Below are 144179 nucleotides of genomic sequence, written 5' to 3' on the forward strand. Positions count from 1 at the left end.
AAGTATCTAAAATAATAAATTACAAATATATTTTAAAAACAATATAAACAACTAGCAGTAGAAGACAAACATTTGTTTATTTCCTCAAAAGTTGTACAAACAAATTATCTTTGACAGATACCTAAAAGACAAAATTGAATGGTGTTCTATAAATGGGGCACTGTCACTGAGAAGTGTGTGTGAGTGTGTGTGTGTTTCAGAGAGAGCAAGAGGGAGTGTATCTGCTGTTTAAGGTGTCAGTGCTTGGAAAACTAATTCCTCTACGCAAAATGAAATAAGAAATAACACATCAGTGATCTTCACCACTAGGAGTATAAGGTTTAGTTGTTTGTAGCACAGCACTCTTGAAAGTACATTCCCTCCCACATTCCAGAAGTGTGTGACTAGATTAAAAATAATGGTGTATCTGAAGACCTGCCTGGCTCACACGATTCCTTTGCTTGTGATGTAGAATTAACATGCTATATTAACTTTAGGATCATAGTGCCTTCCCTGGGGAATGTATCAGTTCCAGTGTTGGAAGTCTGATGACTGGTTTTCAGTAATGGAAATAGAAGTGCCTGGTAAATACCAATGCATCTCACTGACGGAATATGTCAAATGATACTGCCGAGTCCTGATATATCAGGGTTAGCTTTGAACTGCAAGAGACCCGCAGCAGTTCTATTTTTAGCTGTCATGGCTCTCCCATTTATTACTTTCCTCAGCTGTACTTTAGGACAGGAAAACCAATCAGGTCTTTTTGTTACATTTGTGGGTGTATGCAAGGAGAAACCCAAAGTGGAGACAAGATTTTCATCATTTTAAAATGCTTTTAGTGACATTGCTCATAGGAAAAAGCACTGAGGATCACTTTTGGAACCTTGGTTCCTTTCAGGGAAATGCAAGTATTTTCAATGCCACCAGAGGGCAGACACCTAGTTTTCTAAGGACCATTCATAGAAATGTATGACCTTTATTTTTATCTGACACTCTTAAGTTAAAAGAGGGAGTTAAATCTGCAGGTGTACCTCAGTTAATGAAATACATGCGTTCCTGGCATTGTTTCTTTAACTGAAAATTTGAACAGGGGCAGATATAACATGGAAAAAAAATGGATAGGTTCTTGGACCTCAAAAAACAAGCAGTTCCAACATGTTTCAGCAAACTTTTTATCCAAGACAAACAAGATGCATGTCTGAAATGAACCAAGCAGGTAAGTTAAGCCTTGCATGAGTAAACAAAAAACATTCTGAATCTTTTCGAGACCATGGGAAGCTGCTTCCAAAATGCATCTAGGGGTGATTCCTCTTTTCTCATGGTTTCCATTCTGTTAGTAAAACAAGAAAGAGGTCACAGCAATAGAAGTATAGTGCCTAGAGCAAGAGATGTAACAATATCACTCTATTCTGCTTTGGTCAAGCCTCACCTGGAATACTGTATCCAGTTCTGGGCACCACAGTTCAAGAAGGATGTTGACAAGGTGGAGTGTGTCCAGAGGACTGAAATGGTGGAGGGTTTGGAAACCATGACTTGAGGAGAGACATAGGGAACTGGGTATGTTTAGCCTGGAAAAAAGAAGGTTAACAGATGATATGATAGCCCTGTTCAAATATTTGAAGAGATGTCATTGTAAAGATGGAGCATGTTCATTTTCTGCAGCTCTAGAGAATAGGATCCAAAGGAATGAATACAATATTCCACCTCAGCATTAGGAAGAATCTCTTGACAGAGCTGTTCAAGAGTGGAACGCGTTCCCTCAGAGTGTGATGGAATTACCTCCTTTGGAGGTTTTTAAGCCATCTATTGGGAGACAATGTTCAAGAAGTGATTAATGATAACTGTTATATATATATTTTTTAAAAACAACATTAAGAACCGTGAAACATATTTTAATGTATTCCCAATTTCAAACACACCTATAAATCAGATTTGGCCAAAATGCCTGTGCAGATGTTCTCTCTTGAGGCCATCTTGGGAAAAAGCCAATGTATGTAACTTGATAGTTCTGGGTGGCAATGCTGCATAGAATCATAGAGTTGGAAGAGACCACAAGGGCTATCCAGCCCAGCCCCCTACCATGCAGGAATACACACAAAACACCTCCAACAAATGGCCATCCAGACTCTTTAAAAACCTTCAAAGGAGGAGACTCCACCATCACCATAATCAGTTATGTCTGCAGGTGGTTCATTTTCCAGACTAAAAATGAACAAACATGATCTCAAGGGTTTATACCTTTGGAAAGTCTAAGTATGGTTCCATTCTTAAAAATACATGTTAGGGTTGAACTTATTCCTTTCATAACTGATCTGAATTAGAAAGCCTTCCGATGATCAGGAATACACACAAAACACTTGATTCCCTTAAAAACGTTCAGGACCTAGTTCACGTCCAATGATTATTATCCATGAACAGTGGATCCCAAATCTGAGTCTCCAAATGTTGTCTTAACAACTTTCAGGATCTCTGGTGATTGGCCATACTTGCTGAGGCTTCGGGGAGTTACTATACAAACAAAATCCCAGGACCCAAATTTGGAGACCACTGTCCTAGGTTCTCCATCTTCTACTTCCACTTATGTGATCTACAGTTGGCCCTTCTTATACAGGGATTTTTATACCTGGATTCAAGCATCCATGGTTTGAAAATGTTCCTAAAAAGTATAAATGTCAAAGATCAAACCTTGATTTTCCATTTTTTAAAAGGGACACCATTTTGCTATGTCATTATATTTAATGGGACTTGAGCATACACGGATTTTGTTATCCCCGGGGGATCCTGGAACTAAACCCCAGCGTATAACAAGGGCCCAATATATTTGATTTATATATAGTGAGCCCTCTTACATTCACTGGGGTTACAAGTGCAGAACCCCAGTGAAAGGGGGAACACCGCTCTAGGAATCTCTAGGTCCTCGGATCAACCCTATGGTCACCTTCCAGCAGAGGTATTAATAATATTAATAAACATATTAATCAAATCTGCAAATAATCAAATCCATGAAAGTCAAAGCCACAAATGTGGAGAGCCAACTGTATTTGGCATCAAGTGATGTCCATGTATAGAGTCACTTCTTTGATTGCTTGAAGAATATGTTTGTGATGAACAAAGTATCGGCTGTGCAAAATTCAATTAGTCAATCTCCTGCTTCATTTCTTGATCCTGGCCAGTTTTTCATACAGTCTTTGATTCTGCTCTGACTTGTACTTTTGTTTCCAGTAGCCTAAGATGAAGAAGTCCTGTTTTGGTGTGTGATCAATCTCCTCCTGGATTCCAGCATAGAGATTTATCACACTAGATGAATCCTGCACTAAAATGGGATTTTAAAAGTAGAAAAGACCACCTGCAAATATGGGATTATTTTCAGACCCGTTTCTCCCAAACAGTAATAACGTGACAATAAAGCTAACTGAAAGTGGACAAAAATGACACCTTTTTACTTTCAGAAAGTTCCAAAAGTAAAAATGTGTCATTTTTGTCCACTTTCCGTTCGCTTTATTTTCACATTATTACTGTTTGGGAGAAACGTCATCTGAAAAACCTCCTGCATTTGTGTTTTTTTAAAAAAACTTTTAAATCTTGTTTCTGAGTGGGACTCATCTAGTGTGGTAAGGTCCATAGAATCTCTCAGTTTCTTCTTCTCCTGCCTCTGTAGTTGAAACCTAAACTTGGATTATGGTTATACTGATGCATTTTCTGTGAAGTCTAATTCATATGGTTTGGTCATAGCAATGGCAAGAGACTATAAAAAAAATCCTCCTTATGGATGGCTACCATTACCACCCATTTCATTCCCTCTTTTGCAGCAGGGAGATATGGCTCCCAGGCAGTTCACCGGGCTCTGCCTGTGTATCCCTCGTGCTTCTGAATGAAGTGGAAGAACATGAGCAAATGTACCACTTCTTTGCACTTGTCTGAAAAGGAAGGGAAATTGGTCAGGACTGCTTGTAACAAAGAAAGAACTAGCTTGTTTCTCCACTGTGGTGCTGCCGCCTTTAATTGGTTTGTAAAGGTTTATAATTCCTTTAATGTTCTGAATGGTTGTGGGGATGGGTGGAGGAACACAACAGAGTAGAGCCTCACCTGTTCTGAAAGGCAGACCTGTCTGCACCTGTGAGCAAATGTTAGCTCTGTGCTGAACATAATAGTCACACACTCAGAGAACTGTGTTTGGGCTTCAAACAGTGCCAACTGAGCATGACTCTCCAAAACCCAGTGGGGTCACTGACGAGCTTAATTTTAATTCCAAGGCATGCAAGTTTGGGAAAGGTATCAATTCCTAGTTAATAAAACCAGCTCATCTCCATTGTTGTTCAATCTACCTTTAATGACCTCATTAAAAAAACTGGGCAAGCAGAAACAGACCAGCTATACACACTTATAACAAGACAAGTTACCTGCTTGTGTAGCAACATGCAGATAAATTAGAAAGGTGAAGTCCTGACAAGTATAATAGCATGCTGTTCTTATGGGTCCCTTTGTTAAGAATAGCATCTAGCATCTAGCTGTATTGGCATATGGGGTGAGTTATGTGCTTCTTGGTTTGAGAAGAACAACCATAGCTTTGGCAGCTCACAATGATGATGCAGGAATTAGCAGGAATAGGCAGGAATTAGCTTATTTTAACACTGGAAATCAATTCCATTTATGTTTATCCTTAAGTACTATGTTCCCCCTTCTCTCCTACTGCTTTCCAGACTAATTGTGTTTAAAATGCCAACCCTTATTAAGATTCCATAGCTAGACATTCTCTTGCAGCAGATGCTGTTCACCTCTGCAGTGCCATAGTGGTTGGTGAGCTCAGCTGACCCTGTCTTTCAGCTTAGGCAAGGGAATAAGTGCATTTTATTTTAGCCGTGTAGAGGGAACCTTAATTGTATTAACCAGTTTGGCAGCTTGAGGAAGTCACCGTTAACCATTGTTTTCTGTCATATGACAAGTCAGAATTGAGATCCAACTTTAGTTAAGATGGGGTTTGGTCATCCAAAAAAGGTGTAAGAGTTGGTACTTGTTATTCCCATTAACTGCTCCCTGAACTATTGTCTGTCCAGAACCAAGGAGAAGCATCCTTTGGGTTAGAGACTTATCAGACACTTAAGCAAGAGTTGTAGGCTGTGCTCTCAGTACTGATAACAAGTGGTCAGTGCAGAGCATTGATACCGGCTGCAAATCACAGGAGCTCATAATCCACACCTTTCTTTCTTTCTTTGACTGAAGATGGATCAAGATTGAATACAGTGAGTCTCAGACAGTTCACCTATTCCCATCCCTGGCCAGGAAGATCTCCATTCATGTCCTGGAACCACTTTGATGGTCACTCAGTAAATGCTATTGATATAGATGGTACGCCATGGGCGGGTTTACTCTTAGCTATTTTATTGTTTGTATGTACAGCGCTGTGCAAATCTACAGCGCTATAGAAATAAAGCATCATCATCATCATCATCATCATCATCATCATCATCCCAATATGTAAATACATTAAATCACCAATAAAATTCTCACGCTCTGCACACTGTACTTTAAAATGATCTTGGACCTTCTTAAATCCCATCTTTATTTCTGAAGACTGCATCTTCTCCAGCTGCTTCTGAGCTCTGTCCAAATGCTGCAACGCTGCAGCTTCACAGCACTCCCCTGCCTCCAGGGAATTCTGGGAACTGTAGTTTGTTGTGGCACCAGAGCTTTCTAACAGTTTAAGTGGTCTGAAGATGGATTGTTTCTGCAGTGTGTTTTGGCCCATAATGCTGCCTAGAATTCAAAGACACAGCCATGTCAGCCTGGAAAATGAGTTTGCAAGGGATCTTGTTGTAGCACCTTTGAGACCAAGGGTGTTTCCTACACCCCCAGAATGGAGGGCAGGGGAAGGAAGACGAAGCAGGAAAGAAAGAAGCAATACAAATTTAACAGGAGAACAAAAAATGGGGTATAAAGCAAAGGCAAAGACCTGGCAAAGGCTGCACTGTTCTGCTACAGCAAGACAGGCTCCATCTGATTGGCAGAAATAATGCAATCTGTTGTTGTTGTTGTTGTTGTTGTTGTTGTTGTTGTTGTTGTTGGCAACCCAGTGGATGAGGCATCTCCAAGACCCCTGCCTTCAGCCTCTCTGTCTTTCCTAATAGCAATCTTTCCCAATCATTCCTTTTTCCTTATGATCATGTGGCCAAAGTATGACAGCCTTAACCTTATCATCTTGGCTTCCAGGGAGAGAGAGTTCAGGTTCAAAGACCCGTTTGCCTGTCTTCTCCTCAGCCCTTTCCTCCAGCCCCAGAGCTCAGAGGGCTTTAATTTTCTCCCTCTGCACTTCCTTCCTTGTCTAACTCTCACATTCATTGTATCTATGCTGCCAGATCTCTCTGTAATGTTGTTTTATGACACAATGTCAGCCGTTGTCCTCCTCAGTTTCTGTCTGTAATACTGTATTGTGTTATTACAGAATCCCCTCACAAGCCCCTGACAAGGGGAGGAGCCTCACTATGCCCCGCCCCTTAGCGTTCCCAGTGTTCTAACTAAGAGCGGCGCGTTCTGGTGCCGGGCTTGGCCCCGCCTCCTCCGTTCGCGGATTGGCTGCGGCTTCCCTTTCCCTGACTGGGGGCTGTCAGCTGTCAGTCACGCGCCTGCTGGCCCTTCCTGGTGCTGCTGGGGCTGAGAGGGCGGGAGCTGCAAGGCTCAGGTGAGGAAGAGGGCTCTGGGGCGTTCAGTGCAGCTTTGATTGCGTCCACACTGCGTAGTTAACCCTGTTTGGTGGCGCTTTAATGGCCAGGGGCGGGAAATCTGGGGGTGGTCGTTTGTTGTGGCACCAGTGGTACCACAACAAACCTCCACCCCCAGAATTCCCTCCCCTGGAGCCCCTGGCCCTTAAAGCGCCACCAAACCGGGTTAACTACACAGTGTGGACGCACTGCTATGTCTCTTCTCCTCTAGGCTCCAGACCTGTCTCTTGGAAGATGGATGCCTGGCCGTCCAGGGAGTGACTTGGAGGCTCTGGAGGAAGAGGAGGTAGGTTTGGAAAGCTTGCAGGGTATTGTTTGTTTGTTTGTTTGTTTGTTGTGTGCCCTCAGGTGAAGCTCTCATGGTGGGCCTACTAAAACAAATGACAGTGCTTGCCCCAAAGGAGTAATTGGGGAATACATGCCCATTGGAGATGTTTCCTAGGATTCCCTATGGGCCAGTATGGTTTCCCTATGGGCAGCTACAGTACTATCATTTGTTTAAGCATGTCCCCTCTCAGGGGTTTTTCTTGGTTGTCAGGTTTCTTCAGACCACGGTTTGCCCTTGCTGAGGCCGAGAGAGTGTGACTTGCCACAGGCCACCCCATGTGGCCCAGCTGGGATTCGAACACATAGTCCTATTCCAATGCTCAAACCACACTGGCAAGTAGTGGTATTCTCTCAGCCTTATGGAGGGTGAGCAGAGGTCCTCCTCACTGCAAAGGAGGATGAGGCACCACAAAATGTAGGACATTCCTAGAGAAAAATGGGAGGACATTGGCCAAACAAAGCTGAAGACGCTCCCAGGAATGTGAATATGCGCTTCTTAGGCATGCTCAAAATGGAGGGCGTTTTGAAATTCCTCCTTGACAGAAGGTGGAAATGTACAAGTTCTGGAAAAGGAGGATGGCTGGTCAAGCTGGCCTTATGGCAACCCTATCATAGGATTTTCTGGGGCTGAGAGTATGAGTCCACCAAGGTCACCCAGTGGGTTTCCAAGACCAAGCCGGGATTCGAACCCTGGTTTCCAGGGTCATAGTAGATTATCGCACTACATTCTTAAAGCATTGCTATTCCACTTTAGCTGCTCTGGCTGCCTTGTGTTGCATTCTGGGTTTTGTAGTTCAGTGAGGCCTAAGAGCTCTCTGGCTGAATATTCTTTTTTTTTTTTTTTTTTATAAATTTTATTGTTTAAAAATTTACAACCTTTCCCACAATTTACATAAAAATATATACAAAAATTCTTCTATTTCAACTGTTAACCTATTACTTCCTTTGGGTTGGATTGCGTTCCTTTTCTAAGGCTGTTCAAATTCACATGCGCTTAGCTTATTACATTCTTAAGCAATGCCTTTTATATCTAAATATATAACCTCTTTATTTCCAACCATTTATCTATTCTAGTTCCTTCTAAGCCACCCTTTCTCGATGCCCCATAAAACTCTAGAACACTAATCTACATACCTTCCTGCTTAATTCTTTGGTCTCAAAATCTTTTTTGAATTATTGTGTCTCGTTAATTCATATATTTTAACCATGGATCCCAGATTCTATGATGTTCTTCTAATGTCTCCTTTCCAAGCAGAGTCGTCAATTGAATATTCTAAATGCCCCTCCTTAAACTGCAAATCCCAGAATGCAGCAGGAGGCAGCCAGAGCAGTTAAAGTGAAATAGCAACACTTTAAGAGTGTAGTGCAATAATCTCCATGGTCCATGCTCAAACCATTACACCATGTTTGTTCTCAGCTTACTTCAGCCTTGAAGCCACACAACAACAGCCCAAGTGACACCCTTATGGTCCCTTTTCCTGCATCTTGCACATTATGTGCAGCACATTTATTAATGATTCTCTGCTTGTTTAATCGGAGGAAAACCCTAATAAATTGTTGCTGTTGTTGCATGCTTTCAAGTCATTGACCCTAAGGCAAAGCTATCATGAGATTTTCTTGGCAGGTTTGGGTTCAGAGGAGGTTTGCCATTGCCTTCCCTTGAAGCTGAAAGCATGTGACTCGCCCATGGTCACCCAATGTGTTTTGTGGCTGAGCTGGGCAGTGAACTCCAGCCTCCAAAATCATTGGTCCAAAGCACGCTGCAGAAATAATCCAGTATGAGCTTGGCTCAGTGTTAGGGGATTCTGGGAACTGTAGTTTTATGAGACATTGAGCCTTCTCAATGTGAGAGAGCTCTGGTAGCCACAATAAACGAGAATTGCCACAATTCCTTAGCACTCAGCCAGGGCAGTTCAAGCGGTCTCAAACTGCATTATTTGTCCAATACACAAACCACTACAGCATGCTGACTCTCATCCTAATAAATTAAACCACTCTTTATTCCTAGCATCTTGCAGGAAACTGCAGCCTGGTACCCACCTTTCTTGGGAGCTGTTACGTTCTTAAGAAATTTGCAGCCTTCTGAGGACAAAATCTTGTGATTGGTGCTATAACTAGAGAAGCCCTATTGAGCTTAGTTAGGTTTACATCTTGGTGGGTCAGATATGGTTAAAATTGGATTTAGCCCATTCAGCTTTTGCAAGTGTGAGCAGCTGGAAAGAAATCTGGCTGTAGGTTTGAAAATGCATGGGTCTACACCAAGCTGACAATAACTAGGGTCCAAAACACACTATAGAAATAATCCAGTTTGAGATTGCTTTAACTGCCCTGGCTCAGTGCTAGGGAATCCTGAAAACTGTAGTGGCACCAGAGCTCTCTGATAGAGAAGGCTAAATCTCACAAAACTACAGTTCCCAGAATTCCCTAGCATTAGCCAGGGCAGTTAAAACAATCTCAATCTGTATTATTTTTGCAGTGTGTTTTGGATCTAGGTTGTAAATACTAATTCAAAATGCCTCCCTCATTCTACAAACATCCGTGAAGCCCTTTCACACTGCATAATTGTAGCATTTTGATTCAGCTTTAATTGCCATGGCTTCAGTTTGTGGCATTCTAGGGTTTGTAATTTGGTGAGGCACTAGAACACTCTGGCTTAGCATTTGAAATAGCCCATGAAACTACAAATCCCAGGTTTCCATAAAATGGAACCATGGCAGTTGGCGTCAAAGTGCTATAATTGTGTTGTGTAAAAGGGTCCAAAGCAAACCAAAGAGTTTCTGCTCTAAAGGTCTTCTGTGTGGGAAGATTAGTTGTTTATGAGAATAAAGAACTGCTGATCTGGTATATCATTGCAAAACAAGAGTGAATCCATTTCCCCTTACTGTTCTTACAGATCTGGTCTGTTAGTCATGGCTGCTTCCCCCGTTTTTGTTGTTTGTTTTGGGAGTGATTCTGTGTAATCTAAACACAGAAATGTTACTTTTGGACTACAACTTCCCAAATTCCTTAGCCAACATTGTCTCTGATCATACTGGGATTCAGTGAGTTTTAATTCAGAAAAGTAACTGAGTATATTTCTGGTGCATTTCTACTTTCTGGGAATTGCTGAGTTGCAGGGGTGCAAACTTTTGACTCTCTTCCCCCACACTATGTCCCTAAGCAAGCCTTGTTCTATGATTGTGGTGACAATTGTGCCTAGTTTCTGGGCACCACAATTCAAAAAGGATGTTCAGAAGCTGGAGCGTGTCCAGAGGAGGGCAACCAAAATGATTAAGTGTCTGAAAGCCATGCCCTATGAGGAACGACTTAGGAAGCTGGGTATGTTTAGCCTAGAGAAGAGAAGGTTAAGAGGTGATAGCCCTGTTTAAATATTTGAAGGGATGTCATATTGAGGATGAAGCAAGCTTGTTTTCTGCAGCTCCAGAGAATAGGACATGGAGCAGTTGGTTCAAACTGCAGTAAAAGAGATTCCACCTCAACGTTAGGAGGAACACATTCCTGAGTGTGGTGAAGTCTCCTTCATTGGAGTTTTTTAAACAGAGGCTGGATGGCCATCTGTTGGGGATGCTTTGATTGTGTATTCCTGCATGTTAGTGGGTTGGACTGGGTGGCCCTTGTGGTCTTTTCCAACTCTATGATTCTATGACTCTATGAATTGTGGAGCAAAAGGGATGTGAAATTCTAAAGGAAATGGAACCAAGGTTAGTTTGGAACATATTTATTGTGTTCCATGGCGATTCCTTCCCATGCCTCTTATATTTTGGTAGAGAAGATCCTAGCTTAGAGCTCCACTCAGCCAGCAACTCCTAGGGCTGTTGGAATCAGAAAATGGGGCATTCTCTGCATATATAGCAGCCTTCCTCGATTTTACCCAGATGTGTTGTATCGCAGCTTTGGTCTTCTCCAACGTGCAGGTGTACATCCAGAAACACACTGAGTTCAGCATCATCTGGAGGGTGAAAGGATTCCCCACCCCTAGTGTGGCTTATAGATATAGCCATGTTAGTCTGGATCATTTTGCAAAAGGAACTTGACACCAACTGAGAAAAAGAAGTATCCCAAACTGTTGTTGACTCGGGTCTTGTCTGCACTGCAGAAATAATGCAGTTTGGTACCATTTTAACTGCTGTGGCTCAATGGTATGAAGTCCTAGGATTAGTAGTTTGTGGTGGCACCAGAGTGCTCTGACAGAGAGAAGGGGAAATGTTGCAAAAAACTACTCATCTGAGGATCCGAGCAGTGAGCTGTGGCCATTAAAGCAGCGTCAGGCTGCATTATTTCTGCAGTGCAGATTAGACCCCTGTCTACTTTATCAGATGCAACATCTGATGAAGTAGGCCCAGTCTACGAAAGCTTGTTTCTCTCAGTTAGCCTCAGAGGTGCTATAAAATCTCTTTGCATAGTAGTGTGACTTAATTGATTCCTTCTATATAAAGAGTTTCTTCACAGATATACACTGTTCAGGGCACCCTGTAATGCCTTGATACGTGCAGAGGAACAGGTTTTCTTATGCATATCTGCAAGATTTAACTTGGATGATAGCAATTCACTCTCCCTGAATATTCCTCCCACTGATGCATAATCTCCTGATATAGTAAGGGAGAGTAATATGTAGTAATAATGTTATGCAATTTTCTAATGAAATTGTACTGGGAGAATTTACTTGTAGGTCCTGTCTGAAGACTTAGGGATGGGTAAAAAAAGCTGGGCTTGGCAAAATGGATTTGCTTGAAAGGTCCGCAAAGAATGTGTCCCACCATTGTCAGGCTGTGCTGGCTAGGGGTTGTTGGAATACAGAAAAAAGTACCTTTTTTGAACTCTGAACATTTATCAGGATAAGGTTTATATTTCAGTTCTGTTAGGATGAAGGCCTCTGAAGAAGTCATTCACTGATCTCAATAGCTGAAGAGAGCTCTCCTTTAATATCCCTGAGAGGAGACTGTGGCTGCATCTGTACTGCAGAAAAAATGCAGTTTGACACCACTTTAACAGCCACAGTTCGGCACTGTGGAATTCTGTGAGATATTTAGCCTTCTTTTTCAGAAATCTCTGGGTGCAACAACAAACTACAGTATTAGAATTCGACAGCATTGAGCTGTGACAGTTAAATCAGGGTCAAACTGCATTATTTCTGCAGTGCAGATGACACCTATAATTTGTTTTTCAGATGAAATTGTATGGAAAAGGATGCTGTGAAGGGATATTGCAGCATGGGGAAAACATGTTTTCCCTTATACACAGTCTCACCATGGTCCAGGACGTTGCCTATCCTAATTGGTAGTGGGTGTCTGCAGTTTCAACACTCTTGGAGGTTCAACTTCATATCTTCTGCAATAAATACAGTATCTTCTACTGAACTAAAGGTTGTGCAAGCCACTGGGAGCAAACATTGTATGTAGTTGAAGCTGAAAAGACTGGGGGTCCTCATTCCCTGGCCCTGTTATTTTCCCAAAAAGTGAAGTGAGGAAGGTGGCGGTGTTAAAAGCATCATTTAGACAGGAACTATTGCTTTTTTGAACAGGGTAGTGGGGAGATGTTCCTCCTCTACCATCCCACTGCTCCCTCCCCCCCTTGGGGAAACATCTAGGTTAATTTTCCCTGACCTGGAGCCTGTGTATTGGACTACAAAATTCCCATCATATCTCACTAGCATGATCATCTAGACCCAAACATAGATGAGTGGGCTTCTGTTCTGCATTGTAGATGGTCTCATGCTTGGAAGCCAAGACTTCTAATATTATCTTCTTTTCTTTCTTCTCTCTCTCTCTCCCAATCTCTTGTTCTTAGATTTTTATTTTTATTTTTTTATTTTTTGCAGAATGAGACAGCCAGGAGCAGACTGCATCAGTTAATAGGAGAGCAGTTAAAGAACCTTTTTCCTTGCCTATTAATCCTTTATCTTGGCTTCAGTCAGCTGTGGATCATGCCTCAAGGCTAAACATCACTTTAAAGGGTTTCATTCACTAGGATGAGGAGGACATGTGACTGGCTTGTGACTTAAAGAACCTCCTTATCATGCACAGCTATGGGGGAGGGGAAGGAGGTTGGGAAGAAGATTGTGGCAGCTTGAATAATATGCTTTAATCTTAAAACTGTTTGTTTTGGCGATTTTTTTTTAAAGGTGGACTTCCCAATGAAGACAGAAACCCTGGTCACCCCTGAGCACTATTTTCCTATGCCATGAATAACACCACCATGCCCACTTCTGCTGGGCCAGCCAATGACTCCTTGGTGGAGTATGTTTTGGTGCCATTTTTCCTTATCACCATTGTTGGTGTCATCACGGCTGTGGTGAGTGGCTTGAATTATTCTAGAAGAGGCCAGTATCCAGAACGTATAAGAATACAAGTTGAATATCCCTTGTCCAGAATTCTGAAATCTGAAGTACTGTACTCCAAAATCCAAAACATTTTGAGTTACATTGCATGTAGTGTAGTACATACCTGATCTGTATTTATGAGTGTGGAGAGAGATGCGGCTGGAGAGAGTTGTGAAGATCTGTAAAATGGCAGGAATCTATGCCTCCCACCATTTCACAGATCCTCAGTCTCTTTCCAGCCTCATTTTCTCTCATATTCTCTCTCTCTTTCTCAATTTGCAAATACCAGTATTCCAGAATCCAAAAAAAATCTGAAATACAGAACCCTTCTGGTCCCAAGCATTTTGGATAAGAGATGCTCAATCTGTTGTATTTATTTATTTGTATATATTGTCTTTATCCTAAATAGGACCCAAGGTGGCTCACAAAAGATACTTTTTAAAAAGTACAATTTTAAAAACAGAATTAAAAACATCATATTAATATAACAATTAAAAATAGAAATTCATTAAAACATACTATATACTCATGTATAAATCAACTTCATGATTAGGTTGAGGGCAGTTTTGGGGGCCAAGGTTATGGATTTTGATAAGTTGAGTGAATAAATTGGAGGTAAATCTTAGAGGCATGTAATAAATGATGTAAAGGATGAAGCAAAGGAAAATGATGTCAAAGAACTTACACAATTCTGGCAGGCATGCTGTGCTCACCTGAAAGGCTGGATCTATGAGGAGGGAACTGTGGTAAATGGTGGCTGTGCAATGTGTAGGAGAGATGATGATTGGGCTAGGAAATGTGCAGACGTCAAAAAAGGTTGTAAAGATAAGAGTTAAGGTACAGAATTAACTCTTATCAAAAAAGGAACCATCCACCTTCCTGAGTAGAGTGGTGAAAGGATGAGTGCTTAGTCTGTCCCAGGAGAGCCTAAAAGAAAGACCAACCCCTCTACTCTTTCTGTGCTCTTTCAGGGGAAATGCCATAGAGCTGCTGCTGCTATTTTCCCACCCATGCATTCAGAAAGGCCAGAAGTAGTGCCATGGCAGAGATCTTAGAGGGAGGTTGGTTCTCCCTGAATGAAATAAGCTCCTGCCTTTCACCACCCAGAAAAGGAAATGGATCCTTTTTTAAAAAAAAAAGAGTTAAGGTACAGTACTTACATTGACTTGTGGATAAGTTGACCCAGGTTTTTGGGGGATCAGTTTTTTTTACTAAAATTTCTAGACTTATACATGAGTATATACAGTATGTTAAAAATATAAAGCATTCAAAGTAAGAATCCTCCCTGGAAATTTGTTGCTTACCCTTATTTCTCACCAGAAACATTGCTGGAATTTACCCGGAAATAAACGAGGCCTATATTGATTAACCTGACATCAGGGACGGGATGTGTGGGTGCCACTCCTGCTATGCCTGTTTCAATGGTGAGAGGCACCACTGACTGCTTGTAGGAGTGTGATAAAGAAAGTTAGGGAAATAGGAAATTTATTTATTAGTTATGTTCATATCCCTCTTTCTTCAAATAAGCACTAGGAAGCATACCTTTCTGCTCACTGGCTGAGAGAATGACCTGCTCAAGGTCTCCTGTTATGTTTCACATCTCAGTGAGGATTAAAACTTGGATCTTTCTCATCCCAGTCTAACCACTACACCATAGCTTTATGCTGTATGTAGCTGGCTGGGTTTTGCCATATTTTTTTTCCTTCTTTCACTTCTGCAAGATAAAAATTCCCCCTTTTTTCAAATTGTTCCCTCCCCCCAACTTCTTGTTGAATCATAGATATTCTTTCAATTGATCCCGTTCCCCTGTCATGGAATATACTTAGTTCTTATTTGCATTCAGCCAGGCCATCAACTGAATTTATGAAAGGGGCTGTATATTATACCAGTTCTGAAAAGGTCATGCACTTGCTTACCTGGAAACATGCAGTCGGATGCTGGTAATAAAGATCTTCCAAAGAGAGCTGTTGTACTGACTGTAGATATTTAACTTGCACAGTTGTTCTTCAGATTTAAAGTTTGCTTTAAAGTTGAATTTCCCTTTTTAAAGTATATAGATGTAGTGATGAGGAAAGGACTGGGACCCTGCTTTTGTTTATTTTAAAACAGGAAGCTACATGTGGTCTTCCTAACTTGGAAAGTTTGCACATATTTTGTCCTTGTGCATCTGTGTCAAAGGAAAAAAAAAAAAAGCTGATGAGATGCATCCCTGATAATGCTGAACTTTAAAAAAATTCAGATAAAATTTGAAATATTTCTTGCTTTAATGCTACTGTAGTTGACCACAGAGAAACTCACCAGTTTCCAGCTTTAAATCCTTGTGACAAACCTTGTGACTGTCATTACTCTTAAAGAGCCCATAAGCTTTGGAATTAAATCCAACAGTTTTGTATCAGGCTTCTGCCATCATTCATAAAATGGATGTTGGAATGTGATGGTCTCCCCCCCCCCCCCCCCGGAAAAGACAAATGGGACAAAGTGTGTATAGATTATTTAGTCCCCTGATAACCCCAATTTTTTTTTTTATACTAAATACAGTTGCCCCTTTGAACCTGCGGGGGATCTGTTCTGGACCCCCCCCCCCCCGTGAGGCTTGAATAGGGCATGGTCATGTAGGGAGTGTGCTGCGGGCGCATGCCTCATTAAGATTAATAGCAGTCACCCCGCCGTGAATTTCCAAGTCTGTGCATTTCAAGTCCGTCGACTTGGAGGAGTGACTAGATATTTTAATTTTTTTCAGTAAAAATGCCCAACACCTTCCTAAGGACTTTGTTATGGGGCTATTATTGTTAATTTTAAAAAAAGTTAAAATGCTAGAAGGGGCAATCCTCTGGGGTCCCATGGAAGTCGCCTACTACTCAGCAAAGCATTTGTGTTATTGTCATGGATCCCTTTCTCTCTCTATCTTTGCAGACATCTGACACCAAGAGCCATGTTTCTAATGAGCTTAGTGTTCCCCGTAATGCCTCCTGTACTAATATCTTGTGACATTCCCATTGCCAGAAGTGGATCTTGCAAGCAGGCAGATACAGAAAATGCTTTTCCTGCTGCTGTTGTTTCTTGTGCTGCTTCTCCTCGTCTTTCTTGTTCCATGCTTCATTCCCTCTAAGAAATAACCCCCGTACCATGTTTATGCTTCTCTCAGTATTGTTTTCCTTCCTTTACTTTCACATTGCAGATGATGTACATCCAGAAGAAGAGGAGGTAAGAGACTGCCCTGGGCAAGTAATTGGATCTTGGGGAGTTTGGGTCATGAGAACAGAGAAGACTTTGCGTGTTGCTATCAGCTATATGCTTGGGTGGCTTTAGATGTATAGCAATGGTAGGTCAGTTTGTGGGTTACTCTGGGCTATAGGAACAGAAGCAGCTTTCAATGAGTAGTAGTACTTTGCTAGCAAAATGATCTATCTGTCCATATTTTATGGCTTCCAGACTACTTTTTTAAAAAATTAAAAATTAGAATCTCAAATTCTAATTGATTTTTGAGATTTTAATCAATAAGTTTTATTTTAAAAATTAAAAATTGGCATCACTAGTGACCCAACATTTGAGATCGTGTAATACAGGGCAGGAGATAATAAATGCATTATATGTTTTCAGGCAGACTGATGGCTGCAATGAGCAGACTGACCAGGAAAAAGAAATGTCAGGAAAAGTGTTGATTCTGAAAGAATCCTATTATAAAAACTTGTCCCCAGTAAGAAGTGGTTTGTATGAATACTTTTTAGGAATAGTGGAGATGGGTTTGAAATACTGTAGACTAGGTTGCAATATTGGAGCAGACAGTGGTCTTGGTATTCAGTTGTGAGTTCGCAATTGTTCAAAGATTAGGGTTTTATAGTACATGAATACACACATATATTTTCTGTCTCTGTTTGCATGCATAATAACCACTTCTGAGTCTACAGCAAAAGTGGGCAAAGTGTGGCCCCTGGGGCAATTTTTGTAGCCCCTAAAAATTATCTCTGAGAAAAAAATGCTCCTCAAAATTGAGAAAATTGTATTATATCATACATTATTTTTATTGTTGTTATTATTATTATTGCTATATTTATATCTCGCCTTCCTCTTGATACAGGGGCTCAGGGTTGCTAACAGCCAATTAAAACAATACAAATAAAAAACAATAGAAAACATTTTAAAAGTATAAATATAACATTCAAAAAAACAATTAAACAATCTTTAATATGCCCATACAAACTCAAGTCCTTGGGATTTGGTGTTGGGATCACAGTTCTTCGTGGAAGAGGATGGGAGTAAAATATTTTATTATATTTTTGCCAGAAATATATAACCTGAAAGCCCCTGGCTGCTCTAAGACAAAAGGAGCAACAATATTGCACTGAGTGGTACATAGTCTTACACGGTGTCATTCAAAATACATAAGCACTTTAAAAGTAAAGAATTTGGAAGCATTTGTAAAAAGGAAATATTATAACGCCTCCCCATCATTCCTCTTAGATCACTAAATTTTCTCCATTCAGCCACAGTTGAGTCATTTTCATTGTAATGAGATTAGAAATAATGGTTTTGAAGTGCCCTTACAAGACACTGCTATCCCTAAAGCTTCTATATACATCATTGTGTGTGTATTTGTGGGGAAGGGGTTGATGGAAAACAAGATGGAAAAAATGACACTTACCTCTTCTGGAGCATCAGATTTGCCCTGCCCAGCTCCCTCTGTGAACAACCAAAAACACTGCTGAAAATCAGGGCCTTTCAGCCAAAAGTAACTTCCACTTGTGATTACATTCCAGCCCAAAGTGTCACGGTAAGGTCCACTGCAGCTGCTCAATCCTGCTATATGGGTGCAGCTTCAAGGGCAGGCATAGACTGTACTTTGACAAGGGCTGTATATTAAACTTATATCTCAGGTACGACCGGTTGCGTCATCACTTGCTGCCAATGTACAGCTATGATCCTGCAGAAGAGCTGCATGAAGCTGAACAGGAGCTCCTAGTAGAGCCAGAGGACACAAAGGTGAGCATAATTCTGCAAATCAAAGCAAAGTTGTGCATCATTGTAAAGGATATTTTAGGGTGTATGTGTTTTTTACCTTATGCTTTTGTGACTGTGACATGGACAGTTGCTAAGAAAAAAGAGAAGATTATGCATCTAAGCACTAGGCTTTCAAACAATCCTTGTTTACTACAGCACAGAGCCTGGAAACATTTTTTTAAACTACAATTTCCAGAATCCTCCTCCCAGCTCTGATTTAGCAGTTCTGTAGAACCAGCTGATTTGTGCTTGGGGCATGTAGCTAGGCAATGTGATTGATTCAAACCCATCCTGTTAAGGAAGGAGAACTAAAAAATAGAATGCCTCATTAACATGAATTCCATCTTAAAGTTTAGTTTTTTATACTTGGTGAGTGTAGGAATTCAAATATCAGGTGAACAGTTCTTTGGTACCCAGTTAGGCCACTGTTTTTGTGTCAGATGTTGCAGTCCTTCAGAATGAATCACCTGGGAGCTGCATGATGACGACATTAATATCTCTATGGCCATGGGGCCACAGATTGAACATGTACACCCATATGGTAGAACAGTAGTGTGGAGCTTCCTTCACCCCAAGGACTGAATTTTGTTTCAGAGATTTCGTGGGCTGCTTTCCATTCATGAATGAGGCCAAAGGCAAAAGGATTGGATGAAAATGCCAGCATATTTTAGCTTTACAGCTCTTAACTGCCAGCAACAAAATATTAGGAGAGGCACTGCAACCTTTTAGAACAGGAAGAATGCATACAGAAGCCACCAAAAATGGTGTCAAAATGAAAGGGATGTGTCCAGTATGGAAAGCCCAGAAGTCTGGAGAGGAGTATCAGCCCTAGGACCTCACAGTTGGATCAATCCTGTTTTTGCAGTAGACTAGAAATACCAGAGAACAAAGGGGTTTAACATCCCTGCTACTTTGCTTGGAAAAGGTTGGAAGTAAGGATCCACAAGGCATTTTGAGGGGAGGGAGACTTTGTGAAGAACAGCAAACACAGTGCACAAAAGCTGTGCTTACTCTGTACTGACTACCACCCCTCAACAATCATAGAAGAGGGGCTCCTTCCCTTGGTTCAACTGGCTGCATTTTAAGGTGGGTTTTGCAGGCCAGATCAGGCGACAGATCACAGTGACCACATTGTGTGCCCCAGTGTCTTATTTCTTTTTTTAAAAAATCATTTTAATTGATTTTTTGCAATAAAGCATACAGAATCTGTACAACAATGACAAAAATTAATACATAAAAATAACAACCACCACAGCAATTTATAACATGGATCAAGAGTGTGTATCTGGTGAACAGTTATTCTGCAGCAGAATCAAGGAAATGGTTCTCAGCATAAGTCCATCTTGTCCAGCTGTAGAGTGCCTTTCCGGAGATCTATCTGCGAAGTAGGAGGTTAGAGTTGATGGGAATGTTCATTTACAGTGTTTTATTATTTCTTTACTTGTTTTTATTTTCAAAATATGTTTTTTGACAAAAGTGGATATTTGGCAATTTACTACTAGCTGCTGAGAAATGTTTTGCTACCTGGTGTCACAGTTTTAAAGACATTTATTGCATGTTACAGGTGATGAGAGCCTGGGGAGGATACCAGCCCTACCGTGGTTCATTTATGGATGTGAAAGCTTGATGATGTGTAGCTCAGACTGACAATGGGTGTAGAAGGATGACTGCGTCTGCCTGGCATGTGTACCAATTTGAAGCACCCCCAAACCTCAATTCACATTGAACCTGCTGCCTTTCTTTCCACTTCAGTACTGATTTCTTCCCCCCATCCCGGCTCCCAACAAGAGGCCTTACTGCTAACAGGTTCTCTTGAGTATCTTGTGCAGAGTTGAAAGTTTGTACATCTGGATGTATGTGGCTTAATGACATTCCTCTTACTCCTTTGTCTTTTGGTTTGTAATTGATATGGATGTTGGGGAGATGCTGGAGCCTCTGAAACTTCAGTTGAAAATAGCTCTTTTTTCCTGCGAGCCACCATCCTACAAATGGCTCAGCTTTCTAAAAATCCCAGTTGATCTTTTTTTATATATAAGCAGAATCAAAGCTGCAGCTGCTATGACATTCCAGTGCATTTGCTAGCTGCCTTTTGCCCTGACTTACCTATGCATATAAATGGGTCTGTCATTTAGCTATTGGGTTCCTGTGATGATGGATGCAGAGAAAGTGAATAAAATGTGTAGTAAGAAAGTTGGATATGTGCGGTTGTAATGTAGCATCTTTTACTTTGAAATATATGTAATGAATACATGCTGATCTTTGTGGGTATTTGATTTGCTGTGTGCAGGGAGGATGCACTTTTTCTGGTAAGGTCATGCAGGCACATCCGACCAAAGGAGCCTTAATGTATTGTTGAAGAATTGTTTCTTCAATGAAATTTTGAGTTCATCAGTGTGGTTCTTTCAATGATGGGGATTCTGTATTGGGAGCTCATGTGTTTTATAAATAAATTCCATCCTGAACAGGAATATCTCTGGCAAGATTTCACTCTAATATTTGGCTCTGGTGAGTATACTGTATTAACATTGTTCCTATCATAGCAGGTTGAAGAACTGTTGGTGCAGAGAAATCATACTAATCTTGCTGGAGCAGAAACCCCTTTGCTGCCAGCCATAACCTGACAACAGGTCTAGACAGCGTCAGTAAAACATGTATTAGGAGTACTGATTTTGCCTTTGTGACTTGTGAGTCTTCTTCTTGTCCCAACAATATGTTTCAGTTTGTGACAGACTGGTTGGTCTTCCTCACATGTAAGAATATGTTAGGCTGCTGCTGTGTAGCCCTGTGGTAGGTCCATCTGATGCCTAATTATGCATTTTCAGTTCGTTTGACAGTCAAGAAAAACAAATACAATCTGGATTAAGAAATGAAGTTTTTAATGGGCATAAAACAATTAGAGGAGTAGGGCACTTCCCATGTATTGTTCCAGCAATTGTCTCCATTCCATTCCTGAACATATACAGGATTAATTTACTTTTGTTAAGTCAAGCTAGGAGAAGAGATATGTGGGTAATCGTAATATAACAAAGGGAATATTATCTCAGTGGTATCCCCCACAAGGATCTTGCACTTGTACTCTTCAGTTGTAACTTTTGGTCTTAGCTGGGGTGACAATTGCACAGCTCTACAAATGTTGTTAGACTGCAACTCCCAGTAGTTACCAGCATAGCCAATGGTAAGGAATGCTTGGAGTTGCAGTTCAAGACTATCTGGAGGGTCATACAATCCCCAATCTGGATCTAAACCCAGGGTGACCCACAGGCACCCATCTGATGTTGGACTCCACAGGTCCTGACCTGCATAGCTGCTGAAGGTAGTTACCTATCTTCTGCTCTGAGCTCTCCAAGAGCTATGTAACCCTCAAACAATGTTTACCTATAATAGCTGACTCATTTGTGAACTCACACAAGTGGGGTAAGTCTGTGCCTACGCAACACCATCTTTGTAAACTTAAAGACCTATGCAGTTTTTTTTGGTGTGCCCCCTCTTCAATGTGCATACTTTTAGCAACTTAAGCTTTCTAATATGGGGAACTGGTAATTTTCTCTGTGTTTTGGAGACTGGTACCATATTCGTGACTATTGGCTGCAGTTCTTTTTTTCTTGGCATCAGCTGATGGTTATGGATTGACACTTCTTCATGGACCACCCCTTTGAATAGCTCTGATGTAGAACAGTCTTCTTAAATTATTTGTACCCATGACTACAACTGTTTCTTGTTTTCCTTAAATTTGCACTTTGAATCTGCCTGTTGAGGATGGGCTGGGGCTTACACCAAAAGATGGCCTAGCTCTAGAAGTTTGCAGACAATGGTATAAAGGCTTAGCCTGTGACATCACTTGTGTAATAGAGGCCATGAAGAAAAATCAAGTTTACTCCTAGCAGTAAAGAAGCTTGTCATTTCATAGGTTATTTACCCATGATAAACTATTTTGCTACAGCAAAATTTTGCGTTCATTGGTGAGCGATGGTTATATCTATCCCACAACAGTGTTAGTGATGAATCTCAGCCAAAAGCACTTAGCTGCTGTGCTACTACATGCCACTGCAGACACAATAAACTGTTGCTGCCATAACATCCTCTTCTATACAACTATTTTATGCCTTCCATGGCCTGCATTCCTCTCCCTCAAAGACTGCTTCAGAGCACTTTTTCTATATGGATGATGGTTTTATTTCCAGACTGTTCCAAGGAGAGAGCAGGAGAAAAGTTTTCAGTGAAAAAGAGGCATTAGATGAATAAAATATCCTCTGCCTGTAATGGGTTTTAGAGGGAACTGGTGACATACATGCCTGGGACATGAATTGGCCTGTTTAAGACTTACTTACCCTCAGTTACATGCGGTAATGCAAAAGGCAGTTCAACTATGTTAAATTATGGAGCAATGGAAAAAGTTCGAAGGAACAACATGTAATTGCTCTTTATGCCTATTGAGGACAATGTTTAGAGTATTGATGCCTAATCTGGTCTGCTCTGTGCATGAGTGCTCACTGATGACAGCTGATACGACCACAGTTCCAGGTGCTCCTTGAACAAAATGTAGAATGGAAGTATTGAAAAATGAATTGTTTTATTCAAGTAAAGTAATCTGCAAGTAGGAGATCAAGGAATCTTTAGAGATGGATCAGAGATTAACACAACACCCTACAAATCATCACCACATTTTTCTCCACCCATCTTCTCTTGCATAGTAGTTTTGGAGGCAATTTCAGTACAAAACTCAACTGCTTTCAGACCCATGGTTCACTTCACTGAGCAATGATGATCAAGTAGGATAGTGAAAAGACATCCAACTTGAGACGGGAATAAAGATTGCATTTCTTGCTGCGTCCCTGATAAGGACAGATAACCTGCTAATTGCAAGTAATAGTTAGTATCCCCTTCAACTTCATGTTGACCATATAGTTCAACCACATTGATCCTCATCCTCTAAAATGAAGATGTTATTTGTTCAGACACTGTGCAAATTTTGCTCTCCTGGCTTTGAAAGCTGTACACTGTTGCAAGAGTAAGCGTTTTAAAGCATAACAATCAGAGCCACTTAATTTGTCTTAGCTGGAGGAAGACCATCTCTCTAGCAATTATGAAGCAATCCAAGAAGGTTCTCTTAATCATCTTCTGCTTTTAAGAGAAGTTATTAATGGATAGACCCCGTGGATAGGATGATGCTGAATTTGAAGCTCTTTCCAGTCAGCAGCTTCTGTGTGCAACTGTAGCACTAAACAAGCAAGTATTTAATATACAGTTGGGCCTCTGTATCCACAGATTCAGCCATCCGTGGCTTGATTTTTTTTTTAAATACAGTGGTGCCTCGGGTTACGAAATTAATTCGTTCCGCCATTCCCTTCGTAACGCGAAAATTTCGTAACCCGAAATAGCTTTCCGTTAGCGCTGGAAGCCTATAGCATTTGAATTTCGCGCCGAAATGAATTTCGTAACCCGAAATAGTTTTTGCCAATCCAACTTTTTCGTATCCCGGAAATTTCGTAACCCGCGCATTTCGTATCCCGAGGTACCACTGTATACATTTCATAAAGCATACCTTGATTTTGCCATTTTGTATAAAGGACACCATTTTACTATGCCACTGTATTTTATGGTTTTTAAGCATTCATGTATTTTAGTATCCACGGGGATCCTGGAACCAAACCCCAGTGGATACCAAGGGTCCACTGTACTAGTGCCACTCATGGTGATGGTGCTAGGCTCTCATGTTGAACTGAAACAGACACATCCACCAACATGGTTTGTAGCTACTGAGTATTATTGATCAAGTTTAAACACTTGCCATGCCCTCTGTCTGGAAGCCATCTTTAAAAGGTGGCCCTCACTAAAAACTAACCAATCTAATCTCAACTAGTCCATCACTCTTTAAAAAAATAAACAAAGGTGGTATGAACATGGGGCTTACAAGAATTTTCATCTTCATTTTCAGAAGTATATGCCAATTGATGACTCTTGGAAATGATGCTAATCTTCAAAGAACCTCCCTCTCCCCAAACACTCATCAGTCTGACAAATAGAAGATTTTATCCCTTTTTAATAGAACAATAGTTTTCAAAATCAACTCTAAACTTTCTATAATGTAAAATGTCAGTTCCAGAGAAAGAAACCAGACAGAACCTGTTGGAATAATAAAACTTGGTAACCAGTACAGCAGCAGCAACAACAAACAGCAGCAACTCCATGTTTTAAGAGAATGAAACTTAAAATTATCCAGAGGTAGTTGTGAATTAAGGAAAAAGAAAAAACCTTGAAAGACATGTTTTGAAAAGACAACTGTAGCTAAAACACTTTGTGCTATTCCAATGCAGAAAAATCACCAAACCCAGAGAGAGCCTGGGGTGGAATTGCCATCCTGCTTTTGGTGGTCTTGGAAATGTCTGGTCTAATTTCAAAGAGGATCCAGCAGGACTTTCTGTGCAGAATGACTGAGCACCGAAGGAAAAGAAAATTTAGTTGTAGATTCCACCCGCAAATCTCTCATACCTGGGCACTGGCAGCTGGGGTTACAATGGGAAGAACTTTTGTGTGGTCAGTGAAAAAAAACCACTCCCACTGCCTATGGCAACACTTGCTCCAAGGCAGCTATTTGTATCTGGGGTGCACGCTGTCAACAAGAATGCACAGGCCTACTGTATAGAAGCCTTGTAGTTCTTGAACCATAAGAAGTGGAGTGTAAAAAGCAAGGTAGCATCCTTTGAAATCAGGATCCAGCCAAACGGCTTACAATAGGCACATTTTACTATCTTGCTCTTCTTCAATGCTGTGGCTTTTCCTACTATACTTATTTTCCAGAAAAAGGAAGATTCCCAATTGTCCTCTATGGTGTAACTTTCTGCCAGTGCCAAATATCCTTTTGGAGGATGGTATAGTCTCTCTAAAGTAGAGGTATTGGCTGGTATGAGGGAAAAAACAGCAGGTTGTCCACTCAACATGAATAAGGAACTACTATAAAGATTTATATACCCCTTTCTCAACAAGGAGTGTACCAAAGAGACAAGACTAAAAACAAAAACCAAACTGATATATTGTAGAACTATATGAAGTGGTAGGCTAAAATTTTAACCCTGTCAAATGAGAAGGGGAAACAAAACACTTGGTTCTCCCATTAAACATTACACATCAAGGTGATGGCTGATTTGTTTTACACTGTACTCCAGTGTTGCTGTTTTGGCTGCCAGGACATTGGGCAGGTGAGAGTCAGGAAAGGGGTGAAAATTCTTTGTTCCTTCCTCAGTCCCAGAACGTGACAAGAAATAGGAAAGATGAACTGTGAGGTAGAATCAGTTGGCTCTTTTCACTGCTCCTCTTCCGATGACTCCTGGGAAATGTTGACCTCTTCTTCATCCTTTTCCTGCATAGGAAGAGAATTGATTGGGAAAATACCAGATGGAGTTATACTGTACTTGGTTTAAGACAGTTGATTCCTGTGAGACAGTTATGCCTGCAACTTGCCATGGATGTGTAATTGATCATACCACATATTTTCAAATAAATATTAATAAATGCAAAATTACTGCTTTTACAACTTAAGATTCTACTGAGATATCAGTCAATGCAGGGCCAACTGGGGCTGTGAGGTCTGTAGAAATGTACCGCCTCCGACTCTGGCTTCAAAATAAAAACATATAATATTAAATTCCTAATTTGCTACCTATTTTACTTCCAGAGGAACTTAGGAAGGTTTTCTTGTTCAGAAATTTTAATCAAATAAGTATATTTTATTTTGTAACAATCTAAGTCCCCTCTGGCTTTGCTTCACGAACGAAGATTCAGGAAGGACTCATCCCGCGCTTTGTACAAGCACGTTGGTGACTAAAAAGGCCAATCTGGGATAAACAGGTTGATCACCAACAATCTAAGTAGGCTGATGATTAATGTGGTGGTGATGAAATGCCTTATGCTATCATTTTAGTACAGTAAATTGGATATTACTAGTTAATACACATTTGCCACTTATGAAGGAGTTGGACAGCAGACAAATATATGAGAAAGAGTTAAAGGGTTAGTGGACTGACTCTGCAGCCCTGGGGACAACTAATTGCACTCTAGCCCACGTAAGGTCCTCTGAATATACTCAAAGGGGAAACCTAAGTTCACACAACTCCCGTAATTTTTTTCTTCACCAAGCCTTTTACGTGAAGCCAGCATAAATATTCAGCTGGCTGCCTCCTTTACTTTTCTGGTCTCTTCTTCCTTCAAGAGAGGTTAGTAGATTTCCAAATCCATCCTGCAGCCTCCTCCTAGAAAATACCTGTAATAAAACTCTATAGTTTCAGAACATTTAGAGATGGGCAGAAACGGGCAGATCCCCATTGTGATGAATGATGGAATCAGGTTTTGGCAAAAAGCGAGAGCAAGTCTTATCCCTTGCCAAAGCAGCCATGTAAGACAAACATCTACAAATGATCAGGATACCATCCATGTTGGCTGGGGATAATCAGAGTTGTAATTCAATGTGTGTTGAGGACCTAGATCAGGGGTAGGCAACTTGCGGCCCACGGGTTGGATGCGGCCCGGCAAGGCCTTGGGACCGGCCCCCGGCCTGGTCCTGCCACCGATTGCTGTTGGGGCCTTTGGGGGGCAATTGTCTATAGAAGCCTCGGAAACATGCATTTATATTAACATTTTTTTAAAAAATCAGCAATTTTTTTCACGTGTCCTCCAATTTTTTTTAAAAAGTGTCTTCCATTTGAAATTTTTGTCCTACATTTGTCCTGGTTTATTTATATATTTAATTTTTTTTTTAATTTAATTATTTATTTTTTGGCTTCGGCCCCCCAGTTGTCTGCGGGACAGCAACCCGGCCCCCGGCTCAAAAAGGTTGCCTACCCCTGACCTAGATTGAAGGGGGCTTCTGTCCATAGGCATGAACAGCTCCAAATATACAGTGGTATGTTTTTCATGTTTTAGTTGTCATACATTTGAGAATCCACAAGAGGGACACCAGTATTAAGAAACTTCAAGATCCAAGCTCTCTTTCCCTCTGTGAACTGTTTCTATCACTCAAAAACTGTTTCCAACACCACCTCAAATATTAGAAGCTACCTCCATCCACCCCCTCCCAAGCCTAAAAGGCAACTGTTTGTCTATGAGCTTCAAGGAGGTCTCGCCTGCCTGCTCTCTTTAAAGAAAAACAAATGCTGTCAGAATGAGATGAGTCAGGACTGAGTGTGTGTGTGAGTCAGCAACCTTCACTTCCTTGTGCTTCATTCATAAAAATATACATTTAAGCCACTGTGGAATGTGCCTGCCAAGTCTGTACAGCAAGTTCCAGGACAGGAGACTTGATTTGGCAAAGGAAGGAAATGACTGGTGCTACTTATCCTCTCTTTGCTCAATGGAGAGCTTTCAACTAAATCAAGCTACTTCCCTAACCTAGCTCAGTTTGGCAAACTCCTGTGAAGATGGCTAGAACAGTTGTATGAAGCTATTGGGCTGCCTGTAGTTGAAATGGAGTTCAGATTATGCTCGCAATCATAGTTATTCGAAATAACTCCATGCTATTAGCAATTTAATTACTGCTGTTAATGTAAACTTCCATTAATAAGAGCTCTGCCAAACTATCTTATCACAAATAAATGTGTTCCTTGCTCTACTGTGTTGTGTGACCCATGGTCTAAATGCAGCCTTCAGGAGCTTTTTTGTCAGTCCTGTGTTTACCGCCACACCTCAGTTTTTTGGGGTATGTGAAAAATTATCCTAAAAAGGTCTCTCCCCACTTCATTGCTACTCTAGGACCAGCAATCTGTCATCCAACAAACTCCTTTCAAACCATCAAATCCAGGAAATTGTAACTGGAAGCTCTCCCTGAACTGTGGTTTGTCTTTGAACCCTGCAAACTTCCCTAAATGTAGCCAACTGAGAGATGCTGTTATCTACATCTATGTCCATCTACATCAGATGATTTGATTGTGTGTTCCTGTATGGCACAGGGTTGGACTGGATGGCCCTTGTGGTCTCTTCCATCTCTATGATTCTACAACAAATCTGCTGGCATGAAAATCAGCCTTGTGTCTGCTGAAGTTGCTCACCCCCCCCCCCCCAACTCCACTGCTTTCTCACCTACAGCCTTGGAGAGATCAGCAAGGCTAATTCTGTTGTTCACCAGTCTTGTAAGAAGGGGCTGAAAGAAAAAAAAAACTACGGTATTGTCTACATATGTGAGCTTATCTGTACCTCTTTAGCCATTCCAGTTAAGTGTCAGCTATGGACAGAAAGGATGTCCAGCCAGCCAGTGATTGCAAGGCCATCAGACTCACTAAAATACCCTGCAGCATAAATAAAAGACTGTTCAAAGTGTAACAATGTAGTGATTGCAGAGGAATCTAAGACTTAGCCTCCTCCTATTGCCAAAATCTTATTTTGAGAAATTAAAGGCCACGTTTTCTTGTTTGTATTGTTCTGTGTCAGTGTTACAAGCACGAAACAAACAGACGAGAACAACAAAGAAAAATCTGAGATGCAAATCTGGTTCCATGTTTTGGAAGGCTGCCGCTGCCTATTAGGAGTCCTTCCAGTCAGACGCTTCTGGCAGGATTGCCCTACATTCAGTTCATACTTTGTTGGCTGGGGACAGATTTGTACTGTGGCGCCATCAGCCACCTCTGAAGCTCTGGCTAGGATGGAAAAAAGCAGCAAGTTTCGTACTCACACAAAACCAAGCAACCAACCAAAGCACACTTGTCAGTGGGTATTTTAAGCTTGCTCTTATGGATATGAGATAAACTGCAGTCTATCCCCAGCCCCCACAGGAGTAGTTCTGTTCAGTGGTCCTCATCCAGCCTGGAACTGAACTGAGGCAATTCAGGCTGTTTTCAGAGGAGATCGGAAGTGGAAAAGGAGAAAGGGAACACTCTTCCATAAGCTGCCCCCTGCCATATTAGTGCTGGAGGACCCATGGTTAGGGCTATCTGGCAAACCAAACTGTGACCACTGTATAGTTATATAGCAATGGGATTATACTGGGGTATTAGAAAGGGACAAACTATTCTCTTCCTCCAACCTAATTTTTTCCCTCTGAATATTGCAGGAAAGGGAGCTTAAACCTCATGGTATCCATCTCTCTCCTCACTTCACATTTGGATTTCTTTCTCCAGAAGATGTATTTTAAGTCATTAGGGCTTAGTTCAGACAAGGGGTTTGGGAATGGCACAGTGCTCACAAAGATATCCTTTAGCACACACCCCCAATCCCAGTTCCTCCACCTATTTATCACATTGTTCTGCCTCACGCTTGCCTTAACACCAGAAGAACTAAAGCTGACTCAGCCTTCCATCCTTTCGTAGGTTGGTAAAATGAGTACCCAGCTTGTTGGGGGCAATTGACTTATAGATTGTAAACCGCTTAGAGAGTGTGGAGTTCACTGATAAGTGGTATAGAAATATAAATGCTATTGCTATGCTGTGCTATTGCTAATTGGAAAAAGCCAGGTCTGTTGGTGAATTGCTGAATCCAGACCAGAACACCTTAGTGGGCTGTGAAATGCTGTGGCTGATGTAAATAATCAACACCAGATGAAACTGGCTGAAACTCACTCAGCAGGAATGCTAGAATGCCACAATGGTAACACCAAATGTGAGCCAGCAAACAGAGGACAAGCCACTTCCTATTACTCACTTCTGGGCAAGAAAGAGAACACCAGGAAAAACTGTAAATAGAAACACTGCATAGGGAAGATGACAACATGATAGTCTTTAAACCAAACATAACCACAGAGGAAAACCCAAGCAATTTTCAAAGCGAGGAATACCTGTGGCAGGCAGCAGACACCCCACTGGGCTTCCAAACCCAGACATAAGAAGCTCTCCTGAACTATATAAATACCTTCCAGAAAAACATCCCTTAACTGCTGTTTTGCTGCTTGGTTCTTTGACAACATACAAACTTCTAGTACAGTTGCAAAACACACCACCTGTTACAGTAAAGGACCACCAAAAGCCACACAAATAGTGGCTTGGGTCTTAGCCCCATTACATTTTAAAAACGGCATAACAAAGCAGAGGTTAAAGATGTTTTTTAAGTTTTAGTGTATTGGTCCATGTAAAGGGATGCCATATTTTCTGAGATGAAAGGTATCATAAATTTGCAATAGGACATTAATTCCAGTTGGTCCACAATCAGCACTCCTTCTTCTACCACCTTTGGGCAAGCATCATCCCATTCCCACGCATAAATATTATTCATGTTTGTTCCATATCAGGCATTACTATGAGTGCTACCGTGGTGGGTATCTGACAGTTTCTCAAACTTTTAACTGGATTTATTATAGGAAGTTTAACTTTGTAAGTTACAGCCTCACTCAGAACTACTGTACTTCTGTTGAAACAAGAGGGTCAGAACCATGAGAAAGAGAAGATAATCCATTAGCCCTTTCATTTCAGGATCTGAAATGATTTCAGAACCATCTCAGCAGATACACCAGCAAAATGCAAAGAACGAGAGGCAACCACTTGTTTGCAAAATTCCAGATTCATGAGGAAGAACCACAGAAGAAGCTCAGTCTTGGACAAAAGACTCAGAACATGGTGTTCATTCAATACATCTACTCTTTTTGATCCTAAAACAGTTCGTCCTGTCTACTAAGAGCAGTGTTCACAAGTAGGTTGAAATACAAAGAAATTAGGTAACCAAAGCACAAAGCTTCTGTTTCACACAGTGTGTACAAGTAAAAATACCCTGAGGAATGTTGCTAGTCATTAAGAACAAAAACTTACTGTTTTTTTGGGTCGCCCTCGAGGTTTCCTCCCAGATGATGTTACAGCAGCTTTCTGGACAGAAAGACAAAACTTTTAAGCCAAGAGAATGTACCAAGCTTTCACTACCCACTCCAAATCCAGAGCCATTTAAAACATGTTTGTATTTGGGGTTTCTGCTTTTTGATTAAAAGATGATCATATACTTGGATAGCTCTGGAAACAAACAGAATAAGACAATCATTGCAAAAATACAGAGAATAAGAGATTTCTCTTGGTGGCTTCTAGTTCCAGGGGTTACTGGACAAGAGTGTTTCTTGAGATCCATTTCCATCTGGCTCTGTTATAGGGCAGAAAATGGCTTTGGTTGCTTTACTGGATGATCTTTTTTGAGAACTGGACACGGTTGTCCCCACTGGTTCTACTACACCTCTCAGTGGCTTTTCATACTACTGCCATGATATTTTTCCTGGCAGCCCTCACTAGGATGGAACTTGGGGGTACTGTTTTATAGCAGGTCCATTTCTTTCTGGAAGGGCAAGCCTAGAAGGTGGTGCTGCAGGATTCCTTTGACTCTTTCACCACTGGATTGTGGGGATCCCACAGTGTTTTGTTTTGTTCCCCCATGCTATTTGACATATACATGAAACATATACATGACATATACGTATACATCAGGGATAGATTGTCTAGAATTTTGGGGTCTGTTGCTGGCATTATACTGATGACACCTCTTATCTTCCCAATTCAATCCATACTATTTCAATTCTAAACTAGTGTTTGTCAGCAGGAACATGGACTGGATCAGGCCAAACAAGCTGAAGCTTACTCCAGGCAAGACAGAGGTGTTCCTGGTCAGTCACCAGTCAGATCAGAGAATAGGGATTCAATTTTTTCTAGATGGAGTTATACTGTGAAAAAAAATGCAACTTGGATGTACTCATTGACTGAGCTCTGAACATGCAGGTTCAGGTTTTGGCAATGGCTAGAAGTGTACTTGCACAATTAAAGCTAGTGTGCCAACTGTACCTATTCTTAGGGTCATCTGATCTGCCTATGTCGGCACATGTTTCCATTACATCTCATTTGGATTACTGTAATATACTTTGAAGAGTGCTCAGAGTGTTTGGTGGGTGTAAAGAGCTGCAGACAGATTGTCAACTGTGGCTGATTACAGGGAGAACATGATTTCTTTGTTGCAATAGTTCTACTGGCTGCCAGTCTGTTTCCCAGCACAATTCAAAGCACTGGTTATGATATATAAAGCCTTATAGGCTCAGGTGCAGACTATCTGAAAACTATCTACCTATAGAGTCTGTGTGAGTGCGAAGATCTTCAGGGGAGGCTCTTCCTAATCCCACCACCGCAAACAGGAATTTCTACATGGCTCCTCCTAAACTCTGTAACTTGTTTTCTAGGGAGGCTAGGCTGACCCCTTTCTTCATTGTCCTGTCAGCTGGTGAAGATATTTTCATTCCAGTAGGATTTCGGGAACTGACTGCTTTTAAAGATGTTTTTTCAGTGTGCTGTATTACTTTTATCCTTTGCTTTTAAATCAGTGTTTTAAATGGTTTTAATTCTATTGAGAGTTTCAAACTCTTTTTGTATGATTTTAGCTGTGATTCTTTCTATTTCTAGGCTGCCAACAATTCCCGTTTTGGGGAAATGGCAGTGTATAATGGAACAGAATGGAAATGGTAAGAGGTGCCACCCTTTCCAGAAAGAACTGTTATTCTGTATCATTTTCCATTACTTGAGTGACTCCCATACATGTTGACTATAATCCCCAATCAATGTTCTCACTGAGAATGATGAGGTTGCAGACCACTTGGACTAGATTAGGAGTAGCCCTCCTAGATTAAAGGTCACCATTTCAGGGAAGAAACTAATTCTGGCATGAATAGGGAGTTCTGCAAAGGTTTCTCTTCTTGGTTCAATGACTTCATTTTTTATTCATAAAAGCAAGTCTCTGGAGCTCTCACTTCCCTACTTCAAATCCCCACCTGGATTTGGCTATAAACTAAATAAAACTTCAGCAGCGCTGTCCTCCCTTCTTGAATCTACAAAATTCCAATTTAGTACAGATAATGATTTACCATTACATTTCACCTGGCAAGCAAGGCTTTGTATTAAATAGGGAGAACTGACAACTACAAATGAAGCAAAACCACAAATTTTGCTTATTTAACACAAATATATATGCATTTCTTTTCTACTTTCTTTTTTCAGACAAGCATTTTTTTATTTCAGAAAGCATTTGATGAGTGGGTATATATGGCCCATCTTATACAATACACTGGCTATTGCTAATTGTGTTGGAGTGTGTGTGTGTTTAATGTTGTATATTTTAATCTGGTTTTAATCATGTCTTTATTGTTGAATTGTGTTTTAACATTTGTACCTTGTGGATTTTAACACTGTTTTCTTTTTTTAATTATTGTAAACTTCTTTGAGTCCCAATCTGGGAAAAGGAAAGGATACACATAATAATAATAATAAAGTGGCATTGTGAGAACCATTTTTATATTATTATTTTTTGTACACTCTAATTTACAATCAAAATAATACACAACCAAAGATAAACAGAAGGAAAAAAAGATAAGAAGAAAAGGGAAAAAACAGAAAGAAAGAAAGAAGGGGGGGAAAAAAGGGAAAGACTTAATACTCAATAAGGCTCAGGCCCCAAAGCTTGACTGTAATGAAAAGAAAAAGAAAAAATAGAGGGGACTTATTCTACCATTATAGATACAACTAAATAAGGCAATTAAAATTATTAATAACCATAGCCTCAGATTACTGCATATACTTAATTATAAATTGACCTCATGTATAAGTCAAGGGCAGGTTTTGGGGCCAAAATTATGGATTTTGGACTTATCCTCGTGGATAAGTCGAAGGTAAAATTTTGGGGTATGTAACAAAAGATGTAAAGGATGAAGCAAAGGAAAATTATGTCAAAGAATTTACAAAATTCTAGGAGGCATAACTTTTTGTGCTCACGCTAAAGGTTAGATGGATGTGAAAGTAGAGGGGGATCAGTACTTTCAGGCCAGATTATACTCTTGCTTTTTACCAGAAGATGTTTCCTTTTAAATTAAAGAGTTAAAGTGCAGTAATTACACTAACTTATGGATAGGTCGACTCAGTTTTTTCGGTCAATTTTGGACTAAAATTTCTAGACTTATCATGAGTATATACAGTATTACATTATTAGATTTCTTACTGCTAAAAGAACCTCCCATAAATGGCTTCCAACCTTTCAAAAAGTCTCCAGTTGGCTTATCCTTTAGAATCCATGTTATTTGGCTATTTGGGCTAGCTCACTAACTTGTGAAAATTAATGGTCTTATGAAAAAAAGTATTATTTACAGTATCTGGGCAGACTATCTATTTGCAAGCAGAACTAGTGCAAGACCACACCCTAATGCTACTTTCCAGGGTATACAATTCTCCTTTAGTATTCCTTGTTCTGAGTTGTTCCTTTAAAAAAAAAAAAAACCTGCAACATCCAGTTAGCACAGTAAAGCAAGAAGGAAACGATGAAACTAAAACAGTCCAATTTTGATGGAGACATAAGCTTAGGTTAAGTTTAAGAGTTATATGATGGTGAAATTCTAAACTTCTCTCTCTCTGTGTATTGTATGTGTATATATAGTTAATCAGCTGCTATGAAAAACCAAAAAACACAAAGATGCATTAAAAGGGAAACACTAAAAACATGCCAAATCTCATGAATCCTACATTAATCTTGCAATCATAGGATATGACTCATCTGTGCTTTGAACACATGGGGCTGGCAATAGTGTCTTGTTCAACTGGCCTTTCCTCTTGCCTTTTGGGGTCAATGCCACAGGTCCCTCCCTTGTCATCCCTCTCTATCACATCCATTTTCAGAAGAACCCATCTGGGCTCTGGCTCTGTGACTCAGAGGAGTATGCAGGATATGAGTCGTATATTTTCAAAACATGAACACATGCATGCACACCCTATTTTTGGAACTTTTGTACCCTTCTCTCCCAGCATGGTGGCATACACTGGGCACTAGAAAGAGGTTAATAAAGAGGGCATGGGTTTGGCCTCTATAATCATGGATTGACCCGACTGATACCTGGTATCCTGACTGGTCCCAGCTTTCAGCTACAATACACCAGATCATTCCTACCTTTCAGGCAGCCATATTATGTTATTCTGCTTTAATTTTAATCTATGAGTGGTCTGGAACAAAGGCTGACCCCGCTTGCCCCTTCTGGAACAACATACACATCCTTACAAGTAACAGTAGGCAACTATCAGGGCAACAGCTCTAAATGCTTCTGTGCTATATGTGCACAGCAGGTGTGACCATATTTATCCATCACTGAGAATTGATTTCACTACAATGTGAACGTAATATTTTCTCTGTCACAGAAAAGGCTCTATATTAAGTGACTCTACAGCCCAAAGCAGGACTTAGGTCTCTAACTTCTGCTTGAATATGGAGCCAACTATGGATGAAGTTCTTTCATAAAGTCCAAACAGTGGAAGGGAGGAAGACAGCACAGCAGCTGCAGGGCCAGGTGCATGGGAAGCAGAAGCAAGTTGTTGTCCCTAGAACTTGCTGGGTGCTCCCTTGCCTTTGCATTTCATAATTTGAACAGATGGTAAAAGGTTAAGGATAAGCTGGGGTGTCAACTGAAATAGCTTATGTAGCTTTGCTGTGAATTCAGGACTAGGCATCTGTTGTTCTAAAGCAGCTGTGACACTTAATAGATCTTTTCTTATATCTACCCAGCATGGTAGTGGGATGGGAAGAGGTAATAAAAGACTATACCCTTTATGAACTGGTCCAGTTTTTTTATTTCATACACACAGAGACAGCTGCTAAATCATGAACTGTGGTGATCAATTATTTCCTTGCTCTTTTCCCAACTATCAGCCAGTTTCACTTCACTGCAAGTGATAGTTCCAAAGCATCACTCCACCAGCATGGAGACATGTATATTCCAAAGAGTGCTGTATATAGGGTTGCCATACTTCCGGACCTCGAAACCGGGGAAAATGTAGGACAAAATTTTCAAATGTAGGACACAAAAATGTGTCCTACATTTGAAAATTTTGTCCTACATTTCACCTCGCTGCTTGGGCTCCGCCCCCCGCCGCAATCTGCCTGGGGCCCAGGTGGGGAGGGAAAGCCTCCCTGAGTGAAGGATTCCCTCCCCGCCTGGGCCCCCGGCCTCGCCGCGATCGCGGAGGCCAAGCAGCGAGGGAAAGCCTCCCTCAGCTTGCCACATCCTGCCTGGGGGCGGGGGCAAACCGGGGCGGGACTGTGCGGACCCGCCCCAAATCGGGAAAGTCCCGCCCCTAGGCGGGATATGGCAAGCCTAGCTGTATAGGAGTTCCAGAGTCTCAAAGTTATATATTAGAGGGAACAACCATCCACACCATTATTCCTCAATGAATTTCCCTCCTTTCTCCTGAATGACCAAAAGGGGCATATCCTTTTCTGTTCCTTGCAGCCATACAAAGTCCAGCTGTCAAAATGCACTAGCAAAGAGCAAATTCCACCAGCTGTCTAGCTAATTCAGATCTCTGGCACACAAAACAGCTTAGACTAGAAGCTTTTGTATTCCTCCTTGGAAGCTCAAGCTACTCTGACTAAAAGGACTTTTAAAAAAAAATTCAAAAAGCTATTTTAAGGCTCAGCAAATGTTTGGTTCATTGGGCCTACATATTTCCTGAGACAACTGAGACTATGACGAACATGGACATTTGTACAGAAAGGGTACTTAGCTCCCTCTGTGTCAACCATTTCTGCCATTCAAATACTTTCCCAGTCCTAAGCAGAGTGAAACAAGTTTTAGGGCTGCTGGAGATGGCTGAGGAGAAAGACAATCGAAGTGAAAGAGTAACTTCTGATTTTACCTGCAAAGTATTCCCAAGTCACCATGTTAATATGTTTTGGATAAAACAGCCATGGGGGACTCCAAACATCCACTGAAAGATATGGATTTGTTCCTGAAGTTGAATTTCAGGTATAAACATGCAAAAGCTGCCAAGTGCAAGTCTACCATATGACTGCATATCTTTTTTTGCTTATTGCAGAAGTTGATTCTCTTTGCAACGCACAAGCCTCCTGCTCCCTTCAAGGACTCATGATTTTGCTGCAATAGCCCCCTGAATAGCCATTTCATGACCAATGGAGAGCACTGGAGATTGGAAAAGCATCTGGCTATGGCAGCTTGGAGTAGTGGTTTGAGTGTTGGACTAAGGTCCTGAACAGACTGGTGATAAACGCTGGCATCGGGGCAGAGCGGGAGCATGATGACTGCACACCATGTGCCTCAAATCCGCCCTCATGCTGGCAGGATGCTGCATGCCCCACCGCACAACGGGAGGGGTCATGGTGCTTGCTTGGCGCAGTGTGTACATGTGCTGTGCCAAAGGAGCACTGAAAAGCCACGGTGCCGGCAGCTATGACACTTTTTCTGTGGCACAAAAAGGAGGCAGCTGCTGGAGCCCCGATCTGGCAAGGAAAGGGGCAGCACTCCACCGCCCCTTAGGGGCTGTCTGTACAGCCCCTATGACTCTGGAGACCACGGTTTTATTCCCAACTTTGTCGTGAAACTCACTGGGTGACCTTGGGCAAGTCACATTCTCTCAGCTTCAAGGAAAGACAATGGCAAACCTCTTCTGAATAAATCATGCCAAGAAAATCCCACAAGAAGTTCATCTAAGGGTCACGGTAAGACAGAAATGACTTGAAGGTGAACAACAAACAACAACGCCCCATAGTGAGATGCAAACCAATGACATCATTTATCACAACCCTTTGCACCTCCAGCAGCCTGTACCTGGCTCCTGAGCATAGCCAGATAATTCTCAGCTCCCCACTCCCTGTGCACTTCTCAACCGGCCAAGGAATGGCTGGTCAAAAAGTCCATCAAAGCAAAACTGAGACCTGGTAGTGGGGAGCCATAATGGCATTCTGCCTGTGGAACTCTTATACTACAACAGGCAATGAAGGATCTTGATGAAACAGAACAAGATTAGAAAATGTCACAAGAAAAAAAAAAGGACAAATACTGTGGGAAGCTATGTTGGTCTGTTTGGGAAGTGGGGACTGAAACTAGAAACAATGTGACAACTGTTTCTCTTACACCACTTTATTGTTGTTAGTCCTAATTAGTTGGTCCTATTATTGTTAGTTTGTTCACAAGCTCTTTGACAGACCAAAAACTATTAGGACGCTCCTGCATAGGAAGTGTCAATCTCTGTGACTCTTCCTCTCTGAGACAGAAATTTTTGCCCAGAAAACATTCCATGGGCAGCCCTACAGTCATTTACGCTTGATCAGTATTAAAGGAAGTACTAGTACATGCGGCTATAGACGATATATTGTCCAGTCCACAAAATACCTACCCTTCCCACTGACGCGGCCTTGTTTTTGCTCCCCTTTGGTCTGCCACGTGGTCTCTTGGGTTGTGGTGCTTCACTGGGTTCTTTCTAAAAACAAAAAGCACTGCAGTCAGCAACAGGGCAAGAAAGAAGAGAATATACACGTGCCTTCCCAGACTAGGACAGGGCAGGTCCAGCTCCTTCTGCTCCCCAGTTAGAAGCCCTGGTAACTCCATTAAATGATGCAAAACCTGAGTCTTTTTATACTTGGGCCTTTCCACTCTCCACAAATATAATCCTATGATTCCACTTTATCTGCTAGGACAACATCCTATGAAATCCTGGGATTTTTAGTTTGGTGAGGTGCTAGATCTCTCTATCCGAGAATTCTAAATACCATTCCTGAAACCACAGATCCCATGATTCCATAAACTGTTGCCATGGCAATTAAAGTAGAACCATAGCACTATAATTGTATAGTGTGACAGGGTCCTTCACACACATTTCTGTTTAGACAAAAAGTGCATCCAGGAATACAGATATTCCTGGATTACAACTCTCGTCATTCATCTCCACTGGTTATGCTGGGTATGGGAGAAAAGTTTAACTTCACCCCAGTGCAAGGTGAAAAACAAGGGTCTACTCTTAAGATGGCAAACTTTATGGGTTTATGACTTTATGAAACTCTGATCACTTCAGAGGATGATTTCAGAGTTTCATAAAGTCTTTGACAAACCAAAAAAAATACTGTTCAGATTTCTTGTAGAGCTTTTTTACTGTGGAAGCAGTACAACATGAAATAGAAAGAAGCATCATTTCTAGACAAGCTTGGAAATTTTAAGAACTAGCCTTGTTAAAATGCAATGTTTTTTTGAGAGAGCAGAAAGGCAAATTTATTTCTTTGGAAGCTTTGCCTCCCCATACAAAAGTGCAATCTAGAATTTAATACCTGGTGAATAATAAATATTTTGAAACTTATATATTTCTGTTGAGTGTCACAGAGTGACTGTTTCTAATTCCATGTCACATTCTATTTATAGCTTCAGCTAATAGTCAATCAGTAATCTAACACCAGCAGCCCTGTTCCATCCTTCACCAGAGCAATTGCCTCACTCTTCCAGCTCAGGCAGATGGAAGAACAGGAGGGTAGCAGCTGCTGTCTCAGACAAAATAGGGAAAATGGCTTTGAGCTTATAGCTTCATGCAGGACTCAAGTAGGACTTCATGTGGGGCTCAACAGTAATTTTATTAACAGGAGTCAGAAGTTAGGGCTGCAAGACTTGAATGAAAGAAACCACTGAAAGACAATTTTTCAACATATTACATACAGTAAGGAGGTTATCCCTTCTTTATGGAACTTGTATCAACAGACACACACATCATGTGAGGAACAGACCTGGAGGGCCTGGAGAGGACTGTAATCTCACAGAAAGCTAGGCATAGTTTATCAAATGGGTGAGCAATTTCATAGGGCATAGTGCTCAATTTGTTGAACCTGCACTTCCTTGGTGGGTTGCACTGGCATGTTCCTGCCATACAAGTAGTAATGCCATACCATTTCCAGTTTCATTTTTGTCTGGTTTGCAGCCTTTTGGGAATGATGAAAAGGCATTTTCAGTGGTATAACAGGTGTGTGTGTATATGGGAAGGTCTAGGACAGTGGTTCTCAACCTTTGGGCCTCCAGATGTTTTGGACTTCAAATCCCAGAAGTCTCAGTCAGGAATTCTGGGAGTTGGAAGTCTCAAAAATCTAGTGGACCAAAGGTTGAGAACCACTGGTTTAGGAGCTTTGGTGGTGGGGATCTCTTGGGACACTGTGAAAATAGATTTGGGAGCTGCATGCAGTCCATGGACAGCATTTTCTCCACCCCTGTCTTAGTGGACTAAAAGCCGGCTTCTCAATTAAAAGTGAGGAACCAAAGGTTGTTAAGACAGTTTTCCCCAGCAGCTTAAAGAAGCATTGAAGCCCATAACCAACCATCAAAAACATGGCAAAGGGGAAGTCAAGGTGTGAAATTAGACGAGTTCAAAGCATGGAATAACAACAACAATTAAAATTTTATTTATGTTTCTCCGCCTCTTCCAGTTGGATCGAAGCGGGGTTATAGACTGAGTAAAATCGCAATATATGCACTAAAATTCTCCAAATAAATTACTAACATTAAAATATCCAACATGTAATTAGCAATTAACAATTAACTATTAACAATACAATCAGTAAATAAAACAGCGTCTCATTCAAGGGGTCAAGTCAGTCGGTATATTATATCATGTCAGGGTATGCTTGGCGAAAAAGCTCGGTTTTAATTGCTTTCCTAAATGCCTCTAGTGAGGTTGCCGAGCGAATATCCTCAGAAAGGCTATTCCACAATCTCGGAGCCCTTATGGAGAGGGCTCTTTGTGAGGTGGAGACATGTTTGGGATTCGTAGTTTCCAATAAATTCTTGCCCGATGTTCTAAGAGTGCGGGGCGGATTATATAGGGAGAAGTGGTCCTGTAAGTAACTCGGACCCAAGCCATGTAGGGCTTTATAGGTAATGACCAACGCCTTGTATTGTGCCCGGAAGCTAATAGGGAGCCAGTGAAGATCTTTTAATATAGGTGTTATATGGTCGTATCTCGAATAACCAGTGACCAGTCTGGCTGCCATATTTTGTACTAGCTGAAGCTTCCGAACTTGGTAACAAGGATAGTGCATTTCAGAAGTCTAGACAAGAGGTTACCAGAGCATGTACCACTGTTTCAAGATCCCTTTGGTCTAGGTAGAGTCGCAGTCGGTGTATCAACCGAAGTTGATAGCAAGCACTTCTGGCCGTCACATCAACTTGGGATGTCAACTGCAGGGACGAATCCAGAAGTACTCCTAGACAGCGAACTTTGTCCTTCAGGGGAAGTGTGACCCCATCAAGGAAGGGTTGACAAATTTCCTTCCTTAGATCTTGGGGACCTATCACAAGTACTTCCGTTTTCTCTGGATTCAATCTGAGTTTGTTTTCCCTCATCCAGCCTATTACCGACTTCAAGCAGGCATTCAGAGGAGAGATGCCTTCCTTAGACACTGCATCAGTCGGAGACATAGAGAACCATATTTGGGTGTCATCAGCGTATTGATAACACTTCACCCCATATCTCCGGATGATCTCTCCCCGAAAGGCTTGTAAAAAACAACTTCTTCAGCAATCATGCTCACATTACAGGAGCCAATGTGACTCAGCCTTAAAGGGCACCAGAGCTGGTGTCATCTTGCTAAGAAAACTTCATTGTCCCTAGGATTAGAATATTTTAAAGCAACAGTAACATCTAGAACACAAGGCTAACAACATCAATTGTGCATAAGCCAAATATCCGTTTGATGCCAAGATTTCTTTTGAAACCCATTGTGGGAAAAAGGTGGGATCCTTGAAATAAATAAATAAACAAACCTGATGATAAACATTATGCTGCCAGCAAGTATTGCAAGGCTCCCAGAGATTCAGAACCCAGTTTAGTAGTACTCTATGGAAATAGTTGTGTGGGATGTGGAATAAAGTCAGCATACTGTGATTATTGCCCGCATGAAGCAAATCCACCCTTTTCCCCAGAGGATTTGCTTTCAATAACTATGTACTGTAATGACCCATTGATCCTGAAGCCTCATTTGGTATCAACAATAACCATGCTTGCACCATGATGGTGCTCTCTTAGGCCCGTTATAAATGGGCCCTTTTGTGCGTGCGGAGCGCACACTAGGGTTAGAAAGGGGCGGTGCTTCCACACCCCCTAACCCTAGTGCGTTCTCTGCACGCACAAAATGGCGGAGGCTGTTCCACACGGCCGCCGCCATGAGGACGTCACGACCGCGCCGCCTCTATACGGGGCGGCGCAGAAGTGACGTCCTCGCTCTGAGCCAGGGCGCCTAGTGCGCCCTTAGCGCGGAGCAGGAAGGAGCTCTGTTTCGGAGCTCCTTCCTGGTTTGGTCTGCTGGGTGCAGTCTTCACATGGCTGCGCCCAGCAGACCAAAGAAGAAAGGGGCCAAGCGGCCCCTTTCTCCTCCTCCCTGCCGCCGCGGGGTGTCCTTGGGGCTTGAAGCCCCAGGGACACCCCTTTTCAGGCTGCGTGGAAGCGGCGTTTTGGCGCTTCCCCGCAGCCTGAAAAGCGGCGGATCGGGGCCTCAGCAGCTGCCGTTCTGGCCACTGAGGCCCTGATACACCGGGGAAAGGGGTGGGTACAGCCCACCCCAAATGGGCGGTTTGTAACCCGCCTTAGCTTCCCATTTTGCTATGTCGGTTACTACACTGCTCCCTCGGGTTACGAAATTAATTCGTTCCGCGGCCGCTTTCGTAACCCGAAAAGCCTTCGTAAGCCGAAATGCCATAGGCGCTAATGGGGAAAAGCCGCGATTTCGTGCGAAAAAGCCGAAAAAAGCACCAAAATTTTTTTCGTAACCCGAAAAAACATTCATAACCCGGAACAATTATTTCCTATGGGATTTTTTCGTATCCCGGAAATTTTGTAACCTGGGTATTTCGTATCCCGGGGTACCACTGTACTAGGAACAGCCAATAAAAGACAGAATCTTCTTTCCTGCTTGCAAAAGATTCCCTTATAACAGCACTAAAGGAAATGATCTACAAACCTGAGGCTGCTTCCTGGGCCTCCCTCGTCCTCTCTTCTCAGAGACATCCTTGTCTTGTTTGGCAGCTAGGGTTTGGCTAGATTTTGCACTAGATTCACTCATCTTCTTTCTCTGAAAGAATACAATAAAAACAAAATTAAGGAAAAGTATAGAGTAACAATATGCTAAAGCACCAGATCCTGTCTGATCTTGGAAACTAGACAGAGTCAGCCCTGGTTAGTATTTTGATGGGAGGTCACCAATGAATGACAGGCTATACTTCAGAAGAAGGAACTGGCAAAGCCAACTCTGAATATTTCTGGCCTAAGAAAACCCTATTAAATCCACGGGGTTGCCTTAATTTGACAGGCAACTTAAAGGCACATACACACACATACTTTCAAATGGCCAATCTATTCTCTAGATATGGGGGACTACAAGTGGATTTTGTCATACAAAATGGCCACTTCATGATTCTCAGGCTGCATATGCACGCTGAAAGGGGTAACCTACAACATGTCTTGTGCAGGAGGATAACCTCCCCCACTGGATCTGTCCTTTCAGAGAGTATATCAGTAAAAACAAAACAAGCCCCCAATATACATACATAGGTGACTGCAGGATGGATGATTCCAGCACTCCCTTAAATTTTTTCTCTCAGACAATGTGGTCGTTAGTAGTAAAAGGGCTGCCTGCTCCTGATCCACAGTAATCACCAAAACATGTAGTTTATTAAAGTACAAAATGCACAATAAAATGGCTATTATGAATATTCATCACTAGAAGCACTGGTTGTACCACACTATCAATCTACTAACCATGACAACATAACACTTCCAATTTACATTAAAGGTTAGATGTTTATTGTGCTACGAATCCAATTCTTAATAGAAATAGACTCACGTCACATTAATCTTTGAGCCAAGAGACTATGATACTTTTAGGATTGCCACTTTAATAAAAAAAAAATCCCTTAGTTGACTAGACACAAATTTTAATCAAGTGATCAGTGACTGAATTTTTAAATCAACGTATGAACAAACACACTTCCAAAGGTAAAACAGTATGCTTGTGTTTGAATTAGTGACTGCAAAAACGTGTGCATCATAGGAAGAAACATCCCCTCTAACACAGTGGTCACAATTCTTTTGAGAAGTACTTGTACTACAAGCCTCTTAATTGTTTTTAATGAGTAATTACCTTTTAAGCTTGTTATTAACATATTATTTAACTAAACATTTCAGGACTGTTTATTTTATCATGGCACTGCTGGGTCACAAAAAGGAAAGAAAGAAAGAGAAAAAAAGAAAGACAGACAGACAGACAGACATGCCAATGTTTTGTTACTTGGAGAGCTATCTGCAGTTGTACATGAACCAGGAAGGATACCTTTGCAATTGAGACATCAAAAGAGACCCCTACCCCGCCTTGAGTCCCTATATTGAGTCCCTATATTGGAGAAAGGTGGGATATACTGTAATAATAATAATAATAATAATAATAATAATAATAATAATAATAATACTCCATAACTTATGCATGACATCAGCATCCACACAGTTAGCATTCTACTGTGTGAGAGCATCTCATCAACAAATCCATATCATGCTTTTCACTTGTACCTATACAGATGGCCAATGTACATCTGGGACACCTGTGTATCGACAAAATCCAGTCCCGCAGCAATTAAAACTTTTACTATTAAACAAGTTCTGATGAGTGATGAAAGGAATGTTAACTCAAGAAGGTGAGGGGAAGGGTCTACTACCATCGGCAATTCAGTCCGTACATGGAGTTGTTGCAAGAAGAGAGCCATGGGAAGCTTGAAGAGCCACAGGAATTTGACAAATACAAATGAACACAGAGCAAGGGGCATCTGAATTCCAAATAAATGTGGTCAACGTATTTCAGGAAGTGTAGAAGGCCTTCGGTGAGAAATAAAATAAAAACAAAGTTGGTTGTATAAAAGTTACTAAAACTGGTCAAAGGAAACGTGGGGTGCCTTCCACGTCTCAGAGATGCTGTTTGGTTTAGCCCAGGCTCCTTTTCCTCTTTAAGGCCGGAAGCCATACATCCACTGTCCCATTGTCACCATGGCAACATATCTCGCTCTGGGTAGAGCAAGAGCTATACTGCCTCTGCCCTGGAAGCAATAAGGAGATGAATGTTCTCCTGAGATTACCTGGGTTATTCCCCACTCCCCCATTCTACACTCTAACAGCTTTAGCAACGAAGATTTCAGAGACTCCAGGGTATTGCTAGTGGATTAAACTCCACCTGCCCCTCCGGCACCACTCCTCTGGCTGGAATGTTTGCTTTACAATAAAAATGAAAACCTAGAAGGTTACTGAATTACGGGGTCATTTTGGCCCCTATGTACCATCCCTCCATTAACCATTGCAGCAAATTGCTTTCCACTGATCTTCACACCTGCTATCCTTGACAGCTGCCAGTAGCAAAAGAAGAAATGGGCCGCAGAAAGCTTGGCTACCCTGCGGAGCTGTTGCCATAGTGACCCCAGGGGACCAGAAGGAGTCATGGTGCAGCAACTCCAACATGACAAATGCTTCAATCTGAAATGCCAATTGAAGGCCACCACTCTGCTTCCAGTTCTAGGGGGGGAAAAAGCGATACTGACCCTGCATCGTTGACCAATCAATCAATCTCATGTCGTCTTCTGGGCAGCTTGAAGGCAGCACCAGAATAGTGAGATTATACAGCAATAGCAATAGCATGTACATTTCTATACTGCTCATCAGTGAACTCAGCACTTGGTTTGCAATCTGTAAGCTAACTGCCCCTAACAATCTGGGTACTCATTTTATTGACCTACAAAAAGATGGAAGGCTGAGTCAACCTTGTAACCCCTGGGATTGAACTCACAACCATGTGGCTGCAGTACCAGCATTTAACTAAGACACCACCAGGGCTCCCTGATTTCCTCTAATGGCCAAAGAAAAAGAATACCATATATATTCATCTATAAGTCTAAAAATTTATGCCCAAAAATTGACCCCAAAATTGCAGGTCGACTTATTTATGGGCCACTATGGAAACGTGACAGCAGCTCTTTCAGACTTTCCCCATGTAGTGTGGAGAGGATTTTAGCAAGAAAGAACCAAGCAGAAAGGGTCCTGGGTGATTGATGGATATTGCTGTTTGTATGAGGTCAACTTATAGCCGAGTACATACAGTAGTCCTCAGTGCCTTTGCATATCTTCCACAGAGACATGTTCATCTGGATGCAAGGATACAGTCAGATCCATTCTTTCCTTGCTACTTGGAGGGAGATGCAGTCTCCATTTTTCTAACACTGTGAAGTGACTGCAAACTCAAACCATTATTGCAAGCTGCCTTAACACTGATGTTTATCACACTATGCTCTTAAAGAGGTACTATTCCAGTGTGACTCCTCTAGCAGCCTCCTGTTGCATGCTGGGCTTGGCAGTTTTAAGGAGCTGAACTTCTCTGCCTGAGAATTCTAAATACCCCTCCTTAAAACTGCCAATCCCAGCATGCAACAGGAGGCAGCTAGAGGAGTCACACTGGAATAGTACCTCTTTAAGAGCTCGTCTGATAAACACCACTGAGTCAGACCATTTGGTCCATCTAACATGACCTCTGAATGGACAAGTGATTCTCCAGAGTTACAGGGAGGATTCTTTCCTAGCAATACCAGGAGATGTCTAATATATTCCTAGGTGGTCATCCAAGATATATGCATCTGACGAAGTGGACTGAAGCCTATGAAAGTTCATGCTGCCAACTTCTTTATTTCAGTTAGTCTCAAAGGTGGTACAAAATCCCTGTACACACTGATTCTACAGACTAACACGGCTATATTTTTGAATGTCATCCATTCAAAATGGTGAGCCGAAACCTGCTTAGCTTCTCAAATCAAGTGAGATTGTTTTATACTACCATCACATCTTGGAACACACCTGAAGACAAAGTAGGCCTCCTAAAGGGCCACAGATTTGTAATGCTTCCAGACAAGGATTGCCTCATATGATTTTATTGGAAGTGGCATGGCATTCCAGATTCCAGATTGCATATGCCTTCTACTTACAACTCTCCCATATTTCTTCACCACTTTTTATCATTATTGTTCTTTTTTCCTCCACATAAAATTAATTAAAGATAAGAAATGCAACATATTTTTTAAACAGTAGCACTAGGAGTCCTGTCTGAAAGTACTGTACAGTACTCTTAAGAATGACTTCAGGGGAAGGATAAGCCATGCCAGACTTGCAAGATTCAGTTGCAAAGCACACACGTCAAGAATTCCAAAAAGAGACCATACTGTATCTCTCCTTGTATTGCTATAGCAAAATAACAAAGAACCAAAGCGATATCATATGATTCTTTCAAAAAACACAACTTTTGCTCTTCCTCCTTCACCAACGTCAACAAGAGAGGACCTTCTTGAGGCTCTCTATGTATGAAGATCTGAAGTACCAAGTCCATACAATTAGGAGGTTTGAGCTATATTCAGAAGACGGGTGAAACTCTACTAAAAAAATCTAAACTTACAAACATGGGGTCGATGTAAGACTAATTTTCACATTTGGATCTTTTCCTTAATTGCATAGCATGTGGCTAAAAGGCTCTGATTTTCTTAAGGTCAAGATGTTAACCAATTATTTATCCTCACAGCTTACACTAAAAAGGTTAGCATGTTAGTAACCAAATGTTACAGTGCAGGAAAAAGCCTTTTTTCGCAGGACTGCTAACAGACTTCAGAACTGAGAACCAACAGCCTGAAGGATGTAGATTATGTCTAGGAATAGTATTTAAAAATATGCTCTATACAGACACACCAACTTTGAACACAGAGACCTTCTAGTCTTTTTACAAATATGTAAATTGACTCATGTTCAGTTATAGAAGTGACTCATGACTTAAAAACATCCTCAATGTTTTTTTAAAGAAGCCACAGATTTCTATAAACACTTATGAAAAGTTTAAATATTTAAAAGGTACTTTAGGGCTGCAATGCTAAACATAAATTACTACTACTGAGCTCATTACTTACTTTTGGATAAGGCTGTTGAGCATTGTCCTTCAAATACAACTCTCGGGGGGGGGGGGGGGGTTTGACCAAAATGATGAAAGGTCTGGCAACCATGCCCTATGAGAAGAGACCTAGGGAGGTGGATATGTTTAGCCTGGAGAAGAGAATGTTAAGAGGTGATACGATAGCCCCTTTTAAATATCTGAAAGAATGTCATACTGAAGATGGAGTAAATTTGTTTTCTGCAACTCCAGAGAACATCTAGGTTAACATCTAAGTTAACACCTAGGACCCAGACCAAACTACAGGAAAATAGATTTCACTTCAACATTAGGAAAAACTTCTTGACAGTAAGAGCTGTTTTGACAGCAGAACTTGTTGCCTTGGAGTGAGGTGGAGTCTCCTTCTTTGGAGGTTTTTAAACAAAGGCTGGATGGCTCTTGAAGTCTAATTCTAAGTATCTATATGAAAAATGGTTTTAGTGTTGAGGGTTTCCATGTAGATAATAATTATGAACATGTCTGTGATTAAAAACCAACCTAAAATCAGATACTGAAGTATCAATATAATAATAATAATAATAATAATAATATAGTTTATTTATATTTTCCCACCTCTCCCACATGCATTGAGGCAGGATTAGAGTCCACTAAAATACATACATCAATACTTAAAATACATATAAAAGCACATCAATAAAATTAATAACAATTAATCTTAAAAACTAACTCTTCAGATAGTAGCAATGCAATAAAGTTATACAATAGTCAGAGGGTATTTCTTACATAAGGTCAGGTGGGGAAGCTCGCTGGAAGAGATATGCTGGCGGAAGAATGTACAACATTTCTCTTTTGAAAAGCTGGAGGTTTCATAGGGTGGCCTGTGGAAAGTGCAGAACAGAGTTGCCTCCAAAACAAAAGAAAACAAAAAATGAGGTCTTCCCGCACAGCAGGGAAACTCTTTGGTGGAATGAGATGAGTAAAAGATGTTCTCTTTCTGCTAAACACTCAGCCCTTATCACCAGCAGTTCTCAAAGTTTCCTTTTCTACTTGAGGATCCTCTTTCTAAATTCAGAAGAAACTACTATAAAACTGGAGTATGGAAGGATAGTGATTCTACATTTGTTCCAAACATAATAGTACTGAAGAAAAATAGAAGAACTAAAACCATCTTAGAATTCAAAGATATATCCGTGTTAGTCTGGATCAGAATGAAAAGGGAGTCTATGGCCTGTTACAGACTGCCAAAATAAAGCTGCTTCAGGTCTCTTTAGAGGTATGCTGTTTAAATGATGCATGCAACCTAAGAATCCAGAAGTTGCACCAAAGCTGCACTCCAGTGCTTAGGAATGGAGTGTGGCTTTGGCGCGACCTCCGGACTCTTAGCATGCATCATTTAAATAGCATATCTCCAAAGAGACCCGAAGCAGCTTTATTTTGGCAGTCTGTAACAGGCCTATTGCGCTTTTGAGACTAACTGGGAGAAAGAAGTTTGTAACATAAATTTTCATAAACAGAGTCTACTTTGAGTTCAGTCCATGCATCTGATGAAGCACAGACCTAGTTTATGAACGTTTATGCTACAATCTTCTTTTTCTCAGTTAGTGCTAGAAAGTCCTTTTACATACCAAAACGATCTTAGAAAATCAGGAGCTATGGGACCAAAAAGGCAAACAAAGAAGCAATACAGTGAAAGTGTCTGCGGTGTGACCATATCTGATTGCTGTATAGGGAACTTATCTGCACTAAATGGCAGACTTTTCCAACACTGTGCCCTCCAGTTGTATTGGACTACAACCTGTATCCCTAGCCAGCAGGACTGTAACGGAATACAAAATAAGCCTAAAATCACAGAATATAAAAAATAGTATAAGATCAACTAATGACTAGTTTTAAAGCAATTTAAAAAATGTCTAATACAGCCAAACTTAAAGAAAAATGAAAAAAAAACCCACACTGCAGCTAAATTTTAAAGTCAGCAGCAAACATTCTAGGTTTTCCAGCTTAACATTCTGTTAAAAATGTCTTGGGAGCAGCATACATAGAGGGAGACCTATGCATTTGACTGGGAAACAAACACATTGTGGCACCACCTGAATGAAGGCCCTATCCGCTAAATTCGCTAATTTAAATATCCTGGAATATTCAATCTGTTTGTGTAACAAATGCTCAAAATTCAAATAACAGATCAAACAGCCAATACTAGTTTTAACTTTAAAGGATCTATTAATTTGTATATATGCCCAGTGTGCATGTAACTGAAACTAAAATATGATTCTATTACCAATTATGAACAAGCTGGAATAACTTCTAGTAATAACAGGTTCAACTCTTAGCTAACCAGCCAAGCTGTAGATGTTGTTTGTGATATTAGAGAGAATGTATTACAAATGCATGTGATTCTCCTCTAAAAATCTAAGAAAAATTTGTGGTAGTATAAGACGGTGTCCAGTGTAAATGCTTATGAGATATAGAGGATCAAGGGACTTTTTACAAGTGTATCTAATGGATAATAACTTTACATTTGTCCTACAATCATAGTTCCCAAATGTTTTACAATAAGTATGCTACTAAGAATGCCAGCCTAAATACTGTACTCAGAAACCACCAGATTATGTCTGATCTTGGAAGCTAAACAGAGTCAGTCCCAGTTAATACTTACATAAGGGAATATCAGATGTTGTAAGGTATTATTTATTTATCATCCTCCTCCTGCCTTTTCCCCAGTTTGGGACTCAAAGTGGTTTACAACTGTTTACAATAGTTAAAATAAATATAGTTAAAATTTCACCACACTGGAAAAAAATTAATTTTTTTACATTAAACTAAGATATGATTCTATTACCAATTATGAACAAGCTGGAATAACGTATGATAAGCATAGAACTCAAGACTAAATGTCTAGTAATAACAGGTTCAACTCTCAGCTAACAACCAGATGTTGTTAATGATATTAAACCTTCATAAAATTAACCCCCCAAAGCAATGGCACTACTTTTCTGCAATGGTGGAATTGCGTGCTCTTGAGAAGCAAGAGGCTAAGTTGATGGGTTTTCCATGCCAGATAGGTTGCTGCTGAGGAGCCAGACTAAATGTGTCACACAGCTACTGGGCAGCAGCAGTAGTGAGGGTGATAATGGCAGAAGATCTTTCAGAGACAATGGGAGTGGCACCATAGCTAACATTTTTAGCAATGTGCAGAAAGAGGCACAGTAAACCCCTTTGGAATATCATTTCCCACAAAAACCCGAAGAGGAGGCAATGCAAAATGAAACAATAGATTGTGATAGAAGATGAAACTCCCTGGTGGGATGGCACTCAGTGAGATACTGAGTACAACAGAGGGCAACTATGAGTAGCACTGTGGCTAATGATGCAATTGAACTCAAGCTGAAAGGACATCTGCCATTGATCTGCTCAGAGGTATAAGGAAAGTCTGAAGCTGCATAAAACATATTAGAGGAACATGGAAGGTGGGATGCATGAATCAGAGGAAGCTAGGCATAATAAAACAAGAATTGGAACGTATAAACATTGCAATACTTGGGGTGTGTTAAAAAAGACAGGAATGGGACATTATGAGTCAGATAATTCCACAGTGTTTAACTGCTTTAAAAACTCAGTGTTTTTAAAATTGCTTTAAAAACTCAGGAAATGAAAACTGAAGAAGAAATGGAATGGCATTTATAAAGATAAGACACATATTAAAAGCAGAAAAACAATATAATTTTAAGCGAGACTAAATCATATCAATAAGACTTCAGGGAAAACCCATTAATATAACCATAATCCAAGTTTATGTTCCAATTACAGAGACAGAAGAAGAAACGGAAAAAATCTATGCTGGAGTCCAGGAGGAAATTCATCATACACCAAAACAGGACTTGTTGTTAATCGTAGACAATTGCTATGCAAAAGTAGGAAACACAGAAGAATCAAAGACAATTGGAAAATTTGGCCTAGGATCAGGAAATGAGCAGGAGAATGACTGATTGAATTCTTTGAAGCTGATAGTTTGTTCATTGTAAACACGTTCTTCAAGCAACCAAAGAGGTAACTTTATATATTAACATCACCTGATGGCTGATACAGAAATCAAATAGACTACATATCTGGAAGCAAAAAAGCTCCATGCTCTCTTCAAAAACAAGACCAGGAGCAAGCTACAGCACAGAACACAAGCATGCAGCAAAGTTAGAATAAAGCTACATAAGAACATTAAAGCAACCATTGTGACAAAAGTTAACCTGAAGAACATCCCTGTAGAATTTAAATATAAAGTAAAAAATAGATCTGCAATATTAAGTCTAATTCTTAGAGAGCCAGAAGATATCTAGTAAAGCCGGGACATTGTCAGGAAAGAATTGAAAAGACACTATCTACAGCCAAAAAGGAAGAGAAACCTCAATGGGTGACAGATGAAGCTCATCAAGCAGTTAAGGACAAAAGCAAAAGTAAAAGGTGACAGAAATAGGGTCAGAACACTGAATGTAACTGTCCAACAACTTCTGTGCAGGGAGAAGGAGAACTACTGTTATAATCAATGCAGAAGAAGGAGACCCCTTTCACAAGATCTGGAAAAACAAAGGAAAATTTAAATCAAGAATGGGGATACTCTACGACCAGCAGGGAACACGTTACATGTCCAAGTACAAATAAAAAGAGAATGGAAACAACACACTGAAGAATTACAGTGCTCCCTCGGGTTACGAAATTAATTCGTTCCGCGGCCGCTTTCGTAACCCGAAAAGCCTTCGCAAGCCGAAAACCCATAGGCGCTAATGGGGAAAAGCCGCGTTTCATGCGAAAAAGCGCCGAAAAGCACCAAATTTTTTTTTCGTAACCCGAAAAAACATTCGTAACCCGGAACAGTTATTTCCTATGGGATTTTTTCGTATCCCGGAAATTTCGTAACCTGGGTATTTCGTATCCCGGGGTACCACTGTATATCAAAGACATGAAAGGATGAAAGATCCATTCAAGGAAGAAACATTACAAATGAAGCCACAATTTTAGAATGTGAAGTGGAAGCTGTATTCACAGCACTTTACATAAATTAATAATCAGTAACACATGGCACACCAATAGATCTGCTTCAAGCAGCAGAGGCAGAACCTACTCCAGTTCTAACTAAAATCTTCCAACAAATATGGGAAACAAAATAATGACCCTCAGATTGTAAACACTCAATATGCATGACAATCCCTAAGAAAGAGGACACGACCAAAGAATTTCACAAGAAAATCAGCCCATGTTTTATAGATTACAGCAAAGCTTTCATTGTGTAGATGATTAAAAACTGTGGATCATTATTAAAGAAATGAATGTGCCACAATATTTGATTGTCCTGAACCTATACTCAGTCAGGGCAGGAGGCTACTCCCAGGATAGAATATGGAGACATGGAATGACTAGCAATCACCATATCTGTTTACCTTATGTGCTAAATGTTTATATATAAAGCACAATTAGACTCGGAGGAAGGAGGCATGAAACTTGGGGAAGGATCATCAATAATTTAAGATAGGCTGATGACACTATACTGCTAGCAAAAATAGTGAAGATCTGGAAACATTACTGAAGAAAGTGCAAAATGCAGGTTTACAGTTGAACATCGAGAAAATAAAAATAATGACAACGGACGGTTTATGTAACTTCAAAGTAGATAATGAAGACATTGAAATAATAGCAATAGCATTTACATTTCAATACTGAATAATAGTGAACTCAGCACTCTCTAAGTGGTTTACAATCTGTAAGCCAATTGCCCCCCAAAAGCTAGGTACTCATTTTACCCACCTATGAAAGGATGGAAGGCTTGGGGCACTGGGATCGAACTCAAAACATTGTGGCTGCAGTACCAGCATTTAGCTACTGCACCATCAGGGCTCCTGATAATTCATGATTTCCATACTTTGGCTCAGTTATTAATCAGAATGGGAACTGCAGTTAAGATATCAGAAGATTTGGCGTTGGAAGGGAAACTATGAAGGAACTAGATAAGTGTAAAAATACAATTGGCCTTTCGTATCCACGAATTCTGTATCCACAGATTTCAACCATCCACAACTTGCAAATAGTCAACAACAACAACCAACAAAATTCCAAGAAACAAACCTTGATTTTGCCATTTTACATAAGGGACAAAATTTTACTACCTGCTTGTATATAATGGGACTTAAGCATCTACAGATCTTGGTATCTACAGGGATCTTGGAACCAAATCCCAGCAGATACCAAGATACCATTTGAAAAGAATACTAAAATTGGGATTGTCCATGCTATCATATTTTCAGTGTCTATGTACAGCCGTGAAAGTTGAGCAGTTAAGAAAGCTGATAGGAAGAAAATCAATTCATTTGAAATGGGATCCTGGAAAGGGTTCTATGGATACTGTGGACTGCAAAAAAAGACAAATAAATGGGTCCTAGAGCAAATCAAACCTGAACTGTCATGGGCAGATCTACTTTATCTATTTTATATTTTGCATGTACAGTGCTGTGTAAATCTACAGTGCTATATAAATAAAGCATAATAATAATAATGATAATAATAATAATAATAATAATAATAATGAACCCTCCTTAGAAATCAAGATGACTAAACGGAGAGGGTAGTACTTTGGACATATCTTAAGAAGACACGACTCACTAGAAAAGATAATAATACTGTACTGGTAGGCCAAAGGAAAAGAGGAAGGCCACATTACAGATGGATAGACTCAATCAAGGAAGCCATGTCCCTTAGTTTGCAAGACCTGTGGAGGGCTATTGATAAGGTGACTTAGGCGCTTTACAGAGCGCCCAAACAGGGTGCTCTGCCGGCGCCAGTGATTGCTGTGCGAAGGAGCTGCAGCAAACAAACCGCGTGGCTCCTTCGCGCAGCAAAAAGCGGCACGGAAATGGCGCTGCAAAGCGCCAATGGTGCACTCGCAGCGTCATTTCTGCTGCGCAACCTGCAGACGCTAGGCACCCATGCCGTCAAAATGGCGGTGCCCATGTAGGATGGGTGCCGCCATTTTGTACATGCTCAGCACGTACTAGAGTTAGGGGCATCCGGAAAGTACGCCCCTTTCTAATCCTAGTACGTGCCGCGCACGTACTTTCCGCCCGTGTAGAAGGGGCCTTAGAAACTTCACAGGGTTGCTCTAAGTCAAAGCTGACTTTAAAGCACTTAACAGCAAAATTAAAACCATCAAAAATGTAAATTATTTTAAAAGCAACTAATAAATGTACAGCACATTATAAATTGTTTCCCCTAACGATTATTTCTCAAAGGCCTGTCAGAATAAAAAGGATTTTGCCTGTTTTCAAAAAGATAGCAAGGAGGGCACCTTTCTGGGAGGGGGGAGGAAAAATTCCAAACCTGGAAGCAGCCACTGAGAAGGCCCTCTTTTGTATTTCCACCAAATGTACCTGTGAGGGAGGTGGGACAGAGAGAAGGGGCAGATCTCAAAATACATGCATGTTTGTAAAGGAAGAATATGGTTTCAGAGCATGACAATGGCAAGAACACTTCTGAGTATTTCCCGCAAAAGAAAACCCTATGGAATTCATGGGTATGCCATAAGCTACCGGCGACCTGAAAGTCCACACAAACACAACTAAGGCCCGTTACAGACCGCCCAAAAGGGGCGGTCTTGGGCCGCTGCCGGTTGCAGCGCGGAGGAGCCACAGCAGCCAAACCGCGCAACTCCTCTGCGCTGCAAAAAAGGAGTGCAGAAATCGCACTCCTTCCGGCAACCCGGAAGAGCCGCCGCAAGTGCCAAAGCGCGCACTCGTGACGGCTCTTCCAGGTTTAGACGTCCGGACGCTGTGCGTCCGTTACGTCAATATGGCCGCGCCCGTCTGTATAGGGCGCCGCCATCTTGCCGTACGGAATACGCGCGAGGGGCAAGGCGCGTCCGGAAGTGCCGCCCCTCGTGCGTATTCCTGGCATAACGGCGCCGCTTAGGCCCGTCTCTAAGGCACCAAAGAAAGTTGGTATCATGTGGAAATAATTTACCTATCAAATTGTTGTCCCTAACATGGAGTGATCTTGTAATAATTTATTTATAAAGTGGCCTTCTCAGTGATTAATGAAGGCGTTACTGATAAGCCTTATCCTATCCATGAATCTCAGCATTCCTGGAGGTTAGAGAGCCATGCCAGGGTATTAAATTAGTGCATCATCTGATATGGGGGACCAGCATTATTTCCTGCACTAGGGACCAGTACCATTTTTGTGAACTTGGGCTAAATTTGCTTCTTTCTTTCTAGGAAATGTACCAAGGACTGCTAGCCAATGGGTCTGGGACTGGCACCAATCCATGGGCCACCACTTTGGCTAGCACTGCTCTAAATCTTGCACTGCAGAACTATGGACTATATGCAACCCTCACAGGTCCCTCCTGCAGTGTGAGCAGGTGCCCTAGTGCCTCTCCCACTAAAGGTGCATGGAGAAAATCATTCCTGCACCTCTCCTTATAGATTATACATCTTTCACATCACCAAGCAGCTGTTTGGCCTACTAAGGAGAATGTGATTTCTCCCTTCTGGGATGGCAAGGGTCTGCCCTTTTAAAGCCAAGATCTGGTACAATGCCATCTTGCTTTCCAAGAGATCTGAGCATACACTGAGGGGAGATTTAAGGACAAGGCTATCAATGGTTATTAGTCACAATGTCTATATACTACTTTTCATATCAGAGGCAGAATGTTTTGCAGTACCAGTTGCTGGGGAAATGTTGTTGCATACACATCCTGCCTATTGGCCATTTGGGGGCCACAACACTGGGCTGCGTAGGCCTTTAGTTTGATCCAGCAATGCTCTTGGTTAACTGGGGAAGTGTGCATGCGTATTAATTTATGTCTGAATGTGAATGGAAGGTGTGTGTGTTTCAGGGGGCAGAAGGGCCCTGCAGATGTGTGTATGCACAACTTCCGGCCTGCTCAACCTGTAATAGAATGCCACTTTCTGGAGAAAAAAAAAAAAAGGTTGCCCATTCCTGCTCTCAAGGAAGTTAAATGCCAGCAGCTGCCACCTGCCATGCTGAGGAAGAACAGTCCTCTTGTTGTTCTTTTCAACACAGAAACCTGCCGATGCCTCTCCCCGATTCCCACGCCCCCTGAATGTGCTAAGCATCCACTTGCGCCATAACTCCTCTGCCTCTCTTGGATTCATAACCAAATAAATTTTGAAAGACTGACGCTTGCTTAAGTCGAGAGCTCTTCAACCCCAAGATGGCTGGCCCGATTCCAAACAGCATGGTGTGTCCCTGTGGCACCATCTGGGGGGAGATGGATTGGTTTCTTACAAGATGCTGGGGGGGGGGGGGGACACAAAACAAAACAACAAAACCAAGAACTTGAAGAGCTTGTTTGATGGGAGGAGAAGAGGGTTGGCGGTGGAGGGAGACCCATTAACAGAAGAGGCAGGGGGGGAAGAGAGATTATTTGAATGCACAGAAGATGGGCTATTGAAAGCAGCCAACTTTTACTAAAAGCTAGAATAATAAAAGGAAGAGATAAAGCCAAGGGGCCACACAGGAAGGCTAACAACCCATGACTTTTGAAGAGCAAAATGAAGCTCCAGGAGGCCTTTTATTTGAGAGTAATATCCCTTTTAGAAAAGGAGACAGAGGAATAAAGAATGCTAAGGCTTCTAGGAGGAAGAGGTCAAGCCAGGAGAGTGGTTACCTTTTCTCCTCCAGCCACCTCCATCTGCTTGCTGGCCACAGAAGCTAATGACAACTCCAAACACAAAGGAGAGGAGGAAGAGGAGAAAACAGAAAATCCCCCTTCTCTTCATGCAATGTGGGGATTTGCTCTCAGCTCTCTTGTGACACATCTGCACTGCAGAAATAATCCAGTTTGACACCTCTTTAACTGTCATGGGATTCTGGGAATTGTAGTTTGTTGTTGCACCAGAGCAGAGCTGGATTATTGGATTATTTCTACAGTGCAGATGCCCCCCTGGTTTCAAAGCCACTGGAACCAAAGCCGTGTCAGAATGGATTATTTCTGCAGTGCAGATGCATCCATAGTTTCAGTGCCACCTGAACCAAAGTGGTGTCAAACTAGATTATTTCTACAGTACAGATGCCCCCTTGGTTTCAAGGCCACTTGAACCAAGAGCCAAGAGGTGTGCTCATGCAAACTCCAATTCCCAGAATCCCATAGCATGGAGCCCTGCCAGTTACAGTGGATTATCTCTGCAGTGCAGATGCCCCCTTGGTTGCAAGGCCACTTGCCCTCCGACCAAGGGCCAGAATGCATGCTCGCCTTATTTTTAATTTCAGGTTCGATTTCATGCTTCCTCCTCCAGTCTTGTTTCAAATAAGCAAGGCTATCAAGAGGACCCTGGACATTAAAGAGGAAAAGAGATGGATGCTATCCCTCCCCCATAGTCATTTTATGGAGGAGGAAAAAAACACCCTAGAAATCCCAACAATAGCAAATCCCTTTTTGCTCCAGAATGGCATGCTAGGAAGGAGACATAGGTTGGAAAAAGGAAGGCATGGGGAGAAAAAATAAAACAAAAACAAAATACAAATAAATGCTCATCCCTGAAACCAAGAGGCTATTGCAACCTACCCGTTTAGCCATCCTCCCAGATCTTCAACACGACCAGTTTTTGCCAAGGTCCAAAAGCATGCTCAATACCGATTTAAAGGGGAAAAAAGACTGCTAGGAGAGCTTCCCCTTTAAAAGCAGGGAAAAGGGGTGTTTCTAGCAAGATCGACGCACTACCTGCTCTTTGCAAAGGACACACACAACAGACAGACACACACACACTCACAGCTCCCAATTTCCAGATCTGCCTGGCTATTGGAAGGCATGGCTTGCCAACCAAATGGGAGAAAAGTGGAGGAAAAGTCGCAGGATTTGAAAAATGAAACAAACCAAAACCAAGGCACGCTAAGGGAAAATAGAAATAAAACCAAGACAGCCTGAGAAAAGCTGCAGAAAGGAAGGCAAAGGCAGGGAAAAGCAACCTGATCCTCAAGGAGCCCCTGACACAGAGCAGCACTCTTCCTGTGTATTGATTTGGTTTTATATACAGACAATATTTTCTAGGGTGCACACCACTGGCAGGGTCATTTTTATTGTATTCTATTTTATGTACAGCCCTCTGTCAACCTGCAGCTCTTTATAAATAAAGTTTAATAATAATAATAATAATAATACTTATAATAACTATAATACATTGGGTTTGGAGCAGGTTTGCCAGAGGTCATCAGGAGCCTTTTTTGGCCAAGCCAAACTTAACCTCTGCTCTTCCAAGGCAAAAGAAAGGGAAGGAATCCCAGCCACCAGATCTTTAGACCTGCTGCAGAAATATGGCATTTTTTTCTTTTGGGTTTAAAAACCCAGGAGCATTTGATCTGGTTTTTTTTCCCTGCAAAGGAAAGGAAGGGGGGCTTCTTTTGCTGGGAAAACAAGGTCAAATGCTCCTGGGGTTTAACGCTAAAGGAAAAAAGTGCCTGGAAGATCAAGCCCCACATCTCTGATGCTGCAAAGCCCCATAACTATCCAGCTATGCCATGAATCCCCCCATCCTTTCTCACATACACCCCTCCTCCACTTACCATGAGAATAAAAGGCAGGAGATTGCATTATTCCGCATGCCTTCCTTGCTTGCTTGCAGAGGCACAAGCCTCCTTCCCTCCCTCCCTCTCAACCTCTTTTTTGCAAATTCAAAATGACTTTGCAAAACCAAATCTCCCCATTTCTCCCAGTCCTAGCAATCCAAGCAAACTTTCCTGCCTTCCCCAACTCCTTAGAGAAAAAGAAAAGCCCAAACTTACACAATTCTTCCTAGTCGCCAATCTGGTGTTGGGTTGGCTGGTTTGTTTATTTCTTCTTGTGATGGAAATATATATATATCAAAAAGAGGATCAAACTCTCCTGGCTGATGGTAGCAAAACGCAGATCTGAAGCAGAAGGGAGAGAGAGAGAGAGAGAAGAGGAGGGAAAATAAGAGAGAGAGAGCAGACAAGGCCCCCCTCTTATTTATATAAATTTAAAAAAATGTTCCAAGAGGAAGGAAGCTGGATCCAAATCATTTGCAAGGTTTTAAAAAAAGAAAAGAAAGAAAGAAAGAAAGAAAGAGGAAAGAGAAGGAAAGGGGAAAAAAAAAGTCTCCCCCACTAAGTCTTCCTGGAGGGAATCCAAGCAGCTAAAAATAGCAAAATCACACACCAAATTAAATAAGGGCAGGCAGGCTTAGCCTTTCCAATGGGAGAGAGAGGAGGCAGGGGGGCCACTGGGAGTGGGGTGGAGCCAGGGGGAGCTGCATCATCACCTGCGGGGAGGGAGGCAGCAGGCACAGCCAGCCAGGGAGCCTGCAAAGAACAAAAGGGCAGAGCCATGGCAGAGAGAGAGAGAGAGAGAGAGAGGTGCCACCCACAGCTCTGGCTTCCCCTCCCTTGCTGTTGGGAGGTTGTGTGCCTTCCAGTCACCCCCCACCCATGGCACCCCTAAGGCCACCCTCTCATGGGGTCTTCTTGGCAAGTTTCTTCAGAAGGGGTTTAGACATAGCTGTCCTCTTGAGGCTGAGAGAGTGTGACTTGCCCAAAGTCAAACCCGCCCACCCCCAGTGGGTTTCCATTCCCAAGCTGGAAGATAGGGTTAGTAAGTCTGGAGAAGGACAGCTGTAGTGAGGGGTCCAGTGTGAGACAGAGACGGTTAGGGCTAGAGTCCAAAAGCGAGGGATTCCATTTCCAGGGCTCGGGGTAGAGAGAGTTGCTAGAGTGGGATGTTCTGTGGAATTTAGAGGCTGTACAGACAGGCCAAAATAAACCTGCTTCAGGTCACTTTGGAGGTATGCTGTTTAAATGATGCATGCATCCTAAGAGGTTGGAAGCCACACCAAAGCCATGCTCCAGTCGTAAGGACCAGAGCACAGCTTTGGCACAGTTTCTGGCCTCTTAAGATGCATGTGTCATTTAAACAGTGGCCTGTTACAGACTGCCCAAATAAAGCTGCTTCGGGTCTCTTTGGAGGTATGCTATTTAAATGATGCATGGGTCCTAAGAGTCTGGAGGTCACGCCAAAGCCACACCACATTCCTAAGCACTGGAGTGCAGCTTTGGTGCAGCTTCCAGATTCTTAGGATGCATGCATCATTTAAACAGCATACCTCCAAAGAGACCCGAAGCAGCTTTATTTTGGCAGTCTGTAACAGGCCACTATACCTTCAAAGTGACCCGAAGCAGCTTTATTTTGGCCTGTCTGTAAGGACCCTTACTTAGCCTGGTTTTGCTAGGGTAGAGATAAATTTGAGAAGGGAACATACTGCATATACCGTTCCGGACCCCCTTGCGTAAAACAAAAACGGCGTATGCTCGAGCCTTGTTGCAAATAATGGGGCTCATGCTCACGGCAGCATGCGGCACTGCTTTCAGCATATGCGTATGCTGAAAGCAGCGTATAATGCGCCTGCATATGGCGCGGGCGCACTGTACTCATGTATAAGTAAGTTTAGATATTTAGGTTAAAAAAATTGACCCCCCCCCAAATGAGTCGACTTATTGACAGGTCAATGTAAATACACTCATCCCTCCATATTTGCGGCTTTGATATTTGTAGATTTGATTGTTCACGGATTTGATTAATATGTTCTCTCTAGGAATACCTAGGTCCTCCAATGCAACTCTATGGTCAACTTTAACTAAAAGTTGCACTGAAAGACCTAGAGATTCCTAGACAGTATACTCTACTAGGCATTTGTAGCTCCTCCAGTGTGGTTCTATGGTCAGTGTCTGTTGGACGTTGACCACAGAGTTGCACTGGAGGACCTAGAGATTCCTGGAGAGGTGTCCTCTCAGGTTAAAACATTGTGTTTTTGTTATTTGCGGTTTTTCCATATTCACAAGGGTCTTGTGTCACTAACCCTAGCAAATATGGAGGGAAAAGTGTAGTTATGCCTGCTGTAATTTTGTAAGTTCTTTGGAAGTGTTTTCTTTTGCTTTGTTCTTTACATCTTTCATTGTATGCCACCTAAGTTTTACCCTTGGTATCCATGGGTCATACCAAAATCCATAATTTTGGCCCCAAAACCTGCCCTCGACTTACTTTTGAGGTTGACTTATAGTCGAGTACATTTGGTAACCATTTTCTCTAGAGAGAGTGTGCATAAAAGAAACCATAACAGTAAGAAGTGTATAAAACAGCCCAGTACATAAAACATTGTTAAAACTGTTGCTTAAATACAGTTTTATTGTTCAAGAAAGACTTGTCTTGAACCTGTATACTTACCACACTACTAACAATTCAAAACATATTTTGGGGGTAAAATGACAGTTCTAAAGAGGTGACAGGATCACAAATTACAGCCAGCCCTTCCCATAGGCTGGCTTGGCTTCTGTGGCTTTGAGCTTACGCAGAAAGCAAGCCCACCTGAAGTAATGGGGTGTGTACTCATGTCATGCTGTGAGCATGTGCCCCATTATTTTCTATGGGGCTTGAGCATATGGTGTTTCCCCCATACTCGGTGTGTGTGTGTCTGGAACAGATTCCTCGCATATGGGGAGTGCGGACTGTAATAAGAAAAATAGTATTAAAAGTACAAGTGCTGGTGACTATTAAGTGGCAGCAGTGGGATGAAAAGGCCCAGGGTGGTGCCATCGAAGAAACTTAGTGGTGGAGAAAAAAGTGGTCCTGACACATTCCCTCCAGAAAACACCCAGGTGTTGCCCATATAGCAAATCCACATCAAAAATCCACCAAATGATGATAGAATTCAAAGATACAGCAGTGTTAGTCCTGTAGAATCAGTATGCAGAGAGATCTTGTAGCACCTTTGAGACTCACTGAATGAAATAAATTGGAAGCATGAGCTTTCAGAGACTAAGGTCCAAAACACACTGCAGAAATAATTCCAGTTTGAGACCTGCCATGGCTCAATGCTAGGGAATCCTGAGAACTGTAGTTTTGTGAGATATTTAACCTTCCCTGTCAGAGATTTCCCATGCCACAATAAACAACAATTACCAGGATTTCCTAGCACTGAGCCAGGGCAGTTAAAGTGGTCTCAAATTGGATTATTTTTGCAGTGTGTTTTGGGCCTAACTGAAAGAGAAGTTGGTAACATGAGCTTTCCTAGACTTGAGCCTACTTCCTCAAACACGTCCAACTTCTATCTTTCAATTGGTCTCAAAAGTGCTGTAAGATCCCTTTGATACTGATTTTATTTAGGTTTACTATGAATAAAATAACACAGTTCTACTCTATTCCAACTGCACACATGGCTGTTTGGTGTCAGTGGTGGTGGAGGAAATTATCCTCTTTGTATGATTGCTTAACTCAAATGTGGACTGCAATATACATGTAATGAAATTGACAGATATCCTCAGAGTTAGAGAAGTGAGAATGCTACAAATCTATTTTATAGAGAACATTTATTACATACTGAAGTGGTAAGAGTTTAAAAGGAGACACAATCATATGTTGTTTTGGGTTCATGATAAAGCAATGCAAGCCAAATAAGTTTTTTTTTTTAAAATCCTCTACTATTATTATATGGCATATTCTAACAACTCGGGAGTGTTTATTTAGGTTATTTTCTGTTAAATTTTATCTTAATTACATTTAAAAAAAACTTTTCTAGGGAGAAAAAAAGAAGAAAATTTAAAAACCCACAATTCTGAGATACTTCTCTTATATCTTGCAGCCTCAGGCAGCAGGAAATTATCATTTTGTATTTTAGGAATTCTAGCTTGTAAGGTTACAGCTGGCACCTGAAAACATGAAAACAATGAACAAATGTGTTTAGGCTTGCAGCTTTTAGATGTCTAACGAGGTCAGAAAAATAATAATAAAGAGGAGGTTTGCTTGTTTCACTGAGGAAAAGAATAAAACGTTTAGATAAAGGTTGTATATTGGTTTACTTAGAAATGAAAGATATTAAGGATAGACTGAGAATTTTAAGAAACAACTCTGTTCACTCTTTTCCTTTCCCTTGTGAGGCCACCCCTACCATTAGGCAGGATGCACAGTTCTTTATCCATCACCTTCGGCCCTATTTACTCTAACCATACGTCTGTGGAGTCTTCTTGGGACAAACATCTAGATCAATGCTTCCTAATCTTAAACTATCTAATGTGAGGAACCAACAATTTTTCCCACCAGGCCAGGGACTGGTACTGTATTTGTACCCATGGGCTACAACTATTTCTTTCCTGGAAACACTTTCTGGACCGACAGTTGACCACTACTGTGGGTAGTATTGATCTAAATCAGGGGTAGGCAACCTGCGGCCCGCGGGCTGGATGCGGCCCGGCAAGGCCTTGGGACTGGCCCCAGCCCGGTCCTACCACCGATTGCCGCCAGAGCCTTTGGCCTATCAGGAGGAGGCGGGCAAGGGGGGGCAAGCAGCGGGCAAGGGGGGCAATTGTCTATAGAAGCCTCCGAAACATGCATTTATATTAACATTTTTTAAAAATCAGCAATTTTTTTTTGCGTGACCTCCATTTTTTTAAAAAAATGTGCCCTCCATTTGAAAATTTTGCCCTACATTTGTCCCGGGTTATTTATTTATTTAATTTTTTTAAAAATTATTTATTTATTGGCTTCGGCCCCCCAGTTGTCTGAGGGACAGCAACCCGGCCCCCGGCTCAAAAAGGTTGCCTACCCCTGATCTAAATGGCTAAACTGATTGGCAAATTACAGTAGAAGAATGCAGATTGGAGGCAGTCAGACATCTCAAGCGTATATTTTTTTCAGCAGTAAGAAACTGGCTGGGATTGTGTAAAATATCCTTTTCTTTGAAAGAAGAGACTTGAAGAGATGTATTCTAGTGATGTGCAGATTTTGCTTCGCAGAAGAGTTATGCTTAATTATACATGTATCTCTTCCAGTTGCAGGGCTGTAACCCAAGCTTACTTGGACACAAATTTTATTGAAGTCAGGAGGGAATTAATTCTGAATAAATATGATTAGGACTAGGTGCGAGGTTGCGGTTGTAAGCCTATGTATAATATTCTCCTATCGATGTACAGTATACTTAATAGCAGTCCCACAGACTTATTTCCAAGTAGGGACAACATGCAGCAGTCTGCCTTGTTGAAATCAATAGGATAGCTTCTGAGTAAACATAGGATCAGGCTATGATGTTTATTTCACAAGTCTACACATCTATACTCACAAATAAGCCTGGTTTCTTTTAATACAGCATATTCCCAAAGCATTTAAATATACATACCTTTTGGTGTCCATCCTCTTATTAAAATGGTTCCTAAACTTCTCTCCTGCTTCCAAACCTGACATTCAGACTAAAGAAAGTGTGATTTTAGAAAACAGGGAGTAAATATAGAAATGCAAATACCTTTATACACATAAGTGACCTTTGCGAGTTGTAGCTTTCAGTCTGACTTTGTTCTCGGTGTATCGATTATATTGTATGTGTCCATTTGCTTTCACTGGGTGCCCAGAAGCTAAGATTGAGTGCCCGTTTGGACACACAGTTCTTATTTTAAAAATGCCATGGTACTTCTGCTCGCTTCATGGTATAGAAATACCAAAGAATTTAGACCTTCTTTTAATAGAATGTGTGTCATACATAAGATAACATCTTTACTTTGGGGGTGAACCCACTCCTTTCCCCACATTTTATAGTAGCCTAGCAGTAATGGCATTCATTGTTTTCATGGAGCAGTAACATTGTGAAAATATTGAATGTATTATTTAGAATCTTTTAATGTGATTTTAACAGTTGGAGCTTAAGAACAGTCACTTCCATGTGACCAGCTATTTCTCCATGGAAAACCAACCCATGCTGTGCAGAATGGTTGTTGTAAACAAATCTGGTGTTTTTTCACCTGTGTTACTATAGCATCTGAAATCCTTAACAAGGGCTTGAATTTTTGTAGAGCTAAAGCTGTGATTCATGCACTACTTAACTCAGCAATTGGATCTAACCATTTATACTGGCCAGAAGCCTTACTCTGTACTCTCATACTCTCAGGACAAGAGTGCTGCAGCTGTAGACCCCACTATTTGCTTAACTGAAATTGAGAAGTTACCTTTTGGGTTACAACTCTTGGATTTCCCCAGCCAGTGGGGCACCATCGATACATACTGGATGGGAGATCCTGAGATGTGTAATCCAAAAAAAGAGAACTTTCCTGAGTTCTATTGGTAGGTAGGATAGAGCTGCCTAGTTTGTTCCCTGCTACATGCCCTTGGATGGTTATGGACCACTCTAATTTTGCCTTTCTCAATCCAAATACTGAGTCCAACAGAAGTGAAATGCATATCTAATGCAATGTATGGATATATCCCTTTCCTGCCCATTTAGGAAAATATGTAACCCATGAGAATGAATACATTATGGGGTTAAACAGGCGGGGTACAGACCGCTCCTTTAGGGTGGCCTGCACACACCCCTTTATTCCACGGATTGGGGCCAGGGCAGCCACACCAGCAGCCCAGAGGCTCCAATCTGGCACTTTTTGGGACCAGGGAGAAGTGGCAAAATGCCGCTTCTGCTTGGCCCCGAAAAGGGGTGTCCTTGGGGCTTCATGCCCCAGGACACCCCGGGAACCACAGCCAGGGGAGAAAGGGGCCGCTTGGCCCCTTTCCCCCTGGTGTTGTTCCTGCAGCCATTTCAACCAGCCTCCTTTGCTATATACCTGCCAGCTTTATAGAGTTTCTCAGGGCCAATTCATATGTTACATTTGGGTGGAGAACCTGGGACCCTCCAAAAGCTGTAGGGCTCCAGTCCCCATCAACCCTTGCCAGCCCAGTAAATTATCAAGGATAATGGGGGTTCATCAGTTTTATCAACATTTGGAGGGTCACCATCCTTGTATTATATATTTGATTTTTTACACCCCCCCCCCAAAAAAAAATTGGTTTGTGAATGAGTAGATGTGTTTGGAAATGTATTTCGCTTGTGTTGGACAGACAGAATTGACAAAAACACTCATAAAGTTGGCTGTGACATCCTGTATGAAATCTAAGCTGTCAATGGAAAAAATATTGGGACAGTGAATGTTTTATGCCATTACTGGGCAACTTGTAGCTTTCCAGATGTTGCTGGACTGTAACTCTATTCTGCCAACATATCTGATGGTGAGAGATGATGGTCTAATTTGCACTGCAGAAATAATGCAGTTTGACATCACTTTCACTGCCATTGCTCAATGCTCTTGGGATTTGTAGTTTGTTGTGGCATCAGAGCTCTGTGACAAAGAAAGCTAATTATTTCACAAAACTACAGCTTCCAGAATTCCATAGTATTTAGCCATGGCAGTTAAAGCAGTGTCAAACTGCATTATTTCTGCAGTGCAAATTAGACAGATGAGGGCTACATATGAACAATACCTGGAAAGCTATATGTTCACCATTCCTGACACAGGAGTTCATCACACGAAGGGAGAATTGGTAAAATACCGTTCAGAAACAGAATTTTAAAATCCGGGTGTTGTTGTCAGATGCGCTGGTGTACTTTCGGAATTTAGCGAAAGTAAAAAGGAACTGGTTTTGATGACTTTGTGTTTGGGTTATTTCTCTTTCACACCAACGCTGTCTGAAAAACATCCTGCAAATGTGGGTTTTTTCAACTTTTTGTTTGGGTTAACCCTGAATGTCGTCTGGAAAACAACCCGTAAATGTGGATTTTTTCCAGTTTAAATTTAGTTTCTGCATGGGATTTGTCCTGTGTGACAAACACCATTCTGTAAAAAGAAACTGATGTAAGAAAATGGTGGTGAAGGATGCACATACAGATGCCTTTGAGGAGAAGAGTAACCGAGGACTAAATAACATGAGATGCTAAATCCTCACCAGCAATTGCCATTGTTATTTGTCTTGGATTGGAGTGGGAAGGGAGGAAAGCTCTTATGGGCATCATAGGCTAACAGGAGCACTGAAGAGATTTTTGTTGGGATCATGGCAGCATTGTATAGGAAAGTTAAATCTAGCCATGCACTGCAGATATGATTAAAATGCCTCTTCCTTGCAATTAATGTAAACATGCTTTAAAAAACTGGTGTAGTTTCTAAGGCTATGTTCATTGTTGCATCTAAATTAGCTCTTAGGATTCAGTTTATAATTTCACATAGACATTCTTTATAGTACTACAATGAACCCAACTTTGAAAAAAGAACAGTACTTCAATTTTTATGAACTTCACGTCAGACCATATAGATGCTTAAAGAAAATACAATTTGGCAGATACTTTGTGCATAAATAAAATATATCTGAAATTATCTATAAATATGGACTAATAGAACTGCTCCCCGTCATTGTAACAACTGACACACAATCACTTGTTATACTTGAAGTTTGAAATTTCTGTTCATGTTGTTTTCATACCTACTGCCTTATCTTTGAAGAGCCTGCAGATTTTTTTCTCTAGGTACACAGACGCCCAAAGGAATAATATCTCAATCTTCTCCACTGAGTAAAAGAAGGTAATACTGTAAAGATGGGAAAACATAGGGATGTAACCAAAGAATAAACTAAAAGGTGAAAAAGTTAATTTGGATTTAACGGCATGAAAAGTTTTTATAGACCTTAAAGTTATGTCAGTTATGATCTTATTATCGGCAATGTATTATTTACTAGGGTGGAATATAGATAAAAAGTGCCTCGTGGATAGCAAATTTTGTATGCTGTTTGTGACACTGAAATAATATACTACTATTGTAAAGTGTAGCTAAATATCTGAATTTGCTGCTATTATTTAATAATTAAAAAAAGAGAATATGTCCTTAGAGATAATCCTAAAAACATGGTGTTTTCTATCTGTGAGTTACTCAGTGTTCTGGCAGGAAATTGAATGCTGGGCTCAACAATCCAAACACATTCTTCTCCTTGCTGCAACATGAAGACAACCTTTCTATAAACTGTGATTCTGACATTATTTAGAAAGCTGAACAGTTGGCACTCTGCTAGTTTGCCATGCAGATCTCTTCAAAGTTTATTTTTATGAAGCACTAGGGAAGTTAACAACAATTCTTACCATTCATTAAAACTATGTGCTATAGAAGCAGCTGTGCTCTTATTCGTTAACCATTGTGGTTTCCTTTCAGGTGTGGCTTACTGGCAGAATCAACTGACAGCCTAGGTCCTTTTACATTACACAATTATAGCTCTACAATTTCACTTTAACTGCCACAGTTGTATCCTATAGGATCTTGGAGTTTGCAGTTTGGTGAGGTACTAGAGTGCCCTGGTTGAGAATTCTAAATGCCAATCTCGAGACTCCATAGGATGAATCATAGCACTGTAATTCTGTCATGTGAATGGGTTCCCTGACTCTGAGATAGAAGATGAGATATTTCATATATATAATGCTGGTTAAGTGGGGACACATAATGCCTCCCTGGAGCATTACTGATAACCATTTCTTGTGAACACTACATAACTGGTTGACTTTCACAAACTTTGGTCCTCTGGGTGTTTTGGACTTCAATTTCCAGAAGCCCTGACCAGCTTGACCAACAGGAGTCCTGGGAGCTGAAGTCCAAAACATCTGGAAAACCAAAGTTTGAGAACCACTGGTCTAGACTTCAGTAGGCATAGCAAAGAATAATTGTTTCTACTGTTCATTTTGTTTCTGAGTAGCACCCCATTATCTGTTAAAGCCCTTCTGAGCTAGGTAAAACAAAACTGGTGATTCAAACCAACAGATGCTATGCCAAAAGGTTCACAATATATCTGCATGAGATGGAGGGCATCTAGTGGGAGTGAGAAGTGAGATGGTAACAAAGCGAAGATACTGGCCAGAAGGCACACGGGCTCTTTGCCAAGTGCTTCAGTTGGCAAGAGAGCAGGATGTTGGCCTTGGGGATATAAATAAATAAGCAGTGGCCTGCTTTTCAACAGAACTTCACTGTAGATACACTGAGAAGTCAAACAGAAAAGAAGAAGTAAAACTTGCATCTGTTTTGCAAGGTACATAAATGCTATTTCAATCTCTGGTATGCAAATTGTTAAAACAACATGAAAGAGCACAAAGTCAGGAAAGAGGGAAAGGTTTGACCAACTTATAGCTTGTTTCATTCACCACACTGGAAACCCATTGTGCTCTGAACCCAAAGCAGAGTATTTCATGCCAATTGGCCATTTTAAATGTTCCCTCTCATTCAGTGCTGTGGAAATTACAGTATTGCCTTTCTTTGCTTGTAGGGCTCCTGTGCCTTTAACAGCTGCAGGTTAGGCAGATATTCAGTATGTGGAAATTTACTTTTCACTTCATTTTGCTGCCAGGAAACCTACTAAATGTTTGCCGATATGAAAGCCAATGGGGTGTAGTGCTTTGAGTGTTGGACTATGACTCTGTATACCAGGAATCAATTCCCCACTTGGCCATGAAACCTACTGGGTGGCCTTGGACAAATCACGTGCTCTCAGCCTCAGGGGAAAGCAATGGCAAATCTTGCCAAGAAAATCCCATAATAGGTTCACTTTAGGGTTTCTGTAAGTCAGAAACAACTTGAAGGCACACAACTACTACTACAATAACAATTGAAGATACTAAAGGCACAGACCTTCTGTCTGGAAAAGAGACATCCATTTTAGCAATCTTGATTTGTGTGGCATGGGAGTTTGGCACGACTGATGTTGGAATGTGGTATTTTTTGCACCATGAAGCTCAGAAGTTGTTGTTTAAGATTTGGCATAGTAACATACAGAGTTTTTTTTAATTCACAAGGGACAGTTCAGCTATGAAATGCTTTAAACCAGAGATAGGAAATTTAGGCAAGGGTCAATGTATTTTGTTATCCATTAATAAGCTAAAATTCTCTTTCTATTGTAATTACTTTAGAAAGGGAGAATCATTATACAGTTGCCCCTCCTAACTTGAGGGTCTCAGATCTGCACCTTCGAATATCTGTGGAGGGGTGATCTCCACTGTTTCCTGTGGTGTGCACGCCTGGCGCACACGCTCAGGCTGCACATACAGGGACAAGCACCTTTCAAGCCTATGAGGCTTGAATATGTGCATGCCTCTGTTTTCGCGGGTGGAGGGGTATGGAACGGATCTCCCGTCAAAATGGAGGGCCAACTGTATTAAATTGCCATTTAATTTTAAGTTAAACTCTGAAATAAACCATTAAAGAATGAGGCTGAGAAATGCTTCCTGAGATTTTACTCCCCTTTCCTTTGTCCCTGTGTTGATCCTTGGACAGAAGGAAAAAGCTGCCAAAAGTTTTTAAAATCCTCTTTCCCACCCACTTGCATAAAATATACTTTCTTACTTCCCATTTTTCTGACATTTCTAGTCTCATCTCTTTACCTTTACTTTAGTTTACTGATTGCAGTGTGGATCCCAGCTAAAGTCTCAGGGATAAAGGCTTAAAAATTTGGGTTTTTGGGAACAAATGTGACACTTGTGTGTGCGTTGTTTGATAGACAAAATAGGTGGATGTAAAGCAACCTGTATATAAAGAAAGCTGCCACCATCTTCCAAGCTGCCCTTACTAATTAGTGGTTTAAATATCTTACTCTTGGAATTAACTCATCTGCCAGACTCCAATTACGTACAAAAATAATGAATTCCTATAGTCATATGCATTTTCAGTAATTTGACTCTTGTGACATAAACATTATCTTTCCCCAGCCTTAAGAGGCTTACAAAAACCAAGAAGCCACTTTCCAACAATTCAACAAAACTAGGCTTTAGGTAAAGAATTAGCTGGGAAATGTGAAATTTGTTGGCTCTTTAATGCAGTCTTTCATTTATCTATTAAATAACATAATCACTAACTTATTTAATAGAATTAAGTTAGTGCTAAAATTCTGACTAAAGTTAAAACATAAATTTAATTAAGCTGCCCCTCCGTGTTAGAAAATTTCTAACTCAATTGCTTTTAATTAGTTCTTATTAGTGCTTTAGTCCCCTGTTAAAGATCCCTCGCTTTACCCAGCATTTCTGGATAAACGTTGGTGTGAGTCTCTGGTTTGAAATGATTATTAAATAATTACATTTATCATTGGTTTGATTATTTAATGCTTTGTAATTTTAATGACTTCAGTCTTGTAATGTGTAGTACCTTCACAAAGGTGATTAATGTGTTATACCTCCTCTTTGCTGTGTGGCATGAGGATAACTCTGAGATCCTAAAGGCTATGGCAGCAGAGCACAAACTCAAGTAGGTTTGGCTTCTGCTACAGCAGTAGCAGCAGGCTCATATCTCCCATCTGAGGATCAGCCTAGCTAAGTACAGAGAGGCTGGTCATTGCACGTTGGTCATTAGGTGACTGGTCACAGCAGAAATCACACAATGATGGTGTGTGGCATAGTTGCAGTGTACATTGTGGAAAGGACTACACACTCTGATGAAATGATGAATAATTCAGCTATTAGTTGTACATTGTTTTGAAATATCATTCAATATTGGAAGTGGTTTATAAATTAATAATATAATATAGTTATTGCTTGCTTTCACTTTCTCTCTCCCTGTTCCTTATTATGAAAGTATTCATATACACTGGGATCTTGGTATCTGCAGATGACAAGCCCATGTTGTTCCCAATGGCGATGTGTGCCATGTGCACACATTAGGGACAGTCCCCGTTTTCCCCTGTCCATTTGGGACAGTCTCCGTTGTCTCCAGTGGTGGCACGTGCATGTGGCCACCCTGCCATTAGGGACAATGGGACTTCACTACTCTAATGGCCTAGTGGTATCATGACTTGATTTCTGTAACATACTCCTGGCTGGGCTTCTTCTTTCTCACCTCCGTCCTTTAATTTCTGCCCACCGCTCTGACCATATCTCTCCTTTGTTGGCATCCCTTCACTGGCTCCCCCTCCCTTTCCGTATTCAGTATAAGCTCCTGCTGTCGACGTTTAAAGCCCTCCATGGCCTGGCGTCTCCTTATTTATCAGACCTTCTTTCTCCTCACATTCCCACTCTGCCCCATCTAGGATTCACCCCTTTTCATTTGCTGCCCCTCATTCCTGGAACCTTCTTCCCCCACGAGCAAGAGCCATCACTTCTTTAACCAGCTTCAAAACAGAGTTGAAGACCATCCTGTTCAGAGAAGTGTTTGCAGGCATTGCATGATTGTCACTTGCTATTTGATGTTCTTTTCTTGCCTGTCTTATTGAACCATTTCCTGTATTGCTATGTATTTTATATGTATAACCTATTATTTGTTAGATTGTATGCCATAGGCAGGTTTACTCTTTTATATTTATCATTTTTATGTACATTGCTGTGCAAATCTACAGCACTATATAAAATAATAACAATAACAATAATAATAATACAGTGGGGCCTCCGCATACGCGGACTTTTTATAAGCGGCTTTGAGTGTATGCGCTCAAGCCGCTGGGCGCGCGCGGGGCAAAAGGGGCAGTGTGTCCCATTCAGTTGAATGGGTGTGTGTGTGTGTTGCGCTGCGCGTGCGCCCGTTGCGCCCCGCGCACCTCCGCGCCGCCGTGCACGAGCCCCATTGTTTACAATGGGGCTTGAGCATAGGCGGAAATCGCCATACGCGGCGGGATCCGGAACGGATCCCCCGCGTATGGTGAGGTTCCACTGTAATAATAATGGTGCAACCATGTGCATGCGCTGCCATTGGGGATAATGAGACTTGAATATCCTTGGATTTTGGTATCCGCGGGGGTGTGCGTGTGTCTGGAATGTATCCTCTGTGGATACTGAGGTCCCACTGTAGTTGGTTTCCAATAGGCCTGGTCTGTGCATGTGGTCGGTTGTATGCCCAAGCAGTATGCATATTTTTATCTACATTGTTATTTTTTATGATCTATAGGATTAATCAGTGTTAATGACACAGAAGAGTTCAATAGTTCTGTGATCCCAATAGCTCTTTAGAAAACCTGGCCATCAGCACAATGCCATGTTCTTTGAAAGTGCAGCTTTCGTTGGATATGCAATGGAATTGCCTTACTAAGTTGGCTAGTTTACAGATTTGTTTTGTATGTTGGAACACAACTGCCTTCATCCCCCCCCCAAGATTCCTAACAACCAACATTGAGCAACTTTAAAAGATAGGGGTTGGTGCCAACAATTGCATTAGATTCATGTGAAACTCAGGGCCAGCACTATGTTTAGGAGGAGGGAGTTGACTGGCTCAGGCAGCAGATGCCGGTGACATGGTGATAATAGTGTCATCCTTCTAGCTGTCTTGGACACCTTAAAGATACACACATACATATATCTCTATCTATCTGTATGTGGCCTTGAGAAGAGGTGTCATCTTATCCTCCGCCTTAAGCTACAGAATATCTTGCTGGGCCAGCCTTGGTTAAACTACTAGAAAATTCTGGGTTCGCCAGTAATCTATGTCATTTGTAAAGATTTTTTTTTTAAAGACTATAACTAGTTGGGCCTGCTTTAAATTGTTGAGGGAATGAGGAATTTGCAGAAGAAAAACATTTTCAAAAAAGAAACCTGAGAGTGGGTCACACCCCAAAACAGCAGCCTGTTTACCGCTTGTATTTCTGGCTCAGTCCCTCATGCACAAACATGCTAGGTAAATCCCCAATCTCAGGTGCAGATCCTGCTGAGATCTGCTGCTGTTGCTGGCACAAAGGTACTTGTTTACTCAAGAGCTCTGCGGTTCTACTTAACACCTGTGCACTCTCCAACAGGAATTTCCCCTGGGAAAATGGGGGTGGGGATGTTTCTAAAGATGTTGGGAAAGGCATTGCTTAATGCAGATGGATCACTGGTGCTGCCTTATTTTCCTCTTCCATGTCTTGACATGTATTGGAAGGATGCATCTGATCACAGATGTCCTCCTTTTAGCATGGCAAGACATCTGATAATTGGCAGCCTTAAGACAATAGAACTCTATCATCTTATAGCCTGATACAAAAACTCAAGCCAGACATTTTTGATTCTTTTTAAAAAGAGAGAGATGTATCATTTCAGAATTGTGGGGACCGGGATATCTGAAGCTGAATCTTAGGGGCTAAACGGAACAGTTTGAAGTGCAGGTTTTGGGGCATGTGTCATCCAAACACCACTGGTGGGCGGCTTCATGGTGCTCCGTTGGTGAGGAGTGCCAGAAAGTGCTGCAGTGGCAGCAAGGGCTCCTTTCTGACTGCTCTAAAAGGAGCGGCATTTTGTTGTTCCTTTCAGAGCCAGCAAAGTTCTGGATTGGGGCTGCAACATGCAGTTGCTGTGGCCCCAATCGGTGCTGAAAGGGGCGCTTGGTGCCGCTGCTTTGAGGCAGTCTCTGCTTTGTCCCTTAGTTGAGAGGTTTATAACTCAAAACTTACCTAATAACATTCAGCAATAATCTGGTGTAATTTCCCCTATCTAGTAGCATTGCAAATCTTATCCCTCACTGCATTCCATTAATTTACCTCAGCCTTAGTGCTCCACGTTTGCTACTATGAAGCATAAAAACAGAACTTGCTTGTGCAAAATTTCTGTGCATACATCTGTCCCATCTCCATTGTAGTGAATGAAGAAATCTTTGTGGCCAAAGGAGCTCCATGGGGACACTACAATGTACTGAAGTGAGAAGAGAGTTTCAGAATCTCACCCATTTCATCTTTACTTCACTAGTTTGATGTCTGTGTTGATATCCCTTCATGATTGCAACTTGTATTTCAAAGTGCTGTATGACAAAAAACAAAAAACAAAAAAACAAAACAGAAGTTTCAAGAGTTTCATGTTCTAGTGCTGAACTCATTTGAAATGCTGCACCTACTGAAATTTGTATATTTATACACATACTGAAGGTAGAGCATCCCTAATGAAGGGTTGGCTACACCTGAATTAAGAAATCAGAGGCTAGCCTTCCTTGTGCTGTACTACATTCAAGCATAGTTAGCCATGCAAGAATTCCTAACCACTCTTCTTTGACTGAAAGTGTGTATAGTGGGCCCTTGGTATCTTCTGGGATTTAGTTCCAGAATCCCTCATGGATACCAAAATTTGTGGATGCCCAAGTCCCATGAAGTACAATGGATAGTAAAATAGTGTCCTTTATATAAAATGGCAAAATCAAGGCTTGTTTTTTTAAGAATTTATGTATTTTTAAAAAAATATGCTTGAATCTGTAGATAAAGTATCCATAGATAAGGAGGGTCAACTGTATATCAGTGTTTATAATTTAAAACCAGGTCTTCACATCATATGAATCTTTAGAATTAGACACATGCTGCAAATTCTAGAGTTTATTTTATTTTATAAAATTTGTATGTGGTCTTTCAGAAATGTTTGTTGTTGTTAGTTGCCTTCAAGTCAACCTGGACCCATGGGGACTCCATGAATGAGACATCTCCAAGACATCCTATCCTCAGCAGCTGTGCTCAGGTCCTGCAGATTTAGGGTTGTCTTTCTCTTTTCCTGCTGCCTTATCAGACATTGCTGTTTTTTCTAGTGAGTCATGCCATCTCATGATGTGGCTAAGTATAACAGTCTCAACTTAGTTATCTTGGCTTCTAGGGAGAGTTTAGGTCTGGTTTGTTCTAGGAGCTATTAACCTGTCTTTTTAGCTGTCTGTGGTATCCACAGAACTTTTATCCAGCACTGCATCTCAAATGAATTTCTATCCACTTTCTTCACTGTCCAGTTGTCATTCCCATACATAGTGTTGGGAAATACAATGGCATGGACAGTCCTAACTTTGATGTAGTGTATTTTGGTTTCAGTAAGGCCTTTGACAAATTCCTCTTTGATATCTTTGCAAAAAAAGCTAGTAAAATGTGGGCTAGATAATATTAACTGTCAGGTGGATTGTTAGTTGGTTGACTGACTGAACCCAAAGGGTGTTCACCAATGGCTCCTCTTCATCTTGGAAAAAAGTGACTAGTGGGGTGCCACAGGACTGTGTCCTGGGCCCACTGCTATTCATCTCTATAAATTATTTGGATGATGGAATAGAGGGCATGCTTATAAAATTTGCAGATGACACCAAATGTGGAGGACAGGATCAAAATTCAAAATGACCTCAACAGGTTAGAAAACTGGCCCAGAACTAACAAAATGAATTTCTGTTACCAGTATGGTGTAATCTATATACTGTATCTTAATTTGTTGATGATCTTTCCTCCAATTTTCATGCCTCTTTCCTCCAAGCCCTGAACAATTATTTTTTGGACCACAGTTCCCAGAATTTCCCAACTAGCAGCTAAGCTTTGCTTTCCTTTATTTTATTGTGTTTTATTTATTTTTTGTATTTTATTTTATTGTATTCTCTGTTTTTTTATTGCTGTAACCCACTCGGATTCCTTGTGATTGGGCGGGCTATAAATAAATCATTATTATTATTATTAAGCAGCACTGGATGTTACAGTCCAAATAGCAACTTTTCACTTTTTTTGTACAAAAACTCTTAGAGCTGTTAGCTAGAGGAGTTGTAGTGTGCAAAGGTAACTTCTCACAGCTCTAGGCAGGAGTTCAGAGCACATTCCTGCCTTCTGACATTAGTAGACGGATGAACCACATTAGGATGATCCAGAAGGCCCACAAAAGGGGTTGGAAGGCAGCTTACAGAGAGGAAATGGTGTTACTGAGTAACTAGAGTAATGGTTCTCAATGAGAAGTGGGAAGGGTCATCAATAGATGGTCAGACTGCAGGGAATCTATCTGCTAAGCTATTCAATCAAAGTGTTTTATTACAGTGAGCCTCTCTGCCACAAAACATAGGAACAATGCATGGAAGCAGGTCACTGATCATTTTCTAAGGCATTACAGCTCTCTAATGAATTTTCCCCCAAATAATTGCTTTGTTAACAGAACATTAGATTCGGGATACACACACAGCCTCATAACCTGTAGAAAAGGAACATTAGGAAGTAGTTCTGTTGTTCAGAAAAAGAGAAGACATGTAATCCTACATCTGCCTGAGTTCTTTTATGTGTCTGTACACCTGTGGCTTATCAATGGAGAGAAGCAAGGCTGGATGTGAATGGCTAACTACTCAGAGCTGGCTTCAAAACAGCCTCCTTGTGCAGCGGCTAGCAGCCCAGTGGGGCACAACAGATGCCTGCTTTGCACTGAGCTCAGTCATTCGCCTGTCCCCTCCATATGTTCAACAAATCCATTTCAATTCCCAGCAAATCCAAATGGAAAAATCCCTGGTGGTTTCCAAAGCCATGAGAACAAAGATGGGATCTCAAGATAATTTTTTAGGTAGGCACTATCTATGAAGATAATGAACTGTTATCTTTTGTCATCTCTGCTCTCATGTATATGCTTTATGCTTGTGTTAAAGTAAATCCATGGAATAAAACTGTGAGGCAATCCTTTTTATTTAATAAATCGGTCTGTTGTGGAATCTATACGTTAAATCATTTGATGGAGCCAAATCAAGACTCTTATTTTTGCCATTTTCAACATTTCAGTCTGCATACAATTTACCCTATAGTCCAGAAGGTCACTTTTTACAACTGCAACACCTTTTGGTGTTCATGTGAACATAGACCATCATCATCCATGTCTTCTGTGTCAGAAGCACAAACAATATCCTCAGAGAAAGTAAAGCCAACCAACGTAATTTACAAATGTGTACTGGAAAGAATTATGTGATACCAATGAAAGTAGAGTATCCTACATGCATCAACTCTAAATAAGCATTTTGGGGACATACAGCCACCCTATATTAATGTATATGGTTAAAGTGAACATTTTGGGACTGGTGAAAATAGCTTGGGTGAAAGTAGATAAAAAAAATTACATTTCTCCAGATATGAAACCCAAGACAGCTCACAGCAATGGAAGTCTGGCACACTGATGAAAAGGAAGACATGAAGAGGAGACCTGTTAATCCCTTGCTGAGGTGCAAGCCCATGCATTCACCAGCTCTGACCAATTTGTGCAATCTCTACAATAATTGTGTTGCACAGCTAAAGATCATTCATAATCCAGAAAGAAGACTATTGAGTAAATGAGATAATTCTTGTGAAAGTGCCAAACTTCCAGGGACAACATAAACCTTATTACTGCCTAAGGTAGAGCAGCAAACAGCTCATCCACCCATCCACCCACTCATGTCAAAGTGCTTAAAACTCAAAGCTAGCCAAGTTATTTGGGCACCTTACCCTTCCACCTTGGTAGTGGAAATAACAACAACAAAGTAAACATTATTTTGGTCTATTGTGGTACAGTAGTCCCGGCTCTGAGAACTTCCTGACTGGACTATTATGTTGCACATGGGGCTTTCCTTGGAGAAAGTCTAGAGTCTGTAGTTCAAAGGAGGGGGTAGTTGTACTCTCTAATTGTCCCAGTTTGGCAGGGCAGTTGGGCAGTCCTGATTAACCCACTGTCATCCCACTTTTTCAGGTGCGTTCAAAACATTCCAGCTTCTCTTTCATCTTCCCATTTCCACCCTTTGTCCTCATCTAACTTCTGTTGCTGCAAACTGAGTTCAAAGTGCAAAAGTAGCATGCATTCAATTGACACAGCTGTGGTAGGGTGGTGAGATAGAATCTTGCACTTCCCCGTAGACTTGGGCAAAACATGCTGCAGTATCTCCTAGGTTTGTATGTTTTTCAACATTAATACTTTTTGCTATCTTGGTTGCTTTTCCAGCTCCTGAGTAAAGCTGCTAACTTTGGCCAGGATCCTTAGGCTAGCAGATAGCTTCTCCATCTGCAGCAAGACCATCTGCTTTTCAGCTTCCCTGCCTTCTTCTTGTTGGTCTAGCTACTTTGCTAGTCTCAGAATCACTAGCCCTGAAATAAACCCTCAAAGTTATGTGTGACTGCACACAATCTGTGTTGTTGTGTCCTTTTATAGAGTCATAGAGTTGGAAGAGATCTCAAGGGCCATCCTGCCTAACCCCCTGCCATGCAGGATTACACTGTCAAAGCACTCCCAACAGATGGACATCCAGCCTCTATTTAAAAACTTCCAAAGAAGGAGACTGCACCATACTCTGAGGGAGTGTGTTCCACTGCTGAACAGCTCTTACTGTCAGGAAGTCCTTTTTAATGTTTAGGTGAAATCTCTTTTCCTGTAATTTTGACTCCATTCCTCTGTGTCCTAGGCTTTGGAGCAGCAGCAAACAGCAAACAAGCTTGCAGAGCCTTTTGGTGCTGTCCACACAATCATGAGCCTTTGATTGGATTCTGGAATGAGCAAGTAAATTGTATAAACAATGTCAAGCTCTCTGGTGTTTGTATCAGGGAGAAGAAGCTAAAGAACTGTAGTAGCCCCATTGGCTGTCTACATATTCTTTGTATGGCTTGAGGCACATGATTAGGGAGAAATTCTTGGAATGAAAGCTATGACCAGAGGCAAAGTGAAGCAGACAACTCATGAGGCAGATAAGGGAACACTGAAGGAAATAATAGGGTTTTAGATGGCCTTGCCCTGTGCCCCCAAGCAAACCTACTGGCTTCTAGTGGGGTGGATGATGCTGTTCCATGGCCAGTATTGAAGAAAGGTTCAGCTGACATTTGTTAATAGAATTATCTGTGGTCAGGATGCTGCTTTGTTTTTCACCACAGGCAGAAAAATGTCTTGTTCACACTTCATAGTTTTAGTACTTTGATACTTCTTGAATCGTCATTGCTGTATGCTGCAGAATCCCGAGATTTGTCATTTTGTGAGGAATTTAGACTTTGTGAGACAACTCTAGTGCCTCCCCAAAGTACAGATCCTAGGATTATGCAGGATGTAGCCATAGCAGTTAAAGCAGTATCAAAGTATTATAAACGATATTATAAATTATTGTGGTGTGACAGGCCCCAGTGGGGTGTGTGCGCATGCGTGTGTATGTATGTGCCTGAAGTATGTAAGGCGTGATTATAGAAGAACACTTATGCCTGCCTACCCCTCTTATTACAGCTGCTCTCCTGAAACAGTCTGATTATTAATGGCAATGGGCAGTAGGCCTGAGACAGGGAAGAAAGTCTGGCATTAAAAGAATCTTTGAAGAGTCCCACTTCTGTTAATTTTCCATACACACAAATCTAAAGCTTTCCCTCAGTGACAGTGTTCCAGCTGTTCCAGCTCTCAAAGCCGGCTGTTTCTCCTTGAGAGTTTGGACATCATCAGTGGCACAAGTTCACTGTGGCAAAGGGAAATAATGCAGGGATAGCAGAGAGCTTGTCGCTGCTCCAAGAGAATTGGTCTCCAGCGCCAACATTCCTGGACAACTTTCCCTTTTACTCAGCTCCGGTTTGAAAAGTACCCTGTGTGGAAGGGACTTCCCTCTCATGACTCACATGTTGGTCATACGCAGCAGTGACTCAGCAGCGTTGACACAAAGCCAGATGTTCTCACGGGATCTGGAGCAAGGAGAGAGGGAAAGGCGAAATCAAGGGCAAACAGGATGGAGGAAGGAGGCAAGAGGGAGGGAAAGGGAAACAAAAAGGGACTATACACAGTGAGCAAGAGAACTGGAGCACCATTTACGCTTCCACATTGCTTGCTTCTGGCACTTTCAAACTACACAATTGTAGCACTATGATGCTACTTTTAACTGCCATGGGTGCATCCTATGGAATCCTGGGATTGGCAGTTTTGTTAGTATTTGCTGTCAGGTTGACTTCAATTTACGTCAACCAAATGAACGAGAGCGAAGCCTCTAAGAACCCCAGTCATCAACTGCCTTGCCCAGGTCTTGCACACTCAGGGATGTGCCTTCCTTGGTTGAATCAATCCACCTGTAATGTGGTCTTCCTCTTGTCCTACTGCCTTCTCCTTTCCAGAGTGTTATAATCTTTTCCAGTGAATTACTTCTTCTCAGGCAGAGAGCTCTAGTGTCTCACCTAACTGCAAATCCCAAAATTCCACTGACTGCACTGTGGCAGTTAAAGTGGAATCATAGTGCTATAATTTTGTAGTGCAAAAGAGTGCCAGGATGGATTATCTATGTAGCAGATCCCAGGACTTTATCACATGGGGAAAATCAGGACTTTAAACAGTGATTATCCCATGAAAACGGTGTGATTGCGATTAAGCTTTTCACACAATGTCGGGATTAAAGAGCCAGTATCCTAGGAATAACCAGGCAATAAACAGCAACAAATCATTCATGAGGAAATCCTGTGAATGATTTGTTGCTGTTTATTGCTTGTTTATTCCTGGGATAATGGCTCTTTAATCATAATGTATGTGAAAATCTTAATCGCAATCACGTAATTTTCATGGGATAATAGCTTTTTAAAGCCCTGATTCCCCCCTCCCCCTGATTTTCCCTGTGTGATAAAGTCCATTGTCCTCTCTTTCTGGCTATTATCTCACAGGCAGAGGTTTACTCATTAGATGATAGATGATTGTTTTACCTAGAGGACTGAACCAGGGATGTTCTGCATGCAAAGCATGTGCTCCATTGCTGAGACTTATTTGGACTCTTTCTCCATTCTTTACATGAGCTTGAGAAATCTTTCCTCAGTTCCAGCTGTTTCAGTGCACTGGATACAGTTTTAGGTCACCTCTTTCATTGTCATCTAGGTCCATTTCAGCAAGGGATCTTTCCTGCATCCTTTCCTTGGCCTTTGCACAGTAAGCCTTAGCCTCCTGTTTAGCCAGTTCTAGGGGGAAAATGGTTGATGGTTGCCTAGTGATGCAGGACACATTTCTCAAGGTGCCAAATGGCCCAGCCCAGTGCCTCGGGCAGTTGCTCTGACCAGTTGAAGGGATGGCTCTGCCTTATCTGGTCCTTGGGAATTGCTGTAGTTTGCATGGGGCCATTCAAAAAGCCTTCCTATTTTCTGAATTTCTCTCTGGAGAGCAAGTGTGCAGGAGAAAGTTTGTTGCATTGTATGATTTGTTGTGGATCCACACTAATTGGGGGATTCTGTGAGCTGTATTCTGCAAAAGATAAATTTTCAAAGTTCTGGTTCTACTGTGAATTTGTTAAATGATGCAAATTATTGGAAACAGGCTATGTGATGTGTCCCACTGCTGTCTGATGAAAAAAGGGAACTAACTCTCCGTATGCTGGATTTTCGGCAGAGTATATTTTTATCTTATCTCATTTAGATGCCATGGAAAAGGAAGTAGCCTTGTAAGCTGTGTGACTGTTAAGCTGTGCTTCTACAAGGGAAATGTCATCTCTTTTAAGGTGCTGCTTAAATTTCTTCCACAGTTAATTGATCACTGAGGTTAAAATGAAATTGATCTAAAGAAATGTTCCTACAATTTTTTAATGGTTTATGGCTGGGGCTACAGGACCTCAGAACAAAGGGAGCTGTTGTGGTATCTGGGACAGCATGTGTTATATATGTGTTTTATCTTATTAACTGTCAAAACCTTTTATGGATTCTTCTTTTAATGACTCCATAAGGATTGCCTCAGAAGCAAACAACTACTTGCTTCCCTCTTGGACATTCAGGCAATACAACTCTGCCCTGAAGTGCTGGCATTACAGCTAAATAGAGATATTGGTGGTTTCAGGGGAAATGTTTCCCTCCCCTTGTTTACTCAAAAACAATTTGGACACAAGGTCAAACTGAACAGATTCAAGTCACACCACATGAAGTTTCTGCACTTTATACAGTTATTTCAATTTCATGCCACTTGAACTATCAGGGATGTATCCTATGAACTGTGGGATTTGCAGTTTGAAGGGCTTAGAATTCTTGGCTAGAGTGCTGTAGGGCCCATTTACAGCAAGTAACAAGACTACAAATTCCAGGATGCAACTATAATAGTTAAGGTGGTATGAAATGGATATAAATACATAATGCAAACACATGATGATACTAGAAAATATTCCTGTTCTCTATAATCCAAATGGTAGATGAAGGATTTATAGGAAGAGTTGCAGAATGAGAGAGCAATTCTGTTCCTTGTGTGAAATATAGGGAGGGTGAGTGCTGCCCCATTAGGAGAGAATAGCTCTACCAGCGGGTCAGCATGTCTTCTAAGGCCCCTGGTATATCTGTGGAAAGCTATAAGGGAGGGTGTGAAATCAGGCATGCTGTGGGAGGATTTGGATCTACTGGATCCCAAATCCTCTCCTCCTCATGCCCTGGTTAACCAGCAAGGCTTGGTAAACATCACATCTTCCAACATGGCCTCTTCCCTCCCCAAAGTACTCCTCTGGTTCATTGAGAGTTCATTTCCCCACTGGATACAGAGGTAATTTTTTTGCTTTCAAAATGTACATACAATCTGATATTCTATTTTAAAGATATATGTTGGGTGAATTAATATGTCTGGAACTGTTTAAGACAATTTTGTTTCAATGAGCATCTTTTAGTTAAGGCTTTCTAGTATTTTGTCTTTTTTTTTTTTTTGCACTAACCTGAAATTTGTTTGTTTGGCTTGATTTTTAATTAATTGTATTGTAATATTTTGTTTGGTATATTTTATGGGTATTTGTTATTGGCGTATATATTGGTGTCATGCTTTAATAGTTGTAAACCAACTGTCTTAAGTTTATGCATCACTAGAAAGGCAGTATATACAATCTGGAATAAATAAATAATTTAAATCTTCTTACATGTGTGTCAGATAAAAGAGCATTAGTGACATCGTTCTGGGTTTTTATTAAGGGAAGCCCTGAGGTGTAATCAGGCTAAAGGCACAGTAAATTCATTTTAGAAGAAAAATACAATTTGTGTGTTTGTGTGAGCGACATGAAGAAAGCCAATGCAGTATAATTTTCTTTGAGCCTCTCAAGTATGGTTGTATAAAGCCCATCTTGGAAAAATGAATACAGGTCCTGCTGGAATATATCCCATTAATTTCAAGACAGCTGTATTGATTTTGCAGTGGTCAGAGGTCTTGATCCTTGGTTGAAAAAACAATTCTGAATTATAAATATTATTCCACTACCAAAAACCCATGAAATCTTGTGGGTGAGTACTTAAAAAAGATGCCTTTTTTCTCTGTATTTTCTTGTTTCTCATTCACTCATTCAACCTTACTGAGTCATTTGCTTTCTCTCTCACTCAGATATGCATTTTACATGCCACAGATAGTCATACAAAGACACCATATTCTGTCATTCCCTCACACACATTGACCTTCTACATGGCAGACTCAAGTTGCAGATAGTCTAGTGAGGAAGACAGACCAGCAAGAAATGTCTAGAAGGTGTTGCAGGTCCTCCTCCTCTCTTGAGTGCCCTTTTAAAGTTAATTTGGCTTAGATTGGATTGGAGGGTGAGGGACATTGCATAAAGAAATAGGATCTAAAGCACAAAGAGAGTGACACTTGGGCATGAATGCAACATGTGTGAAGGCATCAGCAGGAGATGGACAGTTTTCTGTGACTGGTGGGATTAGAAGGGATTTTGCCATTCTGCAAAAAGTCACCCGTTTCTACACTAAGCTGGATAAGTAGTTTAGCCATGTAGTAGTATAAAGTTTCTGTACAGGTTGAGACTCCTTTATTCAAAACTCCAAAATCCAAAATACTCCAAAATCCAAAATTGTCCACATGGCTTTCAGAGTGTGATACAGTAATCCAAATGGGATGTAAAGCAGGATGTGTGTCACCCTGGTCACCCTGTCCAAATGAAGCATACCCAAGAATGGACATAGTTGGCACACAAATTTTAATAATGCAAAAGCACTTCTGGGTACTGTAGAAACCTGAGCTTCCGGGTTCAAAGCTATGTCCAGGAATACACCCAAACTGCAAATCTATGCCTTTTGGGAGGAGCACAACTGCATCCAGCACAAGTAGGGATGCCATAACCCTGCTGCACCCGTGCTTGTGACGTTTTTTGCGGTTTGGCACGGTCATGGTCCGGTTCATTCTAAATCCTGGGTTTGGGCCTGGCTGGCAGCCATCGCGCCTAAAGGGAACACTCGTCCCCTTGAGGCTGGCCGGCCAATGGCACAGCAGCTGGGGCGGAGCTGTTTCCAGCCCCACTCTGCCATTGGCCAGCCTCAAGGAGGAGGTGGACCCTTGGAGGAGGTGGAGGAGGAGGAGGAGTGAGACTCTGGGCCAGCCAGGGGGAGGGGAAAGCGCCCTTTCTTAGTGCATGGCGAGGAGGAGGAGGTGGAGGAGGTGGGTGCCCATTTTCAAAGGTTTTCCCCCCCAAAGTGCACTTTCTGTGTAGTCTCGGTGAAGAAGCATGGGACGTCAGATTGGGGACAAAGTCCCTCGCTTTGCCTCCTCCCTCCTTCCCTCCCTCCCTACTTCCCTACTTACCTTCCCTGCTTGGGTCAGGCTTCTCCCTTTGGCCTGAGGAAAATGAAGCCTCCGAGGAGAGGCCTGGGGCTGTCCTCCACAGCCACCAAGTCCTCGCTCCTTTCCTTTCTCTTCAAAGGGCTCCAAAAAGAGCCCTTTGGAGGAAAGGGGAGGTCTGGGAAGAGCAGGACTGGGTTAGTGCCCAGGTCTCTCCTCTCCTTTCCTGCCTCCCTTCCCTTCTCTTCAAAGAGCTCTAAAGAGCCCTTTGGAAGAAAGGGGAGGTCCGGGAAGACGGAGCGTGGCCTCGGAGGACAGGCCTGGGCCGAGCACACAAGCTCCTCTGAAGAGCCTGCGTCCTCGGTCTTGGCTTGTCCTCCGCTGCCCAAGCTTCTCCTTTCTGGGGATTTCCTCTCCCCCGAAGGGGTTTGGAGGAAGGAAAGGGAAACTGGGAGGGAGAGGCTTGGTCTGCTAAAAAAAAAAGTGTCCTACATTTAGGGATGCCATATCCCGCCTGGGGGCGGACTTTCCCAGTTTGGGGCAGGTCCGCACGGTCCCGCCCCGGTTTGGCCCCGCCCCCAGGACACACACCCCTGCGACGGATGCCAGGCAGGAAAGGAGCCTCGCATGAGCGAGGCCCGTTCCCTGCTTGGCCTCCTCCGCCGAGGGAGGCGGCCTGGCTCTGCTCCCTCTTTCCGGCCTTGTGAAGGCCAAGCCTCCACAGAGGCCGGGAAAAGGGGAGGCTGCCCGCGATCGCGGCGATCGCGGGTGCTCTCCTCCCTCTTCCAGGCCTCTGTGAAGGCCAAGCCTCCACGAGGCCGGGAAAGGGACGAATTCCTCTTCTGCTTTTGGCTCCGTGAACGGAGTCCAAGCGGAAAGGAATCCTCGCTGAGCGGAGGGATTCTTTCCCCTGGGCTCCGTTGGCAAAACGGAGCCCCCGGGGAAAAGAATCTCCCTGGGGGCGGATTCCTTCTCCGCTTGGGCTCCGTGAATGGAGCCCAAGCGGAGAAGGAATCCTCCCCTCAGCGAGGCTCTTTTTCAAATGTAGGAACCCCCCCCAAAGATCCTACATTTGAAAATTTTGTCCTACCTACATTTGAAAATGATGTCCTACATTTGTCCAAGTTTGGAGGTCCTGATTTATGGCAACCCTAACACAAGCTGCATTCCTGCTCTGTTCTGCCTTTTGACTGACCAGGAGGATCTCTCTCATACCTGACAGAAGGTTTGCCCTTATCCAATCCATTACTGATACTAGGATTCAGTTGTGGGTTTTTTGTTGGCAAAAGTATCTTCAAATGCCAAATGTGCATGAAACAATTTTGACATCTCTCCCTCCCCTGGTTAATTTAGGCAGAGTATAGAAGTAAACAAACAAACAAAACAACAAGAAGTATACTGGAAATCATTTTGCAGCTTTAAAACAGGAAATGAACTAGATGTGATTTTGAATTCTTTTCTGGGGTGTGTATACAGCAGGGAGTGCAGCTCTCCAGCCCTCCTGGGGGGCATGTTTGCATATGGGGTAACAATGTACCATGAGCCCATGCTAATTATTAGGCCTGGGGTTTTACCACAGCTCTTATTCTGCTTTCAGATTTTGGTCACAAATGGACAATCTTAATATTGTGCTTGTGCATTTTTTTTATAATGTTCAATTTTTCTTTTCTTTTCTTTCTTTCTTTCTTTGGCCAGGAAAAGTCATTTTGCTCCAGATCATTTTTCTGAAGAATTCAGATGCTTCCCCTCCACATACTCCTTTGCATTGACCCTTCATAAATAAGCACAAGCATTTGTAGCCCAGCTTGCCAGAGCATCAAAACCAACACGGAAACAAATGAATACCAGAGCAGAAGATGACGCTATGAAATTTGTTTCAGTGCTAATGACTTTTGGGCCTAAACAGACAGGCCAAAATAAAGCTGCTTCGCATCACTTTGGAGGTATGCTGTTTAAATGCTGCATGCATCCTAAAAGGCCAGAAACCGTGCCAAAGCCAGGCTCCAGTCCTAAGAACTGGAGCGCAGCTTTGGCGCAGCTTCTGGCCTCTTAATATGCGTGTGTCATTTAAATAGCGTACCTCCAAAGTGACTCGAAGCAGCTTTATTTTGGCCTGTCTGTTCTGGCCCTTTTATTTCCAAAACCATCCTGACATTACCATTGCCGCTTCATATGTTGGTTGTTGAGCTGAGTTGGCTCCAGTGACAAGGCAGGATTCTAGTTTTAAGATTAAGCGCAGAGCTTGAAAAATTACCTTTTTTTTTGGCGGAATACCACTCCCAGATTCACCTAGCTTGCATGGCCAAGGGCCAAGCTGGCTGTGGGATTCTGGGAGTGCTAGTCCAAAAAGTGTCATTTCCACATTCTTTCTTGTTTGTTTGTTTGTTTGTTTGTATGCTGCCTTTTTTCCAGAGTGGTACCCAAAACAGCTCCTAAAGAAAAAAACCTTATTTGTTTTTTAAAAAAAATTAATCCACACATTAAAAATGCAACATGCAAAGGAATGTTTTGTGACTTTGTGACTAACTGAAAGAAAGAAGCTGGTAGCTTGAGCTTTCATGCCATACTCTGAGGAAGTAGGCTCAAGTCTGTGATAGCTCATGCTACCAGTGTCTTTCTTTCAGTTAGTCTCAAAGGTGCTACAAGATCCCTTTACATACTGATTTTCCAAACTTAGGCCCTCGTCAAGTGCTAGGGTTGCCTGGGGGCGGAGCTTCCACACGCCCTGAAACTCTAGCACATGATGAGGGCGTAACAATGGCCGTGCCCTGTATACATGGGCGCCACCATTGTTATGTAAGCACTGTGTGGCATCCACATGGTGCTGCATGGTGCTTATGTAATCAGTGCGCCAGTGGCACACTCGTTACGTCACCGCTGTAGCTTTAGAAGAAACTGCTTTTCATGGGTTCTTTTTCTGCCACTGGGAAACCGCACGGTTTGGAGGCTGCGGCTTCCCTCTGGCAGAAAAACAGGCGCTGGGAGTCTACCCTTTTTGGGTGGTCTGTCCCGCGCCTAATACAGCTAGTCTTTGAATTAAAAATACAAAATACCATATATGCCCGTGTACAAGTTGACCTCATGTATAAGTCGAGGGAAGGTTTCAGGGTCAAAATCCTGGGTTTTTATATGATCTGTGGATAAGTTGAGGGTAAAACCTAGGGGGTTATAAGGAAGGATGGAAAGGGGGAAATGCCACTTCTGTCCCTCCTTCTCCTTCTCTGGACCTCTCCCAACTGATTCCCAAGTGCTGGAGGAGAGGTTTTAGCATCAGATTGAGAATGGAAGCAAGTGGATTTAAACGGAGAGTTGTTTCCATAGGAAGCAAGGCCTTGCAAAACACAGCAGAGAATGAAGCAAGTGGATTTAAATGGAGAGGTTTTTCCATGGAAAGCCAGGTCTTGCAAACCAGAGCAGAGAAAGAAGCAGGTGGATTTAAATGGAGAGGTTTTTCCATAGAAGGTCAGGTCTTGCAAAACGGAGAAGAGAAAGAAGCTAGTGGGTTTAAATGGAGAGGTTTTTCCATGGAAAGCCAGGTCTTGCAAAATGGAGCAAGAGAGAAGTAAGTACAGTAGATTTAAATGGAAAGGTTTTTCCACTGGAAGCAAAGGCTTGCAAAACAGAGCAGAGAGAGATGCAAATGTTTTTAAATGGGGAGTTTTTCCCATAGGAAGCAAAGGCTTGCAAAACGAACTGGAGGGGGAAGGAATTGGTGTTCAATAGAGATTGGGGCATCAGGCTTGCAAACAAGAAACTTCCAGGATATCTGTCGTAATATAGGTGTAGAAACATACAATTCTGGTAACAGTATTTACAAATTATTACTTTTCAGGATTAGAAAATTTTGTTTAGTAACGGAGATGAGCACCACTCCCTACAGTCAGTTATGACTAGACATTCCTGTCAAGGGAAAACTTTTATCTTTTAATTTTAGCCAAATACACAGAGACTGGTATAAAACAGGAAGCATGTACAATGACCAAACACCTCTGACATCTAGCAGCCACAGACTATGATCTTTGAATATTCTTCCTGATTCTGGCAATAGGCTTAAAATGTGCTTGTGAAGAAGTAGCCTCCTCTTTTTCCTTGTTGTCCATCAAGAGTCACTCTTGGGTCACTCATGGATTTCTCCATGGGTTGGGACAGTAGAGGCTCTGATTTCACATTCAAGAAAACACAGAAGTGTGACTTCATGTTTATAATAGCCTCCTCTTAGACAAGATCGTGGGGGTTTGCTGCCATCGTGTGTGCAAATGGAGCATAACACCAAACAAATGATTTTTTTTTGCTGTTAACTGATGAGATATTTTCAAGCCCCCTATCTTCCATTGTTCTGCACAGATTCTGCAAATCCAGGCCTGTGACCTTTCTGATTGAGTTTACCCATCTGGTGTGGGTTCTTCCTCTCCTACTACTTTCTACCTTCCCTAGCACTATGGTCTTTTCTAGTGTGACCAAAGTACAACTGCCTCAGCTTCATTTTGGCTTCCAGGGAGAGTTCAGGCTTGATCTGTTCAAGGACCAACGTGAAGTCGAAGGCTTTCGCGGCCGGCATCCATGGAGTTTTGTGGGTTTTTCGGGCTATGTGGCCATGTTCTAGAAGATTTTCCTCCTGACGTTTCACCAGCATCTGTGGCTGGCATCTTCAGAGAATGCTTTGCCTGGAAAAGTTGGGTGTATATATACTGTGTGAGCCTGGGAATGCAGGAGTGATTTGCATGTGTATTGTTCTGTGCTGATGGCCGGCCTCAGGCTGGGAGGCTAATGCAAAAGAGGATTAATGTCTGCTAATTGGTGATTGCTATCAGCTGGGAAAGCCCCTGGCTCTGAATGGTTTGCCATTTGCATTTGCTGAGTCCTTATTTTGCTATTCCTCAGGACTGGTAGCTGAATTTTGTTCACTTTAAGGGTTTCTTCTTTCCGGTTGAAATTATCCAGAAAAAAGCAACATGGGTTATACAGTAAGTGAAATAAAAGATGTATGTGAGAGTCAGGGTGACTCAGCAGAAGCCAACTTAGAACCACACAGGTGTAAATGGTAATACAATTAACAAGTCCTGACTGCCAAGGACAAGAAATGTAAAGTGGATAATTGGACACACCTGACAATTGTTAAGTGGTCAAGGCTGAGATGATGAAATCATTAATTGTAGGATGAACCAAGAGAACCAATGGGAATGGTGTACACGCCTACTGGGTGGAAACAGACAACAGTGGGTGGTATCTTGCATTGACTATAATAATGACTATGCATCCCAATGTATTTTGTGGGTTGTAGAGTGGGTAGTAGTAGTGGATAGTGAGTATTGTTGTGTTGGATAGTATTGGAGCTGTATATAGTAGAATAAAGTAGATCTTTTATTTAAGACTACTGAGTTGTCTGGTGTCTTGGGTGAATCTACAAGAACCAGCTGGATCCTGAAGAAGGGTGAAGACTTCTGTGGAAGCAAGAGTGAGAAGGCTTGGAGAGTTTGTCGGGGTCTTCAGCCTATTCTCTGTAACTCTTGCTAAGCTATAACCACTGGCCAAAACTGGTCAGCGCGGTGCACAACCAGGTGGTGAGTTCAAGCCAGAGGTGAAGAGCTACAACTCCCATCATCCCTGACAGTTTGTGGATTTCAATGGCTTCCCTGTGCATCCTGACATGGTAGTGGTTGGCATGGTCCAGAATTTCACTGTTTTCAAACAGTATGTTATGCCCAGGATGGTTTGTGGCATGTTCTGCTACTGCTGATTTTTCTGGCTGGGCCAGTCTGCAGTGTCTCTTGTGTTCCTTGGGCCATTCAGTCCAATCTCTTACCATACAGGAACTCTTAATCAAAGCATCCCTGACAGATGGCCATCTGTTTAAAGACCTCCAGGGAAGAAGACTCCACCACTCTTCCAAAGAGTGTGTTACACTGTCGAACAGTCCTTACTGTTTTTCCCCCCTATAATAAATTCTGACCTGCATTATTTGGAGGTAAATTCAAATAATATATAATAATAAATAATAATAATAAAATTTTTATTTATATCCCGCCCTTCTGTATAATCAGGGCGGTGTACAACATCATAAAATACATGGGTTACAAATACAGTAAAAACAAATGGATTAAAAACAATTCTGGCCAGCTTGCCACTGCTGACATAGAGCGGGGGGGGGGGGATTAGTTGGGGCCTGTATCAGGGAATGCTAGTTTAAACAGGAAGGTCTTCAGCCCCTTTTGGAACTGGGCCAGGGAGGTGGCCGAGCGGAGCTCAATGGGCAGGGAGTTCCAGAGGGTCGGAGACGTGGAGGCTAGGCTGGCCCCTGGAACCCTCAATAGCTGCTGCCCAGATGTTCTGAGAGTGCGGGCGGATTGTATGGGGAGAGGCGGTCCTCAAGGTATCCTGGGCCCAAGCCATTCAGGGCTTTATAGGTAATAACCAACACCTTGTATTGCGCCCGGAAGCGAATAGGCAGCCAGTGCAGATCTTTAAGCACTGGTGTTATGTGACTGGCTCTGGGTATGCCAGTAACCAGTCTGGCTGCCATATTCTGCACTAGTTGTAGTTTCCGGGTATGGTACAAGGGTTGCCCCATGTAGAGTGCATTGCAGAAATCCAAACGAGAGGTTACCAGAGCATGTACTACCATTTCAAGGTTCCCCTGGTCCAGGTAGGGACGCAGCTGGCGAATCAGCCGAAGCTGATAACAGGCGCTCCTGACCGTCGCATCCACCTGAGATGTAAGGTGGAGCGACGAATCAAGGAGCACCCCCAGACTGCGTACCGAGTCCTTCACAGAAAGCGTGATCCCGTTCAGGACAGGTGGAACCACCGCCATCCCTGGGCCAGGGGAACCTATCACGAGCACCTCCGTTTTCTCTGGATTCAGAATGAGTCGGTTTTCCCTCATCCAGCCCATTACCGACTCCAGACAGGCCACAAGAGGAGAGATGCCATCCCCAGTCACTGCATCAGTTGGAGACATAGAGAAGACTATTTGGGTGTCATCAGCGTACTGATAATCCCGTGCTCCATGTCTCCGGATGATCTCTCCCAGCGGTTTCATGTAAATGTTGAAAAGCATGGGAGACAGAATGGCTCATTGAGGGACCCCAGATATAAGGGCCCTCTTATCAGAGCACACGTCTCCCAGCTGCACCATCTGGAACCTCCCAGAGAGGTAGGATCAGAACCACTGGAGCGCAGTGCCCCCGATTCCCACCTCTGCCAGGCGCTCCAGAAGGATACCATGGTCTATGGTATCGAAAGCCGCTGAGATGTCCAAGAGCACCAACAGGGACACGCTTCCCCTGTCAATGCCCAGACGGAGATCATCGACACAGAGAAATGTAAGGTATTGCACTTAGGGCGGAAAAATAAAATGCACAGATATAGGATGGGTGACACCTGGCTGAATGAAAGTACGTGTGAAAGGTATCTAGGAGTCCAAGTAGACCACAAGTTGAACATGAGTGAACAGTGTGATGCAGCAGCTAAAAAGGCCAATGCTATTTTAGGCTGCATCAATAGACGTATAGTGTCTAGATCAAGAGAATTAATAGTGCCACTGTATTCTGCTCTGGTCAGGCCCCACCTAGAATATTGTGTCCAGTTCTGGGCACCACAATTCAGAAAAGACATTGAGAAACTGGAGCGTGTCCAAAGGAGGGCGACAAAAATCGTGAAGGGTCTGGAAACCATGCCCTATGAGGAACGACTTAGGGAGCTGGGGATGTTTGCCTGGAGAAAAGAAGGTTAAGAGGTGATATGATAGCCCTGTTTAAATATTTGAAAGGATGTCATATTGAAGAGGGAGCAAGCTTGTTTTCTGCTGCTCCAGAGAACAGGACCCGGAACAATGGATGCAAACTACAGGAAAAGAGATTCCACCTGAACATTAGGAGGAACTTCCTGACAGTAAGGGCTGTTCGACAGTGGAATGCACTTCCTCGGAGGGTAATAGAGTCTCCTTCCTTGGAGGTCTTTAAGCAGAGGCTGGATGGCCATCTGTCAGGGATGCTTTGATTTGGATTTCCTGCATGGCAGGGGGTTGGACTGGATGGCCCTAGTGGTCTCTTCCAGCTCTACGATTCTATGATTCTATGATTCTATGATTCTATGACCAAGGCGACCATGGCCGTCTCAACCCCATAGCCCGCCCGAAAGCCGGTTTGAAATGGGTCCAGATAATCCGTTTCGTCCAAGATCGATTGAAGCTGGATTGCAACCGCCCTCTCGATCACCTTCCCCAAAAATGGCAGTAGCGAAACTGGCTGATAATTATTATGCATCAGGGGGTCGAGGGAGGGCTTTTTGAGCAGCGGTTTTACTATGGCCAATTTTAAGCTGGATGGAAATTGCCCATCCCTCAAAGATGTATTTATAATCCGGTGTAACAATGAAGTTACCACCGGTCCCCCCTGAGCCACTAGCCATAAGGGACAGGGATCGAGAGAGCAGGTTGTCTTCCGAACGCTTCTAAGGATCTTGTCCACATCATCGGTACTAACCGACTCGATTTCATAGAATCATATTTCATAGAATCATAGAGTTGGAAGAGACCACAAGGGCCATCCAGTGAACCCCCTGCTATGCAGGAAATCAGAATCAAAGCATACCTGACAGATGGCCATCCAGCCTCTGTTCCAAGGAGGCAGACTCCTCTACTTTTCCAGGGAGTGTGTTCCACTGTCGAACAGCCCTTACTGTCAGGAAGTTCCTCCTAATGTTGAGGTGGAATCTCTTTTTCTGTAGCTTGCATCCATTGATCCGGGTCCTGTTCTCTGGAGCAGCAGAAAACAAGCTTGCTCCCTCCTCAATATGACATCCCTTCAAATATTTAAACAAGGCTATCATATCACCTCTTATCTTTCTCTTCTCCAGGCTAAACATCCCCAGCTCCCTAAGGCATTCCTCATAGGACATGGCAGGGACATAGCCAAGGGTTTTTTTTGGGGGGGGGACGGGCCATGGGGGCATTCAAGCTCCTTCCTCCCCCCTCCTCCCCACCATCAAAACCACGGAGAACTCGGAGAGGGAAAAGGGGAAAGACAAAACAAAAGTTGCAAGCTCAGCGAGAGAGAAGGGGGAGAGAGAGAGAGAGAGAGAGAGAGAGGATGGGGAGGGAGGGGGAGGGAGTGGGTCCCTGTGATTTCTTTCCCTTTTGTTTCCATTGGAGTCCAGCTTCCACTCCTCCTCCTCCTCCCCCTCCTCCCTTGTGCTTTTGCCAGAATAAAAGTTTCTTCCTGCAGAAGGAGAGTAGGAAGAAGAAAGGAAGGAAGGAAGGGGGAAAAAAAGGAAGGAAGAATGATAGGGAGGGAGGGAGAACTGAAGAAAAGAAGGAAAAGAAAGGGAGGAAGAGGAAGGGGAGAAAGGAAGAAAGAAAGAAAAAAGAAGGAAGGAAGCTTCTAAAAGGAAATATAAAAGAAAGAAAAGGTGACTTCTAACTTTCCTTTCAGCAGTTATATCCATATACAATATAGTAAAATAATAATAATAATAATAATAATAATAATAATATCCCTTACCCAAAATGCTGAGGACTAGATGTATTTTGGATTTTGGAGTTTTTCAGAGTTTGGTATATTTATATACAGTATGTTTAATGGGATATAATGGGAGATGGGATCCATGTATGTTTCATATGCATCTCATAGACATAGACTGAAGGTAATTTAATACACAATGGCGGGTTACACACCGCCATTTAGTACGTAATGAATACGTACTAGGGTTAGGAAGGGGCAGTGCTTCTGCACCCCCCTAACCCTAGTACGTATTCTGTACACGGCCGCCGCCATATTTACGTATCGGACACTGTGCGTCCACACGTGTCGCAGCGTCTATGACGTCGCGAGTCCACTCCTGGCGCCTCGCGACATCATAGAGGCGCCGCTTAAAGAAGCTCCATTTTGGAGCTTCTTTTTCGGTCCGTGCGGTGTGGCTGCTGCGGCTCCTGCACGGAGCAAACGGCGGTGGCGGCAGACCGCTGCAAAGCGGCAACCTGTAACCTGCCCAAATTTTAAAAATAATGTTGTGCTTCTGTACACTGTACACTGTACACTGAGCTTCAGCATGAGCAGAGTGTCTCTGAGCATGAACAGAGTGGCTGCCACTCATTGCTTGAGCAGCTGCACTTTGCTTTATCGAGCTGAATTTATCTGATGTAAACACCTTCAGAGGAAGGACTCAGTTTGCATCTGCACTGAAAAAATAATCCAGTTTGATGCCACTTTAACTGCCCTTGGCTCCATGTTGTGAAATGCTGGGATTTGTAGTTTGTTGTGGCACCTGACAGATGACTCAACAGGTCCTCAAAACTACAGATCCCAAGATTCCATAGCACGAAGCCATAACGGAAGTTAAAGTGGTGCCATCGAGGTGTCGAGGGTAAACGCGCGATCCTCTTTTTCTGTCTTGGGGGGGCTCTTAGCCTCTCAAAATGGTGGCACTTAGTCTTGACCCCCCCTTCCCAAAATCCTGGCTACGTCCCTGGACATGGTTTCCATGTTGGAAATGTAGGGAGAAAGAAGAGACTCTATACCACATGTGGTGGCAATGCAGCAAAGCAAAAAAAATTCTGGAAAATGATTTACAAAAAAAATTACACAAATTTTAAGGAAAAATATCCCACTAAGTCCTGAACTTTTCTTACTAAATGTAACTGATATAATAGAAGATAATCTGGTTCAAGATGAGTTAAATGTTCTGTTGTATATGATAACTGCTGCCTGCCTAACCTATGCAAAATACTGAAAATCTGATTTGGTTTCAGCAATAGATGAATGGGTAACAAAGTTACATGAGTCAGCTATATTAGATACTCTATCAGCATATATAAATAATCATTCATTTCAACAATATGATGAAAAATGGAAAAAGGTTGCAAAATTGTGGGAAGATAAACACACCCTCTTATAAGTAAATATAGAGTAGTTTATTTTGAGGGAGTAATATTTAGATATACAGAAGTAGAGCATATACAACATGGGAAACAGGAAATTTAGTAAGCTATTCATATCAATGAAGTTTTAGAGGTAATAAAAGTTATATTCTGTTTAACAAATAAGATGTAAAATATATATGGACTTGTAAACTATTTTTATGTTGAATAATAATAAAAAAAATGGAGGACATGATTTCCAGACCCTTCACCATTTTAGTCGCCCTCCTTTGGACACGCTCGAGTTTCTCAATGTCCTTCTTGAGTTGTGCTGCCCAGAACTGGACACAGTATTCCAGGTGAGGCCTGACTAAAGCAGAATCGAGTGGCACTATTACTTCCCTTGATCTAGACACTATACTTTTATTTATGCAGCCTAAAATTGCATTGGCCTTGTTAGCTGCCACATCACACTTTTGACTCATGTTCAACTTGTGGTCTACTTGGACTCCTAGATCTCTTTCACATGTACTTTCATTCAGCCAAGTGTCCCCCATCCTATATTGGTGCATTTCATTTTTCCGCTCTAAGTGCAGTACCTTACATTTCTCTGTGTTGAATTGCACTTCGTTAGCTTTGGCCCAGCTTTCTAGTCTATTCAGGATATTTTGAATTATGATCCTGTCCTCTGGGGTATTAGATATTCCTCCTAATTTGGTGTCACCTTCACATTTGATAAGTATGCCCCCCAATTCTGTCATCCAAGAGTGTATTGAAGTGATTTTTTTAAAAGGAGGCAGTCAATACAGTTCTGCAAATACATTCACACACACCAGCATCCTAGCAATTTTTATTCTTCTGACTGCTACCAGAAAATACCTGAATTAAAAAGAAAAAAATCCTAAAATTCTTATTAAAACCTAGAAAAATTGGTTAAAATCCCACCTGATCTGGGATTGCAAAAGATACATATTTGGAAATTAATTTTATTCTTGGTATGCATAATTTTCAGAAAGCTTTGTGCTAGCTTGGTTCCATGCACAATTGCGCTGGCTTGGTTCCATGTTTGATCTTTTCCTTATCACACAATGTATCCCAAGACTGGGTGTCCATTCAAATATACAATTATTGCTTTAAAATTCCTTGCTGGACAAAGATTGGATTTTTTTTCAAACCACAGCTCTTAGAAGCCTGAGCCAGCTGTTGATTCTGGTTTGGGATTTTGGGAACTGTAGCCCTGAAATAAAAATTGAAAGCTCTGATCTTGAATGATATTGCATATAGATGTATTCCTTACATGTAGCCTCCCTTTCATTTGAATTGTGCTGCTTTGCTTGCTAGGAGTCAGCGTTCCTAGCAAGGGAAAAAATTGCCTGCTTTTAGAGTCTAAACTTGACAGAAAACTGATAGGGTATAATAATGAAATACTGTAGTTGTAATGGCTGTTTTTGCTGCCTGAGTCAAAAGAGAAGAGAATATCTTTCCCCATTCCACCCCCTATCATGGGGTTTTCTTGTTCAGAGAAAGTTTGCCATTGTCTTTCCCTGAGGCTGAGACCATGTGACTTGCTCAAAGTCACCCAGTAGGTTTCATGGCTGAACTGGGAATTGAACCCTGGTCTCTACAGTCATAGTCCAACAACCATGTCATTATGCCACAGGTGCCCAGAATATTGGAGCAATAGAATTTAGCCAAGACACAGGGTACATTCATGCAGCAAAGAGAGTTAACGTTTAATCTCCATGTGTTCTGTTCCATGCTACTCCCATCAAAAGCCTTTGTCAAATTCCAAGGTTAAAGGAGATGCAAATCAAGCTAACAGTGGCACCAACACTTCTGCAGCCAGGACAAGAGAAACATGTTGAATCTACCAGATTTCCAGTGTTTTCATTTCTCTTCCAGAGTGAGGACTGCCTTATCACCTCAGCCTTTAAACAGCTGTGGCAGAGCAACTTGACAACTGCCTTGGGGAATGGTGTTTGGATGTTGTGCAAAGAGATACTGAATACTTTCTTGCATCACATTTTTTAAAAATAAAGATGTATGAGAATGTTATCCCAAGTTTTACATTTGTGTGCTGATTCTAGGGTTAGTTAGGGACTGTGTGGCAACTGCACAGTCCCTAACCCTAATATGTGTGGGCAGCGTAACAATGGTGGCACCCTGTGTACATGGGTGCTGTCATTGTTATGTAAGTGCAGTGTGGCATCCGCATGTTTCCACATGGCACTTACGTAATGAGTGAGCCAATGGAACACTTCTTATGCCGCCCCTGCGGCTCAAAACAAACCCATTTTTCCGGGTTTATTTTCCTCCATAGGGAAGCCACGTGGTTTGGTGGTTGTGGTTTTCTTCCAGAGGAGATTCAGCCACTGGGAGGCTGCCCTTTTCAGGTGGTCTGTCCCACGCCTTAATGACTATAGCATGGTTTTCTCCCTTCCCTTTCTTACCTGTGTAAGGAGTGGGGTTGTTGTTGGGTGTTTGTACCTGGCGTTCTGGAGTAAGTGTTCAAGAGACAGGGTGCTTTGTCTTCTTCCTCCAAATTCTCCATGGTTTCTTTCACAAGAGTTCTATAAGTGATCTGTACATGTCTGCAACATAGATTGTAATCTTTAAGTGTGCACAGCATAGATTATGCTGAGAGATAAAACCTTTCATACCACAGGTAGAATTCTCTACTTATGGTTCCCTTTTGTGTGGGGTTTCTATATTGGTGGTAGATTATAACCATATTCTACACTGGTGTGGGATTTTAACAGATTCTAAATTTAGGCATGGGGACACTGCCAGGGAGAGCGGCAGCTTTTTAACCCCCCCCCCCAATTTAAGTCAGGCACAATGTCCTGCTCTCAGAAGCAGTATAGTATAGTCTAGAAGTATAGTATACAATAATGCATAAATGTGCTTCACTACAGGCCCACTCAGGGTTCAGTTCTGTTTTCCCTCACTGCCATCTTTGTCAGGTTTTTCACTGGCGTATGTATCCAAAGAGCCAGTGTGGTGTAGTGGTTTGAGCACTGGGCTATCACTCTGGAACCCTATCACTAGGGTTCAAATCCCCACTAAGCCATGAAAATCCACTGGGTGACTTTGGGCAAGTCATAACTCTCTTAGCTGCAGAGGAAGGCAAAGGCAAACTCACTCTGAACAAATCTTGCTAAGAAAACCACGTGATAGCTCTGCCTTAGGGTCACCATATGTCAGAAACAACTTAAAGGCACATAACAACAATATCTGTTCAGCTGAAAATATCTCTCAAATTCTGCCAGCAAAATATGATTTCAGTTCCACCTTAAAGCCCTTTCACTGGCAAATCTTGATGGGCCCTTGAGACCCTTTAACGCAAGGGTGAGCATGAGCATGCACATAATGTTCAAAGGCCATTTCCAGTTCTTCATGAACATGCACAGATAGAACACTACCAGAAGTGACATTTCTGTTCTTTTCCTCATTTGGCTGTGTTTCTTCATGGAAAAAAAACAACAGAAAGTACTGTATTTTCTGGCGTATAAGACTACTTTTTAACCCAGGAAAATCTTCTCAAAACTTGTGGGTTGTCTTATACGCCGGGTGTCATCTTATAGGGCAGATGATGAAACATCTGAGCTGGACTGGAGAATCTGCAGTCACTGCACGTGTAACTGAAGGGCAGAGCAAACTGCAGGTGTCCTGAACGCCCAGGGTATGGAAAAAAGAGCCGTGTTTTCAATACTGCTCTGATAGTCTTGGAGACAGGGAGGGCTGGGCAGGCAAGGAGAGCTAACCAATCCAAGCAGGCTTTGTATAAAACAAGTTTTCCTGCTAAGTATCTGCATGTCATAAATATTTGAATTAAAATTACTATATTGAAATCAAATCTGATGTTTTTTAAATTTTTTTATTTGGTGTGTGTTGGAAGAAGGGTAGTCTTATACGGCGAGTATATTCCAAACTCTGTATTTTAACTGGAAAAGTTGGGGGTTGTCTTATACGCCTAGTCGTCTTATACGCCAGAAAATATGGTAAATGCAAAATTATAGCCCCTAGAAGTGACTTTTGGCTAAATTTTAAATGTTGCTGTGATGTTGACGGGGAAGAGATCTGTCTGTTCCTCCTCAAATTGCGCATGGCTCATGGTATGCACGATTCCTACCCCTGCCCAGGTTCCTGATATTTATAATGTCAGCTGCTGGTGCCAACCTAGTTCTTCCTATCCATTATAATATACACCGAGGTCAAAGTCATTCATGATTGCCACTCCTGGCACTACACCTGCCCAGAGGTCTTTTGGGAGATTATGACATGGGGAACGGGATGTCCTTGTATTGTCTTTCCAGTGTGATTGTGCGAAGATTATCACATGATGTCATTGTTATAGTGTTCATGACACATTCTTATTGCATGATCATGATAAGATTTTCAGACAACATCTAACTTATCTCGTCCTTCTCCCACTTCTGAAGTGGCATGGCCCATCGGTTTGTATTAATGGAAACTTACATTAATGAAATGATGGGGCCACTGATGGAATAAGGATTGCATAAGCGTGGACGCGATAAGGACGGGAGCAATCCCTCATTACCCTGTGTGATAATCTCCTATGTGTATATTACTGTCTTGTTTCAATCCAGTGCAAGAGAATACTATGTGACAGTAAAGCTAAAGCCAAGACAGTAAAGCTAAAGCCAAGGTTGTCTGGTGGATTCTGGGACTAGTGCTCCAAAAGATAATTTGTCAAGGAGGTAATTGTGTGTAGGATAGCATTTGAGTCTTGCCTCCTCAAGGAAGTCCTGCATTTTTTGGCTCATTGCAGTTGCCTTTAAAGTATCACAAGAACCTGCTGTTTTTGAGTCTTCGTGAAGCTAGAATTATTCTTATTGAATATAACATGAGGTTTTGAAAAAGAATTTGAAAAGAAAAATTGAGGTTTTGGTGACTTCAAAAATGGAAAAGTGAAGAAATACCAACATGAAGATTGGTTGTTACAATTAGTAAACATGCTGCAAATGGACATTGTAACCCACTACTTGAAAAATAAATCAGTAAAAAAAGCTGAGGAAGAATGGGATTTAGTAAGGAAATACTGGAAATTTGTATGGCTGGATGTTCAATAAAGTGAGTAATATAAAATAATTCATTTATCCAGAAGGGAGAAACAGGGAAAATTATTGAAATAGAGAGCAACAAACAAAGAGTAGAAAATAACAATAAAAAACTACAACTTATTTTTTGGAGCTAAAAAAAAAAAGAATAAATTTAACAAGGATAGATGAGAAGTACAAAGATAAGTCATTAATGCATCTTTATGTATTACATGGTTATTGTATTTTGCTATTTTTGATGTTTTTGTTTATGTATGTAGGTGTTATGTATTGTATGACAGACTAGTGTATGGAATGGATGTGAAATTATGTGTTATTTTAAGTAATAAAATATATTTTTATAAATAATAAATAAAGTACCACAAGACTCTGCTGTTTTTGATTCAACAGAGTAGCTCAGCTGTGCCTTGGGAAGTAGTTAGAACTATAGTTTTTTGTGGTTTTTCTGGGCTATGTGGCCATGTTCTAGAAGAGTTTATTCCTGATGTTTTGCCAACATCTACTATATATGTTGTTGTTGTTGCTGTTGTGTGCACCTTCACATTAACTACATCTTATGACAGCACTATCATAAGGATTTCTTGGCAAGATTAATCCAGAGGACATTTGCCATTGCCTTTCTCTAAAGCTGAGGGAATATGACTGTGACCTGAGAGAGTTCAGTCCTCAAGCCTCATGGCAATCACCTCTGTGGCTGAGAGGTCTATTTGTTGTCCTCCATGGAGAAGACCGGAATGCCTTGCACTTGGCTGGAAGAGGTATCATGCACAAAGAGCAAGTTAGGAGGCTATTTAAAGGCCAGTTGCCCTTCTTTCTCCTGTATGCATCAACCCACTCACCCACACTCAGCGCAGTATCAGCTTCACAGTATCAGCCTCGCTGGCCTCTTTAGGGCCAGAGAGGACCCCCCCACACACCTTTTCCTGGGTTTTTTTTTTGTTTTGTTTACCCCATTCTGTAGCTGTTGGGACTTTGACAATTGGCATGAGGTGTTGTCAGTAAATAAGCTTCCACTGGTAGGTAGTGGGGGGAGAGAAAACATGAGATTGATGTACAACTTGACACCCCATTGTGATGGAGGGTTGGGCTCTAGAACTGCTTCCAAGAGGCAAAGGACGGGGGGGGGGGGGGCTTGTGAAGGAGTCTTCACTTGGGATGATCTGGGGGTTCACTCTCTCTTAGAAAGTCACAGGATTTGGGAGAGAGCTCTCCATCAGTGGCATCACTAGAGAGCTGTGGGGGTTCAGACCACACCAGGTGACACCTCAGAGGAGGGGTGACATCCTATGGAGCACTCCCCCTCCCTGCCATGTACTGTTCTATTCACATGTAGAGCAGTGTGCAGCAGCAAAGTGAGGGGGCATGCCGTTTTGGTTTCACCCACAGAAGCCCTGCGGCCCCCCCCCCATGCATGACACCCTGGGTAGTGATGCCACTGCTCTCCAGGTTTGGACTTCCAAAGACAACCATCTGAGATAGTAACCAATCTCTGGATTGCCTTTGGGGTTTGGTGTTTCACACAAGGGAAGGCTGGGGTGGTGTGATAAGTTGATGTCTGGCCTTCAGCTGTACCCACATCTCCCCCTTGTTTGCTTATCCCCAGGCCTTTAAACATTGAAATAGGTCCTAGGTCAATAAAGTAGCCCTTGTTTAATCCAGTTATTTGTGTCTGGTCTCATTATTTCATGGTTGGTCAACCAATGACTCTTCCAAGGCCACTCAGTGGGTTTCCATAGTTGAGTGGGGCTTCAAACACTGGTCTCAAAGAGTCCTATTCCAACACTTAAACTACTACACCAAATGGGCTGTCCAGAACCACATACTGTTATATTTTTAAAGAAAATTACTAAGGTTTGAAGATACTTTGAAACAATATTTCATAGGCAGTTGGACAAGATGGGTACAGGCCTGACCTTACTTCTCCACTGTTTTGGTCAATGATGAGGATTAATGAAATGGTCAAATTAATTTTACTTTTAATAGCATGATTAACAACCATGTCTGGGTTTCTAAAAAAACCATCAAATTAAATACCTGGTGTATAATTTCCAATTTTCATTAACACCATAGTGTGTAGGGAAAGAAGATTTAATCACACCCTCACTTCATACTGGAGTCTGAATAAAAAAAAAATACCCTCCAACCTACTGTGATTTATTTTTCTTAATGGCTGAGATTATTGCTAATTATGGTTTGAAAGTCGGGTCTAGTTTGTCCTTGCAATTGATCAGTTTTAGGGAAAGGGAAAAATGTGGCTTTAAAGAGGGGAGGCAGATGAATAGTGACAAAGCTCAATAGCAGAAGCCCACCTGTGGTAGGAAAGATGGATGAGTGATACAAGGCATGGTGTCAGCTGGATCAGAGATAAAGGTTTGCCTTCAGTGTTTAACAGATGAGAACAATGACACTCTTTAGTATGGACAAGAAACAAGAAAGAGAAGAAGGCAGAGGAAGAAGAATGAAGTTAAACAATGACAGGAGAGTGCCTCTTGCTATGAAGCAGCTCTGAGATTCCTTCTTGAAGTGATCTTTTAGATGTCTTAAAGAAGCGGGTTGCATCTGTGAATGTGTAGGAGTTGTTTCCTCTCAAAATGCTAATGAACAACTGCAGCCTGAGCAATGATACCACCCACACTGGACCTTAGATAGGGTCCTGACCCAGGATCCTTATTCAGTTTTAATGTGAAGCATCTCCACAAATATAAGAATAGTTCTAGGACTTGGTTGGCTGCGTGCCCCCAAAGACAGCTTTTGATTGGTTCACCTTGCTGCTCCTTTCACACCTGGGGGAAGGAAATGTTTTAAATTAGAACTGAAAGCAGCTTTACATTCTTTTATATGTGTGCCCTTTCACATTATATAGTTCTAGAACAATGATTCCACTTTAGCTGCCATACAAGCAGCTGTGTCACTAGGCTTGATGTCACCCAATGGGGGGGGGCATGAACTGCCTTGCCCTCCCCCCTGGCCTGGCCAGATACTACTGCAGCCATTCCCCTGCCTTCTGAGCCCGACACTGAGAAGGCATCTGCCTCTCATCCGCTACTGCCATGTGGCAACTGCCGCGCTGGACTCAGAAGGCAGCACCCTTCCTGGGTGTACCACTCCACTGGGTGACAAGCCCCTCTGGGGGGTTGCCCTGCACCCCCTCAGTGATGCCACTGCATGTAATGTTACCAGAGAGAAATCTGGGGAGGGCTCTTTTATCTTTAATGTTGTGTACAAGCTAGTAAGGAAAGGAAGAAGAGGTGGTAGTACAGTGTGCCCTCGCCTTATGCGGGGATCCGTTCCGGATCCCTCCGCATAAGGCGAATTCCGCCTATGCTCAAGCCCCATTGTAAACAATGGGGCTCGTGCACGGCGGCGTGGCAGCGCGCAGGGCGCAACGGGCGCGCACGGCCATTCAATTGAATGGGACGTGCTGCCCCTTCCGCCCCGCGTGCGCCCCGTGGCTTGAGCGCGTATGCTCAAGCCGCGTAAAGCGCTCCCGCATATGGCGCGGGCACGCTGTAGTGAGTCAGGGGGGGGGGGGGGGAGGGAAGGAAGGAAGGAAGGGATGTGTAAGCAATTGGTCTCCCTCCTTAAGCATGATGAGATCTCTGCCTGTCCATTCCCCATACACTTAATAATAAAAAGCAGAGCTAACAAATGGCGTTTATCAGACGGGGTCTCTGCAGCTCAGATCCGGGGCTTCTGCGGATCGGGCGATTCGCATTCATGTGATAACGAGAATGTATTTTCATACCTGGTCACTGTTCTGTTGCTCTTCTGAACTGACGGGGAATCGAATCGAAGGAAGTCACGTGATGTGGATTCAGACAAAGTGGAGTGAGTGCAAATTGTATTTCCACATTGGTGCATACCACGGGGGATTCAACGATTCGAATTGGGACCCTTGCACATGCTCAGTGGGGCCCTGAAGGCATCCTGAACCTTTGCACTTCTGGGGCTAAGAAGGGAGCCTGACTCCACTTTCATGCGAATGCTAGCCTCATGTGAATGACAGCTGCCCCTTTTTTCTTCCTCCCTTCTAGTTTCCCATCCCTGGCAGCCAAATTCAAAGGGATCCTCCGTGTCAGAGCCCCGATCCAATTCATCCACATCAACATCTATCCCAGTGGTCCCCAAACTGTGCCCTTTAAAGGATCCTGGACTTCAGCTCCCAGAAGCCTCAGCCATGTTGGCCAATAGCCTGGGATTCTGGGAGCTGAAGTCCAAAAGCCCTTAAAGAGCTATAGCTATATCTATATATATCTACATCCATCCTCCTGTCATTCAGTTGCCGTCTCTTAGGTTGCATCCACACTGGGGAGATAATCCAGTTTAACTCCAGTTTAACTGTCCTGGCTCAGTGCTATGGAATTCTGGGAACTGTAGTGTCCAGAGACATTGAGCCTTCTCTGCCAGAGAGCTCTGGTGCCTCAGCAAACTAATAACCTAAATTATTATTATTATTATTATTATTATTATTATTATTATTATTATTATTATTTTAAAATAATAAATTATTATTATTATTTTAAAAATAAAGTATTACTATTATGGGAGTTGGAGTCTATTGTGGGGTCCTTGACTCGAGGCTATGGAATTCTGGGAGTTCCATCTCTCCCTCCATCCTCATGTTTCATTTCCTTCACATCTATTTCAAAAATATTAGTATACATCCTTAGGATAGATGTACATGTGGATGAAGTGGATGGGGCTCTGACACGGAGGATCCCTTTGAATTTGGCTGCCAGGGATATATATATATATGTGTGTGTGTGTGTGTGTGAAAGAGAGAGGCAGGGAGGGAGAAAGCACTCGCTGGCCAGGCTGCTTTGCAAGGGAAGGAGAGGGAAGCAGAGAGAGCTCCAATGGAGTGCTGGTTGCCCTGAAAGCAAAAAGAGCCACCGGAAGAAAATGGGACAAATTGCAGCAGGGCATCATGGGAGATTTGCAACCTTGGTTGTCTTGCGGTGGTGTTCAGGAGCACAAGCAAATTGGGATTTCACACCAATTCGCAGTGAGATCGAACAGAGCCCCAATGCGAATCACGCCAATCCCCTTATTTAGCGTACTCGCCAAAACGCGTCAAAATGAGAAGCCAGGAAGGATTCAGTTCAGAAGTCCTGCGGAAGGGGCTCACATTTAAAGCTACTAGGTATGAAAAAATACATTCTCGTTATCACGTGAATGCGAATCGCCTGATCCGCAGAAGCCCCAGATCTGAGCTGCAAAGACCCCGTCTGATAAACGCCAATGTGTTTCAGGATCCTCCATACAGATAAGTCCTAATACTTGGTAATGATGTATTTTAAAAATAGGAGTGGGAAGTCAAGACAGAAGTTTAGGCATGCTGGGGTAGAGATGTTTTCTGTGCAGGATGAAGGTGCACCGCAAGCCCCTATTTTTTTTTCCAGGTGTTGTACCTTATTAAAAATAAGGCAACCCCTGCTTACAGGCTTACAACTCAATAGGTTCTGTACCAAAGGAAAAGGTAATGGGGAGGGTAAAGAAAAGTTAGTACTGGAGCAGTTGCATTGTCACTGGTTGATGGATGTGACCAGTTGGATTTTTCCTTGCCCTGATCCTGGTTACCCTTGGATGCAACCTCTCTGTGGCTCTTGATCAACAGATCAGTATGCCTTACTTTAGCTTTTCAGTTATAGGACAATTAATAGTTAAAGCAGAGAGTGGAAGATTTACTTGGGAAGGAGGTTGGTTAAGGGGAAAATTCCATGTGTCAGGTCAAAATTGGTCTGCCAGGAGCAGTGCCCTCAGTTTAAGTCACCTTAGGAGTAGGGTGCAGAGTGTGGGCTATTGTTTTGTTTCCTGTATTTGAAACAGCTGTATTGGGCTGCTATCTGTCCTTGGTGATTTATTTCTCCCAAGTGCTCTGAGTGCAGTTCCCATTGCCTGTGAGGGCGCCGCCACAATAAAACGCAAAGCCGCATGTGGAGGAAAGGCCACAACTTTATTAACGCAAGCATCAGCAAAAAGGTAGGGTTGGCCAAAAGCATGAGTTCTGGATCATCTTACAACCCGCCGTTGTAGGATAAATGGCATGTCATATAAAGCAAGGCATCAGGATGAGCCAGGGGCTAGATTAGTGCCCTCTCGTATCCATGCAACCTGCAGATTGCATTTAACTAAAGCCCCTAGTCACCGGGAAGCGGTGTCACGTTATGGCCCCCGCAATGACCACAATGTATGCCCTCATTGCTCCCGTGTCCCATAGGGACTCCCGATACGGTGCTATGCAATCTTATAGACCATGCCAGCAGATCCAGAACCTCTGCTGCCGCCCCAAAAGTTGTGACAGCAAACCATGCACCCTAGGGAGGGCGGGTGGGAGAGCCGAGCAGAAATGGCACTGAGAAGGATGCTGCATGGCCTTTTTATAGGCCTTTTCCAAAGGTGGGGGCTGAGAGGGGAGTCGCCCTGCCCCCAGGAGGACCGGGGCGACCATAGAGAGGGACTATCCGCCTCCTAGAGTGTTGCTCAGGAGGCAGAGGTCCCTCCCTTTCCCCCCTTGGCCGGCCAATCAGAGGCCAGCGCACCCCAGCAATGCATGCTGGGGCGAGCCAGACCTCCGTGGCACCTGGCCCCGGCGGCAACGCTGCCTGCCTGGGGAGTTGGGCGGCAGCCTTTTCACTTTCTAAAATTGTGAGCTCATCTTTAAATTGTTCTTCCTCAAATGAATCTGTAATCTTTTCATCTCTTTTATATAGCTCTTCAGTATAAAGTTTCCATTGTCCTTTTATTTCTCATTGATCATGTTCTCCTGCTGGTCATATAGCATCCTCAATCTTGATTTATATTTTTCTTTATTTCTCAGATCTTGTGTAAGAGGTCCCCTTTTCTCCTTTTTTGTTGTCACTTTCTGTTTCTCTACATTGATTATTATAATATTTCTCTTTGTCCCTTAACAACTGAACAGATGCATTCAGTGTTCTATCCTATTTCTGTCAACTTTTGCTTTTTCTTCTCATCTGTCCTTAGCTGCTTGAAGAGTTTCATCTGTCAGCTATTAAGGCTTCTCTTTCTTCTAGGTTCCTGATAGTATTTTTTCACATTGCCACTTGACAATGGCCCTGGCTTCAGGAGAGATCTCTTCTGGCCCCTGGTCAATTAGGCTTAATAGTACAAATCTGCCTTTTAACATTGGCGGTGTACAGACCGCCCCTTTATGGTGGCCTGCACCCGCACCTTTCCCCGATGGATCGGGGCTTCAGCTGCCACAGCGGCAGCCCTGAGGCCCCAATCCGCCACTTTTCCAGGCTGCTTTCTCATGGCCTGGAAAGGGGTGTCCATGGGGCTTCATGCCCCAAGGACACCCCGACAGCGGCGGGGAACAAGAGAAAGGGGCCGCTTGGCCCCTTTCTCCTTTGTGTCACTGGCGCAGCTGTGTAAAGGCTGTGGCAGTGACACAAACAAAGGAAGGAGCTCCGTTTTGGAGCTCCTTCTGGCACCACTGAAAGGGCGCCACAGGGGCCCTTCAGCGGTGCCAAGACGTCACGTCTGCACCACCCCATTTGGAGGCAGTGCGGCTGTGATGTCGTAATGGCGGTGCCCATGTAGAAAGGGCGCCACCATTACAACATACTAGGTTTGTGGGGCTTCTGGAAAGGACGCCCTGAGGCAACCCTAGTACGTGTGCAGGCCGGCGCAAAGCTCCAGTCTGTACAGCCCCTTTATCTTTAAATTCTAGAAGGTGCTGCTTAGTTCCTGATAGTGTCTTTTTACATTGCCCCCTGACAATGCCCCTGGCTTTAGTTGAGAATTTTAGTGCAAATTTATTTTTTTAACCTTATCTTTAAATTCTACAGGGATGTTCTTCAGTTTGTATTTTGGCAGAAGGACTGATTTAGTGTTATTTACCTTCACTTTAGGTTGTTTTTTAGAACTTCATGGTCTGTGCTGTAATCTGTTCTTGGTTTTGTTTTGCAGAGAGAATGGATCTTCTTTGTTTTCTGCTTCAAAGTACAGTGGTACCCCGGGATACGAATGCGCCGCCTTACGAAATTTCCGGGTTACGAAAAAAATCTATTTAAAAAAACTGTTCCGGGTTACGAATGTTTTTTCGGGTTCCGAAAAATTTTTTGGTGCTTTTCGGCGCTATTTCACACCAAATCGCGGCTTTTCCCCATTAGCGCCTATGGCTTTTTCGCCTTACGAAGCCTTTCGGGTTACGAAAGCGGCGGCGGAACGAATTATTTTCGTAACCCGGGGCACCACTGTATATACTCTTTTTTTCTTTATTGGCCATCAGGTAATGTCAATATATATAGTTGTTTCTTTGGTTGCCTGAATAATGTGTTTGCAATGAATGAACTATTGGCCTCACAAAATTTAGTCACTTGTTCTCCTGTCTCATTTTTTTTATCCTAGTCCCAATTCTCCGCCTATATTCAATTCTGCTCAGTTTTTTTACTTTTGCATTCAATTTGCTGATGATTCCCAGTGTGTCCTGTTTTGATATATGATCAATTTCCTTTTAGACATCAGCACAGAATCTTTCAATTTCTTCCTTTTTGGCCTCTGTAGTTGAAGCCTCTGTGAAGCCAACAAGCTATTCATTGCCAATACCTGCTTCATACTACCAGATAGGTGACTGTACACCTGGACATTACTAGATGGTAAACACAAAAAACAGATAGACTACGTAATTGGAAGTAGAAGATGAAGAAGCTCTATCCTTGTGGCCAAAACCAGACTAGGAGCTGATGTGGCACAGACCACGAACTGCTCATAACAAAAATCAGAGTTAAACTGAAGAAGAAAGCAAAAACCATCATTATACCAAAATATTTATTTATTTAGGTATTTATATCCCGCCCTTCAGCCCTAATGGCTCTCAGGGTGGCTTACAATTATTATTTTTAATCAGACAGAATAACATTTCAGATGAATTCAAAGACAATGTAAGAAACAGATTTGACCTATTGAGTATGTGTTATGCAGCTTCGGACTTCCCTTTCATCACTGAGCATGTCAATGGTGGAATGTCCTTTTGCCTTGAGTCCAGTTGTGTCATTAGGCATAGCACTAGCAAATTTACTTGTCCTAATTCTTCCCCAGTAGCTCATTACATGCTTTCCAACCTAGGATTCTCATCTTATGGCACTGTCTCTTGTTTGAAGAGATAACTGTCTCTTGTTTCAGTTTGGATTGTCTCATCATAGGGTTTTCCTGATTAAAGATTTTCAAAACGATCTCTGCCTCCTTCTGTGCAGTACTAACAAGTGTTTGCTGTGGTGCTCCTGCCATTGTCTTGGAGAGATCCTCTACCTTGAGAGTCACCCCTCTGCTATTGCTGCTGCCCAGTAGCTGTTTGGAACATTTAGCCTGGCTCCTATAAAAAAGCCTATCTGATGTGGGAAACCTTACCATCAGCACTGTTACAATCACCTCTTGTCTCACAGGAGTACACAATTCCAAGAGACCATGGAAAGATATGGTGGGCAGAGGAATTTACCCAGACATAAACACTGGGATCTCAAGTTTCTAGGGAGGGGGTAGTGGGCTTGGGTCAGTAGGAAGAAAATGTTTTGACCTTTGAGCCCATCGCTTGGCTCTAAATAACCCAGACAAAAATCCTACAAACAAAAATATTTCCAGGAGTACTATATGTCATTTGCTATCGTTCTGACACTGTGTTGGTTTCTAACTCTTTGTTATAGAAACCAGCACAGTGTCAAAATGATAGCAAATGACATTTAGTACTCCAGGATATATTCTCCTGCAGAAAGGGAAAGAAAAACAAATTAACGGAAAATTGTGAGAAAAAAATTTATGAGCCTGAAAGAATGGAGAATTTTATAGGCTGTATAAAGAATCAGATAGTGTTGCAAAGACTAGATCAGGCTGATTAAGATGGATGTCTACTGAAAGAAAACCACAGCATGCTTTAGATGCATCATTAGAAGGTAGAACTCAGGGATGTCCTCCCTTGACTAAGATACATAGATAACATAGCAAATGGTTTTTAAATGACTAGTGTATATACAAACTGAAAAAGAACATGCCTAAAAAGAGAAGAATTGAGAAGAGTTCTTACTGTGACAGCAAAGAGTATGTATGTCTTGTGAGGGTGGTACACACACACTCCTGCAGCAGTGAGAGTTTTTTTTAAAATGCAGGGAAATTCTTATAATGTAGTGAGTCAAGAAGTAGGGAAAAGCAACTAGTTGTGATGGTGGAAGAGCTATGTTTTTTAAATCTACCATATCATTACCCTGCTTTCTAGCCCCCATAGAGAATATAGCAACTTTAGGACGTGGAGTCAGATATTTATTCCATCCCCTTTAGGAAAGTGATATGGTGTTAAACTTTCTTTTCCCAGCATCATGCCCCCTGTTGGAACCATGTGTGGGCGGGGCAGGCGTGGCCGGCTGCATCCTGGGTCTCTAGCTTAGGAAACTGACTCCTCGTGAGTAACAAACTGCACAGGCAAGGGTGCTTGCAACAGAAACTTTAATAATGCCCAGTTAACACAACTTGCAACTTAGTCCCAAGCTCTTCTCACCAACATAAACTTTCAACCACCTCCAGTCTGGCCCCTGGGGAGTCTCCTCTCACATCCCCTCTGCCCTTCAGCTGGATCCTTGTGGCTTGCCGCCGACCTTCAGCGTTCCCTTCGGTACTTCTCCAGCGGCTCCCTCTTGGCCTTCTCTATTTCCTTTGGTTTTGGGCCTTGTTCCCAACACTCGCCCTGCTTCGGGTCCCACCACTCGCCTTCCAGACTACCTCTTTCCTGCTGCCTCCAGTCTCCTTCTTCAGGGTAAACAAAGTCTCTTTCCAGTCTGGGGTCTCTTAGTTGGTTCTCCTTGTGCAGCCCCAGTTGCTGCACCCTGTGTCTCCCTTGAAGGGAAACAGGTATAGCCTTTCATCGAGGGCTGTGGGTTACCTGGGCTGTCCCTTCCCCAACCGCCACTCCACAACCCCCTCTTCCGCATCTTCCTTCCTTCACACGCCTCTCCTCTTGACGACTTTTAACCCCCTGGGGCCACACCTCTTCTTCTGGCTCCTCCCCCAACTCCTCCTCCTTTTCCTGTGCCACCTGACCCTCTTCACCCCTCCCTCAGCTGCCCCTGCTTTACTACACCATGCCATTAAACTTTTGGAACACTGTGGCAGATCTGTTTACTATGAGTAAGATGCTTATACAACTGCTGATATAATTTGTCATAAAGGTTACTCAGCACCACAACAGCAAGTGGATGTGTTCAGTGTTACTTCACTGTCAGAGCAAGAATCACTGATTCCTCCAACAGAGATGAAACAGACCTTAAGGTTCACCTGCTTGCTGATGTAGGAAATCTGTTGTGACAGGATACTTGACTATTCAGCCACAGATTATGTTATAGTTAGCAACCTTTGCAAGTCTATATAGGTATACCTCAGTTAATGAAATAGATGTGTTCCTAGGCAAGAGTTCTTTAACAGAAAATTTGCCAGCAGAGGCAGAAATAACATAAAAAGAATAGAGATATAGGTTCCTACATCACAAAAAAGAACAGATAGACATCTTTCACCCAACTTTTAAGTCAAAACTGAAAATATGCACAAATGAAATGAGAAACCCAAGTAATGCAGGTCAGGTAACCCTTGGATAAGTAAAAAGAAAAAAAGGTTTTTTAAAATAAATAAATAAATAGATAGATAGATAGATAGATAGATAATCAATATTAAGACCATTTGAAAATGTCTTCCAAAATGCACCCAAGGATGACTTATTTCTCTTTCACCAGCCTCTGCTTTTTTAGGATTTCCATTTTGGTGGAAATTTGGTGGAATTTACGGATCTGTGCCTTTTTAACAGGACAAGGGGAGCTGGGGAAAACAGATTAATCTGCTCTTCACTAGTTAGCTGGTCACTTCTGGTTTTGTCTTGCATTTACACATCTGGCTGCCTTCATACTTTTCTTCTCCAGCTGACCTATGTTTGGACCTTAAAATTGCCCTCAGACATTTAGGTCCAGTTATGACAACTTCTTTGCTTATTTGTAGTTGTTCTGTTGTTTTGCTGCCTGAAACAGGATACAGGGTGATGCCATCCTAAGAACAAGTTTATGAGTTTTGCAGCAAAAGAAAAAGCTTCCTCTAGAAGGAGCTGTTGTTCTTTCCAAAGTAAATTCTCTGTACTGTGAAAGAAATTACCTGGTTTTGTCCAGACATATAGAAGGACAAAAGGTGAAAATGAACATATATTGGTGATTGGCCTTGAGGTTTGGCTTGTAATCTTTGCAGCTTCATTTCAAAAGGAAATGGTTGCCATCCCAAGATGTTCAGATTTACAGGTTTAAAGCAACCCCCCCCCTTTAAAAAAAACCAAACAACAAGATACTAATAATACCTTAAAGGCTGAAAGATTTATTGGGGCATGTGTCTCACCATGGAACTACCTTTCCGTGGTGGTGCCTGCTGCTATGATGCAAGAGACTATGCTGAAGGTAGCAGTGCTGCTGGTAGGGTCCAACATATCAGATAGGCTTTTGCTGAGGAGCCAGAGTTAGGACTCATTCCCACTTACATTTAGACCAGTGTGCGATTTGCATTCACTCCTGTTGGTAAATCAGTTTCAAAAGGTCTGTTGTTCCCACTATAAAAGCAGATCTTTTCATTATCCTTTTGTAATCACCTCTTTTTTGCACAGTTGTCATCCCCACTAATTGCATTGCTTCAAAATTAATGACTTGGATGACAGAATTGGGGGCATGCTTATCAATTTTGCAATGATACCAAATTAGGAGGAGTAGCTAATACTAGAATAGACTAGAAAGCTGGGCCAAAGGTAACCAAACAAACTTCAACAGGGAGAAATGTAAGGTACTGCACTTAGAGCGGAAAAATGAAATGCACAGATATAGGATGGGCGACACCTGGCTGAATGAAACTACTTGTGAAAGGGATCTAGGAGTCCAAGTAGACTACAAGTTGAACATGAGTCAACAGTGCAATACGGCAGCTAAAAAAGCCAATGCAATTTTAGGCTGCATCAATAAAGGTATAGTGTCTAGATCAAGGGAAGTAATAGTGCCACTCTATTCTGCTTTAGTCAGACCCCACCTGGAATATTGTGTCCAGTTTTGGGCACCACAATTTGAAAAGGACATTGAGAAACTGGATCATGTCCAAAGGAGGGCAACTAAAATGGTGAAGGGTCTGGAAACCTTGCCCTATAAGGAACGACTCAGGGAGTGGGGATGTTTAGCCTGGAGAAGAGAAGGTTAAGAAGTGATATGATAGCCCTGTTTAAATACTTGAAGGGATGTCATATTGAGAAGGGAGCAAGCTTGTTTTCTCCTTCACCAGAGAACAGGACCCGGAAAAATGGATGCAAGCTCCAGGAAAAGAGATTCCACCTCAACATTAGGAGGAACTTCTAAGTAAGGGCTATTCAACAGTGGAATACACTCCCTTGGAGTGTGGTGGAGTCTCCTTCCTTGGTGGTCTTTAAGCAGAGGCTGGATGGCCATCTGTTGGGTATGCTTTGATTGTGATTTCCTGCATGGCAGGGGGTTGGACTGGATGGCCCTTGCGGTCTCTTCCAACTCTATGATTCTATGAAAATGCATGTCAATTATCTGTGCATCATCAGTGACTTAAGCGGCAGCCCAGGGAGCCCAGCTTAGGAATTATATTTTTAAAATAAATTGATAGAAGATTCGATTGACTGATTTTGCAACCACTTGCACTCAGTGAGGCAAATAGTTGTAAAACCAATGAATCAAATCTTCTATCAATTTTTCTTTTTAAAAATTGATAGAAGATCGATTAATTGGTTTTGCAACTACTTGCTTAATTGATTGCAAAATCAATCAATTGAATCTTCTATCAATTTTATTTTTTAAAAAATCATACCCCCATAGGTCACACTACAAGCACAAAGGCAGTGCTGAGGTAGGGGTGATTGGTGGATCTACCAAAACTTGAGGAGGGATGGTAAACACTCCTCTGCCATTAGTCCCTCCTCTCCAGGATGATGCAATTCAAATCTATCCTTCCTACTTATTGAACACGCTGGGGTTTTTTCATTTGCCTTGCTTTATCATGATAGAAATCGATCAAAGTAGGAGCGGAACCGGTTTCAAATGGGAACGACGGTCATATAAACTGATCAGTGATTCACTTTAAATTGTAGTGGGAACGAACCATAAATGTACCAAACAGCAAGTGGGTGGGAGCAAGTGTAGTGGAAGGTGACACTGGTGGAGGATTTCTCAATATATCATTTAGGATTGCCATTGTATTTCCAATTTCTACATATGGTTGTGCAATCTGGACAATGAAGAAAGCCAATAGGAAGAAAGGCAATTCATTGGAAATATGGTGTTGGAGAAGAGTTCTATGGATACTATGGACAGCTATAAAGACTAATAATAGGTTTCCTAGAGCAAATCTACCCTTAACTCTCCCTAGAAGCCAAGATGACTAAAGTGAGGCTGTCATACATTGGTCATATCATGAGGAGACATGACTCACTAGAAAAGTCAATAATGCTTGATAAGGTAGAGGGCACCATATGTCTAGGTTGCATAGGTGGCAGGTAAGAACAGCAGAGATTATCATACTGAATTTAAAGTGATAAAGTTGCATTTAATTTTAAAAGCGAGTGTTATCACATGTAGCCATGGCTGGGCAAGTGCAACCCGAATGCAACTTATTATTATTATTATAAAGGTTAATAATATAATATAAAGGTAAATATATTATATTATTATTATAAAGGTTAATGATAATAATAATAATAATAATAATAATAATAATAACAACTTGGAGTTTGCCATTTTTGAAAAGCTGTTGGATAAGCTTGGCTGGGATCTGGGCTGCATATGGGTTGCACTTGCTTGGCCGTGGCTGCTTGTGATAACACCTGCTTTTAAAATTAAACGTGACTTTATCCCTTTAGGGATAAGTTGCTTTAAATTCAATATAATAATCTCCAACATCTTAAAAGAGTGGAATCCACTTTTAATGAAGTATACTTCCCCAAACAAATGAAGTGCTATTGTCTTTGTTCTAACATCTGGAAGTTGTCTCTTCTTTTTAAAAGCCGTTTTCTGTTTATTTATGTTAATGTTAAACTTGCTTTTTATCTTTTTAATTCCACTGCACCATTTGCAGTGGAAAGGTGGAATATAAATGTAATATATGTGCATATTAAGAGAAGGAAATGTATTGATCAGATCGTAAAAGCAGCAAAGTACTTCAATTACAGAATTTGTTGATACTGAAGCAATACATTAATGAGTGTCCTCTTTGTTTAAGTGTGTAAATTCTGATATATACATGTGTAAGGGATCTTTTAACTTTGGCACTAGCTGGTCTCAGCACATTTATTCCCAATAACTTACATCAGTCCTCTTTCTTAGGGGAATTAAGTGTAAAAGACAAGGATCAAATATACACAATGGCCGTTTTTTATGGTGGGATGCATAGAGTCCAGCTGAGCACTTATAGCAGGGGTAGGCAACCTGTGGCCCGCGGGCCGTATGCGGCCCAGCGAGGCCTTGGGACGGGCCCCAGCCCGTTCCTTCTGCTGATTGCTGCCGGGGCCTTTGGCCTCTCGCGCGCAGGGGCAATTGTCTATAGACGCCTCAGAAACATGCATTTATATTAACATTTTTAAAAAATTCAGCAATTTTTTTTGCGTGTCCTCCACTTTTTTTAAAAAAAGTGTCCACCATTTGAAAAAGTTGTCCTACATTTGTCCCGGTTTATTTATTTATTTAAATTTAAAAAAAATTATTTAATTATTTATTTTTTGGCTTTGGCCCCCCAGTTATCTGAGGGACAGCAACCCGGCCCCCAGCTCAAAACGGTTGCCTACCCCTGACTTATAGGGACTCCAAGGGCTATCTATGCAGAGATACACAACTAAAGCTTTACCAAAGGATGGCTGTTCAACCTGTTTAAAGATTTCCAAAGTGCATCACTCTCCAACGCAGTCTAATTCTATTCTGAAACCACTCTCTCAGGAGTTTATCACACGGGTGGAATTTCTCTTAATTTCGAATGAAAAGAAAGTGGGGCCAGAACGCATTCAGCGAATTTACGTGAATTTGAATTGCGTTCAAACTGATTTCCCATTGCCCGAAAATAGCTTGCCATTGCCTGAAATTGCGTGTGATCACCTCTCACATAATAACGTAAAACCTCATGATTGTGTTCTGAGTGACTTCCCATTGCGTGAAATTGCATGTGGTAGTCTGTCACGCAATAATGTTAAACTCCACGATTGCCTTCGGATCACCATTGGATTATACTTCCTATTTCCCTTGTCTGATAATGTCCATAGTCAAGAAGTTCTTCTTGCAGTTTAGGTTTAGGTGGAATTTCTTTTCTTATAAATTGAAATCATTTATTTGTGTGCAGGGGATCTTTCACATGACATAATTGTGATTTCCCTTTAACTGCCATGGCTGCATCCTGTAGAATCCTGGGGTTTGTAGTTTGCAGAGGCACAAAAGTTATCAGTCACCAGTTGGGCCCTTGTTATCCCATTGTACTTTAGGGACTTCATTCCTTTCTTCAAAGGATCTTAATCACTTATCTCTTTGAAAACAGTGTCAGTGTTTACATTCATGCACTCTAGGGAAGATGACTTACCAGATGGTGTTCATCACAAGTCCCATCAGCCCACACTTGGTTAGTCTGATTAGGGCTGATGGGAGTTGTAGTCAGACAGTATCTGGAGAGGTGCATGTTACCCACCCACAGCAAACAGGCAGGTCTCTGTCTTGTAGAGCTTATGGTCTTAACTGTAGGCATCTGGGCTAGACTAGAAAGAAGGAAGAAGTAGAATTTCCCCCTCTAAATGGGCAGAACTAAATCTTTTGTTCCCAACTTCTCATGCCTTCACTGTGGGTGCTTGCTCAGCAGAACCTCCAGAAGATTACAGATGAAATTAGGATCCATTCAACTGTATGCTCAGTATAAATTTTAATAGAAAGCAAACAAAATGTGATGTCAAAAATCTGTGACTAGGATTGCCTGTTGTTTTAAAAAATTAATAGCAGCTGGAGGGGCTCCTAATTCTAATCACAGTCATGGTCTTGTGGAGAGGGTTTAATCCTTATCCATAGCAGCATTATTCCAATTTCTCTCTCCTCAGCGCCTTCTATTTGTGGGCTATTGGTATCTGTAAAATGTACATGAATCCACCAACATCTGTAAGTTGTCTCCCACCTAGGGCAAATAGCTGTACCTTTGAGGGGGATTTTTAATCAAGAAAAAAAATGGTAAAAATGGTTAACCTTTTGTAAGTGAGTGCCAGGTGTCCAAATCAAATAACCCTTCCTTCTGGCAATTGTTTAAAAATTCAGGAGGAACCTAATTCGTAAAATCATGTGCAGAAACATAAAAAAGAAGAGTTTGTTTTAAAATAGTATTTCAAGGTTAGTAAGGGCATCTGTGGATGAAATCAACTGATCGCCAGCCTTGCATCACTCATGTCCTGCTAGGATGTAGCCTGCCAGGCATCATGAATCTTAGTCTAGAGTAGAAGAGAGGAAGATGTTATGTATCTGACCCTGACTGATTAGCCATACTTGACTCATTTGTCAGATTCATTTATAGGACCCCCTTCTTGCTTCCTCCCTTCAAGCAAAATGAGTAGCAAACTAGCAACCTCATAGGTAGCATTTTAAAACAGACTAACTGCCAGGAATTGGTATATATCAAGATTTGCTACCAGGCATTGTGCTGCTTGATGTAAAGGACAAGATAGCAGCCTTCTTTATTGTATGTACAGAAGCTGGCTAAGCTGGAAGTTGGAGGGCGACTGGCAAGGGATAAAGTCCTCCACCACTGCTGAGTCCAGTACTGGGGGTAGTAGAAAGGGTGTTGCATGCACAGCTCTATCCTCTGATAGGGAGAAAGGACAGGGGGATGAGGAAGAATAGCTGGAGGCTGCCATAGCTACCACCATACCTTTGCTGCCTGAGGTCACTGCCTTATAGTGCCTAATAGGGCTGGACCTCCCTCATATACAAAAAGGAAAAAAATGCCAAAACCTTTCACGTTATGCACAGGGTGTGAAGATCCTTTTTTGGAGAGACCAGGACAAGAAATGATTGTAGTAACATTAGGGTAACCATGCAATAACAAGGACATTTATCTCTATAAAAAGGATAGAAGAGGATTTGCATAAATTACATGTACTAATTTATATATGCAGATACAAAATTAGAAATGGTTTTTTGAATTCAAATGGAACAATGGTACATGTCAACTGAGTGGAGAAGTCTGACTAGTATACCTGCTGAGTCTGTGGTTTAGGTGGATGGGCAAATCCAGAGTCCCTGATTTGCCTCTTTACAGTTCATTATCTTTAGATCAGACATGACCTGGATGGCCCTTCCAACAGAGGAGACCTTTAAAAAGAGGATTGTCCTCTACTCTTCAAACACCGAGAAACATAGGAACACTTAGGTGAGAAAAACCTTTGCTGCATATTCCTCTACACACTACCACAATCCTTTTGGCATGATTTCATGTAATAGTGACTGAAGGAAGTAGGTTTCAGCACCTCCCACATTAAATCACTCCCTATGGGGCAGCAATCTTTCCATAGTTTAAACATGACCTAGGGAGTAATTTACTACAGAACATATGCAAAGCAGCTGAAGCAAGACCCTTGCAGTAATAATTTTCTCCATAAATCTAGCTGTAGCTGCTTGTGCTAATGGATTAATGTGTGTGTGTGAGTGTCTGTATGTGTATGCGTGAGTGAGATTAGAGCCTTGTTTTCAAGGCTGTGACTTCTTGAGCCATCCGTCAAACTGCAAGAGCATGTTGACACTCCTAAGTAAGAGGAGATGAATCATTGACACCTTGGTGCTTGGCTAATTCTCTTATCAGTCCCAGAGGGTTCTAGTGTATCAGTCTTTCCTAGCTTCTGTCATCTGCCTAGCACCTAACATCCTTTTCTTTTGCATCTGCTTCCCTACCAAACATTCTGGCATGGGATACATAACCTTATTTAGCAGGATCCAGCTAGTGCCTCGGGCTCTATCCAAGTGAAGATATAACTAGTCCTTATATTGGATACTGAGTCTTTTTCTAACTGATGATTTCAGGATGTCACAGACAGTTCTATCAGCCTCTGTTCCCTTGTTCAGCTAGTTGTTGAGACAAATCCTGACCTTTTTGGACAACAGTTCCTTCAATCCCTCAGGCAGCATGGCCACACTTTACATTGTTTCCCTGCATTATAGGGCAAATCTATTTCTGAAAGCGAGCACCCTCAGTCACTTTACTGAAGTTCTTCATGAGTGTTTGAGCTCTTAGCAGGATGTGTCCATTTCTAACCATGTTACTTCTCACAGACTGAACCATCCTCCAACTGCATGATGAGCTGAGCATGGTTTGGCTTTTCCTATATTATTTTAATTTCAATCTTTTTTCTGATGATGTGTTTTGCACATGCTAACACATGCTAGCAAAGGTGGGCAGATGTCACATGTTCATTTGAGCCCATGGAGTGTGCAGGCAGAGCAGATAGATGGTGGTTATCTCCTAATGTTCATTTCACCACCTGGTTCATACGTAGTGTGTATTGGTATCTAAATTGTTTCCTGGGAAGCAGCTTCAGGTTTCTCATTGGGAAGATTGGTAATGGCGGTCAGACATCTCTGAAGAACACTTGGGCTTTCCAGTCTTCCAAAGCTTGGAAAGCTACTTTTGAGAATGAATGAATGAGTGAGTGAGTGAGTGAGTGTAATAGTATGCTGAAGCCATCAATAATTGATCAGTAGTGGGATGATGGTCTGGAAAATTGGGGTATCATCCTATCACAGTTCTGTTATGGAAGGCTTCTGAATATCATTACTTTCATTAATTCCTTAAAATAGCATTCCAAGCTGTGGAATTTCCTCCTCTGTTGCATAGAAACAAGAAAGTATTGGTTATATCTCACAGAGTGTCAGAGAAGCCCAAGAAGCCCTAGCCAGTGAACTCTTTGTGGACCTTAGAGTAGTGGTCTCCATATTCTAGTCCTCCAGATGTTTGGGACTTCAGTTCCCAGAATTCCTGTTCTTGGCTATGCTGGCTAGGACCTTTGGAGCTAATTTTCAAAACTTCCTTGGGAGGACAAAAGCTTGGGACTCACTGTACTACAGCATCACCCTTCCCTGGAATCTTTTACAATGAGTATGGCAAATGTTTTTGGCAGACCCACTGAAGTGAGCTGGATTCTCTAAGGAAGAAAGTTTGCAAATCATAGTTTAAGTAAATTTGGCTGTTCTCATTGCATAGCTGATGTAATTAAGGAGGTGGGGTGGGTGGTTGGGTAAGCACGCGGGCGGAATAGATTGATGTGTCTTTTTGATTGCTCACCTACTAAGTACACACACTTCTTAAATTGAACTAATTATGTGGGGATTACAAAGTCACGTTCAAGCCACTGCAGAATGAGTCGTACATTCTCCCTGAAAGAAGTAGGTGTGTATATTCAAAAGACTTCCTTCAGCTTTGCTATGCCTATAAGTGGCAGAGGCTATGAGAACAAAAACAAGAGAGGGATCTGCCTGCTTCAGAGAAGCCAAAAGCTGCATCTCTTGACCAGTTGATGGATTCTGTCCATAAGCAAATATAGGGAATGCTATCTTTTAAAGGTTACACCAGTCCGAATCTCCTCATCACTGTAACTGGCTTTGCTAACTATGGGAGTCTGGGAGTTTTAGCCCAAAATGGAACATACTCAAGCTCTGGACCTACATGTATTCACTTTCTTCTCATAGTCTATTCAACTATCAGTTCCAATTGTCAGTCTTTGCCAGTGACATTTGGAGGTTCCCACATAAATGAGGTAGTGGATTTGCTCCAGGTTTTACTCTGCACTTTAAAGAAGCTATCCAAAGAGCTAACCTGTTTTGAGGATAAGGTTCAGCATCTTGAATAGCACCTTTCAATTTTAGAATAAAACCTGGATTTACCACCCTGCTGACATAGGGGCTACCAGAATATTCACTGCTTCTGACCTTGAGCAAGAGCCTTGGAGCTTGTGCAAATATATGACATTGGGTACTCAGTAGAATGTCAGTGAACACTTCATTTCTCCTCTTCTGCATATTCCTTTTATGATGTTTTATTTTTATCTCCAATTTTCTACTTTAAAAGTCCTCAAGATAAACAATAAAAATGCAATAAATTGCAATGAAATTAATCAAATGAGGCACAATATTAAATAATTCAATGCCTATTAAAACAACAGCAATTATGTGGCCACAGAAAGCTTGCTGGAACAGGAAAGTTTTTGCTAATCATCTAAACTAGGACTGAAGACCCTCCATCTCCCAGGACAGAAGTGGCCTATGGGAATTATATATTCACTCACAGCAGGTATTATCTCCAATTACTTGTTAATTCCAGTCAAGGATCAGAGATAAGAGATTGTGTAAAGCATGCAAAGCCGTTGCATAGGGCTCTGCTCTGGTGCTCTCCCTGGAAAGATGCTGCAAGATCTTGGGATTTCCAAATCAGTATCCTCCTCTTCCCTTAGGTTTCAAGGATGAAACCTGAAAAGCGATTGGTTCCTTCTCATTTCATAGGAACAAGGCCTTTTGGTATTACAGAGTCAGGACAAGCAAGAGTTGGACCAGGACCAGGACTGCAAGTTCACTGACTGTGGAAACAAGCAAGAGTAAATGAATTAATCTGAATAAATGGGCCACCACCACCACCACCACCACCATCATCATCCTGCTTTTTTCTCAATTTGGGATTCAAGGAAACTTACAACAATTTGAATAAACACAGCTAAAAATTAACAGCATACAAAAGTTAAAAAGCAATTAAGACATCAAATTTAAACCATCTAAAACAAATTAAACAACAAGAAGAAATAAAAATCCAGCATATTAAACTGTGCCTGCTTCCCCTGAAATCCCAGTTCTCAAAGGTTTGCTAGAATAAAAAGGGTTTTACTTGCTTGTGGAAAGATAGTAAGGAGGGTGTCAGTCTAGCCTCTCTGAGAATGGAGTTTCAGAGCATAAGAGCAGCCACTGAGAAGGCTATTTCTCATGTTCCCACCAGATGTACCTGTGATGGTGATGGAACCGAAATAGGACCTACCCAGAAGATCTCAAAGCATGATCAGATTTGTATAGGAGAGTACAGTCCTTCAAATAACCTTGAGCTGAACCCTATAGTGCTTTATAGGTCATCATCAGCACTTTGAGTTCAGATGGACAGCCAGTGGAGTTGCTGCAACAAGGGATTGTGTGCTTCTTGTAGCCAGCCCCAGTTAACATCTGACTGAAGTTCTTTGGATCAGCTGAATTTTTCAAATACTCTTCAATGGAAGCCCCACATAGAGCACATTGCAGTTATCTGAACAGGATGTAACTAACGGTGTGTCACCATGATTAGGTCTAATGTCTCAAGGAATGGATGCAGCTGACGCACAAGCCTTAACTGTGCAATTGCCCTCCTGGCCACTGCTAAGTCCTGAGCTTCCAGGCTTAAAGTTGAATCCAGAAGCCCACACCCGCTGTGGATCTGTCTCTTCATGAGGAGTGTAACTACATCTAGCTTAGACTGAATCCCTATTCCCTGATTAGTCTTTCAACCTACCAAGAACACCTCTGTCTTGTCAATTTGAGTAAAACGTGCCTAAGCAGGCAATGGGGTGGGGGCAGAGCATTATTTTTGTTGAGTATACCTGCTTTGTGAGCAAGGGACAGCTGGACAATTTCTTGAAGGAGTTTGTGTTTACTTGCATCATTGATCCTGTTCTGCGTAGCTCTTTCCTTAATCATTAGGCCTCTAAGAACTGCCTTTAGGATGTTTCTGAAGTTCTATTTGTTAAGTAAAATTGTTTAATTTCATTACAGATTTGGTTTTTGTATTGGGAGAGAAGGGAGAGAAGGGTTAAACTTCCAGATTCTTGATTTCTGTGGACCAGGGTTTAATTGCCGTGTCAACACAGTGGAAACATGGTGAGAATAAATGATGAATTTTATTTGAACATCTATAACATTAGAAAGTGATAGTTGTGGGATGAGAAAATAGTCAGTTCTGGAGCAAGTGTGGTGGGGATTACAGTGACTAACTTGTGAGTAAATTACACTTTGGAGAGAGCCCAAGTTGATTTTATGTGTGAACATTTCCAGCTGCCAAGAATTTCCCTAAATTTGTACATTTACCTATTGAGAGGTGGACAGAAAAGGTTTCATAATTATCATGTTGGAAAAATACACATCCTTGAATAAATATTTAATGCTCTAACTAATTTCGAATCCTCTTCTTCCCTTTGTCTTGACAGCATCCAGGAAAAAATGATTCCTAGATTAAGATTAACACCATCCACACTTGGTTGGTTGAAGGTTCTCATTGCTTGCTTATGTAAATGAATAGATGCTGATATGACATTTTGTCCGTAATCACTTCATTATTTGGGATCACTGTCACAAGAATGTAAGATTGGCTCATATATGTGCATTCATCATTGAAAAGATACAGCATTAAGTGCAACCAATCAGCGTGTGACCATGCTTTTGCTGATCAGATGTCTATTCTCATGACCTGAAACTCTATACAACCAATTAATGCATTATTAAAGGGTAAGTAATCAAATGATGCCCATGATTCAGTCTACCAGTTTAGCTAGTTTAAGGGAGAAGTCAGTAGTTTTTTGTGGGTTTTTCGGGCTATGTGGCCATGTTTCTTTCTGACGTTTCGCCAGCATCTGTGGCTGGCATCTTCAGATAATGCTTTGCCTGGAAAAATTGGGTGTATATATACTGTATGAGCCTGGGAATGCTGGTGTGATTTGCATGTTGTTCAGATGGTTCAGAAATACAGCCAGATATTGTTCAAACATTGCCTCACCACAAGCTATTTCCAGTGGGACAATGGATTCTACGAACAGAGAGATGGAGTAGCAATGGGAAGCCCTCTAAGCCTGGTGATAGCAAACTTTTACATGGAACACTTTGCAAAGCAAGCCCTGGAAACAGCACCGAAAAAGCCCACAACTTGGTTCTGATATGTGGATGACACTTTCACCATCTAGAGCCATGGAGAAGAAGACCTGGCTGTATTCCTGAACCATCTAAACAACATCCACCCCAACATCCAATTCACTATGGAAAAAGAAAAGGAAGGAACACTGCCATTTTTGGATGTCTTTGTCATCTGCAAACCGAACCTATGCTTGGGTCACACAGTATACCGAAAACCCACACATACAGACCGATACCTGCACAAGAACTCCAACCATCACCCAGGACAAAAAAGAAGCACAATCAAAACACTGGTAGACCGAGCAAAACGCATCTGTGAACCCCACTTCTTGGAAGATGAACTGAAGCACTTGGACCGGGCTCTACAGGCTAATGGTTATTCCAGCTCAGACATCAGAAGGGCTGCCAGGCCCATGAATACCCAGAGAAGTGAAGATAAGCAGCCACCCAAAGGGAAGGTATTTTTACCATACATCAAAGGAGTCACAGACAGAATAGGCAAAGTGGTGAGGAAGCACAACCTTCAAATGGTTTACAAACCGATGAAGAAAATCCAGCAAATGCTTCGCTCAGCCAAGGACCAGAGAGACCCTCTCACAGCCGTAGGAGTTTACCGCATACTATGCAGCTGTGGACAAGTCTACATAGGGATCACCAAACGCAATGTGCAAACAAGAATCAAGGAACACGAGAGACACTGCAGACTGGGCCAGCCAGAAAAATCAGCAGTAGCAGAACATGCCACAAACCGTCCTGGGAATAATACACTGTTTGAAAACACTGAAATTTTGGACCATGTCAACCACTACCATGTCAGGATGCTCAGGGAAGCCACTGAAATCCACAAACACCTGGACAATTTCAACCGGAAAGAAGAAACCCTTAAAGTGAACAAAATTTGGCTACCAGTCCTGAAGAATAGCAAAATAAGGACTCAGCAAATGCAAATGGGAAACCATTCAGAGTCAGGGGTTTTCCCAGCAGATAATGATCACCAATTAGCAGACATTAATCCTCGTTTGTATTAGCCTCCTAGGTTGAGGTCAGCCATCAACACAGAACAATACACATGCAAATCACTCCTGCATTCTCAGGCTCACACAGTATATATACACCCAATTTTTCCAGGCAAAGCATTCTCTGAAGATGCCAGCCACAGATGTTGGTGAAACGTCTCAGATAAAGAAACTCTTGCTAGAACATGGCCACATTGCCTGAAAAACACCCCAAAAAAACTATGGATGCCAGCCATGAAAGCCTTTGACTTTACATTGGAGAAGCCAGCATTTTCCATAAAAGGGGGAAGAGGCCTGAAGTGAAGGATAAGTGCTGGGTGCCTGCTGCTTTAGCTAGCACAATCCTGTCCAATGATTACATTGTTGGTCTCAGATATTTGAAGTTATTTTCCCATCATTCAGTTCCACCCTGTAAAAGTGTGAGAAAGGTGCAACCAAGGTGTGAGATTGGTGTAGTTTAGAGCAAATGAGTTTTTGTGTAAGTATAGGGAAGGTCCCACATAATCTGCCTGCTCCATGTGATTGCTTGCACCACACGTATTCAGCCCATTCACAATGCACATTAGACCGGGAGTTTTATAGGAAGGACACTTAACTAAGGAAAGGTGTCTCCACTAAAGATACCCTGCAGCAAATCTAGGAGGCTGTTTGGCTCTTGTTATTGCTGTGCCCGTTGGAGTGTCAGTCCCTTGAGTGGTACCTTTTTCCTGGATTTGCCTTTGGCATTTCTCTTCTGGGGATTTTTTCCTACATCTCAGATCTGAGAGACATGACTGGGATCATCTGAGATAACTTCAAGCACCTGCCAGAGCTTGGTGTTTAATTTTGGGTCATTTTGTGTCTGTGCAATTTTTCATTGCTTGGGGGGAAAATCAATCCATCAAGCTACATTCATGCATTGCCTGTGATGTGGTCTAATTTCATGCCTCCTTGTCTGGCTCACAACAGATGGATGTATCCTTCTCCTATTTCTCAACTGCTGAGACTTAGCAAGAACTCCTTAATTCCAAAGGAGGAGACTAGATGTTTTTCACCACTCTCTTAAAGACTTTCTTTTGTTTTTGTGGGAAGTGGATCTGCTATGGGTAGTCTTTCTTTCAGAACACTGTCAATTTATTGCAACTTGTCCCACTAGTGGGGAGTGAGAAGTTTGTGCATGTCCTTTGTGCACAAAGATTCTTGGTTCATTGCAGCAGGTCTCATGTCAGAGGCACTTTTTAATTGGCTTACAGTCTGAAAAACCATGAAATCTGGGCCATGCTTTATTATGGTTCCTATCGCTCCAAACAAGATGGGAGTAATTAAACTCAGGCTGTCATTTTAGCTCATCTCTGGTTCAAAGCAGGGTTTATTTTTAAGAATTATGGATAAGGCATAGCTTTTCCACTAGCAAAGTTGTTTTTTTTGAGGGGGGGATTGTGCATGTTTCTATTATCTACCCTAACCTAGGATGCTACTGCCGTCCGCACACTGAAATAAATGGAATCTTTAGCCTTCATGAGGACTTTTTTAAAGAGACGAATCTGCAATTAAGCTGGTCTCTTCCAGTGTCTTGAATGGCTTTGCAGTTACTAAGCAGACATCTTGTGAATGGTATGATGTTTTTGAACGGCTTGCTAAGGCTGTGAAGAGTAGGACAGCCCTTCTGAAGGGTAAATATTTCATTTCCTGCTTGACATCACAGAAGCCAGCAATCCCAGTTTCAGGGCATCAGCTGTGCTTGAACCCAGCAGTGCTGAGCCCTAGACCAGTTTAGAACATCATGGAATGCCAGACCATCTGGTGAAAATAACTGTAGAGGTGGCCTCTGATTATATACAAAGAGCTTTTCTATACACTGTTGCAGAACTTTGAGACCAGACATCTGTAATTAGGCATAAAGAATTCCATGTCAGTTGTTAGAGCTTCATAGGAGGCCTGAGTCCCAGCACTTCTGGTTTTGGGCTCCTTGGAGAAGTTACTGTTCATTTACACTAATGGGAAAGAGCAAGATACATTTTTGTATTATGCTACAATTAATAGTTGGATGCAAACAACAACAAAAAAGTGAATTGCTTTCACAGACTGGTACCATGTCTAATCTGAAATGTGTTAAAATATCTGGAAATAATAACAACTCTTTCTTGACAAATCATAAGATGCACTGTTTTCAGACTTTACCTTTCATGATATTAAACTGCAGTGGTGTGAGGTGTGCATACTGACAAAATACAGTGGACCTCTTATGCTGGGATCCTTTCCGGACCTACCCCATGTAAGGGAAAAAGCGTGTATGCTCTCACCCTGTTGAAAATAATGAGGTGAGTTCATGGTGCAGTGTGATGCATGCACCATGCGCACGTGCCCCATTGTTACCCCCCATGTGGTTTCTGTGTAGGCTGGAAGCAGCGCACGGTGTGCCTGCATATGGCACAGGTGCACTGTAGTTCCTTTGTTCTTATCTAAGGTAGGTATCAGGGCAGTGCTTAGATTATGGAGAGAATGGCTGAGGAATGCTTAATGAAGACTCACTCAATGTCTCTACACTTCTAGCTAAATGACAAAAACATAGCCTTCTATAAACAGTAGCTAAAAGGCTCATAAAAATCAAATTGCCCCTACATATGCAATTTCCATCAGTCCTAACTAGCATAACCACTGATGAAGTTGAGGTTCAGCAAAATCTGGAGGGGATGCAGATCGCACCCTGGTCTACAATGAATACTCCTCCTTCTGTCTTCTGCTCGAAAGTGCTCCCCCTCAAATGCATGTCTGAGCTCCTTTCCTACTTCCTTCAAATCCCTCTTTAAAATGCATCTTTGCCTTCAAGCATTTGGAATAACTTCCTAGTCTGGCTAACATGTTGCAACTAAGCCAAAGTACATGTATTTGAAAAAAACCCCAAACCTGTACATTCTTCTGTAATCGTCCGTTCCTTCTACCTCTTTCTTTTCCCAGGTTGGTATTTCAAGACTGCAAGCTTCTTAATTAGAATCAGGACTTGACAAACTTGTTCTTTGAAAAAGCACAGTGTGCATAATAGCATGAGATGATGCATGGTAACATTAAATGCAACTGTTGTTATTAATAATGATAGTAGATTTGGACACATGAGGGGTTCACCTTCTCTCAGTCTAGGCCAGAGCTTAGTACAGTAACTCTTTTGGACTATAGTTCCTAGACTACCTCAGCTCATATGGCCAGTGACCATGCAGGCTGAGGGATTTGGAAAGCTGCAGTCAAAAAGCTCTTCTCCCATGCTCTGGGTTAGTTAACCTCACAGAGTAGTTGTAAGTTTAACCCAGTACTCCTTTGAGAAAGTAAGTGGAACAGTTATAATGAATAAATAATACTTTTGAATTCTGTGTTAATTCCCACATGGAAGAGTCTTTGTAGGAATATCATAATGGGCGAACTCGTTCTGACACCAGGCTATGATTCCAGAATGGATTAAAGGATCTTGCTTTGGGCAAACTGTATTTTTCTTTTCTTTTTTTAAAAGTAGATTTAATTAAAGATTAATTGGAAACAAGTTTAACTATTAAAATGGTACCATCTTATGAATAATGGATGGGATTTTAAAACACTGCATTTTAACTGCCCAGCAGGAACACACATCTGCAAACAGGGTTTTTATGGGTCATACATTAATTATTCTGGTATCTGCATCATTTGTTTTCTTTTGCTCCCAACTCTCACAGAACAACTGCTCTAGAATTCAATGTCAGTGGGTTACTGATGGTACCTGAGGAGAGGTGACCCTCACCCCATGTTCTGGGATAGAATTCTCTCTGTATGAAAGTCAAAATATTGTTGCTGTAGATGCCCGAGGATCTATAGTTTCTAGCCTGGGTGGTTGGAGAATTTCATCTTTTCAAAGAGACAAATGTTTTCTTATTCAGCACAGTGCATAAGTGTACAGCAGGGTGAGATGAATTGTATCTAGGTATGCATATCAATAATTCTTAATGGCTCACCATGAAAAAGAAGCCCATGGGAAAGGAATCAGGCTAGATGCCAAGAGTGTGGAAATAATGCAAAGCTAGAGTGTTTGAACCTTCTCCAGCCTTTTCAAACAGGAGTGAGCAAAGTGTTGTGGGATCTATTGGAAGCTCTGCAGTAGATTGATAAGTTTAGGATTTTTGATTGTTTACCAATAGCAATAGCTAAAATAGCAATAACCAAAAGCTCTTTTAATGAAGAAAGCTTGAGAGGAAACCTGGGCTGCATCCACACTGCAGAAATAATCCAGTTGGACACCTCTTTAATGGTCATGGCTCAGTATTATGGTGTTCTGGAAATTGTAGTTTTGTGAGACATTTAGCCTTCTCTATCAGAGAGCTCTGGTTTTACAACAAACTACACTTCCCAGAATTCCACAGCATTGAACCACGGCAGTTAAAGTGGTGTCAAACTGGATTATTTCTGTAGTGTGGATGCAGCTCAAATGTGAATCTTTTGGTGTAAAAGATCTGTGCAGTCCCAAGCCTTCCATTAGGCAGAATGAGGTAACTGCCTCAAGTAGCAGATATTGGGGACAATAATGGGAGCACCACTGCTGTCCTTCCTGAGTCCTCTGGCCATTCCTTTCTGTGTGGGTGTGCCACATAGCCTGGTCTGCATGTCCTGAACTGTACTGCCAACCTCAGCTTTGGTTAAGCACAACAAAATTCAACTTAGTTTTGGGGAAGGACACCAAAATTCATCCAGGAGATTCATCTTAGGCTTGGTAAAGGACACCCAAATCCATCTGTCAGCTCAGCTAGTTTTGTTACATGGATTGGAGGAAGGCACCATCTTATACATTGCCTCAGGTAGTGAAATGTCTGGGATTGTTTGCTCAGTTCTGGTGTGTGTGGTGTGCCTTCAAATAGTTTCCAGCTTATGGCATCATGGGGTTTTCTTGGCAAGATTTGTTCAGAGGACGTTTGCCTTACTCAAAATTAATTCTTGGGCTAAGCAGATGCTCAGAAATGGCATGTCTCTTAATACTAAGTGTTTAGAAGCCTATCTGGTCCTGGTTGATGAAGCCTGAGCTTCTAGTAAAAAACCCGAGTAGATCTGCTTGATACTTACTCATTTCTGCTTTAAAATACCCACTTATATGAACAAGATTTTATATACTGGGTCATATATACTGGTGCTTAGTTCCTGGAAGATGAATCTGCAGACTTAATAAAATATTTCTTTATGTGATAGTTCAGGTGATTTTGTTTTTGGTTGTGGTACAAGAGTATAATAAGAGCAACATGGGATAGTCCATAACACTGGATCTCAACCTTTGACTTTCGTATTTATTTTGGACTTCAGCTCCCAGAGTCACTTACCATTGGACAAGGCTGCTGGGAGTTGCCTTGTTGAAAACATTTGGATAACCAAAATTTGATGATCCCTGATTTACGGTGCTTCCTAAAGGAGGGCTTTTGGAAATATGTGTGGTGGGAATGTTGATTTGTAATACTTGATATTTGCAGATCAAAAACAGGTAGGAAAGTAGAGTTGCCCATGATGAGTGCTGTAGTAAATTCCTAAGCTCTCTTTTTCTGATGGTACCTTCTGCAGTGCTATCTGCCATTTTCCTCCCTAAAGTACATCCCATTTAGGGTTGCCATATTCCATTACCAAGCAAGGTAAATAAATGCTGAACATAATTACGTTAACAAAGAAAACTCCATGCTTACCTTGAATATTCAGCTGTGCTCCCCAGAAAATGGTTTGTTACTAAGAATCAGGGTATAAATATTTGATGCTGGAGAAGAGGCCTGTGTATAAATTATGGAAAAGTTCCAAAAAGGAGCACAAGCCATTACTGTTGATAGGCCATGATGCTGCTGATAAAAGGAAGGAGCACAACTTGGGCAGTCCTGTTGTCTCCATAGGGATGTCAGAGTGGCAATGTGAGCCAAATGAGAGTAGAAAACCTGGCCATCCCTATAATATCCCTGGCCATGCTAGCTGGGGGATTCTGGTAGATGTCACCCCAAAATGACACTTCCCAGTTCCTTTTATTTTTTATTCCTTACCTGAAGAAGCCTCTTCAGTGAGGAAGGAGAAGAGAAGTGCTAGGAGAATGAGCCCCAGCTGAAACCAGAGGAGACAGGCTTGTTGTGACAGAATCGGAGCTCAGGCCATCCCAGGGAGCACATGAAGATTTGGAGGAGGAACTAGAATCCTTGTACCCTGTCATATGTCAACAGCTCAAAAGCCAATACTCTTTTGTCTTAAATAAACTATGTCAAGCTAATGGGGTCACTGGGCTAATTTACTGTTAGCTATAAATTAGCTCACCCAAGAACAATCTGGTGCTGTGGTCAATTAGATCCAATCCTTCCAGGTAAACTTCAGTGAAATCTCCTTGGTTTTCTATATACTGTATCTGACTCTTGACTTGAATTTTGATTAATCTCTCTGGACACTCCCTTCTCGGTTTTGGACTTGACTCAAAACTTTTTCCTTCATTTCATTTTGTACTGTTTGGATTACACTTCTCTGGATACTGGTATCACCTTGGGACTGACTTGGCTTTCCCCAGGTCATCCTCTGTGCACTGGGAGTGTATACTCTTGGTTGCTTGCCTGCTTTTAAACAGGACAATATTGCTGGTTTGGCAGCATGAGGCCCATGTTATATTACATACAAGAAATACAATCCTAAACATGTTTATTCACAAGCCAGTTTGGTCCATGTGCAATGCCTCTTATTCCCTGCCAACCCTAGCAGTCTTGCCTCACTTGTCTCCTGGTCTTTCCACACATTTATTTATTTATTTTATTACATATAACTTAAAGGAGGAACAGAAAGATGAAGGTGTGGCTTTAAGAACTGGCACCATTGCTTCATTAATATGCAAAGTCTTCAAACAATGTCTTATATCTGTGATCCTCTGTATAGCCAGATTACCAATTACAAAGTAACAAAGTTCTTTGGGCCTCTGTCATTGGCAAGACAATCTGCAGTAGCCTTTTTGGGTTGGGAAACCCTCAGGGAAACCCAGCTGGAGATGGTAAAAGGTTGGTTGTATTTGCTGCATCTTCTTTCTGATGTGGTAGTTTCCAACTGAGGTGGAAATTAAACCAAGGTCATTGAGTAAAAGCTTTCCATGCACGTGCCCTGCTAATATATTAGATGATGATAGTGTCCAAGGCCATTTCAAAGAAATCAATGAAAGTGACAGATCTCCAGGCAACAGAAGGAGAACTCTGGTGCTGCTTTGGAACATTTCAATGCAGCATTATAAAGAGCTCATATCACATGCATACCTTTAGCTGAGACAGGAGGTCATTATAGTACAGAGCACTGCAATCCACATGTTTCGTATTTCTGCTTAATATTAACTTTACATTTTTTTTTAAAAAATGCTATCACAGAGAAGTCTTGAAATTTCTGTGTTCTTCAGAGAACGGTTCTAGATTTTTTAAAAAATCAAACATCATGGGGGCTGACTTTGAAGCACTTCCTGTAATTTTTCTTGTTAAAGTGAGTTATTGCTGTTTTTGGGTCATAGATGAGAATGAAGATAAGGCAAACTGCAGTCAGAAAGCGTTAGACAGAAGTGAGGGGAACAAAATGAATCCTGTAGGAAAAGCAGTGAGAACACAGATGTCCAAGATGGAAAGCTTCCAAGAACATATAGTCTATGTAGACCTTGGAACCAACTATGAGACCATAGTGAGAACCAGAGGAAACTCAGTTTTATGTGATTGTCCATTAGATATTCCTCAGACTTCTTGGGATGCCTAAAGCACAGAGATCCAGACTTGAAGATTCAACATTTTTCTAGCAGTGTGAATGTGAGCACCTATGAAAAGAGGAGTACCTTCTTAGCACAGCTATAAAGAACAGAAGCTCCTACTAACAAAATGTAGGGGTTGGTGTCTGAGTGACTAAATCTCCCCTTGGCATTATTGGCTCTTGCTAATATGTAAAGACTTTTTGTCTAATCATCATTTCAAGAGCAGAAGGAACATGTGCTGATTAACTGTTGTAGTTAATTTAATCACCAAACACTTTCAAAAAGGAGTGGAAAAAATAGGGATAGCTTACTATTACCAAATGATAGCCAGGGGTAAAAAACCAACAGCAGCAGTAACAACAAAAATATTTCAAACATTTCAGATTGTAAACTCTATGACTGTGTCTGCTCTCCCCCCAACTCTGAAAATCTTTAGATTTGGCATTTATGACCTTAATCATATTTCAGAAATGATATATTTCAGTGGAATCAGGGCACAGTCCCCCCCCCCCCATTTTCCCTCCAGCTAAATGTAGAGTAACAGATGAAGCTCTAGCAAGATATATACAGGAAAAAGGATTGCCTGGCCTGATAATTTGCTCATATGTGCACATGCACAGAAAAGTGTAAATATATTATGTAAATGACTTGAGGGCTTTGGCTTATGCCATGGTCTAATTCAGACAGAATCTCTGAAAGAGTTAAAATGACATACCCAACTGTCCTAATTTGGCAGGGATGTTTAATCCTCCTTCTGCATCTTCTAAAATGTCCCATTTTCTCTCTCCTCCTCCCACTCTCCTTCTTTGTCCTCAGCTTACCTCTATTGCTGCACACTGAGTGCAAAGTTCAAAAATAGTTTGCATTCACTTAACTCAGCATGGAGAGAGAAAAGGAAGGGGCAGAATCTTCCCCATCCTTTCAGACTTCGGCAAAAGCATACTGCTAAGGCCTCTCCTAGTTTGTCTCTTTCTCCTCATTTCACCACACTGTGTATAAAAGACAATCACATTAATCAAGGACTGCAACACCTCCTCTGTGAAGAAATGTTACAAGATTTTTAGGTACTTACTTTAAACAAAGGGTGAATATGTGAAAACATGTGTCCCTCCAGATCCTAGACTGTAGCTCCCAGCAGTCCTAGTCAGCCTAGCCAATGCAAAAGAATGCTGAAGTCCATCAACATCTAGAGGGCTGCATGTTGCCTATCTCTGTTGTTGCAGATGCTAAAAGGAGTTTTAGTAAGCTAGCACTCATCATAAACTTCAGGCATTCTAGAACGAAGCAAGGCTGTTTGAGTTGTCCAGCCAGCTTGTCTCTTGAATGTGAATTTGCAAGAGAAATTGATGGTGTGTGTGGGGGTAATTCCTGAAAAATAAAGCTTTGAAGTTGATTGGTCTAATATTTGCAGCCACTCTGATCCATTAGCATACCCCCCACAAGCCAGTGACAAGCTAATCATTTTATTAATGACCCAAAAATTACACAATAGAAAATGTGTAAGACTCTCATTACAAAAGTAATGAAAGCAAGATTTTTTTCCAGAAAAATAATAAATAGGAAATGTAAGAGTAATTTCAAAATTAAAACAATCCTTTTTCACAGATCATGAATATGTAGGTATGGGATATGACAATGTAGAGCCAGTGTGGGAGGAGGATCTGTGTTACAAGACTGTACTGGGTTCAGAAATGATGCTTTGGCCCTATGTGTTGCTGTCACTTCCCTTCCCCCTTTGAGTCTAGATTTCATTTATAGTCATAAAGATGGATCCTGTCCGGGTTTATGAAGCCTTTTTGAGTAAATTGTTAGTCCTGGAAATTAATGTTGGAGATAATACAATGAGCAAATGAGACAAATACTGGAGCTTTCAAACCACATTAAAAGTATTGATCCTTGCCCACCTTTGCTTGATAAATCCTCTGCCTCAGCTGTTGCCTTGCCAAGCTTCTCCTCTCTTCTCCCATAATCCTGCCTGCTGGAACATAATCACTATCTGCCTCTCTTGAATTATGTAACTTGCCTCTCTGCTGCATCAAGAATTTGACTCAGGACCTATTCCTTCCAACAGGGTGACTGCTGTAAGACTGCAAGAGCAAAAGACATGCCCAGCCAGAGCAAATGCCTATCCAGTCTGGTTACTTTCCAGACCAGCCAGCCAGATGCTTATGAGAAGCCCAGAAACAGGACATGTTGTCATTGTTGTGTACATTTAAATTGTTTTTGATTTATGATAACCTTAAAGTGAGCCCATCATGGGGTATTCTTGGCAAGATTCAGATGAGTTTGCTACCACTTTCTTCTGAGGCGGAGGTTGTGTGACTTGCCTAAGGTCCACCAAGTAGGTTTCCATATCCAAGTGCAGACTTGAACCCTGGTCTCCCGGAGTCCAAGTCTAACACACAAAATACTACACCATGCTGGCTCTGGACGTGAGTACAGTGAAATCATTCCTTTTGCATAGCCCAGCAACTGATATTGAGAGACATGCTGACTCTGACACTGGAAATAATAACATAGTCATTGTGATTAGTAGCCACTGGTAGCTTTGTCTTCATACATTTGCCTAATCCATGTTTAAAGCTGTCCAAATGTGTGGCCATCACTACTGTTTATAGTACTGAATTCCATCACTGAACTGTATTCAGTGAAAAGTACTTCTTTTTATTTTCCCCCTGTATTTCCCATTTGATGATCCTGGTTGTAAGCTGCTATGAATTCTATTTGGGTGAAAAACAGGATATAAAATAGATGAAGAAGTAAATACATAAAATTTTGCATGATGAGTGAGGGAGAAAAGATCTTGATTTGAATTCTTCACACCATACACCATTGTATGCATCTCCACTAGGGCTGCCTCCCACAAGCATGAAGCAAGGTGAGATCCTTGACCTGGGGTGTAGCTATGGGAATGGAGGGAAAAATGAAGGCATTGCCTCCTCAAAGAAGAATTCTTCCCCCTGCCAGGAAATTTTCCTTCAGTGTAGCATTGCAGAGAATGAGACACTCATAATCATTCTCACCTGGAGCTCATATATTTGTTGTGTTCACATTCCCTTGGTCACTTTGTCCCTATTCTTTGGATGCCTAAACTGTATTTCTGAATGCTCAATTGAAATTTTAAATTACTGAAATGCTAGAAATTTGGAGACATTTTGTTGGAGAAGGCAGAATTCTTGTTTGGGAAGGCAAGTCACAGAATTTGCCCTTTCCCATACTTACACCCTTGTCTTTGCTTCAGTTGTTAGTTTGGGAGGAGTGCTAAATCTTCCCCAGCCCCCAGTTGCTGAATGGGCTGCCTGCCGCTGTTTCCCTGTTGCCATCCAGCCTTGCTTTGAAGAAGGATTCCTTGGAGTAAAATTCCCAAGAGTCTCACTGGCTCAAGCTCAGATATCCTGAAAAAGAGGACAAGGCACCTCAAAATGTAGGACATTCAAGAAAAATGTAAGATATTACAAAAGAAAATCTAAGCAAACAAAATATCAAGTCATGCTTCTTAGTCATGCTCAAAATAGAGGACTTTTTGAAATTTCTCTTGGTTGAAATGTAGGTCGTGTCCTGGAAAAAGAAGGACATCTGGTTCCCCTGCACAGGCTACTCTTATTCCCTCAAATGCACTGCAGACTGGTCTGATGCTTCAGTCTGAGGAGCTCATAGAAGAATTGGGTAGGCATCAAATGAACACTCCAGAGAACACACCAGACCTAAGTAACTTACACTAAATAGGTTCTTCCTCAGTGCCAGGCACCATGGGCAGACTGTCAGTGTTTAAAGGAAACAACAACAAAAAAGTATTTCTCTGTTAAGTGAATAGGCAATCTGTACTTAGGGCCCTTTGACACGACACAATTACAGCACTAGGATTGCACTTTGATTGCCATGGCTGCATCCCAGGGAGTCCTGGGATTTATAGTTTGGTAAGACAGTAGAACCCTCAAACTGAGAATTCTGTGTTGTTGTATGCCTTCAAGTCACAGATTTCATAGGACAGAAACTTATTTGCTGACTTATAGAGTGACCTGATTAGGGCGTTTTTCTGAGGCGAGAATGTGTGCCTTGCCAAGGTCACCCAAAAAGTTTCTATGGCCAAGTGGAGATTTGAACCCTAGTCCAGACTCGTCATTCAGTTCAAACCATGAGCCACACTGGCTCTAACCTAAGTAGCCTTCTAACCTGGAAATTTCATGTTATGTGGGATGGAACCATGAGTTAAAAGTCCACTTCATTTCAAGTCTTAGATGCTAAATAAACTGGGAAGCCATACAGGCCTTCTCTCTCCCCTAGGGTTGCCATAACTGAGGAGCTCCGAACCGGGACAAATGTAGGACAGCTTTAAAATGTAGGACCTTTTTTTTAAGGTCCACATTTCAAAACCTTGTCCTCCTGCTCCTTCCCGGCTTGGGAGGAAGCCTCGGCCTCCTCTCAGGCCGGGAAGGATGCAAGGGCTGCTCCTCATCGCGTGATCACCGCGGTGGGAAGCAGCCTCCTCCCGGCCTCCACTCCCTTCCCCGGCCTTGGTAGAGGCTGGGCCTCCATAGAGGCCGGGAAGAGGGGAGGAGAGCGCCCGCGATCGCGGCGATCGCGGGGCGGCCCCCACCCTTCTGGCCTCTGTGGAGGCTTGGGCCTCCATAGAGGCTGGGAAGGAGGGGGGAGAGCGCCTGTGAACGGCGCGATCGGGCGATCGGGCAGGCCCCACTCCCTTCCCTGGCCTTGTGGAAGCTGGGCCCTCATAGAGGCCTGGAAGGAGGTGGAGAGCGCCCGCGATCGCCGCGATCACACGGGCGTCCCCACTCCCTTCCCTGGCCTCTGTGGAGGCTGGGCCTCCATAGAGGGCGGGAAGGAGGGTGGAGAGCGCCCGCGATCGGCGCAATCGCCGCGATCGCGGGTGGCCCCCACTCCCTTCCCTTGGCCTCTGTGGAGGCTGGGGCCTCCAAGAGCCGGAAGGAGGGTGGAGAGCGCCTGCGATCGGCGCGATCGCTGCGATCGCAGGCGCCCCCCAGCTCCTCCCAAGCCCCAGAGGCCCTGGAGGACTGGCTCCGCGACGCGCGGAGCCGCTTCCAGGGCCTCCGGAGGGGCTGGGAGACTTCTCTCCCAAGCCCCAGAGGCCCTGGAAGAGTGCTCCGCGACCGGGAGTCGCTTCCAGGGCCTCCGGAGGGGCCTGGGAGAGCTTCTCCCCAAGCCCCAGCCTCCAGGCCCTTCTGGAAGGGGTGTCCCGGGGGTGGGGCCAAACCGGGGCGGGACTGTGTGGACCCGCCCAAAACCGGAAGTCCCGCCCCCAGGCAGGATATGGCAAGCCTACTCTCCCCTACCAAGTGCTCTCCATCTGAATGGCAAATAAAGTTTGTGTCCTATGAAATCTGTGACTGTACAGTGTTAGTACTGAAACTGACACCAGGTAACTGATAACTAATATTATTTATCCAGACCAGCCTTTGTCTCCTGTACTTGGTGTACTCCACTGTAGCAAAACAGATGGGGAAGATGTATAGACCAACACAGCAGGAGACAGTTAGGTTAGGGAAATCCCAGATATGCTCTGAATACTGATGTTTAGTACTATACCTGTTTTTGAATACAATCTCTGCCTGATAATATCTCATCTGCTGTAGGACATTAATTAATTAAATAAAAGATACATTTTAAAGATGCTGCTTAAAGTCCCAAGCTGATTGTGTTGAGTCAACCAAAGACCTTACTGTAATGGGCTTTCAATTCAACGATCTGAATTGTTTGGCTGCCTTTGAATGAATGGATTGGGAAAAATTTGGTATCCAGATAGATTCATAGTAGCCCAAAATTCTAGTTCTGGCACTCATCTAAATGGACAATCAATACACCTGAGCTTTCAGATCTGAAAATAATGACAAAAGCCATACATCCTTAAAACAGCTCAGCAAGGTAGACCAGTATTAGATATATTTTGCCAATAGTGGCTGAGCTGGACAAGCCACTCTGAGATGAGATTTGAATTATAGCCTTCCTTCTTCATACCCCATGTCTTCTGCACAATTCATATCCTTTTTCTATTGGAACAAATGAATAATGCAGATGCAGTAATAGAAACAAAAGGGAGTATAACTATAGAAGCCAGATGATGAAGAAAGGACAGTGACATCTAGACACAGCTCAATGAAGATAGCAGGAACATTTAAAGGAAGCTCCCTTATTCTAACAGCCCTCATATACTACCTAGGGTAGTATTACCTACTCTGACAGGCAATGGTTCTCTATCTTTCCTCAGGCAGATAGGAGATGGTTTGAACTGAAACTGCATGGGAAGCATTCCCCTCAGTACACCTAAGCTACAGAGGTCTTAGCAAATGTATTATACTGTAATCATATTTTGATTTGGGGGAGAGTGCTGGTCCCTGCCATAAATTTCATATTAAGAATGAATCAATCCTTCTCTCTCCTTTGTCCCCAAATGACAGCAAATCACTCATGATTCCTTTATCTAGTAAGCATTTTGCAGTCTGTTGGTTGATTTGCACATGTGGTGCACCGTGAAGAAGCCTTTTTGAAAGCATAAGGCCCTAGAATAGAACTCTCAGTGGAATTTTGGCAACCAGCACGTCTAACAGATTATTTTTAAAAATAGGCTGGGGAAAAATGCCCTCAGTGACAGCTGGAAGCCTGCTCTAAATTGGGATTAAAATGGATTTTGCTTTGTACAACATTTAGCCTAAAACAAATGGCACCACTAATGACATTAGCATGACCAACAGCCTCTGCTTATTAGGCAGCTCTGTGACTTGGGCATTGCAAGGAGTCCCTCCAGGGCTTAATAAGCCTTATTGGCCTCATGTTATTACTGTAACAGTGTGGCTCCTTGAGCTCTGAGCCAAAGAGATCAGAGAACAAAAATGATTCCAAGCTCAGCAAGAAGATGACATGAACAAACTTATTTAATTTGTTTTAAATTTGGTTCCATGTGTGACCTTGGGCCAGCCACTTAATTTCATTGGTTCCTCATCTTTTAAGACAGGCATGAATTATACTTCCTTGGCCTGTTTTGCTTGTAAGGCTTTGGGACAAAGATTGTTTCTTACTGGAGCTGAACTAAGCATTCAGAGCAAAGTTCAGAGTCATCAAAATTAGCAATTTAGATTGCCTTAATCTGGGTACAATCTTCCTCAATTTGAATGGTCTGCCAGCAAATGTCTGGCTGTTGCTTAATGAACTAAAAGGCCAAGAGATGAGATGGAATATGTTGAGCTGAAGAAATGGTAAAGTGTAAATCCAGGGTTGGCTGAAGACATTTTACTGCCTGAGGTACATGATGCCCCTCCTTTGTCCAGGTCATTAAATCCATTTATTTTGGCAAGTGAGACAGAAATCTCACAACAGCTTTTCCCCATACCTGGTTTTTGTTTTTAAATGAATATAGTTTGCTTGCATGACATATCAAATCAGCCTTACTCTGCCTAATGTAAGCCAACAAATGTGTTTTGTCCTGTCATTCCACTAGGGATGTGTGGGTTGCTGATCACATTAGGTGACACTGTCAGAGAGGGTGACACCAACATGACTGTCATTTCAGTCTACACTAACCTGCTTCCTCCAGCCTTGGAGAACCTGGACTACCCCCACCTAAATGGGGCTGATATGCCCCTCGCCATTGATCTCATGGCTTGGTGTCTCAATCTGACTGAAACCTTTAGCCACATAGAGCCTCTTGACTGCAGAGCAACTTAACATGCAGAGTACAGCCAATAAGGCAGCAGCAGCCCACCACCTCCCCGGCAAAGCCCTGATCATGAAGTTGCTTCATCTAATATATATGGTGCCACAACCAACTAAAGTTCCCAGGATTCCATAGTGTTGAGCCATGGCAGTTAAAGTGGTGTCAGATTTGATTATTCATACAGTGCAGATGCAGCCTTGGTTAATCTAATTGGAAACAAGAAAGATTCAGTAGTGACAATGGAGGAGATTTCCTATTGGAAATGTTTGTGATTAGGAGGGGTGTCTTCTGTAGAGCTTCTGGAAATGTGGAGTATATGTTTTTCAAACAAAAAAGCACTGAGTGTAGCAGTTGCCTTTGTAAATTAATGATAATAAAAGGAGCTCCAGTAACTTTTAAGGTGCCTGAATATTTTGTGGTTAGAACATAATGGCTTCATTCACACCAAATGACCTGTGAAAAGTTATTACTTATTACACTTTGAGCTGTCATTTTTAGAGCATTATAATATACGTTTATTTCTGTATGGCAACATGCATATATAGGCCTGTTACAGACTGCCAAAATAAAGCTGCTTCAGGTCTCTTTGGAGGTATGCTATTTAAATGATGCATGGGTCCTAAGAGTCTGGAGGTCGCGCCAAAGCCACACTCCATTCCTAAGCACTGGAGTGCAGCTTTGGTGCAGCTTCCAGATTCCTAGGATGCATGCATCAATTACACAGCATACCTCCAAAGAGACCCGAAGCAGCTTTATTTTGGCAGTCTGTAACAGGCCATAGTTCTTTTGTGTTCTGGACCCCCAGGTATTATTAGGAAGAATTTCAAAATGTTACAAATGATGACACATGCATCAGTTTCACTATGCAATAACAAGGCAAACAAGAATTATAATGAAGATACCATTTGCCTGAAAATAATGGACAAAGTGCTTTGTGTGCCAGGATTTTGATTGTTAGTCACTGTATTGCTGATCTTATGAAAATATTTATATGTGGAATGAAAAGCAAATAAAAAGTCTTAGATGCCATTTTAACACAGCTTAGAAAAGTTACTTTTGGGGGCTATAGCTCCCAGATCCTGGGGGTTGTAGTCCCACAAAGTAAGGTTTCCAAGCTCTGCGTCTCCGACAGTTGGGTAACGTTGATTGTACATCTTCTCAAACTGTATGGGGCTCTTTCAAAACTTCCTTGCTGAGTAAGCCATCCATCCTTAACATCTCCTTTTTTTTTGCCTCTTTCTCCCTTTATGCATTATATGTATGAGTTGCTCTGCCCTTCTTTCGAACATGACAGTATAATCAGCGGCAGAAATGAAAATTGTTCTAATTGCTGAGTGCAGGCTTCCCCACTGAGCTCTGCCTTATGGAGAGATGTCCTTTCCCACCCTCTCCCAGCTTCCTCTGTTGCCAGGAAGGTTAATTAGTGGAAGGCTGAACATAATCTCCTTTGATCTCACAGGCTCCATTCATTCATGTTCAAAAAGAGCCAACGGGGAGAGCCAGGAGGATCCTAAAATGTTATGTTCGTCAACCCCCCTCATTCCACTTCCTACCCCCCATCAGGTTGGGCTTGTTCAGAGATGGATGGATAAATGCAACATTACTGTGCTCTTTTCAATAAAGTGCAAGGCAGGGTTCCATGAAAGATTCATTTGCCCTTTCTTCTTCAACATAACAGGAAGGGAAGGAGTGCATATCTCTAAGCTGCTAGGAGCAGTGACATAAAAGATCACACCAAGAAGGTTAGGATTTGTATCGTTTTGATATTGCATGGGAAGCATGGTTGAGCACAAAGGAGGACACCTCATGTCCTGTGGCAATCTGAGAGTGTTCTTCCATGCAAATGACACATGGAAATAAGCAGAGCCTGGAAAAGATACATTTTTGGACTTCAAGTTTGAGTAT

The 144179-nt window shown here is 42.1% G+C and overlaps 2 protein-coding genes across 9 annotated transcripts; one reads left to right on the forward strand and one right to left on the reverse strand.

The window, feature by feature from the left end:
- Window positions 1-6562: 6562 nt before the first annotated feature.
- On the forward strand, window positions 6563-20807 carry SMIM29 (small integral membrane protein 29). 3 transcript variants are annotated; one of them, XM_042461889.1, is made up of 6 exons: window positions 6563-6655; window positions 6907-6981; window positions 13144-13313; window positions 16520-16545; window positions 18216-18321; window positions 19904-20807. In XM_042461889.1, exons 3-6 carry the CDS (start codon window positions 13203-13205, stop codon window positions 19964-19966), a joined length of 306 nt encoding a protein of 101 aa, XP_042317823.1. In that variant the 5' UTR covers window positions 6563-6655; window positions 6907-6981; window positions 13144-13202; the 3' UTR covers window positions 19967-20807. The 3 variants fall into 3 exon arrangements, with proteins under 3 accessions (XP_042317823.1, XP_042317825.1, XP_042317822.1); XM_042461891.1 differs by lacking the exon at window positions 6907-6981 and having other exon boundaries at window positions 6633-6655; XM_042461888.1 differs by lacking the exon at window positions 6563-6655 and having other exon boundaries at window positions 6828-6981.
- Window positions 20808-24362: 3555 nt separating this feature from the next.
- HMGA1 (high mobility group AT-hook 1) lies at window positions 24363-65271 on the reverse strand. 6 transcript variants are annotated; one of them, XM_042461887.1, is made up of 5 exons: window positions 65202-65271; window positions 43027-43137; window positions 38436-38519; window positions 31059-31112; window positions 24363-25696 (listed from the first exon to the last, which is right to left on the reverse strand). In XM_042461887.1, exons 2-5 carry the CDS (start codon window positions 43126-43128, stop codon window positions 25640-25642), a joined length of 297 nt encoding a protein of 98 aa, XP_042317821.1. In that variant the 5' UTR covers window positions 43129-43137; window positions 65202-65271; the 3' UTR covers window positions 24363-25639. The 6 variants fall into 6 exon arrangements, with proteins under 6 accessions (XP_042317821.1, XP_042317820.1, XP_042317819.1 ...); XM_042461886.1 differs by lacking the exon at window positions 65202-65271 and adding an exon at window positions 59806-60246; XM_042461885.1 differs by lacking the exon at window positions 65202-65271 and adding an exon at window positions 59587-59718.
- Window positions 65272-144179: the final 78908 nt, after the last annotated feature.

This window comes from Sceloporus undulatus, chromosome 4 (assembly GCF_019175285.1).
Source record: "Sceloporus undulatus isolate JIND9_A2432 ecotype Alabama chromosome 4, SceUnd_v1.1, whole genome shotgun sequence".
Taxonomy (NCBI): Eukaryota; Metazoa; Chordata; class Lepidosauria; order Squamata; family Phrynosomatidae; genus Sceloporus; species Sceloporus undulatus.

Bases quoted from the DNA above. Each gene is read 5' to 3' on its own strand.
- SMIM29 (XM_042461889.1), top strand. From the start codon at position 13,203: ATGAATAACACCACCATGCCCACTTCTGCTGGGCCAGCCAATGACTCC. The intron at 13,314-16,519 runs GTGAGTGGCTTG...TTCACATTGCAG, and splicing joins TTGGTGTCATCACGGCTGTG to ATGATGTACATCCAGAAGAA. The intron at 18,322-19,903 runs GTGAGCATAATT...TGCATGTTACAG, and splicing joins TAGAGCCAGAGGACACAAAG to GTGATGAGAGCCTGGGGAGG.
- HMGA1 (XM_042461882.1), bottom strand. From the start codon at position 44,821: ATGGCTCTCTTCTTGCAACAACTCCAT. The intron at 38,520-43,026 runs GTTTGTAGATCA...TTTTGTTTTTAG, and splicing joins GGCCCAGGAAGCAGCCTCAG to AAAGAACCCAGTGAAGCACC. The intron at 25,697-31,058 runs GTAAGTTTTTGT...CTTCCTATGCAG, and splicing joins GAGGGCGACCCAAAAAAACA to GAAAAGGATGAAGAAGAGGT.